We start from the raw sequence: 128,417 nt of genomic DNA on the forward strand, positions 1-128,417 counted from the left end.
GAGTTGGACTCTAAGGATTTGAAAGATAATAATTAAGTGGATTTGTAAGAATTTAAAGATGATTATTTTTTTGTTATTTATTCGAGTGAATTTATAAGTAAATTTTTTTTAATTAATGTATGATTTAATTTATGAGACAGATTAAAAAATTTACTTCATAATTCTTACTTCCTTTCAAATTTATTCAAATAAACAAAAAAAATATTATCAATCCCTTCAATTACTCTCCTTTAAATACAAACAAAACCTAGAGACGGAAGTGATAAAAAATTTTAACTGAAACTGTTTTTAATTTTTATTTAAAGGTAATGGATAAAAAACATATTTAATTTTAACTTTTTTTCACCTTGACTTTTTATTGGCTAAGTGTGCTCTAAGAAAAAACTTTAATTTTGAAATGAAAATACTTATTCAACAATGCCTCAAATTTATAAATATTTGCTTAAAAAATTTGGAAATCATTTTAAAACGATATAATAGCAAAGTAAGATAATATGGTTTAAAATCTAAGTGAGGCATAATATCCTTAATATAGTCATTTATTCTGATTTTAGCTTCTTTGCAATCTTTAAATTTGAAGGTTTTCAAAATTCTGTGAAAAAAGTGATGCAGTATCATCCATTACAATGACATACATTATAAATATAAAAGTGGTCAAAAATTGTTAGGATCCGTTTGTTTCCGCATATGAAAAGTAAAGGAACGTATTGTTTTGTTTATAAAGAAAGCGCATTAATCAATATGGAACAAGTAGGGAAATAAAATAAAAAAAATCGGTAGAGTTTTTCTTTTAACATTAAAGAGATTTAGTAGGAAGGTCATTATAGAATTTTGTTTTTTAAAATTATTAAAATAATTAATAGAACATAAATTTTTATTTGTTAGAATTTATAATATTCTTATTTAAGTTTATTTCAAAACTGAATTTATATTTTTATATTAAATTATTTCAAACAAATTTAAATATGTAATATTAAAAAAAATCATTCTTCTCTTAGTCCTAATAATCTTGTTTGTTGCTGTTTTTCTTTATTTTCTTGTTCTCTCATCCCCTCAAAACCAAATCATATAATTCTACAAATTATTTAGTTGTCATGTTCAATTTATTTCAACCTTTTTATTATTATGAATAAATTATTGTCTATTAATATGTTATAATTATTTAATGATTGATTGATTTATTACAATTATTTATATAATTAATTTAAGTATTTTTATTAACTATTGGTATCATTTAGGTTATAAATAAGATTTTTTTTTCTAAAGATTAACGTACATAAAATTAGTTTGCGTTCTTTCTTATTATTTCCTCTTTCTTTTTTTACTTCTTTTTATTAAAAGCTTTATTTTATAATCACTTATATGATCTAACCAATTAAGTTGGTATGAGCGTTTTTTCTCTCAAGACAATAATTTATGTATCTCAACTCAAATTCTTTCTAATCTTTGTCTCATTTATAATTTCATCTTATATTCTTATTTTTGTGATAAGAATTGTTTGATTTTATTAATTTTCATCTTTGTCATATTATTGTTATTTTTATTATTATTATTTTGATTCATTTAAAATTGTTATATTAATTTTATAGTTTCATACATTATTATTAATATTTCTTATATTGGTTTTAAACTTAACGAACCTTGCAAAATTTGAATCTGTGGACCTTGATATTACGAGAAAGAATTATTTATTTTATATATCAAATGTTGAAATACGTTTAGATAAAATGAATATTTGTGATATCATTAAAGAAAGAAATAAATCTTGTTAGGAACTAATTTATTATGTGACAACAATATCATTAAAAAAAATATCAGAAATATTTTGAATTTATTTCATGTCTCCTTGTTGTTGAACAAAACAGTGAACTTTTGATGAAAAGTCATGACAATGTCCAATTAGTTTTGCTTCATTTTCAAAAGTGAATGCAACAATATATGATTTCTTTTTTTTTTTGTTGTGGATACAGTCATAATCAGACTACTGAATTAAAAATCCCATAAGAATTAATGTTTCATTTTACACATAAGTGTTTATCAAATGATCACTCATAATCAACATGTTATAAAACAACTTCGTCAATTTTTATCCATCATCTAATGTACACAATTCACACATTTAGTTAAGGTTGTGGAGAACAACCAAATATAAAGAATAATAATTACAATGAAAACAAAATTATCTTTTATAAATAAATTTTCTATCTCATGTTATGACTCGATGACTTGATTAAACGAATCGAATAAATTTAAATTGATCGGTTCATAATATAATTTCTATCAATTTAATCTAATATTTAAATGAAATCTATTAACTGAGTTTTAATTAGGGTAATAAGTTATTTACTAGTCTTTGTTTATATAGGTAAACTAAAAAGTCCCTCTTATCATGTAGTAGCTTAAATAGGTACTTAGTGAATTTGTTAATGTTGTATTTTGGGCACTAAATAGGCTAATAGAGAGGACAATGACAAGAGTGACAGAAAGTGGCGAATTTTGAAACTTCCTTGAGTCTTACACTAATAATTGATTAGGTATGATGAATAACAGAAACTTGTAGGTCTACCTTCTTCCCTATTTTTGACTCCATAAGTGAACACTACCAACAATCTTTATACCAAAAACTTTCCATTGGATTCTTCTTTGTGTGCCTTTTTTGGTGTGTGGTATTACAACATTGCTAAAGTGAACTTGTGCTCTATTTTTCCAATTTTGTTCACTTGGGATACTTCACCTACGCTACGCACTTCAAATTTTAGATTAGATTAACTTCAAAAACTCACTAGAGACAACATTTCAAGCAACTGTCAACTTCTAAATTCTTCTTTTAAATCACTCATTCAAGTTGTCTTCAATAAGAAACTGCAAATTTTCCATAAATGTTTGTCTCTTAATTAATTCACTTCTATTTTTTTTTCTATTATCCATATATATTAAATTAACTTTAATTTATTTTTAATCGAGACTTCTAACATATATTTCATATTAATCTATAATTATATATTAATCGAGACTATATATATTATTGAATGTATGAATATGTTTAATAAATATAAATTTATAGACTCTAACAAACCAGTGTGATATTATGTTAAAAAATAAATTTTAAATATAATTTGATTATATAAAATGTGATATGCATTGAATATAGTATTTTATTTTCTTATCTTAGAATCAATAAAAAAAAAATCATAGATTGAAGCACGTTTTTGATGACTTCTATTCCGAAATATTATATTTGTATTACTTGTTTGATAAGGATGTTGACATTACTGTGAATATATTTCTTTAATATTATTATTAATATTCAGGTAAATAGTTTTTTCAGTATAGTTAGTATTATCATGTTTTATTTTTAGAGTAATAAAAAGAATAATTTCAGTGTAAAATATTTAATTTTATTAATTCTTTTTCGACTCTTTTGATGATCAAGATAATTAAATACGTGTTTTAACTTTTAATAATCGATTGTTAGAGGGGAAAATAATGTTAATACGCAATTAAAATTGAAGAAACATGTCTTTCTATTTTGTAAATTTAAAATAGTTAGTGAGTCGTTTTATATTAATTGTGCAATAATATTAAATTTTGCGTTCCAATAAATAAATGTGACCATTAGTAAATTTCAATGTGACCCTTTGCGATAAAAATTATTTGCTTTTATTACATTATAAACAAAATATATGTCGTTATTGAATATATTGAATGAACTATTTATCTTTATATTTTCTTAATAAAATATAAATGTTTTGATAATATGTTTTCATTATTTGTTATATAGAAATATATTTGTTTGTATTATTTAATTATTATTTTATGAAAACTTATTTATTTGTATGATTTACTATTATGACATTTTCTACTCATCATAATAAAACATGAGCACAAAGATGAAGTCATAACTTGGAAAAAAATATTATTTAATAATCGAAAAATAATATTTTAACACGGATAAATTTTGTATATTTATTGGATATTATCCTTTCTTATTTTATACTTTTTTTTTCTTTAAAAAATACAAAAATTTATTTATTTATGATTATTTTACTCTTATATTATGTATCAAATGGATATAAAAGGTATCATCATACAGTTACTTTTAATAATTTGATGAACAACTATCATTTCAAATATTAAACTTATTGATTCAAGGGAGTTTCGTTGATGCATAGTGCAAAAATGTTGTTTAACGTCGGTTATTTTAGGTTTTTAACGTTTACTTCCCAACCGACGTAAATATCAGTGACGTTAATGGGACGTCGAACATCCATATAACAGACGTCTATCAAGACGTCAGTTAGTGCCATGTCCGACGTCACTAAACGTCGGTGCAGGCGTAATCTGACTGCTAAAAGCAATATATAGACGTCGGATCAAGCAATAACCGACGTCTAAGAGTACATAAAGACTTTGAACATGTAATTAACCGCATCTAATGTCACTATAGACGTCGGTGTTTGCATTACTCGACGTCTAATATAGACGTTGTGTTTTAGTGCAGTTTTGTTCCTGTCTTTGGATAGCCCAGTAGCACATTCTTTCTTTGCTAGTTTCCCCCGAAAAAAAGCTTGTCTCTTTTGAATTTCTCATGACATTTCAACCTAAAACCGAACCTGGGTATTTGCTTAGTTCCATTTTCAACCGCAAGAGGGAAAAATTACGGTGAAACGATAACTAGGCAACGACTCAGGGTCGTTTTTGGGTCGAAACGCCACGAGAAATCCAAAAGACGCCGCTTTTTCTAGGAGGCAGCTAGCAAAGGAAGAATGTGGTACTGCGTTACCCCAAGAGAGGAACAAAACTGCACTAAAACACAACACGAGAAAAACAAATTTTAATCAGTTGAACCAGAAGACTAATATAATCGATCTAAACAAAGTTTAAATGGTTGAAATAAGAAAACACGCACCTGGAATGCAATGCTGCAAGAGAGAAAAAGAAGAGGAAGAAGACGATGATGTTATCAGAAACTGGAATGCAATGGCGCAAGAGAGAAAAAGTAGAGGAGGAGGACGATTAAATGAACCGGAACTGCAAGTCTGCGAGGTGAAATTGCAATGCCACGATCCTCCGAGTCTGCGGTTTATTTAACATGAAATGGGGCGTCGATTGACTCAGAGACCGACGTCTATAGTCAGCTAGACGTCGATTATCTCACTAATATGACATCCAAGATAAATTTTAATCTGCCTTTTGGATGCACATTAGACGTTGGACACAAGGGGCCCCGACGTCTACGACGCTGATTGGATTGACGTTTCATTTCCTGTCAGGGAAGTAGACGACGGCCGTCCTGGGGCGCCGACGTCTATAACATTTTAGACATCAGTGCCCTGATACTGGACGTCGAAATGCCTGCGAGTTTGGTAAATGCATTAATTACAGGCACATAGACGTCGTTCCCCTAGATGTCTGACATCTATGTTGTAGAAATTGACTGTCTTCCCACTTTCCGGACAAGCCCATTGACTTCATGTTAAGGGAGCACCGACGTCTATCACATTATAAACGTCGGTTTTTTACTACGTAACGTCTAATTGTCTGGGAATCAGGTGAAGAGCATTAATTGCAGCCAGGTAGACGTTAGTCCCCCATCACAACAGACGTCTACTATAAATATACGTCGTTTTCTCTATAAACCGACGTTGTGTTTACCAACTTATTTACGGTAATGCCACCATCCACTAATATACGCCGGGCTACCCTCCAACTGACTTCTTATGGGTGACGTTAAAAAGCGTTTTTGCACTAGTGACAGTGTAAGGAGTGACGTAGGGGTCGGGTTGGGTAGGTGGAAGAGGACGATGACAACGCAATTTGGGAAAATGTGGGGGAATGAGAGGGTGAGACGGTGAGAAAAGGAGGGCTTGGACATGTAGAAGGCGTTAAGTCACCAAGAATCAAAGAGGGAGTATAAACAGCGAAATCGACAATTGTGTTGTGGTAGAGATAAAAAAGAGTGAGAGTTTGGGTTGTGGTGAGAGGTAAATGAGGGATGACATTAGGGATTCGAGAAGGAGGGAGTGGAAAGAAAGGATTTTCGAATTCAAGGGTTAGTCTCATCCTATCTTAACTCGAACCCACTTCAAATTCAAGGATTTTCAAATGTTCAACCTTACCAGGTTCTAACACTATCTCATTATAAAAATAAATATTTTATTTAACTCATATTTTTGTGAGTAAAAGTATTACGTGCAGGAAGGTTCAGACTAACGTTAAACCTTATCAGGTTCTAACGTTATCTCATTATAAAAATAAACATTTTATTTAACTTATTTTTTGGAGTGAAAATATCTTGCATAGGGAAAAGTTTCAAAACCAAGCGGTATGGGACAAGCTCCTCGTGAACTCCCACTCTCGTCCTAAACCGAGCGGTGGGGCACGCTCCTCGTGAACTCCCACTCTCGTCCTAAACCGAGCGGTGGGACAAGCTCCCTGTGAACTCCCACTATCTTCCTAAACCGAGCGGCAGGGCAAGCTCCTCGTGAACTCTCACTCTCGTCCTAAATCTAGCGGTGGGGCACGCTCCTCGTGAACTCCAACTCTCGTCCTAAACCGAGCAGTGGGGCACGCTCCTCATGAACTGCCACTCTCGTCCTAAACCGAGCGGTGGGGCAAGCTCCTCGTGAACTNCCACTCTCGTCCTAAACCGAGCGGTGGGGCAAGCTCCTCGTGAACTCCCACTCTCGTCCTAAACCGAGCGATGGGGCAAGCTCCTCGTGAACTCTTACCCTCGTCCTAAACCGAGCGGTGGGACAATACATCTGACTTGAGCGTCGGACTGTCTTTTGCAAGTCCACCACCCATCGGAAGATTGTGTTCTCAGAAGGGATTAAAACAACTCGGAGAGAACACAAAATAAAGGTCAACCGACTCTCAAACCAATCCACCGAAACATTATTTAATAATAAAAATTAATATTTTGACACGTAAATTTTATATGTTTATTTGATAATTCTTTTTTACTTTGTATTTGTTTTTAGAAAAATATAAAAATTCGTTTATAATCATTTTATTTTATGCTTATATTATGTATTAATTTGAGATAAAATATTATTTTTTTACAAAACGTAAAAAAGAGCACTTTTTTTCAGAAAAGAAAAAACGTTATTTTCTACATGCTATTTAATCAATTTTCGCAAACAATTAATGCATCATCATCAAATATTATAGTTATATTGCAAAATAAGTGGATTTGAATATCTTTATCTTTTAATAAATTATCTTGTACGCAATCCATAAGCTCTTTTTTATGACTGACAACACGCTGAATCAAGATCATTATTGTAGAAATTTTAATTTATACATAAGATTTTTCATAACAATATAAAAATAACAAATATTTCTTTTGCTCCAACAATAATAATTCTTCCAAAATTTATTTATACGTACCACAAATTTATACAATAATGCAAAAGTTCATCTCATTATTATATAGTAATTGATGTAAATTTTTTATTAATTAAAAATAATATCAATTTATAATATATAAATAAATATAAATCTTATTTTATAAATAAATTTTATGAAATTAAATTTGACTTAAAATTAAGTTTTTAATATGTTATTTAGAGTTACGTACTATAACTCAACTATTCCAACAATTTTTCTTTCTCAAATGTTATTTTTCAACAATATTTGATAATAGGCTGTCCTGAAACAAAATATAAGCTTATTAAAAAACTGGTTTTAGATTGTAGCATGAAAGGAACACGATATTAGAGAGTAGGGAAAGGTTGTACCTAATAAAGCAAGGGAAAATGACTTGTTTGAAACTTATGGCTAAATTAGATGACTTTTTAAGTTTCATCACATTCAATAAAAAAATAACAAAAATATTTAATTTAAAAAATGAAAAAGAAGAAAATATATATAAATGGTAATAAAAATGGAAAAATAATATGTGATGGGTCCAGTGGCTGAATGAGGACAATAAAGAGTCATGAAGATGCAACAACTCCAGATTTTATTGCAGGCACAACAACAACGGTTGGGTAGAAATTGTAGCTAAATGTGACCATCCATAAGCAATAAAACAGGTTGTGTGGATGAAAAAAAAGTGTAGTTTAATCTGCCAGACATACAGTAATTGAATTTAACCACTCAAAATAATGATCACTGTAAGGCTCCGGTAACTTACAATAACTGCTGACTATCCCCATACATCAACACGAGGCATTGCAGTGTGCTTTGTCCTCACTCACACACTTTCTGAAAAAACTTTCCGGAAGGTCACCCATCCCATAATTACTCTAGACTAAACACGTTTAACCATGAATTTCTTATGAGTTAGGGCGTTACAATCACAACATATCATGACATATTTTTATATTTATTTGACATAGAATATAAAAATAAAATGATCGTTAAATACAAAATTTTATATTTTTTAATAAACAGGAAAATAAAAATAATATTAAATAAATGTAAAAGAATTAGATATGTAAAAAAATAATTTTTCATACAAATTATTTAACAATGAAGACAGCTGGGAAAATTAAGAGATACAATTATCGAGATGGTTGAATTTGGAAACATAGAAAAAGGTGAATTATTTGGTCGGGCATAACCTAGTGTCACATTCATGTTCATAGATTTCTGGCTCCTCTTCTTCCTTTTTCTATCAAAGTCAACCCTTTGAAAAATGCTTCCATTACAACTAAGAATATCAAAAGTAATGGATCCAATTTTCTCTTTTTTTGATTTTACCAAATTCATAATTCAACTTTTCAACACAGAATTCAACTTCTATAATTCTGCAATTTTTTCATCATCGTGTTTTGTTGTACTATGATGATGTGGAATTTATATTTCCAGGGAAGAAAAGAAAATTCAGAAAAATATTTAATGCTTCATGTATGTTATAGTGAGTCATAAATGAATAATATAAATGCTTGAATGCTACTTACAAGTAATTAGCAACAATTAAAATTTGTGTCTAGACAATTACAGACTTTTAATGTCATCTTTTATTATATAAGTTAATAAGCTAAAACTTGTTGATTAACAATCAATACATAAATATTGTAATGCACTTAAGTTTTGTAATTTACTTAATTTCTTTTAAGACAGTGCACTTTACAAATTACACTATTGATATGGTCCTTCAGCAGAAAAATATCAATGACTAAAAATGTAATAACTCTATAAGTTATTTCAAACAGACGATAAATAGTTACAAGTATTAAAATAATATTTATATAATATTTTGCAAAAAAAAAAAGATTCAGACACTAATTACAGTATAAAACTTTAAATTAATATATTTATTGATTATTTTATTTAGATATTGATGATCTTTCTTATTTGTATTTAGTGGAAAACTTCCTAACTCGTGATTTCTACGAATTTTGTACAAGATAGTAACCATCCGAAATTTGGGAGGTTTGGTTTTCGATTGTGGTAGAGATACAGAATAATGATGTCAACCAAGTCACATGATGCTTGTCCACTTCTCAACTTGTGCTATAGAGATACAGAACGATTTTGGCACAATATTACCACAATTGTGCATATTTCTGATAGGATTTTAGGTTCAATAGCGATCCGACAATTCGTTAGGATAAACTTTAATCATAGTTCTGATATTATGTTGGAAATAAATTTTAGACCTAACTCAATCTATAAAACCAGTTTATAAGATAAAGTTTGCATCTCACTTATAAATTATAAATTAATCTTATTTTTAGTGGATGCGAGACTTCCAACATGAAGGTACAAGATAAAAACACTTTACTAGGTAATTTCTATATATCTCATCAAAAACCTTTTTGGCTACAATCAAACACACCCCATTGCCATTTTTCAATCTCATTTTCAAATGCGTCAAATTAATAAATTGACTACTTTAACTTGGACTTCAAAACTCATGATTCACCCACCCTCATTATCCATAGACCAAAAAGGAGGAAAAAGAATGAAAGGCAAAAGATAAATCATTATTACCAAGAATCCCAGGTCCAATGTCGAAGTTCTTCTTCCCAAGTTCCAATCTCGGATTTTTTTTTCAGTGGTTGGACATGTTCTCTATTATTATAAGAATTTTCCAATCTGGGCACGTTGAACCAATCAAAACAAAACCAAACAACACTGTGAATGCTGACATCATTCACCAACTGCTAGGGTGTATTCTACTTCATAACCCAATTATTAACTCATTTATATATGCCTTTGCGAGCAATTAGAGAATGATTAACATTTTGTTTCATATCATTGGCCACATTATGCACAAATCTTTACAAACCACCACCATTTGCAACACAAGTTTTAAATGTTACATTAAAATACACAAACCTTTCAAATGCGTGCCAGTTAAAAACTCTCAACTTTCACTTTTCAATTAAAAGGTTTTGTTCATATTTTTCATAATTTTTTTTATTCCTCGTTAAAACTCTTACATTGATCATTGAAAGTTTCACATAAAAAAAAATAGAATTAATTTAGAGCGTAGAAATATATACAAATTTTACTTTATAAACCGATTTTATAGAATTGAATTAGATTTAAAGTTTATTTCTTAACATTGTATCATATAAAATTAGACGTGATAAAAATAAGTATACATATATACACTGTACTGGGGTCCCTAGACAGCCACACTGGACGACACGAGGATAACGATGAAGCTAGACAGTCATAACAGATAAGTTTCCATTAAAGTAAAACACTGGATAAGGGTAATTGGATTGTGATTGTGTCTTGTTTAAGGTTTCGCTTATCCAATACCCATACAATACTCTAATTGCGAATTATTATTGACTTTGACATCAGAATCTAAACGAGAAATAAAAAAGCAAAACAGAAAACAATGATCAAACAATCTTGAAAAACAAATTGTATACAACTTACGTAACTCGATCCTCTACCGAAAGATAATCTAACGTGAAGTTTCTATTAATTGTAATTGCTACATACCTGAAAATGACATATAACTAAATTCCAAATTAATGGATATCATGATGAATCAATCAAGGTCCACCACTCAAAACTGCATTTATGGTGCAACGAATGGACGATGCATCAATTTAATACGAGCCAACGCAGCCTGAACAGATATATACAGAGAGAGAAGAAGGTTGCTTTGCTTCACCATTAGTTTGACACTGAGCCAAAATAAATAAATTAGTTTCACGTTTGGTGCCAGCAAATAACTTCAAACAAACAGTCTCTATCTTTCGTTTACCAAAGCAGTTCTTCTTTATTCAAATCTATACCTGTATTTGAAACTTTGACTATATTTTTCGTAAAAAAGAAAAAAAAAAGACAGTACCATACCACCTACGACTAAAATAAGGGTAATAATTAAGTTTGACGATTTAAAAATTCTGAAAAAGACACCAGACACAAATGTTTTTCTGAGCATCATTATTCCTTGCTACAAGTAATTAATTAATTAATTAAATGGTCATAATAAAATAATTTCAGTCCAAAACACGAAAGAGCCAACCCCATAGCAACGTTTGTTTTGGCTGATGTTGTTGGGATTTCATTTGTAAGGTCGTGATTTTTTCAGTTTTGGTCCTGGTTTTGCCATTGCTTTCACCTCTCTCACGTTAAAAAAAGAGAACAAAAATGAAAATGAATAAATTGGTCGCTCTGCAGTACAAAAGCCAAAATAAATTGGCTGGAAAGAAAGTCCCTTCAGCAAATAATCCAAAATCCAAACACTATCATTCGATTATCTCTCAAACAGCGAAAAAGAAAACTGAAAAAAGCAAAAGCGAAATAAACAGTAAATTCCATTTTTTTTTCTCTCTCTCTCCCGGAATATTCTAACATCTAAGATATTATAAATATATGTTAGAGGCATACGCTTTCTAATTATAAAATTACACGTATCTCTCATTAATCATAATTATTTTTCAAATTAGATATGATTAGATACAACTGCCACTAGTAATAATACACTTCTCATTTCAAATATTTAATACAATCACAAGTTTTTAGAATTCATTAATTAACAAAAACCAATTTTGTGTTATTGATTATAGACAGATTTCTATTATTATTATTATTATTATTATCAAAAAGCATACATTATTAATTAAATTTAAATCACCGTTGATATAAATTTTAATTTTTTTTTTCAAAAGAATAAGTCAAGCAAAATGCTGTTTTTTTTTTAAATAAAATTGTAAAATATTCATTAACTTTATGGATAATTGATATCTATTAATAATCTGAGTGATATAATTTATTCCTTGGACCCATTAAGCCTGAATGAGTTAACATATTGCTAATTTGAGGAACATTAAATTATAAATGTGATTAGAATATACACTAAGACTATAAAAAAATATATAAAAAAGTTATTAAAAATGGTTAATTAAATGTCGTTTTGTAAAATTTAACCATTTGTAAAACTAATAGATGTATTTTGTAATGAAAAAATGAACTTAAAAATAGTAATTAACACGAAATTTAATAAAATGTTAATGTTTAAAATTTAATGCAGTGTAATAATAATAAAAACAAAACACATGCACATAGCGTTATTTATAACATTAAATATTAAAAATTATATTATATACTTTTCTTACACAGTCTTTGGCAAACGAAAAGCGTAACCGCCCTCTTGAGTGTTCACCGTTTCTCTCTTTTTCCGACGCCCAGACACAAACGCGCATTTCGTTTCTATTTTCTGGTTAGCACTACTTTCTGGAATTCTCCGATGACCGGCGGCGAGGAGCGTCACCGGACGGAGACCTAAGAAGGCTCTCTCTGTCTGATTTTCTGGAAGGCATGTCCGAGGACAAGGAGCGGGCGCTGCAGACGTTCCGCGCGCTGGTGGAGAGCGCGGACAGGAAGTTCGGGCGCGTTCGAGACGTGGCGGCGTACGGAGGCGGCACGAGCCGACAGCAGCAGCAGCAGCACGCGTTCCAGAAGGTGTTCAAGGCGTACACAAGGTTGTGGAAGTACCAGCAGGAGAACCGCTCGAAGCTGGTGGAGTGCGGGCTGAAGCGGTGGGAAATCGGCGAGATCGCTAGCCGAATCGGACAGCTGTACTTCGGGCAGTACACTAGGACGAGCGAGTGCAGGTTCCTCGTCGAGGCCTACGTCTTCTACGAGGCCATACTCAGCAGAAGGTACTTCCAAGGATCCGAACCCAACGCCAAAGATCTCGGTGTTCGCTCTAAGGAGTTGCGCTTCTACGCGCGCTTTTTGCTTGTTTCGGTCATTCTTAACCGGACCGAGATGGTTAACCACCTCGTCGAACGCTTTGGGGCTTTAGTTGATGATTGCAAGAGTACCTTTCGGGTAATCTATACATTTTCTCGTTCTCTTCTCAATTTGCTTTAATTTCTTGTTTCAGCTTTTGGAGAGGAAAGTGAACTGATAATATTCATCTTCTTTTTTTATGTGCGTGTAATTATTTTATTTTATTTTGTTTCTGCAAATGAAGTAGTTAGGAGTGAAGCGATGTGTGTTGGTGTTTCCTTTCTTCTGAAAAGTGAAAATGCTTTTATCTTAGGGATTAAGTTAAAAGCTGCTCCTTGCAGATCAATTGTTACTGGTCATTGTATGATACTCGATTTAGGTTCCGTAGGTGAAAACCTGAGGATGATTAGATTAGCTTCTTGTGTTTTGGGCTATGTGATAGAACAGAACAGCGATCATATGCTGGCTTGATCTGTGTAGTGTACCGGCCCCACCTAACCTTGTGTGGTTTTGCATGTAATATGGCAGAATTCACGGTTTTTTGGGATAGAATTCGTGTCACTAAATTACGTTAGTTTCATCGTTTGATGGCAATCCCACTGCAGGAGATTTTTGAAATAAGTAATGCAATCTTTGTTTCATTGACATCTGACTCCATAGGATAAAATCGGTGGGTTATCTAATGGATATTAATTTAAGCAAAATTTTGTTCCTTTTCTTTTTATAGCTGACCTGACTATTGTATGAACTGTGGAAGTGATTACTGTGGTGATCCGGAATAGGATAAATATCAAGGTTATTGAAGGTTCTCAGTTGTACAGTACTGAAGAAAAGCAAGTTGTAGTTTTTCTAAAGAAATGGCCTCCCATTATAGAACCATAGTAATGCTCTGGATCAACTGGATTTCAACTTGTACACTATTATTCTAAATGTGGGGGCCAGTTTTTTTTTTAGAATAAAATGTTGGTGAGTTGATGAAATTACTGGCAAAACAAAAATAATGATTCTGAAGATCCTTAATATACATATGTTGATCAATTTATTATAATGATTGCAGGGGAAATTTTTGTAGAATAATATTGTTGTTACAGTTGTGATTTTCTTCTGAAACCATATTTATAGAGTTATTTAATGAGAGCGTGAGATGTTGGAGTTAATCTTGACCATACTACTAAACATGGACATTCAAAATTGTTTTACTTAAATCTATTATTGATTTTTATTTATGATTTTATGGTCAAAAGCAGTTTGTCAAACAAGAGCATACTAATAAAATTTCTGTCAGTTTTGCAAAACCGAATTTCCTAATGCATTTCATGTGTTGATTTGATAAGTATATCAAATGATCAGGGTAACAAAAGTGTTTATGCAGAAAATAATGATACTTTATTATTCGCATGATGACAACAGCCCTATAGACTATGGTTGGTATTTCTTTTTGTAAAATTACTCTATCTTTTTTTATTTCTGGCCCGATACCATGATCATCACTGCATCGTTCTGCTTCAGGTGTTATCAATTACCTATAACTTTACATCTTTGGTTGTTGTTCTTTAGGATCGGAAGTCAAGCCTCCACTTCTCAATCTGATTGTTTTAACTTTTTAATTCATATTGTTCAATATTAGTATTTAACTTGTGTTTTTTCTTTAAAAATAGATCTCATTAATTTTGTTATAACAGATCTTGTTGATGCTTTGTATTCCATTATTCAACCTCGAGAAAAAATTATATGTACTATATTGCATGCTTGACTTATGAATGTGAATAATTTCTTTTCAGGAAACTAACTTTAAGGAATGGAAGCAAGTGGTGCAAGAAATTAACCGTTTCACAAAAGTTGATAAGGGCTTTAATCTCAGACCCATGCGCTATTGTGCCACATTTGACACTCATCGAGCATCTCTTCCTTATGTAGCTCGTTTTCATGCTAAGAGGGTTTTAAAATTTCAAGATGCCCTGTTGACAAGTTATCATCGAAATGAGGTTAATACTGATTCGCATTACTGTGATGATTCTTAAATTTGGATTGTTGGTTTACTTTAGTGGTTAAAAAGGGATTGGAGCTTATGAATCTTTGTATATTCTCTCTTTCAGGTCAAGTTTGCTGAGCTTACATTGGACATGTATAGAATGATACAATGTTTAGAATGGGAGCCTAGTGGAACATTCTACCAAAAGCATACATTTAAACCTAAGGAGAACGGTGACACAATTGATCACTCAGGAGCTTCTGGGATAATAGACATGAATCTCACTGCAGATATGACGGATCCAAATATACCTCCTAATCCTAGAAAAGCTACCCTGTACCGTCCATCTGTGACACATGTGATAGCAGTGAGTTTTCAAGTTACTGGAAAGATTATATTACATACTTGCTTGTCTGCATACTAAAATCAGTAGTTCTGGTAACTAGGCCTTGTCAACATCAGATGATATTGCATGACAATTTTATGGCATCTCCTATCATGACTTCGACATTTTTGTTTGCCTTTGGTCTGCTTTGTTAGTTTAGTGATTTTTATAATACACTCTCTTATCTATTTGTGCACACATACATTTGGTTTTTCTTTTCTGTTGTATGATCTGATTTATGAATCAATACCAAAATTTTGACTTGTTGGAAGTAAATGGCTGTTTACATCCATTCATACGCAATCTTTCACTGGCCGATGAACACAATTTGTTGTTGCTTATTTAAGCTTCATGATGTTATGCAGGTAATGGCTACAATTTGTGAGGAACTGCCACCAGACAGTGTCGTGCTAGTATACCTTTCAGCCTCAGGTTTACATTTTCTCTTTCTTTTTCAAGTATAAATAGTCTTCGTCTCATGCCTGTTATAATAGGTTAGTTAGCTTAATGATCATTCATGCAGGGAACGCTGGTCTGAATAATGTCTCTCAGGTAGAAAATTCTGGAGGTTCATCCAAATCTTCAAGACACAGAGTCCCTTCTCAGACTTCCCATGGACAGAATTCTGGACTTTCTGAAACTCAAAATAATGGCAAGAGAGAAAGGGGCTATTATGACAATTATCTGTGGTTTGGTCCCAAGGGAAATAGTGGTAAGTAGATGCTCTGATTCTATTCTCTATCAAATTTCTGTTCAGATTGTTCCAGGAAACGTTAAAAGAATTTTATATTTTCTCTTACTTTTTGGGTTAGTTTAAATGAAATGATATATAGAAAAAGGTATATCTGATGTTGCTGCACTTACATGTGCTTTATTCAAATTATCAGGTACAAATAATCTCTACCCTGGCGATCTTATCCCCTTCACTCGGAAACCTCTTTTCCTGATTATTGACAGTGATAACAGCCATGCATTCAAGGCAGGTTTGTCATAACTCAGAACTTGTTTATGAGTTGGTGAGAACTTTGTTAGGTTGAGCTGTTCAGGATATTCCCAGAATCTAATTTTACTTTTTAATGGCTTAATAATACTTTTGATTAGTTTATTACTGTGTAGTCCATGGGTTTGTCAAAATCCTTGAAATTGAATTTTAACTCACCAACCACAGAAAACCCTGCCTTGTTGAACTTCTACAATTTGAATATGAATGTTTAACTTTCTTCAAGGACAGAGTTAAATGGATGGAAAGAAAGGACCAAAACAAACCGACAAATGCAGCATCTTTCTGGGTTATATAATGATTTTATAGTTCGTTTTAGGCGTAGGATATTTGCTTGTTGGCTTCTTCCGTAGCAAATGTGTTGGAAGTTGGAATTGGTAGGAAATTGGATGCGGTCCATCTTAGGCTTGAGAATTGATTGACCCATGGTATATTCTTTGACAAGCCTTGACTGATTGTGTACATCACAAATTATTGCAGGTTTTACACGGCGCTGAAAGGGGTGAAACGGCTGCTTTATTCCTTTCACCCTTAAGACCGATTTTCAAAAATCCATCTAATGTAAATTCCAATAATGGAAGCCAATTTACCTTTTTTTTGACTTGTCCTTTGTCAGCATTCTGCCAAATGATTGGTGTCTTCCCTAATGAGGCTGATACAGTAAGCATACACGAGTCATCTTTAACATTTCCGAAGTTAACTTCAATTATCGTTGGTCTAATTGTTTGGTTAACCTGTAGGATGTCTACAATGAAGCAGAGAACATAATAGATAATGCTTTCACTGAGTGGGAAATAACTCTTTGCTCATCAACTACCATGGATTTAGTATGGGCGCAGGTTATAAGTGATCCATTTTTAAGGCGGCTTATTCTAAGGTGTTTGTTCTTTACTTTTTAGCTTATATAGTTTTTTCTTTTTTCTTTTAATTTATAATTGGTGATTGATTGGTCTCGGGGGATGTCAACTGCTATTTGGACTTCAAGCGCTATTAAAATTATTGAATGGACTTACTGTGTGATATCTTGGTATCATTTATGTACACAGATTCATATTCTGCCGATCCGTGATCTCTTTTTTCTGCCCGCCTGAGGAAAGTGAACAGTATCTGCCAATTTGTTTACCCCATCTACCCACTTCTGTTGCACCATCGTCTGAAGCCGTGCGTTCAGCTGTCGTGCAACTTGCCGTGCACTTTGACGTTGCTGACTCCTTTCACTTTACTGAAACATAAGATTGGATCTTAAAAAGTAACGACTATACTGTTAGGGTTGCATGCAGGCATTGGAAGCTAAGGATTCTCAGATCAAAAGCATATTATGAGTTGACCTTTCGGGCGACAGGGCAGAGAGTATTTATGTGGGGTCCTGGGCTGTCTGGTAAAAAAAGAAGTTGTTGGTAATGGTTGCCTCTGCTTGTTGTGTTGCGTACTTCGACCCCACCTGCTTCATTGATCTCTCTCTCTCTCTCTCTCTCTCTCTCTCTCTCTCTCTCTCTCTCTCTCTCTATATATATATATATATATATATATATATATATATTGTATTTGGCGGTTTGCTCTTTACTCTGTCAAGGTTAGGTCATCATGGGTGCCTGGTGATTTTTCATTTGTTTGGCCGTGGCAAGATAATTTTGTATTTGTAGTGTGGCAAGATAGTTGTTAGTTTAAAGTTAGTTGTATTTGTTCATACTTCATAGCTTTGAAAAGGAAAAGAAGAAAACAGAAACTCATTGTTAATTTTATCTTTTTTAGCAGAATTGGACGGTATTTAAACATCATCATTGATTAAGGAGGATGTATTTTAGGAAGAACGAATTCTGTCAAAATTCCAAAGTAGATTACTTATTTTAGTTCTGTTGGAGCCCCATGGCCAATCTATCATCATCCTGTATAAACGATTACCCTTAACTCTTCTTTTAGATGCAGAATTTACTGTTTCAGGAAATATTTTTCTTGTGAGGACTGAAAATCAAGAAAGCACCAAAGTGAGTCATCCACGACCCAACAGTGTATAAGAGTGTTAAAAAGTACAGGGAATGAACTGTCGTTTGATAGTTAACAAAATAGCTATTTATTGCAAATATTAGGAATACTACGGTATTGGTAACTCTAAGTTGGGTTGCAAGGAAAAAAAATGAAAGAAAGAAAGAAAGAAAAAAAAAAGGACAAAAAGATGAAAGAGAGTGAAAATATGTTTGTTTATTTGCGATGTAAGTGACATGAAAAAGGAAAATCATCAATTTGAAAAACAATGAATAAATTAATAATCTAGTCTATCGCGAACATTACTTGGTATTATTAGGAGAAATTTTTTGGTTTGAAGGCCTTTTTCTGATTAGATAATGCTCATTGCTCATTATTCTTTAGTCAAATTAGAAAGAAAAAAAAAAAACCAAAAGGAACTACGAAAGTTGGAATTGCAGAAACTCCATGCTCACTGGTACAGTCTCAGTTTCGCTGACAAATCCAATCTCTGCACGACGACACTCCCTCTTTCTGCTTGCCACGCTCTTCTCCTCCACTCGCGATGTCTACCACGCCAATCTCAAGATCACATCCCTCTCACGCGCTGGAAAAGTCGATGCTGCGCGCAAACTGTTCGACGAAATGCCCACCAAAGACGTTGTCACGTGGAACTCCATGCTCTCCGCCTACTCACAAAACGGTCTTATCCAACATTCCAAAACACTCTTTCACTCCATGCCGCTGCGAAACGTCGTTTCCTGGAACTCCATCATTGCCGCGTGCGTCCAAAACGACGACCTCGATGACGCTTTTCGCTACTTCGCCGCGGCGCCGGAGAAGAACGCTGCCTCGTACAACGCCGTGATCTCGGGACTAGCGAGGTTCGGACGCGTGAGGGACGCGCAGAGGCTCTTCGAAGAGATGCCGCATCCGAATGTCGTGTCGTATACTGCCATGGTCGATGCGTACGCCAGGGTGGACGGTGGGATTGGGCGCGCGAGGGCGCTGTTCGAAGCGATGCCTCGGAGGAACGCGGTATCGTGGACTGTGATGATCAATGGGTTGCTGGAGAATGGGTTGTATGAGGAAGCACGGGAAGTGTTTGGGAGAATGCCGCAAAAGAGTGATGTGGCGAGGACCGCTATGATTACTGGGTTTTGTAAACAAGGGAAGATGGAAGAGGCCAGAGCTTTGTTTGAAGAGATTCGATGCAGAGATCACATATCTTGGAATATAATCATAACGGGTATGCGAACCTGTAATAATCGAAACATGGTAGAATCCGCTAGTTCTTAGCTTGATGCCGAACAGTGTCTGTGATTTTAATAAGATAATCTATTATACCTTATAAGGCACATCATTAGGTGTCTTACTCCTACAGAAAAGTGTTTTATTTTTTAATTCGATGTTTTTTTCTTTAATTTAGTAAATGGATAGAAACACAAACGAAATAAGGTAGGTTATTAGGATTCTAGTAATTTTGTTATTGATTTCTTTTCTAGAATAAGATTTAAGGAAAACTTTACCCTGCAAGTGCATGTATTCTAGCATGCCTTTGGTTAGGTCTGAGTTTGAATCTATAAGGTATGGGGAAAAAACCTACTCCTTCCTGGTTAGATTAGAGATAAAACTTGAAAATAATCTAAAAACACATTGGATCAGGTAATAAATTTTAAGTATAAACCAAGTCTCTGATGTAAAAAGTGTGTAAAAAAGTGTGGAAACCCCTAAATTTCAGTAAAGGCAGCTAGATCACAATATATATTTAAATTAAATCAAAGGGGAGTGTTCCTTTCTTGCTCTAAAATTAATCTCAATTTGAAAAAGCCTTATCCATTTATAGCACATTTCTTATTAAACTGTAGAAAAAATAAAATACTAACATGTATTCCTAGAAGAAGGAGGAGGTTTTTTTCTTCTACTCTGTCATTGCATATTTTTTCTTTTATTATTCCATCTTTTCACAATCGATTCACCTTGTAGGTTATGCTCAAAATGGGAGAGGGGAAGAGGCACTGAATTTGTTTTCACATATGATGAGGACTGGTATGCGACCAGATGACGTGACTTTTGTTTCAGTTTTCATTGCCTGTGCCAGTCTTGCATCACTTGAAGAAGGAAAACAGGTGCATGTTCTTGTAATTAAGCATGGCTTTGAGTCACACTTGTCGGTGAGTAATAATCTGATTACTATGCATAGCAAATGCGGTGCCATTGTTGATTCTGAGCTAGTTTTTGGACAAATTTCCCATCCAGACCTAATTTCATGGAACACTATCATTGCTGCCTTTGCTCAGCATGGTCTCTATGACAAAGCACGCTTCTACTTTGACCAGATGGTGTCAATCGGTGTTCAACCTGATGGCATAACTTTTCTGAGTTTATTATCTGCGTGTTGTCGTGCTGGGAAAGTCGATGAGAGCATGAATCTATTCAGTTTGATGGTTCATAATTATGGCATTCCACCAAGACCTGAACACTATGCTTGCTTAGTTGATGTGATGAGTCGAGCAGGTCAGTTGCGCAGAGCTTGCAAAATAATCCATGAAATGCCATTCAAGGCAGATTCCAGCATCTGGGGTGCTGTGCTAGCGGCCTGTAGTGTTCATTTAAATGTGGAATTGGGGGAACTGGCAGCTACAAGAATTTTGAATTTGGATCCTAATAATTCTGGTGCTTATGTTATGCTGTCTAATATATATGCTGCTGCTGGCAAGTGGAAGGATGTTCATAGAATCAGGGTTCTGATGAAAGAGCAAGGAGTTAAGAAACAAAGTGCTCATAGTTGGTTGCAGATTGGAAACAAAGTCCATTATTTCGTTGGAGGAGATCCATCACACCCTAGTATTAATGATATTCATGTTGCTTTAAGGAGGATAACATCACATATGAAAGTAAAAGGTGACTCTGAAGATTTTTTATTGAGAAATTCAACTAGTAGTGGTCCATATTAAGATATAGGATTCTCTCACCATAATTTCCCAAGTTATATTGTCTATACAACATTATTTAAGAACACTCTTTGTTAGTTCCGAATTATTGCATGCTACCCAAAAGGAGTGACATTGTCATAAACAGGATCTACATAAACATAACAAATGAAAAAGAAATGAGGAAGAAAACATCAACCATAGATCAATTAAGCCCTTCATTTTATTTTTTTTTATCTTGTTTGTAATATTACCCTAGTTTATACTTTTCTCTCTTTTGCTCTTATTTTTCTTGGTTAAAAGTAATGAGATAAACTTTACAATTATTTCTCAAGCAATTTCGTAATTTGAATGTAGCAAAGTATTTATTCATCACCGTTATTATTAAACATTTCTTATTTCATTGAATGCTGAATTTCCCATTAAAAAAATTGCTTTAAATATTCAATAGAACATACATTTTCTCTGGTGGCAGGTGGCAAATATCATTGAATTGTGAGATAAGAATACAAATTTTCTGCAAACAGCATTTCAAAAAATTGGGGGATCTTGTCTCCTAATAAGATATCATGCTCTCTTGTTCTTTCCTCTCTCTTGATAATTAATCATTTCTAAAATGAAATTGAAAACTGCAGGTTGTTAATGATTTGAGATTATTAAATATTATCCCTTCAAAATATTAGCTGACAGTGTGGCTCTGGAAGATGCTAGCAAATTTTTGTGAAACTGAAAAACGCCTTTTATTTGAGATGAAGAAGCTCTAGTTGAATAACACAAATTTATAGTTATAATAAACAGATAAACTTCTGATAACAGTTATAAATTTAAAATTTACCCTCTAAAAACCCCATTCATTTAAAAAATCCAAATCCAACTAATGCTACACTGGCAAAGATTAGCATTAAAATTGAGTTATTAGTCGTCATGACAAACATCACTTTCCCCTTAATGAGGTTGGACAATCTTATTACGCTTACCCAGTGTGCTGAAATTTTGCAGATTGTGTTATCACCATTCAAATGTGTTAACTTCCAAAAAAAAACGGCAATCAAATCATTCATTGCAAACTCGACAAATTTAGGTTTGTTGGATATATTTTGCAGACTAAATAGTACAATATGATCATTGCAATCAACAATGAAATGAAGACGTAAAGAACTAAAAATCATTGAGAAAGATGTCATATCATTTACACCATTATTTTTTCAGAAAGAAAGGAGATATTTAGGATAAAGCCATCTAATTTCTATCATTTTTCTTTTAGAAAAAGAAAAAAAAAAAGAAAGGTAGGTTTTTCTTTAAGATCAACAGAATATCACCACCCCAGTTAGTATAAAATGATAAGAAAATTAACCTTTTTTTTATATCTGAAAAAGAAAGACTTTGTATAACTCAAATAAAATTACATAATAAAAGTATGTAATTTTTAAAAAATAAATTTAAATCAGTTAGAACACACAAAATAAGTTTTTTAAAAAATAATTTTTTAAAACAAAATTTCAATTTCATATATCTAAATAAAAAATGCATATATAAAATTAAATTTTAAATAATTTTTAATGAATAACATTCCTTTCACTAATAAATTTATTTTGATTAGTATTCAAATAAAGTTATTAATAATAATTAGCGAGTAACGGTGAGATATTATTATACCAATACGTTTCATCAACATGCGAGTAATTAAAATCACGTACTCATTACTTGTGATAAAGATGTTTATTTTTTCTTATCAATATTCATTTAGTATCCATTATATATTTTACTTTTAAATATTTGTGCATGAGTTTTTTTTTCTGTCCTTATCACTTTGGTTTCACGATGGTTGAAACATGCATGAGAGAAATTATCCAATTCATGACCTAAAGTTGAAAAGGTATAGTTTTGCTTTGAATACATGGAAACATTATATTTGTAGTATTAGATTTGATGTGTTTAGAAATTACAAAAGTTCAAGACACATATATTAAACAACAACAAAGGTGAATATGAGACAAATAAGATGGATGAAATTTCTTAAAATATATGAATTTCGATTTATATATGATCATGGAAAAGAAAAGTGTGTAACATATGCTTCAAGTAGAAAAAAAAAATATTCAAAAGTTAAATTTTATGGTTAAAGAATTAGGATTGTGGAATCCATAAATTTTATATGGTTTAAGGGCATTCTCTAATCATATTAGTTGACACATGTTAATCGTAATTAATAACTTCATTGAATATCTAGTGGAATTTTCTAAGTTAATTTAGAAGAGAACTGGCCTAACAGGTGAACCATTATAAAACACCTTGTGTGTTTTCATCTATTAATAAACGATGTAGTTTGTTAATCTCTCCCAAGTTCACTCTCTTATAACATGCTTTACGACACTTAAGACTACCATCTACACTCTAACTTGGATGCACTAAATTGGCCAAGTAAACGATCTTAATAGGACAACATTTACTAACTAGACGTAAGTAGCACACAAGTGTTATGTACATCATGATCAGATTGTAAGTTGTGAAAAAAGTTAGGAAACACTATTCAACCCCCTCTCCCCTTCTTGTGTTTCCCCACACCTTCAAATACGTATGTAGATGGGCTTGAAAACCTATTAATGGAAGAGTTTTAGGATCCAATTTGGGTTTGAACTCTTAAACCAGGTAAATATGAGTAAGAAGAGCAATATAAATAAAAAGGACCAAAAAACCAAATGAGGGAGAGATTGTTAGGACTCACTTAGTCTGAAGCCCCACATCGGGTAAAAAATTGAGTAAGATGACTAATGTATAAGTTGAAAACCCCCACAAACCTATTTAGGAGGAGAGTTGTATGATTAAATGTGAGTTTGAAGTCTCGCATCAGATGAAAATCTATAAAATAACTAGTATATAAGTACAGAGACCTCATAAACTTATAGGGTTGGATTGTGGTGATCAAATATTTGTATGAAGTCTCACATTAGTTAAAAAAAGAGTAAGATCACTAGTTGGTTAATGTTAGGACTAGGGGGATTATATGGATTCAATGTTGATACGAAGTCTCAAATTAGTTAAAAAAGAATAAGATCACTGGTTGGTTAAGATTAGGGATTGGAGGATTGCGAAGATTCAACATCGGTATGAAGTCTCACATCATTTAAAAAAGAGTAAGATCACTAGTTGGTTAAAGTTATAGTTAAGGAAATTGTGGAGATTCAATGTTGATATGAAGTCTCACATTAATTAAAAAAGAGTAAAATCACTAGTTGGTTAAGATTGAGGTTATGAATTTGTTTTTTAACAATTATAGATTTATGTGTCTAGATATATCGTATTTAAAGTTAATTACTTAATTAATCAAATTTTAATAACTATAATAACAAAGGAAACACAATAATATAATGACGATTATAAAAAATTTCGATGTAAAATAAATTCGAATTTACACAAAAAGAGTGAACATTACTCCTCGTACCTTATGAAGTGAAGCATGATAATGAATAGTGATGAAGATTTAAAAGAAATAGAGACCACTTCTCTTATTTTTCTTGGAAGAGAAGTCACGGTTCTTCATTCCTTTATTTTAAAATTTAATTACATTAATTAAGTGTATATTTTTATGAGTTCCTATAAATGTTTTGGCTCAAGATATGTTAGTTTAATATTTTTTTACCCCAGTTTAAGATTTACACTCTCCATTTCACCAAAATCATGTAAAGTAATTCGTAGAAAATTTACAAAAATTACTATAAATAATTTAGAATGTTTTTATAATTTAAAAATATTTTTTTAAAACTCTTTAAATATCAGTCCATTTCATCGTCTATATGTGTTAGTTTAGTGATTTTCCGACATTATCTAAATATTTTCAATTGTGCCGTCATTGACGAAAATTGAACCTGATTCTTAACTTTTCAAAAGCGACAGAACAACTAAGATTCGTGCACTAGAGAACGGGTTCAAGTTTCATTCATCATATCTTATCACGTTTTCAACATTAATTATCACACTTGTTAACAATCGATTACAGACTTTAGAAAATCAAATATTTAAATTAAATATTTGTAATCCTTTTAAAAAAAATTAATGAAACATTTCTATTTTCTATTTCATTTTTTTATCAATTTTTATTAATTTCCTTTTCTCCCTTACTGTTATCCATATTTTTTTTTATCTATATTTCCTATAAAAACACTCCGGTAACTAAGTAATATAAACTTTGAGAAACCCATCATTCTTGTTTGAAAGGAAAATTACAATTAATATTCCATAATATACAATACATCTTGAGTAGAATTTCTAGCATTCCGTTCTATCTCTGATTTTGTTAATCGCTCGCATTATGTATAGTTTTACAAAAAATCTTAAACAATTTTTTAAAATTAGATAAAGGCCATGTATGATGCACTACTACTACATAAATATTTATGATAATATAAAAGTTAAAAAATCAATATGAAATTAAAACACAATAAAAATATTGAAATTAAAATATAAGATAATATGGAGAGTAAAAATATAATAATTTTAATATCAAAATTTGAAATGAATTGTATATAATATTTATGTACATTTGAGTACACCTCGCTCACGGTAATATAAGATTGTCTCTGGCTCAGTACATATCGATCAACTAAGCCGGTGTGTATTCGACCCACATGTATTCAACCAAGACTGGATCATACCAACTAAACTGTTAGTGATAATCCACAATTAAGTTAAAGAGAAAAGGTTAACTCAAGATTAATAGAAAATTAGGTCACATGACCTAAGCCTATCCAGGTAAGACCAATATGGGTTTAAGAACAGTAGTATAAATAACACGTTTTATGAGGTATATTAATTACATTCATTAATTACAAAATTTATTACAATCTAACGCACTTGCTTGACTTGAGTGTTAGAGGAAATTGCCAACATCCCTTTGTTGATGGTATCACAGATACTCACTCCCCCAAGAAGTGGAAGGCCTTAATGTTGGATCGATATGATGGAAGACAAGCATGATGTTGTGTATATTACCCAAGTTCGTATATATTAGACTAACAATGTTGTTATGTGCAAAACCTTTTCTACCACTTTGAGAGGAGCCCTCTTGGAGTGGTTTACCTGTTTAACCCATCGATTACTTTGACACCTTGACATAATCTTTGTGACATAACTCACCACTAGTCGTCGTTATCACCTCATGTCCCTAACACTTCTCAATGTTAAGTGAGAGAAAGGGGAATCTCTATGAAATTTCATTGATAGGTTTAGCAGGGTAGATTTGAAGATCAGGAACCTGAATCCCAAAGTAGTTTTGTACTATATGATCACGACATTGAGGTCAGGACTGTTCGCGGATGATCTATACGTGATGGCGCTCACGAGTATAGACGAGCCAAGGTAGCAAGCCGTCAAATTTATTCAGCTATAAGAGATAAGAAAGTATAGAAATAAGATCATAGTCAAGAACATGTTGGCTAAAACTAAAGGGGTTGACTGAGATGCTAGCCAGAAGGGAGGATTTCATTAGAGGGAGTCAAAGTCTATGTGATTCTCACGGTATGCACCCTTGAATGTCCAAAGGTCTTGTGTCCTTGAGGAGGCTTTACAGACGGACCTCTTGCGCCACCTAGGAAAGCCTAAACACCACCTAATGCCTATATGGAGAAACATTGCAGATATCATCACAATTACGACCACACAACATACGAGTGTGGAGCCCTGAAAGACAAGATTAAGGAGCTTATCCAAGCTAGCCATCTTAACCAATTCATGAGGTGCAATTATGTGAGAAGCTCATGTGCCAGATATCGAAGGTATGATAATAGGAAATACGCTTGTAGGGATCGGGATAAGGAGGAGAAGAAAAAGTAGTCAACTTAACATGAGCAGAGAAGTTCTGATACAAGACCCCCTGTAAAGGATATCATCAATACAATATCTGAAGGGTTTGTCGAAGGAGGCTTATCGGTCTCAGCCAGGAAGTGACATCTAAGAGTTGTGTAGTATGTTAAAGGTTTAATCATTTTTCATATCCTTTTTTTGGCTTGGAACCCAGATTTACTTTTATTAAAAGTTCCATATCGAATAAAAATAAAACCAATTTAATATATATGTATACATACATACATAAATACATAGATATATATGTGTGTATTTTAAATTGACTTTATTTCTAGTCGATATGAGATTTTTAATAAAAGTAAATCTGGTTAAGCAATAAAAATTATAAATCTGTACTTAAAGTTATTATCATGTTTATTATAGTTAAAATTCAACAAAGACTAGACTATGCTTGGTCTAAAACATGTCAACATCAACATTCTCACAATACGAAAATTAAGAGAGTGTCCATTTTTAAAATCTTGTCATTCATCAATGTTCACACACACATATATAAGACTATACTGACAAAGTAATCAATTCATAGTTCAAGAAAACTCTTTGAAGTGCTTTTGATTTCTCACCAATTAAACATTCTGAATAAAGGGTTTAATGGTTTGATTTCAATCTATCACAAATTCTATCCAACTAAAAGCAACAACATGCTTAATTTAGAATCTTGCTACTGTAGGTATTTTCATCTAAAACATATTTTTGTCTCTATTTGGTTGAGAATAATGAGTTTGGTTTAACGTCGTTTGTAAGGTGTGTCACATGTCAGAATCTGAGTTATTTTTTACCTTTATAACCTTTTTTTTTTTTTCCTCCCTCCACCTTCTACCATCTTTCACCAAACTTTTTATATTTCTCTCTATTATGATTCTAATGATTCATGGTTTGTGTTACTTTGGTTGGAATCTGATGTATTTCTAACACTCTGTTGGTCATTGTTTACTTGAAATTTGGGTTTGTAAAGGATGATACGAGGTGTTTAAGAAGAATTTTTGTAGTATTTAGAAAGATGAAATGAAATGGATTAATTCTTAATAAAGGATGAGGAAAGGTGATGAAAGGTAAAGAACAATGAAATAATGTAATAAGAGACCGAAAAAGGTAAATAAAGACAATTAGAGAAAAAAAAACACGAATTATAAATACAACTTAGATTTTAACCTATAACATATTGAGAACTTACTAAAATACTATATTAATTCTATTTTAAAAAATAAGATCTAAATTGAATAAAAATACATATATAAAAGTGCATAAACGTAAATATAAAAACTTACTAATGTCAAATTTTTATAAAATAATATTTTTTAATTAATTTAATAGTTAAAATTTATAACTTTTAATAAAATATTAAAATCTTAACTTAATTAACGCGAGCCAGTCCAATTGAAGTCACTGAATTAAGAAAAAAGAAAAAGAAGTGGGTATTTTTGAAGTAGATTTGGTTGAACTGAAAGGTGGACATGTGAGAGAAATGTATGAAAATGATGTGTGAACATAAAAATGAGTTGAAGAAGAAGAAGAAAAAAAAAATAAAAAATAAATAAAAATAAAGGTAGGCACTGAGATTTCCTTCTTCTGATGACACTCACCACCACCGTTCCTTCTTTCTTTCTTTTCGATCCACACTTTTCCTTCGCTTTCTTCCACCACTCACAAATCATGGGCCCCACCACCTTCCCTATCTCCCTATAATATTCCCCTAAATAATTATTTCAAACTTTTTTTAACTCACAAAAACAAATTTCTTTAATAAAACTGAATTTATTATATACTGTCTTTATTTCACAACTGTATAAAATTTACAGATTCGTTAATTTGCTTAGTGAATTATCCAAAAACTCATCATTTTCGCTCCAAAATTAATCTTACCATTTTCAAATTCAAATCAAAATCAATTACACAACATTTAACTTAAAATACATATTGAACCAATACCAGAACTTAAAATATAAATATCATTTAACATTTAAATTTTACTATACCCCACCTATAAGAAAATTCTTTTATAATTATCTACATCTATGAAACAAATAATAGAAATGGCAATAATTACATTATTCATCTTTATGTTTAAAGAAATTAGTCAGTGATTATTAATAAGGATGTATGTAACATATCTAAAATGCATTAGAAAAGAATGATTGTTAACCCTTTTCTCTTATTTGGTTTTTACAAAAAGTGAAATAAAAAAAATAGAAGAAAAGAAAATAAGGAGAAGTAAGATGATTTTTTGAATTATCTAATATGAAAAATTGATATTAATCTTCTGTTCAATCATTGATATTTTTTTTAGTTCGATATGATATTTTGTAACACTAAATTTGATAATTTTAAGACCTGAAATTTTATCAGAGATAAAGTTTCAAATGATAAAATAATCATTTCATTAAAAATTACAACACTTTAAACTTACAAGTTTTTAAAATTCTTTTTCTTCTTGGATTTTTTATTCACAAATCATCTGATTTTAGTTGGATCATGATATTTTAACAACTTTTTTAATAATTTTTTAATATTTGATTATGTTTATTATTTTATTGGTTCTTATATTCGAAATTGACCAATCACAAAATATCACATAAATCACTATTAAAAAGTTGTAAAAAAAAATTGTTAAAAATATATTTTTCATTCTAGTTTCCTCTTCATTCATCCTCTTCCGTCAATTTAACCATCAAAGAAATGTAAAAGAGAGAATCTATGAATATACAATTAGAGAAAAAAAACAAAAAAACATTGTTGTTGGTATTGTGAAAAAAGAAAAGTTCTGTTTATCTATTTATGGAAAAAGATCTTTAAAGATTCTCAAGTCAAAAACCCATGTTATTAAAACCTAATTTTCTTCTAAAAAAAAGCAGTTCAAAGATATTTTCGTATGACACGTTAGACAAAACATTAAAATCAAAACTGAGGATTGATAAAGTCCAAAGTTGGAAACATTTTTCTCAACAAAAACCAAGGCTAGAGACCTATACAATAAAATCCATATACATCGAATATACAATAAATACACACCTTCTACCAAGTCTACAAGTTACTATCTTCTTTTAATTACATTTACTATCATGTCAATATTTTTAAATCTAAACAAAATATAAAATCATAAATTGGAAAAATTTAATTAATTAAATACAATAACCAAAATTAATTTATATTAAATTTAGGAAGTGTAAAACCGTAAATATTAAGGTGTGAGAGATTAAAAAATATTTTAATTGATAAAAATATATGATTACCAATTTATTTTTATACAGAAATGTAATATAAATAGTGTAAATTATATTAAAATTAAATTAAATTTATTATTTATGATAAAATTAAAATTAAAAAAATATATTATTATTATTATTATTAAAATTAATAGAATAAAGAAAAATGAGGATAAAAACTGCATAAATAATATAATAAAAAGAATAGTAATTTAATGAATTGAAGGGGGCTAGAATTGGTTGTGTACAGGGAATAATTGTTCCCATGCTGCATGTGACTAAACAGCAAATCTCTACTCACAAATCCATTCGTTTGCATAATACATCAAACCCTAAATTATTTATATATATAGAATAATTATAAATTAACTTCAAACTTTACTTATATACGATATATTAAGTTTAAAAAATTAATGACTGAAATATAAAAATAACTTAATATACATGTTGTTTACAAACAATTATCACTATTTCATTAAAGTTTGACTATAAAAACAATTTTGTAGATTTTACAAGTTTTAAAATTCAAACAAGTTGTAAATTCAAACTATTCAGGATTATAAAGTTAAATTTTCTTCACAATATAATTCTTAACATATCTTATTTTTATATTTAAAATTCCCATCATACGCAAAATTCAGCATTTATCATACTCACCCAGTATTACTTCCCAACTCCAATATAGTTCATTAAATCTAATAAAATCTAAACAACTTACCTCAAAATTTAAAATTTAGTTTAAATTCACGTATTCCATATTTAACGACATCAAAACTAAAGCAAACAACTTATTTTAAGTTCATAGTTTCCATACATAATCATCTCAAAATTATACATTATCATTAATTCAATTTTACTAAATTAGTTTTTTCCTCCTCTCAATAAGTCTAAAGGACGAAATAGATATTAATAAAAAATCATATTTTTATGACATACAAAACTTTGTATGTTATAATAAGTTTAATGGCTAACTTAAAGGGAAAAAAAAAGCAGAAAGAAGAAAAACTTTTTCTTTTCTTTAAAAAGGGGAAAAAGATAATAAAGAAATATTAGGAATGTGGTGTTTTCTAAAACATCAAAGAAGAAATCTTTTTATATTTGGCACCTTTATTTTCTAGTCTCATAGCTCTCATCTTGATTAACTCATACAAATTTTTGGTAAAAGCAAGACTTTTTATTTTATAAATCTTTTCTTTTACCGAAATCAAATACATAAATATGAATCATGAAAATAATATATAACAAACTTCTTTTTCATTTTTTTCCTCTTATAAAAGTTATTATAGATATCAATTTATTCAAAATTGGATTGTTGGGATTAGGATACTATTAATCTAGATTTTATCTTTTTAACCATAGATAATATATCAGGAGTTGAAATAATTTAATCATCACTTTTAAAAACTATTCACACTCTTACTTAAAGTAAAAACACGAGTATTTAAATTTTAAAATGAGTTACTAAATAAATCATTAAACTGAAAATAAAAACTTTTAAAAAATAATATAAAAAGTAATTTAATTATTCATATAAAAAATAATTAAATTTTGAAGTTGTGATGAGGTGTCAGATAAGCCTTTCTCCAAATTTGTGTAAGCAAGGTATGGCTCTGACCTGACCTGTCCATGCTCCTCCACCTCGTAAGTCGTAACTTCTATCCTTCCTTCTCCTTAATTGCACACTCATAACCACTCCCCCGCGATTACCAAACTTCTCTACTCGCCTTTCTCACGCTCAAAATAGTCAACACCCATTGACTTGCGTTCTTGGTTTCACCACGCGAATGGAAGGGCGAGTACGCATGGGTGTCCTTATCCAACGTTTGGCCTTGGAACAATTCACTGCTTCTGGGATCATTTGCTACCACTTCAAACCAATTACTTCCTGCCACGTGTCAGTGATGTTATTCCTATATTGCTAATTCTTTTTTCATATATAATTATTTTTCTTCTTCTTCTTAATTTTGGGATTTTTCATGTATACACTGTTCAGCTCGCAGGTTGTTATTTAATGTAAAATTTAGTAGAGAGTAATCATCATCAAAATTCATAAATTAAATTCATGTAACTATACGATTAAAAATAATTTAATTTAAACCTACGTAGATACTTAGCATTTTTATTTATTTTTTCTCAATGATATATTATATCTATATTTTCTTTTTCTTTCCAAAAGTATGTCTGATAAGAGAATAAAGTTTTCATTTTATGAAAAAAAAAAGAAGAAAAAAAATTGATACTACATATTTCTTTTTCAACTTTTCTTTGGCTTCAAATTTAAAATTTCAGTTTCATTCGCCACCTTTTCATCGTCGTCTCAAACACAGGTATTAAGGTTGATGTAACTCATATATATATATATATATATATATATATATATATATATATATAATATAATATAATATAATATTTATTTATTTGTTTATATAAATGTGCAAGACTTATTATGCGTAAAACTTTTACGAATTCCCTTATTTATTAAACACTTTTAGTTTTAAGCTTTGACGTTGTCATATCTCAATAAAGTAATTTTTATTTAATGTATCTCAAATTAATTACCTTTTGTTTTTCTTAGAAGTCAAACGAATTTATTTATCAGAGGAGTGAAATTATTTTAATACGTTATACATTTATTGTAACTTTTAATATGTGAGACAATTTTAAAGTGTGTAATGATGGGGAAGAGGAGGAGGAGAATGAAAGAATATAATATTTTTACATATAAAATAACAGTTAAATAAGACGTAATGATATATAAATAATTATTATAAAATACAGTATAAAATAGTATCTTTTTTTTTTATTTTATATAAAGATTGTGGTTATGAAGAAAAATAGTGAAAAAAGGATATGTTATGTCATCCCTCATAAATTATATCTACCTAAACTAAATATAAAATTCTGACATACAAAAGTCCTGTGTCTGAGGGCATAGTGACAGTCCAATTGTAATTTGCAACAAAGGCATGAAAACCCAGAACCCAATCATCTTTTATTGCAAGCTTTTGCGCATTGGAATTTGGAGGCCTTAAAAAAGATGCGATGCTACACGCAAACAAGTAGTACAAGTCCAATAAGAAAAGCAACATAGAGAGATTGGCCAATTCTCTGGCTAGCTCACATCTCATTAATAACACAATTCCCTGTTGCTCATACTTACACACTTCAATTCAAGTTTCAAACTTGCTTAACCATGGAACGGTATGAGATAATCAAAGATATTGGGTCAGGGAACTTTGGTGTGGCAAAGCTCGTCAAGGAAAAATGGACTGGTGAATTATACGCTGTCAAGTTCATTGAGAGAGGCTTCAAGGTTCTTTTTTCCAACATCATTTCTCTCCCTACCAATCTTCTTTTCTGCTTTCATATTTTCTTTTTCTATTGGGTTCTGCAGATTGATGAGCACGTCCAAAGAGAGATTATAAATCACAGGTCTTTGAAGCACCCCAATATCATTAGATTCAAAGAGGTACCAAATTCCAGACTTTTTGGTTTCAATGAGTATAATATCAAAGCTTTTAGTGCAGTTATTGTATACCCTTTCTCCAAAACCAAATCCTTTGCTTTCTTTAGCTACTTCTTACCAACTTTTTCGAAAATGAATATGCATCCAGTGCTATATGCTCCTGAATTCAGTTTTGTCCCAGAATGGAACATATATTCTAAGCCAATCATAGGAGCATGTTTTCTTTCATTGTCCTTCGTAATTAAGCTTTATTCTCTACCATATATACAGTTCCCTCAGGCATCTCAATATTCACTCCCATTTATTTCTGATTTTGCTTATTCCGGAATCTTTTAAGGAACTAATCAACAAATCTTTTCAATTTGATTTGTAAAGATCATTTTTTTCTTAAAAAGTAATGCATACAAGTAAAACTAATATCTGGGGAAGAGGAACAATCATTACTCCTTTTCAATTGCAAGAGGTAAAAGTCATGTTCTTTCTTCTCCATATATATGTTTTCATTTTGCCATCCATCGTTTATATACATTGTTATGACTTTATTATAAGTCCATTTTTTGTCTGTAATACTTGTTTCTTGTCTTTCACTCTGGTTTGAGACATAAAATGGCAATTCAATGCAGGTGTTGCTTACTCCAACTCATCTTGCAATAGTCATGGAATATGCTTCCGGGGGAGAACTGTTTGAAAGAATATGCAGTGCTGGGAGATTCAGCGAGGACGAGGTAGTGCTTTTGTCCAACATGGCCATTGTATTACTTAATTTTTTAGATTCCAAAACAGTAATAAACTAAGATTGTATCAACTGTACACTCTGCATGAAACAAAATAGGAGTACTGTTTCTTCTTTAAACAAATACATATAATACTAGTGCATGAATTTTCCAATGGCAAGTTGATGCCATGTTAGCTGCTTTTGATAATTAACATATTTTATTCATACTGTTTCGATTTTCGCATTTAACACACTGTTATTATCTAATTACTTGACTTTGTTCCTTTTATCTTATTTTATGCACAGTATTTCAAATGCTAGATACTCTTAATGAGAATAAAATGCTGTCTTAATTTCTCCTTTTCTTTGCACAGGCAAGATATTTCTTTCAGCAATTGATTTCTGGAGTCAGCTATTGCCATTCAATGGTAACATTTTCTTGTCCAATCTGGATCTGAATGGTTTATTTCTCAACGACTGTTTCAAATTCAGTCTGGTTACTTTCATCAGCTGAATTGAAGAAGTAATTTTGTTGCAGGAAATTTGCCATAGGGATCTTAAGCTGGAAAACACACTTCTAGATGGAAGCTCAGCACCACGACTTAAAATCTGCGACTTTGGTTACTCAAAGGCAATAAATAACTCATAACTTAAATTTTATTCAATATTTGAGAGTCTGGTTCATTACTCAATCTTGTCTTGTTCCTTATCTTTTTTCAGTCATCAGTTCTGCACTCCCAGCCAAAATCTACTGTAGGAACCCCTGCCTATATTGCACCAGAGGTTTTGTCAAGAAAAGAATATGATGGGAAGGTAACTTAACTTTACATCTAAATTTCCCTTTCCAATCATGTAATCACTCATTTGGAAGTAATTTTTTGGCCACTGGTATGTTCTTATCCTCGAGAATGATTAGGTTGCAGATGTTTGGTCTTGTGGGGTGACCTTATATGTGATGTTGGTTGGTGCATATCCTTTTGAAGACCCAGAAGACCCAAGAAACTTCAGAAAAACACTTCAGGTTTGTTGGACCAATAATAACAGGAGTTACCTTTATTTGTCTAAGTGTACACACTTAATGTCACTGATTATCACTAATTAATCACACAATTTATTAATTGAGTTTGGATAATTTTTACAGCGAATTCTTAGCGTCCACTATTCTATTCCAGACTATGTACGTATCAGTAAAGAGTGTAGACACCTTTTGTCTCGAATATTTGTGGCGAACCCAGAAAAGGTACGATCAGTTGAATGTGTTAATAGCATGTATATTTGAGTATCCTAAGTATTGTTACATTGTTTGAAGCAGAGAATTACCATACCAGAGATAAAAAAGCACCCTTGGTTCCTGAAGAACTTACCAGTAGAATTTATGGAGGAGGGAGAAGGAGTGTTGCAAAATGACATGAAGGAATCATGTGAGACTCAAAGCATTGAAGAAATACTGTCCATAATTCAAGAGGCTAGAAAACCGGGTGAGGGCCCAAGAGTTGGTGAGCAATTTGTTGGGGGCAGCATGGACCTTGATGACATTGATGCAGATGCTGACATCGATGATATTGAGACAAGCGGTGATTTTGTCTGTGCTTTGTGAACGATGATTGTTGCACTCTGCACACCAATTCTGACTGAAAACAAGTTTAAGATAAGATGTTCCTTAACGAGATAGATAGGGAATCAAACAAAACCTCTCTACCATGGTTTTTGATTTTCCTTTCATTGGAAGTTAGCTTGTCTTCTTCTCTGCCTATGTGGGAATAAGGGAATGTTACTGATTTTCATGCTTTAGTGTTTCGCACTCACACTGTAAGATATGTTATATTCACTTTCTCTCTTTATGTATAAAATATAATTTTCGAATGCGATGTCTCTTCTTTTCAATTATTATAATCGTCAAATGACAAATTCACGTTTGAATATTAAGTGATCTATCGTTGTCACTGTATCGGCATCCGTTAAAAGCTCGAGCGATGCTGATGCATCATCATGCTCTTCACGAACCTCAAAAATTAAAATATTAAATTTTTCTTCATTGTTTTTTTTATTTAACGTGTATTAAATTTATTTAACACAAAATAAATGAAAAATTAATATTGTGTGTGTATTTTATGACGAAGTATTGGAAGTGAAATGAGATCTTAAGAGACGTGAAAATTATTTTATAGAGATGTTTAAATGTTATTTCCAAGAAGAGAAATAAAACTGTTTATTGATATGAATAACAATATAAATTTAATGTTTTTCATTCTAATTAAAATTCGTGAAAAATACGAATAAAGTTGATATTATTTTGTCAATATTCTAAGTTTATACTATATATAGAGATTTATCATTTTGATATCTTCATTTGCTTTCCAAATTTATCTTTTAAATTAAAGTTTTTCAAATTTAAAATAATTATTTTATTAGCTTTATTATTTTTAAAATTTTACTGTTTTTTTTTTCAAATTGATTGTTTATAAACTTAACCACTTTTTTAACTATTAAAACTACCTATAAAAAATCATTTATAATAAAATTATAAAATAAATTTATATTTAATTTCATAATTATAACAAAATAATAATAATAATAATAGTTTTATTATTTTTTATTATCATAGAAAAATAAACACATATTTTGCTTTACCAGTGTATAATACTTTATTACTCCTCATTCCTATTCTACAAGACTCGTGGAGTTGAACGATTCATTAATTATTTTGTAACAATAATTTCAATTAATTGAAATATTTTTACTAAAAATATTATCTAATGTCATTCCCATTTGATGACGTTAAATCCTCATTTTTGAAAAAAAAAAGAAAAAGAAAATTCAGTATGTATGGGAAGGAACTTGGAAATAAAGAAGTTGGGGACGGTTAAGTGTATTTGGGTCAAGCGTTAAGATACAAAGCCCAATAAGTGTTAACCGCAGGATTTGCCAAAACCCTACTAAAAACTGAAAGGCGTAACCGCCCGGCGAAGCAGAAGCAAGCGGAGACGACAACCATGGGGGGTGGTGGGAGAGGAGGCAGGTCCCGCACTCAAAGAAAGCATTTCCGCCAGAGCAGAGAGAACGTGTGGAAGCGTTCTAAATCTGATCCTGATCCTTCTTCCACAGAAAACAATCCTTCGTGGACTCCTTTCGCCACCGAGAACGCCGCTTTCGATTTCTACTACAAAGAGCAGGGGATAGTCGACCCGCAACAGTGGGACCAATTCGTTGCTGTTCTCCGAACTCCATTGCCTGCAACCTTCAGAATCAACTCTAGGTAAGCCAATACTATCAATTTCAAACTCTCCTATTCGATTATGTTTTTTCTTTTGTATTCTCTTTCTCATTCAGATGCTGTTCTCTTTCGTGATTGCAGTAGCCAGTTTTCCGACGACATTCGTTCTCAACTGGAGAATGATTTCGTGCATTCTCTTCGCGACGAGGTATGCTACCTCATACCGTTTTTTTCGGTTTTTTTTTTTTTTTTTTAGTTTTAGTGTTTATTGTTTTCTTGTGGATTGTTCCCTGTAGGTTGGTGAAGGGGGTGAGACTGAGGCTATTCGGCCGTTGCTGTGGTACCCTGGGAATTTTGCTTGGCATTCAAATTTTTCTAGGATGCAGCTTAGGAAGAATCAAACGCTTGAGAGGTGAATGGAATTTCTGATGTTCTATAAGTTATATATGTTTGTGTGACATTGATAGAGCTAGTGATTGTGACATCATTGCATGTGTTTCTTTTCTTTTGTTAATGTTATCTGTATGACTGTGACGTGTGGTATATTTTTCCCCTTTCTTAATTTATATATCACTGAATATTTCATATCTATGTGTATGAATGGTTTAATTCAAAATTTGCCAGTTTATCACCAAATGAATGTTGATATGGATCCAATGGTTCAAACTTACGACATTAAAAAAAAAAACTACCTAGGTGGTTTTCACGATTACTGAAAAAGAGCTCCTTAGGAGTCATCCTACAGTATCTCGTGAACATTTCACATTTGGTTCTGTGCTCTAAGTAACAACTTTTTGGGCCTGCGTTATATTTTTTTTTTTGGTTTAAAATTATATGAACTTTTTATTACCTTAGAGAGAATTGGTATTCCATGGCTTTATCTGTTCCTGATCATATTAAATGGTGAGAATAGAAACACTAGGTTTAGAAGTTCAGAAGTCACGTAATATGCGATTGAATGTTTTGGGAGATGGGTTATAGGATACTTGATTTCATTTCTCGACATTGATTTCTTGAATAATAATGTACACTAAATATGCATTTGCTTGGATATGATGATGGCAAGATGCAATATAAGAAATGTCATTGTTCTTCACTGACATTCTTCTTTTTTTTCTTTGCAGACTTATTTTATTGATATAATGTTGACTAGTATACAATATAATGTTTTACATTATTTTTTTTTTCCTCTAGGGAAGTGTTTAGGGACCAATCAATATACATTCTAAAATTAACAAATTTAAAACTTAGTTGGTCTTTTTTGGTCTTGTTACTTTGGGGAAATGATTGGGCACTCTTGTTCTTGTATTATTAAAATAAATGAAAATGCTACTGCCAAGCCAACCGATAAATTGAAATGTTATGTCTGTTGCTGCTCTGATTATGTTGATTCTTGCAGGTTCCATGAATTTTTAAAGCTAGAAAACGAGATTGGAAATATCACAAGACAGGAAGCTGTCAGTATGGTGGGTCTCTTTATATACTCTTCCAATCTTAATGATCATACAGAATAATTTTATTTTATTTTTAGAATTTGGAATGCTTTAGTACCTGAAGGTTACCATTGTTCTAACCTTTCAAGAGTTTCAAGAGTTTAACTAATGTCAGTCTAATGGTTTTTGGAAACTTAGGTTCCTCCTCTCTTCTTGGATGTGCATTCAGATCATTTTGTGCTTGATAGTAAGCAACTTCTAGTGCATAACATATTTTTTGTTGTTTTACCTACCCATTTTTTATATTGTTTAATCTGGAATTCAAACTGCAGTGTTTCTTATTGTTTAATTTTCCCTTCCCTTTTCAGTGTGTGCTGCACCGGGTTCAAAAACATTCCAATTGCTTGAGATTATACACCAATCAAGTAAATCAGGATCACTGCCTGATGGAATGGTTTGTATCATTTTAATTACAAAACGTTGCTTCTGTTTCTCTGTCCTTATCCATTGTTTTTATCACGTAGTGTTTAGCAGCAATTTGAGTTTCTGGACAACAGTTATTTAAATCTGACCTGTAATGATTGGGCAAGCTACATATGCAATATTTTTATTGTGTTTTTTTATAACTTTATAATTAGGTTATAGCAAATGATCTCGATGTCCAAAGATGCAATCTTCTCATCCACCAAACAAAAAGAATGTGCACAGCCAATCTAATTGTTACAAATCATGAAGCACAAAACTTCCCTGGATGCCGATTAAACAGAAATTATGAAAGGATCGAGTTAGATCACAATATTGGCCAACTATTATTTGATCGTGTTCTTTGTGATGTCCCATGCAGTGGAGATGGTACCCTTCGCAAGGCACCTGATCTCTGGAGAAAATGGTAGTTTTTATTTCTTTCTCTGGACTCTAGCTCCACTTTATTTTCTTTTCAATCACCAAATTATTTTCTACAATTTATTTTACCTTTCTGCAGGAACACAGGGATGGGACATGGCCTTCACAGCCTACAAGTTTTAATTGCTATGCGAGGTGCTTTTCAATTCTTTTCTCTAATTTTCTGTTGGTGCTTGCAATCATTACTCGTACATTTTTGTTTCCTTATAATGTGCAGTCATCATTCTCATTTTACCTTTTCAGCTAGAAAGTTATTGATAACCAAGAGGGGTTGTCTCACATTGACCATTTTCTCAAAGACACTTGATTTAGGCATTATAGTATTTCTCTAATCGCTATCTATCTCTAATGTAGTTGGTAGTCCTTCCTTACCATGGATTTAGGATAGCCTCCCTTCACCCTGAAAATTTTGTTACCATCATAAAACAAATTGATAATAAGATTACTTGAGTTTATGATATGCTTGTTAAAGTTTTGTTAACCATCAGATGATTATAGATTGAATTCACCTAGATTTATCTAGCTTGGGCAACGGTCAACTAGTTTGGGTTACAGCTTGTTCATTCTGGGTTGAACTACTCCATACATATTTTTAAAATATTTGACCAGTATCATTGAGTGAAATTTTGTGCTTATAGGTTAAGTTTACTTTTAAAATGATTGTCATATGCTTTGTCTTAGGAAGTGATCCCTATGTTGGGCCTTAGGGATCAGACTAGTAATTTCTGAAGAGAGACGAGATACCGTTGAACTCAATAATTTAGAAACACAATAGTTTTTTTATTTCAGAAAATCTGGTTTTGATGATCAGATTTCTGGGCACTCAGCAGGGTTTTCCCTCCAGAGAAGTACTCTAAGCAAATAACAAAACTTCATTGAATATAATCCACCTTCATAACTGGAACACAAACGAAATAATAACTGTCAAACCCAAATGCAGACAACTACCAAATAAGCCACAAAATAACTGCTACATAAGCCTCTTTTAACAGTTCAGCAATGAAATGGCGATAATATATGCTGAAACCAAATTCTTTTTTCTCCTGACTCATACTTCCGAGTTTCAAAGGCTCATGTTCCTCTATCAATCTCTCTAACTCATTCTATTATTTACTGAATTTATTGGAAACAATGAAATTTACTTGGCCCTTAGTCCTTATGATTTTGTAATTTTTAATTTTTTGTAATCAATAATATGTGTTACCTACACTTCTCATTTCTACACGTGTTATGTTTGTTATGTGTCTTCTGAAGAAGAAAGACATTTTTACACCAAGCAATAACTTCATATTATCACTTTAAACTGATTTCTCTTTTTTCTCATTGTAAAACTTTTGGAGACAAATTACTGGAGTAAGAAAACCTACTCTTGATTGGCTTAACGAATAGAAATGAACTGGGTTTTGTGATATACTTATGATTGTTTAGGATGATTTTGTAAATCTCAACAGAATATTCATATTCTCAGGTATATCTTTACTCAAAATTGGTGGAAGAATGGTTTATTCAACTTGCTCAATGAATCCTATTGAGAATGAAGCTGTGGTTGCTGAGGTAATCTACCTTGAATGCTCTTAGAAAATATGTGCTAGTTCTTATGTTTACTTATAAAAGTTCTTTGACATATATTAAGATCAGCAAAATTGACTTAGATACTTGCTTTCAGAAAAATGACTTGAATATAGACTAGCAAAATTTCCCCAAACAGCGGAATATGGCCCAAACAGTTCTTTTCTACCTTTTCTTGTTTCTTGTCCTCTCTACATCGAAGGCATCCCATCCCATTCCTCATTGACTAACATGGTTGTTTTTATTCTAGTGTCAACAAGCACTTGTAATGCCAATTAAGTCCATATTTGAACAAAGTTGATGGAAGAGCTTTTGTCTTCACATCCTCTAGATTATTACGAGTATCTCTTTTTCTACCAAAACATCATCTAGTTATTGATTAACTAAATGGCACTCTAATTGTCATAAAAAAGCACAATAAAGTCCTCTTGACTTACACCAATATCACCAACTAGACCTCTAAGTTACAGAATTTCTTTTACTACTTTTATAGCAATTATTTTTACTTTGTTTCCATAGTTTTACAAGGCTACAATAAATTGCAAGGTCAGATGTCAAATGTTACTACTACTTTCAAGTGTCTCAAATAACCATTCAAAGACCACATCCAATGAAAGATCATTAGCATAACTAAGTGGCAAACTCTACTAACGTGATTAATAACTTCATTCCCTGACAAATACTTTATTTATATTGGGAAAAAAAGGAATCAATACAGTAATAGAGGACATCTGATATCCTCTAGTAATAAAGATGTTATACGGGAATAAATAAAAAATGTTTCTAATAATACATATATAATCTAGATATTCTTGATTATGAAGGATCTGCTTCTTATTTTTATGATGAACATTTCCTCTCAAGTTGAAGCATATAAGTTGTATGTGCCCAATTTGGTGCAAATATGATTGATCCTTGATCCTTTTAGAGACTTGGTGAATATGTAGGGCAATTGTTAACCAGAATTAACAAATCTAGTGGTGATATCCTAGATTCCAGTTTTTTTATGAAATTACAATTCACCTCGATATGTTTTGTCCTCTCATGAAAGAGGATGAGAGGCAATGTGTAATCTTGCTTGATTGTCACATGCATTTGGGAACTTTCTTCAAATTGAAATTCTTTGAGGAGTTGTTTTAGCTATATCATCTCACAAGTGACCAATGTCATCCAAAAGATTTTGGGATCAAGTCAAGATTCCAAAAATTGAAAAGAGAAATGGATAGGTCATTTGCATTCTGTCCTTTTTTGAAGTATATACTTGTAAGCTGCGTCGAGCCATGCTCTTTGAAAATTGAAGAAAAAACATGTCAAACATGCAATTGAGCGCTCCCATAGTAGGTGTGGGTATCTGTAACTTGCAGTGAAGATTCAAAGATTTATAACATTATTCGTGGTCATTTAACTTTTAGGCACATTTTGATAAGCTTCTTAAGAGAGCACTTCTCCAGAATATACTTTTTAGAGTTTTCAAATCCTATTTCCAGTTTCTAACTACATTGAAAATGTACTAAATTTTTAAGGAGATTTTTTTCCATAAAAAAGCTTCTTTTTTATTAGAAATAATGAATGAGAATGTGAATTGAAGCTCTGCTTAGTCTTTTTTATCTTTCCGCCCTTTTTGTCATGTTGCAGGTTTTGCGAAGGTGTGGAGGTTCTGTTGAACTTGTTGATGTCTCTAGTGAGCTTCCACAACTTATTCGTCGGCCAGGTCTCAAGAAATGGAAGGTGAGTTTGCCGTGACTAACTTACCATTTATTTATTTTTAGGAAGTTGGAGTTTTGGAGAGAACATGTAAATTTAAGAAAGAAATTTGTATCATACCTATACATGCCAAAGTTTGTAGCTGCATGCATTTAAGGTTTTCTAAATGTGTTTGATTTTTGGAGATGCAGGTATATGACAAGGGCTCCTGGTTTGTCTCTTATAATGGTGTTCCTAAGTTTCGTAGAAGTGTAATTCTTTCCAGTATGTTTCCTTCTGGAAGAGGACATCCCGATGTTGTTGATAGTAGCTGTAATGTTAACGTAGAGGTTGGTACTAATGGTATTAATGAAAACGTTGGAGATATTAATGAAAACGCTGGAGATGGTCTTCAACCAGTACTGAATCCTGTGATGTCTGAATCTTCTGAGGAATTTTCTGATTTCCCTCTAGAGCATTGTATGAGGATAGTGCCTCATGATCAGAATACTGGAGCCTTCTTCATTGCTGTTCTGCAAAAAGTTTCTCCTTTGCCAGGTAGTATTCTTATTATGATTTATGATTGAATTTGTTTGACTTTCTCTCCTACTCAAGTTTTCGTTTCTAATAATTCCTAGTTTTGCCTTTCTTCCTTGTCTATATTCATTGTCACAGACCTTTCTTTGCTTGCCATAACAGGTTTTTAACTGTTTTTTTTTCAGTAATTCCAGAAAAACAAAAGGTAAAAATTGATGAGCAATATGTAGGTCCAGCAAACCAGAGTATTAATGATCGGCAAGTACAACAGATCACTTCACCTGAAAATGCACATGAAGAAGACTTCAAAGCAGTTTCAGAGGAAAATGTAGATGACAACGAACCCAATACCCAAGATATGGAAGATGATCCTGTTGCATGTGAAGAACAGAAAACTAAGGAAACTCTAGAGCCTGATAATGTACAAAACACGATGAAGAGGGTTCCAGGCAAGAGAAAGCTACAAATTCAAGGAAAATGGAGGGGTGTTGACCCCGTTGTCTTTTTCAAAGATGAAACAATAATAAATAGTATAAGGGATTTTTATGGAATTGACGAGCGTTTTCCATTCAATGGTCACCTTGTTACAAGAAATAGTGATACAAATCATGTGAAAAGAATTTATTATATCTCGAAGTCAGTCAAGGATGTTCTTGAGTTGAACTTCAAAGTAGGGCAGCAACTTAAAATAACCTCAATTGGCCTGAAGATGTTTGTAAGTATACTTTGTTTTTGTTCGTACTTTCACTTTATGTGATTGATTTATTTATCCTCCATGCTACTAATTGTATGAATAATTCATGTTGATGTAAATATTTCTTATTAGAAGCTATCCAAAAGTATAGGTCAGTGGATAATCGTTGGGGCATAGGAGAGATCAATCTAGTCCTGGGAGACAGATTTAGTCAGAATTTGATCAGTAAAAGTAAATAGTATTATTTTATTTTTTTTTACTTTTGATGTTAGAAGAGGGAAATGAGATTTCAGTACCTAGGCTTTTCTATTTTTGTTTTGTTGAGTCGGTTTCTAAGTTCATGTTGATGTTGATTTATTAATCTGAATTATAGTAATCTGCTCATTTAATTTTCACATATGCTAAAATTTTATTTTGATATAATAAGTACATAATGCATGTAGAACTGTTCTGCAAACTTAATTTCTTCTTGTGGATCATTCTAGAATGTCCCAAGTGGACTGTACTAGCACAATCTAGACCATTTTGTGATAAAAATGGTCAGTCCTAAGTTATTGTGATAAATGAGCTTTGATTAATTCTTATGACCCAGTGATTTCTTGTTACAGGAAAGACAAACAGCACGAGAAGGTAGCTCTGCACCATGTGCTTTCCGGATATCGTCTGAAGGATTGCCCCTTATTCTCCCATACATAACCAAACAGATTCTGCATGCATCTCCTGCAGACTTCAAGCATCTTCTGATGAACAAAGAAGTAAAATTTGAAGATTTTACTGATGCCAAGTTTGGTGAAAAGGCAGCAAACCTATTGCCCGGCTGCTGTGTGGTAATTCTGAGTTTAGGTATGTATCAGCACGCCATGGAGAAGTTTTATTCCCATTATTGCATCGACATATTTGTTTACATGGCCTTTTTGTGCAGGAAACACAGCTGCTGTAGAGTCTCTCCAAGTGGATGAATCAACGATAGCCATTGGATGCTGGAAAGGAAGAGCGAGGTTGTCTGTGATGGTTACTGCAATGGACTGCCAAGAACTACTTGAAAGGCTTTTAATACGTTTTGACAATGTAAATGGTTCCTCTGGGCATGTCCACAAATCCTCTAATGATGAGGAAGAAATACAACCTGTGCAAGAGTAATGGTGTTAAAGCTGCTGGGTTAAAGGTAATTCTTCACTCTGTTGTAACCAATATTTATGTTATTTATCACTTACAGAAATGTTACTGATAGTGAAAATTTATTGTTTTTTAATTTAAGCCCATCATTATTTTCAAAGATAGATAGTCGTTGACCCATATTTGTATCAATAGGAATTATACTATAGTTTTGGTTTCATAAATTGTTTCTTCTAACTGTTTTCCTATACGGTTTTGAGCCTTGGGGTGTTAACTGGTCAATTTTAGACGAACTCATGCAATTTATTACTTACGGGTAAAATTCAAAATTATTTAATAATTTTTCCATAAATAGGAGAAGAAAAATAAAATGTTTTTCTATAAGCTAACTTAAGTTAATGCACTTTGTAAAAGTTCTTTTATGTTGAGTTCTTCAAAAGTTTATTTGTAATTTATATAAGGTTATTCATTTTAATTATGGAGTTTATTTTATTTATAGTTTTGGAAACATGTCGAAATATCGGATCGGCCAATTTAAATGGTTCAATCGGAAACTTTAATAAGACTCTTTCACACAGTGAAAATCGGTAAGTAAAAACTGATGTGGAAAATTAATTTGAACCTTTATTCCTTAATTTTAAAATTGAATATTGTAAATATTTAAGATAAATAAATAATATTTTCTGAGGGATTCCAAACGGGTATAAATTCTTTCATCAAATATTATTTTTATTCTTATAAATATAAGAGTCGTTTATATTTTTTATGTCGTGATTCTGATAGTATTAATTTTTTTATTCTTTTATTATTAATGCACACAGTTATATTTTAGATTGTGTACTTTGAGTGTTATATTTTAAAATGATATTTTATTCTGTTTTTAGTGGCATAAATTATGATATTATATTAAACTAAAATTTCTTTATGTATTATTTAATCATCTTATTCTATTTTATTGATATTAGTTTATCTTAATTAAATTATTAAACCTAATATCAGTGGTTAAGTTGGTTTAATTCGGGTCGCATTTTGATAATAAAAAAAATCATGGTTAAAGTAATAGTACTATACTGCATTGTCTGGAAAACTTGTGTGTTTAACATTTTTGGGTTAGATTTTTTTATGTTGTGTCCCTGTTAAGTTTTTAAAATGCATTTAGGGAATCTAGACTTGTGTTACTCTTAGTTAAAATCAGTCAGTATTTTGGTTAAGCAGTGTAAGTAGGTTCAGTAATTTAATTAGAGTTTATGTATTTCTTAGTTAGAAATTAAATCCAACTCAACCTAATCAGAGTTGATTGGATAATCGGATAGAACCATTTAAATTGTAAGACTGGATATTTTTTTGTAATACGTGTAACCAAAATAAATTTTTGTTTTAATCTCTTAAAGAAAAGTTTGCTTTGGTCCACATAAATTAACCTTTTTTAAAATTACAAAATTTGAACATTTTGGTGAAATATAAATTATCATTTTATAGTCATTTTGAATAATTTTCAATTGATTTACTCATTTTTTATACCAAATGAAACGTAAAAGTTAAAACGATCTCTGTTATTGGTTAATGATTCGATATATATTGAGATATACCTAGCCTACGTTATTATTTTGAAATAACGAGCCTACGTTATTATTTTGAAATAACGTGACATAACACATTTAATTGCACGTCACGTTACCAATAAATGAGTAATATGGAACAGAACTAAGAAATTATAATTTAAACTCATTGTATTTAGTAAACGGTCAAAGATATTAATTCTAATTCAAATTAAATGACTACATGTTTTATTGCAATAACTGCCTTTTTAAAAGTAGTCTCCCTTTATATTTATTTGCACAAAATTATTTTAAAAACATAATTTTCAACAAATAAATGTTTTTCAATTTCAACTCTTTTAACAATTAATTTATCAAAATCTAATTTTATGGACGGTAGAAGCTATAATTGAAAAACCCATTATACATATCTCATGGTCGCTTTGGAAAATTGTAGCCATGTCAAAACTATAAACAAGAGTGATGACATTATCAAATGCGAGAACGTTCCAAGGCCAACCAATTCACCTACAAAAATCACGTATATATTGAACCACGCAATTGTTCATTTTAGTGGTTTACTCGGCAAACCAAACAAATTAAATTTAAATGTACAAAAAGCAATGCGCCAAAACCTTTAAAATTTGGTAACAAGAACACAAGCATATAGAAATTAATTATAAATAAAGTCAAGATGCTTGACAACACATACTCCTCTTAGCAGGAAGTTCCTGTGCAGGGCCTGGAACGATAATCTTCTGGCCAGACAAAGATGCGGAGTTACCATTTCCCTGACTTTCATCAGCAGTTAGATTCTTCTTGTTGAGGATGTTGTATATTTCTGTCAAGACAGTTACGAAGGCTGTTTCAACATTAGTTGCCTCTAGTGCTGAGGTCTCTAGGAAAAACAACCCTTCTTTCTCAGCAAATTCTTTTGCATCCTCGGTGGGTACATCACGCTGGTTTTCAAGATCACATTTGTTTCCTATCAGAATTATCACTATGTTCTTGTCAGCATGGTTGCGCAGCTCTTCTAACCACCGGGGTATGTGATCGAAGGTTTGGCGTTTAGTGATATCATAAACCAACATTGCCCCCACAGCACCCCTGTAGTATGCACTTGTAACTGCTCTGTAGCTGCATCGTAAACCATTCGTATATAAGGCTAAACTGAAATTTCATGTACTTGTAAGTCAACTATTCGAACCACTAAATAAATAACAGTAATTAATAACTAGAAGAAACACTAAATAGATATAATTTGCATGCAAGAAAATATATCTGTAATTTACATGCTTCATAACAAATATGTGAGAAACAGGAAAACATGTCCAAACTAAATATGTTGGTCATTAGAATTTATAGTGTGAAAAATCTATGTAATACGGTACCCAACATTTGTTGTAAAACACTGACAAAATCACGAAAAAAATAATACTTCCTTGATGTGTGTAGATAGATCCCACTATCAGTGTATTATTGTACAAGTCTACCAAGATACAACAAAAATTTATCATTTTAAGATATATTTAGAATCTAATAAGATAAACTCTTTTAAAGAATAAGAAGAAGAAGAAAAGAGAACAAATGAGCTACGAGAGGGAGAGATAGAAGAGATTTGAGTTGAGTGATTTTGAAGGAAGCATTACCGGAGTGGTTCATGATTGGCCAAATTTCCCAAGGTTTGCTGGAAGAAAAATCCAGCAACAACTCAAAGTTCACAACCATCACAGCTTGCAGAAGAAGAAAAGAATCCAACAACTGTCGGACCAAGGTCTTTAGGTCTTGGTGCTAAATATCAATGTTTTAAAACTGAGGTTTGGTGAAGTTCATATTGGAAAAATCAGTAGTTATTGTAAAAGTTCAAAAAATGGAGAATATTGACATCTAGTTGACTAGTGGGAAGTATAATGAGGTTCTATTTCTATGTCTTAACTCTGTAAAACATGAGATCGTATTACAACATTAAACAGCTTATGCAATAATTCATGCACTACAATCACTCCATTAAGTTGGAATCCCACCCATAATAATACCAAATATGTTCCAAATTCAGAATTCATTTTCCTTTAGAAAAAAATTATGGTTTTATATAGTTCGAGAATATAAAATGTTAGAAATGGAGTAAGAAGAAAGCCGACATCTTTATGAAACTAACAATCAATCAAAAAAGGCATAACTATCAATTCCGGTGAAGTTGATCCATAAATTTATCAATACTTAGACCATAGCAGCGACGATTGACCAAAATGAAGAAAAACAAATGCAGACTACAGATTCACAAAACAAATGCTGCAAGACTGTGACATTGTGGCCATAAACTCGTTCCACAACAGTTTTTCACGAAAAAAAGACTGTTGCAAATTAAAAAATAAAATAAAATCACTGGGGTAATTAACTAACAGCAACCCCACAATTTCGGCGACCAATAGCATCAACCCAAATAACTGATTCTAATGCACAAAACCAATATTATAAATTAATCTAGCCACAAAATCAAGAATTTTCAGGTCTTGCAATCGTATCACAATATTTGTACATAGTTTTTGACAGTATCAACGAGAGTCGTGACCACACCGCAGCTACGATTGTAACCATAATTACAATCCCAATATCAAGGTTTTCCGAACATAAGTTAGACTAATATACCTAGAACTCCAAACTACTGTTTAACTGATAATGTTTCACACAAGTTAATGCACACTCTCGGTGATATTTTACATTTTAATATAATTAACTAAATTGAAGATTAAGTTTTCTTGATCATTAACGAAAATCACGGTGACGAGTTATGTCAAGTGTTCTCTCGAATAAGAAATTTTTCTTGTTTCGTGGTAAATTCCAGATACTTATTAAACCTAGCACATGCTCTTGAATACCGCGTGCTATTCGTTTTGCTGCTTCAGTCACGAATCTAAAACTTGATCATGATGATAAGCTTAGTTAAGAAAGGATCGCTGGCGGCGGTGATGAGATCACGCGCGAAACGAGGCGGTGGTGCAGATGACAGATTGAAAGCGAAGCTAAAAATGAAGAAAGTAGGGAAAAGGAAAAGAGATAGCTGAAAGAGAAGTTAGAGTACCGTTCTTGGCCAGCCGTGTCCCAGATCTGAGCCTTAACGGTCTTGTGATCGATGAGCAAAGTGCGCGTCTGAAATTCAACACCGATGGTGGACTTGGAGTCCAAGCTGAACTCGTTCCTGGCGAACCTAGCTAGAATCTGCGACTTCCCCACCGCAGAGTCACCAATCAGCACCACCTTGAAGACGTAGTCTATCCTCTGGTTCGCGTCCCCATACCCTCCTCCTGCACCCGCACCTGCCATTTCCACTCTCTTTCTAACTGTCTCCTTCCCTTTCACCTCAAAACTCTAATAAAAGGTGACGATCTTTTTTGTTCCGGACACGTGTCAGGTGGCACGTGTTGGAAAGAGAGGCGTTTCCCCACACCAATTACAAGTTAGTTGGTTGTTTGAAGAAGAGTGAAACGGTTGTTGAGGACAGCTCCTTCTATCTTACTTTCCACCATTTTACGCGTTGCGGATTTTTCGCAAAAAAAATGGAAAAAGTGTCTTTGACGAATGACAATTTTCTGACAACGTATACGTGACAGTTTATGATTCGTGCGTTTCAAATATTTTTTTAAACATAAATTTAAACAAATCAATAAAATAATGACACGTGTCCTGTTATCAAAAAGTTGTTAAAAAAGAGTTATGTCTAAAAATAATATTTATAGAGTGTATAAAAAAAAATTACTATCAAACAAATATAAAATATTTATAACAAGTTTATTACAGCATTATTTCTTTTAAATAAGTTAGATTTAATTTTGTGTGGATATAATAATATCCATACTGAATTAGTTATATTTTGATTTTAATGTATCTTTTAAAAGTATTGTCAAAATAAACATACCTGTCACTCCATGTATAATAGAATAATTTTTGTGTTTATGTCCTTTTCTTTCTAAATCAACCGTGTAATATCAAGTGTTTATTTTATTACAACGAGAGACACTAGAGATAAGTTTAGGTTTATCATATAAGATTGTTATTGGTTTGTTAGTTTATATATAAATAGAATATCTGGTATTGTTTTAATAGTATAGGTTTAAAATAAATATAAAAATTAACGTTTGTACGTAGATTAGACATTATTTTCTATTGTATTTCTTTAAATGTTATAACTCTTGGAATATAAGTATAGTTTGATTTCAATAGGTTAAGGTTTTGATATGATGAAAATAATTAATTTTACTTTTATTTTATTTTATTTTCTTTATCTTCTAAGTGGATCGTTGAAAAGGAAATATTCTTGATTAAAATTGTGGAGTTGATTTTTTGGATATTTACCTATATAATTGGGATAGTGAGAAAAAAATTATAAAGAGATCGTTGATTAAAATACTCTTTAATCCAAATAATTATAGTTAATATTGTAATCTTATAATGTGATAATTGTTCTAATATGTGAAATATATTTATATTATAAAATATGTAAAATTTGAATATATGTGAATTGTATACATTTTTGAATAAAACTATTGTTTTGAATATATGCGAATTGCATAAACTTTTATGATTGTTTAGTGTGACTTTTAGGTCAATAGCTCAAGTAATATGTTATTGCTTATATTCAAGTGGTATGTGATAATTAGGAATTATTAATATACATTATGAAATTGTTTAAGAGATGAAATATAAAATTCAAGGAAAGATTTGTGACTTGTTAAGACAATTTTCTCTCATCTAAAAACATGTTTAGCAGCTTAAGAGTTGTGTAGTACATCATAATTTAATAAATAAGATCTTATCATGATAAATTAGATAGAATTATAAATCTAATTCATCAAATTTAATAAACTATACAATTCAGATTTTATATTTTAAAAAACATATTTTTAATATATATATATATATATATATATATATATATATATATATAACATTCCATTTTTAGTAGTATTAACTTATAAATGATTTATCACACCATTAATAAAGTATATGAGTTCATAAAGCAGGAATATAAAGTTAACTTACAGTCATCTAATAATTCTAAAGACACACTTTATATTCAAATCTAAAAAGACACAATAATGAGTATCTAAAATCACCAAAGCTAATACATAATTGATAAGCATATAAATATTAAAGCTACTATGTCTTTAGGTCAACTCCACCTAACGCTTATTCCATCATCACATCATCTCCATCTGCTCACACTCATAAGATAATCATCGACAAAGCACACAGATTCGTAAAACATATAAGCACAAGAACAAACAAATAGGACAAGCTAGTCATACAAAAATAATCATATCATATACATGTCATACATACATTATGATTAACATAAAGTAGATCAAACATCTTAATCATACTAAAGACCTAGACTTGACTATCTAGATTTAGTATGAATGTCGAGTTATGGAAGGTCATACACTTGTGGTGGCCTCTATTACTCTCTACAAAGCCATTGTGAATGGGTTTCACCCTACCACACTTATAAAGTTAGTCTGTACCGTGTCTTAGGCTACACTCGAAGCACCTAGACTAAGACATTTTGTTATGCTCACCATATGTATCACTCCTTTCTAATTGAGAAAGAATGACCATTAGAGTGTCAATATAACCCCCAAGACTGAGCTCCCTGCATTCATGCCAACAACACTTGATACCACTCTTAGAATTTCTCCTTAGAAACTTTTAACCCATCACACTTTGAAACATACATCAATCCTCATTCAAACCATTGGTATCACACAAAAACATACCAAAAAATGTCACAAGATACACCTAAAAGCTCTGAATAAACCACAAAAGCCATAAGACTAGAAAATAAAGGAAGAAAACCTTACAGAGTGGCACCAAGGGACATCCCCCTCACTACTGAGTGTCATTCCTCTCGTACTCCTGGTGCTTGAGTGTCATCCCCTTGCAACTGGGCGCCAAACCTCTCGTATTTCTAGTGCTCAAGCCCCGTTGAGAGTCGTTGAGCGTCACACCATAATTTTCCAATTCAGTTGAAACCTTCTACATTAGAATCTCACTACCCAAAACCCCTAAAATGAACTTAAAAACAACCAAAACACCATCAATGTACTACTACCCCTTTCTATATTATATTTCAACTAGTTCACAACTCTAACATATTTCCAATTACATAAAATCAGACTCTAAAACTTAATTTTCTATTCTTAACCCTTAACTAAAAATTTCATATACCAAAATCCCCCTTTTAAAGCCAATACGACCAATAACTCAACGTATTTCTTGTTTCCCCCATGTTACACCAGATTCATGCACTTAATCTTCACAACATCAACCATAACATTCACAATGCAATTTAAGTCTAGTATAGAATCGTTCAAGGTCCATAACATTATGTGATCAAACATGTTTACACAACAACAATTTACATTAACTAACATTTCAAGCATAATCGTTCAACATCTACTAATTTCACACCTTAACTTTATCAATTCATACTTTTGAATTCAATCATACAAAAAGGACTAACTTTCCTTACTTTAAGAAGAACTACCAAGCTCTAAAAAAACGCACAATTGTTGCTTCAAGTACAAGGAACTTTATGAACACCAACAAAACATAGATATGTGATCAAAGATAGTCCTTAGAACCTCTAATCAGTAAGAAACTAAGAAAAGAGACCAAAATACACATGTGACAAGGAATCACCATGCATGATCTCAACCTAAGAGTGAAAAGAAAAAAAAAGTTAGAACTTACTTACTCTAAACTAGAAATTGATTGGTAAATGTTGGAGAACGCACTGTGGTGATCTCTAGGCACTTTTTGATCGTCAAAAAAATGATTAAAAAGTTAGAATTTGTAGAGAGAAGAGAAAGCAAACTCATAAAAAGAGTTTTAGAGAAATAATGAATGTTTTAGATAATAAGACGAATTTAAGAAATTCTATTTATATTATCGAATTATTTTAAAATTAAAATATTTGGTCTCATTATTTTAAAACATTTATAATTTTTAATACTCTATTTTCTAAATTCTTAATATATATATATATATATATATATATATATATATATATATATATATATATATATATATATATACTTTCTATTAGTTAAAACACATACGTTATGATATGTTTATTTTTCTTTATGATAATCAAAACTAATAGTTATTGTTATTATTATAATTATAAAATTAAATATAAATATTTTTTATAATTTTATTGTGAATAATTTTTATTTATTCTATAGTAATTTTTTAATTAAAAATAATTAAATTTAAAAAACGATGAATTAAAAAAATGGTTAAATTTAAAGGTCAGCTAAGTTTTATAAAAATTATTTAAATTTAAAAAATGTTTTATTTAAAAGATAAAATGGGAAAACAAATATGGATACCAAAAAGATTATATATAAGTGTAAATAATAACATTATTATTATTATTATTATAAATACACAACTCAATATAAATAATTATAATTTTATTATCAATAGCTTTTATTTATTTTGTATATAATTTTTAATTAAAAAATAGTTAAGTTTAAATAAACAATTAGAAAAAAATAGTTAAATTTACAAAACAATTTTTTAAAAAGTAAAAATGAAAAATAATTATTGTAATTTGAAAGAATTTTATTTAAAGGATAAAATTGAAAAATAAAATTAAATATCAAAGGGAAATCTCCTAATAGATGTGATCTCTAATATAGTATGTAGAAGAGATTAAAAAGGATTAAAATGACATTTGTAAGTAATAAAGTATATTTGTCTTTATTAAAGGTAAATTTTCTATAATTATAAAAACTAAATAAATAATTAAACCTAAGTTTTTGAACAATTGAGTTTAGATATAATGTTTAACTACTTAAATTAGATAGTATATTTGTGTTAAATGCCTCTAAATTGTTTTAAAATGTTTAAATTTATTTACAGATTGATTTTCTTGAATTTAAACAAATAATATTTGATTTGATTACTTCAAAACCTTAAAGCTCCTCTTTTTATGCAAAATCCATAATCCTAGGGTTATCTATTATCGAGTTTTGATTTACTAGTATCATCGACAACGACTCACACGTCTAACCACTGCCATTACTATACCAACAATTACAATTGTTACAGATATAATCCTTTTCTTTTTCTCTCTCTTGCACAAGATCGTTACCCATTCTAGGAATAAACTTTAGTCAATGCCAATAGTTTTGCCATGAACACCAATCGTGCGAAGAGAGAACTCTCTCTTTCGTCGATGTCCTCCCTTTCTTCTTATTTCATTTTATGTTTGAACGGATAATGAATTATCTCTTTGTGTGCATTGATTTCAGCGTGAGTGGTTGTGGATGTTGTATGTTCTTGAAGTTGGAATTCATGACGCTGAAGGAAAGAAAGAGATTTAGGATTTATGAGAAGAAGAATGAAGAAATGAAAAGGGAATATAGAGAAGAGTATTCTAAAAACGTGACATTTAGTTAAATAAATCAAAGTTTGAGAAATAAACGGAAATCAAAATCATAGTTTAGAAACCAAAAACATATTTAATTCAATATAAAAATTCATTCCGATCATAATATTTTTGTTACAAAAAAGTCTTATTATAGTTAGTATAATTAGTTTTCCTCATGCAAATTTTGCCACACGAAACTTTAATTAAAATTTATTTAAGAAGAACAAATATATATACTACTTCAATTAAGCAATTACTCATTAAATATTTAGTTTATCTAAAAGCAGATAAATTTATCATGAACATTATCATTTATAAATAAAATTACACAAATTTTTATTCAATATTTTGGATGTAATAATCTTTTATGATAACAATGTTATAGAATAGTTAGAAGTCACTTAAAAACATTTAGTTGCATATATTTGTTTTCACTTTTACTAAACTATCTTATCCAAAAATATTTAGAAAATCATGTAAACAAAATTCACCCCCTTTTTTTATGTAATTCTTTTAGTTACAACATGTCCATGGAAGGTTCACAGTCACCATGGATGAATGTTAAATAGTTGTATAACATGGACACAGTTATTATATAACGGATGTGATTATATATTTGTATAAATTGGATATTATCTCAATCTTATGGTTTAAATGAAGGAATACTAAGAAAGATTTATGTTATTACATACAAATGATATTTGTTATTATCAAACAAGAGAATAATAGTGAATTATTTAATGTAATATATGCATGTCAAACAAGAGAACGATAAGATATCTTGTGTCTCTTTATTCTATTAATTAATTATACATTGTAAACATATCTCACTTTACACACACAAATTATGTATATAAGTCGTTAAAATAATAATTCTATTTATGTGAAATTATCTTATAGTCTATGTTTAGTTTTCTTGATCATTTTTTTTTAATTTACATCTTTAATTTGAGTTTTCAAAGATTTTTTTTTTAAATTTATAAATGATAAAAATCAACTTTACATTACAAACTAAACTTTTCATCATATATAAATTTAATTTGTTATTATATATAATTATAATATCGTATATTTGAATATACTATTTATTTTGATTTAATCATATGAAAATAAAATTTTATGGTAATTGCTAAAATCGTAGTAAAAATAACACTCCAAACTCGACGAGCAGTACCATAACCACACGGTGCTCTCGTGTAATTTCTCAAATCAAACACGTAAAGTGTATTATAATTATAAATAAATAATGAAGAAGTAGAAGAACCCTAATTTTCATTGCAACAATTGTGTTGTTGGCAGGGAGTGCATTTGTTGCGTTGGTTTTTTCTGGAATCAAAGATGGAGGAGGAAGAGCACGAGGTGTACGGAGGAGAGATCCCCGACGAGGGTGAGATGGAAGGAGACGTCGATATGTCCGCCGCCGACGATGACGCTGCCGTCAAGGAGCTCGACGAGATGAAGCGCCGATTGAAGGAGATGGAGGAGGAAGCCGCAGCGCTTCGCGAGATGCAAGCCAAGGTCGAGAAGGAAATTGGCAGCGTTCAAGGTTTCTCATCACATCTTTTCATTCAATTCATCAATTTTATCTTATCATCTTTTGATTAGCCAGTATTCATCTTCATTTCGAACTGATCCTCGAGTTTTCTCATCTCGCCGTTCTCGGATCTTGTTCAAGCCCTGTTGTCGGTTTGGTCGCACTTGAGAGTACTCGCATCATCATCATAATGCAATTCTCTTGTGGAACTTTAAACTCTTTGGTTACCAGAATGCGTTTCTTATGAGCTTTGTCCACAGCTAAATACCAGTCTTTTTTAAACTCGTCCTTTATGATTATTGATAAAACCTAAAACTTACCAGAACTCGAACAATAACCTCTTCCATCTCATCTATCATCATTTCTCATAAAACCTAAAACTCACCAGGTTTTTAGTAAATTTGATGTATTGATAAACCTAAAAACACCAGAGCTTGAATAAAAATCTCTCTAAACTCGTAGTCGAGATCAAAGTTTCAAAATTGGAGTCGTGTTCCGTCAAATTTCTTAATATTACAGGAAATCGAGGACAATGGCAGTTATGCCGCAATGTGCTATACCACTATAGTGTTTTTTGCGGTTGTCCCGCACTTCACTATTTGCCATTGACAACTGTGATTAATTCTTAGTTTCTAATAAAGTAATTTTATTTGAAATATTCTTAATTGTATACTTGTCTTTTGGTTAAAATTTTGGTAAAACATACAATGTCTTTTGCCAAACTATATTCTGTGAAATATATGGATTTTACCAAATCCAGTGACTACTGTCTAAATAGAGTTCCCACATATTGTTTTAAACTTCAAGGTTGAATACCTTTTGCAGATCCTGCTAATGCAGCTGCTTCTCAAGCAAACAAGGAGGAGGCAGATTCTCGGTCTGTTTTTGTTGGCAATGTATGAATCACATCATATCCTCTTTTTTTATTTCACTAGTTTTTCAATCTGAATCATGATTTCCCTTCTCTGCCTTATTTATGTGGAACTTTGCATTCGACTATTCTTTTAGTTGGATACAAAATCGTTACCTTTTTCCTAATCAACATAAATTATAGGACCTGAATTGGTTAATACGAACTGTATTTAGTACATATTTATCAGTCCTATTTAGCTCAAGTTGTGGAAGTTGAAACAGTTCGACTGGATTGATTAGTTGGACCAAAAACCAAAAATTGATCTGCCAAATAGTTAGGTCCAGCCTTTGAACTGATAGGTTACATATTAGATAATAAACCACCTAACTAAGTATAAATCGGTCAGAAGAACTGCAGGAACAGTTTACATTTTACTTATAACTGTTCTATGGTCTTTATGCACTGCTGCAAAAGAATATTAGTTTAGTTGGACACACACATAGAGACACGGTTTTGAGTGGTTTAATTTCCCCATAGTGTTTTATGAAGCTTATACTGTTAAAAATATCCTAATCCTATGTTATTTGGTGCAATATAGTATTCAATATACTCTTCATAGGTTCTATAACCACATTGTGAAACACTTTATGTAATTGGGAGATTGTAGTTTGCAATAACTTTCAGTTTGTTATTTATTCCCTTATAATTCCAAATTTGGTTATACATTTTCCAGTTTAATTGTAAAATTATTTATTTTAATCAAATCGATTAAGACAACGTGGGACCTCATGGCAGTGGTTATAATGTTTTTCATATCAAATTTAAATTTTCCAATTTTAGATATGGATGTGGTACACTAGGCATTACTCGTATGTCAGGGTTTCTTTAAATGGTAACCAATGTGAAATTGTGCAGATTATACTCGGTAATGGCATTATGTTTCAGTTTCTTTGAGCATAAGAGTACTGCTCTATTGTGTATGATGCGTAGCAGTTATACATTGATTACATATTTAATATTTCATGCAATCAAAAAGGAATACTATTATCATCCATAACTGTTTAAGTTGGATAAACATTTCTTCGTGTTTTTTCCTAGGATCAGTTATAGGGCCCATAAAATTTGGATCAAATTGTCCTGCCGATACTTTGCGTTTGTATGTGATACAAGGAAAAAGTAGTGAAAAAACATGCAAGAGATCTTGGTAGTTGGACTATTAAATTGGAAATTTGAGTACCATCGAGTAGTTTCTTTAGACCTTACGGGGAATATTTTTTTTTTTTTTTTATAATTTTCTAAAATGCTATGTTGGAAATTAGCAGTGATCTATGAAAGATTTCATATATGGTATTTAGCAAAGCTTCTCCTTCATGCCCTTTCTGATTGACATTTCATAGTTCTAAAATTTGAAACTTCTTGCCGTTGTTTATCACTGGGTATAACGCACATGTCCTGTCTTGGGCTATCTATTAATTTGGCTGGTTTTGAAGCATTCTGTTATTTGTTTAGTTTTTTCAATAGAAACCTTGGTTATATGGGTCTTGAGTTGAATTCTAGATGTTCTTTCTTATGCATTGTATTTTTTTTTATTATGATATATTTGAAATGCATATTCTTTTTGTTTTGGAGTGTATACTGTTAATATTCGGAGACAGGGTTTGACTTTTGTCTGACTATGATCGCAGGGTCATTCTTATTACTCAGGTTCTATAATTAGCGCTGGGATGCTTGCATTGTATATTGTGTGTGGGGCAATGTGATTGGTGTCTCTTAGGGTTGTTCTAGAGGGAAAAAAGAAAGTATGTTATGCTTATGAAATTTAATAAGATACACGAAGGAAAACAAAGACAAAAAAGATTGAGGAGGAAAAAACTAAGCTTCTGAAAAGAAAAAAAGGAAAAAAATGAAAAATTATACAGAAAGAAAAAGATCACGTTGAGAAAAAAAGAAGAATGAAATGAGTAAATAGAAGAGAAAAAAAAATGTTGGGGAAACTATTAGTGACATTTCATGGATGGCTGAAACTGGTACAGTACAGCTGGAGTAGAATGTGTTAAAGATGCATCAACTTCACCCTTGGAGGAGACAGCTTGTGGTTCTTTTGGAAGAACATTCTGTAAGTGCTGGGCATGCAATCCTAGTGTTAGAGCCCTATTGTTGATTGCAGTGTGGTCTGTAGTGCCTTTGTTGTTTTCCATTTGGTTAGCATGCCCATTGGCATGCAGCCGCTGCTTACATGCTGTCTTTTTATCTCATAATTGTTTTCATCTCTTTAAAATCAGACTAACTGGTGTTTTAGGTCTTTCCTTTCTCATATTAAGTGTTTTCACAAATCATCGAGTTTCAAGAGAATGGCTATTTTGCATTTTTTTCCCCCTTTATCCCTCTTCTAACATCATGCAAAATTCTAATAGTGAAATTTTTACATAAAAAGTTAGAATTATGACCAATATGTTTAGGATTTTCTTGTACATCCTTTACTGGTGATGCATTACTACCTTGCCAATTATTGAGAGTAGCTTGTATGCCAGAGAAATGTTGGTGCTATTGTAAAGGCTATAAAGAGGCTGAAACCAAGGAGTAGAAGGAAAAGGGTTTTATCTAAAGTTTGAGAAGAGCCTGTAAAATGACTATGGACATAAATTAAAATTACATGAAAACGGTGCATAGGTCGGTAAGACTTTATGTTTTGGACGTCGTGTTGATAGGAATTGGTAGTTTATGGAAGTTAGAAATTTTGAAATTCTTCTGATGTTTGAGGAGTTGGGAAGATGGTTGTCTCTGCATGTTGTAGTTATAAATAATAATTGATCAGATTGAAAGAGTTTATGAAATAAGAACTGGTGAGGAGTTGGTAAATACACATTTGTTAATGAGTTGCACTTACGTTTGTCACAGTAGGAAGGTGATCTGTCTGCCATCGTTTTCAAGAGGTCTAATGTTAGATGAATGTAGTAATGTAAAGATTTCAATACAAAAAGGTGATAATGTGGAGATAGAAATTATGCTCCAGAGTTTCTCAATTGAATTGTCCTTAGATTTATGCAATTCCAAGTTAAATAGATCATAATTAAGCTGTACACTTTTATGTTTTTTTCATTTTTATTAGGATTGTTTTAACTGGAGATATTTGTGTAATATTATAATTTTCTTCTAGAACAATGTTAGCACATATATGATGTCAGGGTGTAAATCTGGAATCTATTTTATTTTTTAAGATAACTGAGTGTAAGCCCCTTTCCGATTAACTTGATATTATCGGCATCAAAATCCCTTGAAATTGATGTGTTTGTGCAGGTTGATTATGCATGCACACCAGAAGAAGTGCAGCAACACTTTCAATCCTGTGGTACTGTGAACAGGGTCACTATCCTGACAGACAAGTTTGGCCAGCCTAAAGGTTTTGCTTATGTGGAATTTGTTGAAGTTGAAGCTGTTCAAGAGGCTCTCGTCTTGAATGAATCTGAACTGCATGGTAGGCAACTGAAGGTACGCTGTGTCCATTGAGTTATTATTTGAACTAGGTTACTATTGTTTGAATCAACCAAGTGATCATTAAGTTAATTTAGTAGTATTTAATCATTTGCGTACTTGTATATATAGGTTTTACCTAAGAGGACCAATGTCCCTGGAATGAAACAACATCGTCCTAGACGGTTTAATCCTTACATGGCATACGGCTTCAGGAGGCCATATACTCCTCCTTACTTTTACTCCCCTTATGGATATGGGTATGTTGCACCCCTAATCCCAATTTGCACATGTTGTGAACTCTGGTTTTGATTGATGTTTTATGTTTTGATTTTTTATTTCATATTCATCAAATATCCTGCAGGAAGGTTCCTAGGTTTAGAAGGCCAAATCGTTACATGCCGTACTACTAGAAGTTTCATACGAAATGTGTTAAAGTATGAAGATGGTGCATCCTGGGGCAATAATTTTTATTTTTTTATTTGGGCATTGACACTGTCTTCATTCAGTATTATCTGCTCTGCGATTGAGTGTCCATTCGTCTTAGTCTAAGGATGCTTGAACTTTTACTTTTCTTGCGTAGTTATTGGATATTATGTTTTTCTTTCAGTCTCTATAGTTCATACTAACCAAAGATGTACCCTTTGGTAAACTTACCAGTCTCTGTCCGGTCGCACGGAAATTGGATCAAATCACTAATTTAAATTTAGTATTATAATTGTATTGTGAATGGCGTTTTACTGGAGCATTTTGGTTTACGATTTATGACGTATAGGTCATTAGACGATTTCTACATCTTCCCCCTCTTATACTGGGATGTTCATATTAACTGGTTTATAAAATCCAACAATAATTATAATAATAGTATAATAAAAATCAATTTAAATTGAACATAAAACTAACCAATTCATTTTTTAAACTAATTTTTGGTTATTTATTTTCTTGAAATGGTTGGATAATCGATATAATCAGCTATCTATCTGGTATAGGCCCCTAAAAAGCCCTCAGTTCTTGTTTTCCTTCTTAGAATTCTATCTATCCTGTAATTTTAATATCAAAGGTTAGTGAACCGAAGATCCATCATTTCACACCTTTCTGTGGATTGTTTCTGGTTTGAACCGCTTTCTGATTAGTTCGTGTTTATCCAATGGAAGAGAAAACCTGTCTAAACTGTTATGAAGCTCTAATTCTAGACTGGCTAATAATCTCGAGATTTTTGTTTTCACAGTTCTAAGTTCTCTTATTATCCTGCTAATATTTCTATTTGCTAGTATTAAGTACAGAAAATATTAAACGTGTTTTAACATGAAATACTATTTATGTTTTCATTTAATTCCTCCTTATAAATTATTAAAAAATAATTTAAAATTATGAAAAGTAATTAAAGACCACACTTTAGCAAGCAAAATGATAAGCTGACACCACTCCCGAAGTAACATCAGATTTTCCATTTTCGAAATGGTCTTGATGAAAGAAAAAGCTAGATAAAATGATGAAATCAAATCCTAGTTCAGGTACTGAGGAGCGGTGACATGGAGGTGCTGCATATACTGAGTCCTCGAAGGTATCGTCACCAAAACTCGTAAACCAACCATGATATGATATCTCTACTACTATAACTATACCATAATCAATGTTGCTTCTTCTATTCCACACACACTAACGGAATTTGCAACTTTCAACAAACCATGCTACTCACGTGTCAGCACCACCCTTTCTTACTTAGCGCAACCACCACTAACAGAAACTACAACCTCTCACTCTCCCTCTCCATCATAACCTCGCGCCCCCTCTACCTCACCACACCAAACCTTAAAGTTACCGCTCATCGCTTCAATTCTCTCACAGTTAGCGCCGACTCCTTTCCCCTCCGATCCCAACATGTCACTGCCGATTCCAATTTTGACTCTCTCCTTTCTTTCCTCGAGTTCTCTTGCCTCCTCTCTTCCGCCGTCGCTTCCTCCGCTGCCACCGTAGTTGCGGCTTCCAAAAACGACCTACTGGCCGGGATCGGCACCAGAGCCGCTCCGTTTGGCGTCACGATGCTTGTGATCGGGGTTCTGATCGGCGTTTGGATTCGGAGGCGCCAGTGGAGGCGCGTTTGTGTGGAGAACGGGAAGGGTGGGTTGGAGGTTAACTTTCTCCAGAGGATTGAGAAATTGGAGGAGGATTTGAAGAGTTCACTGACGGTTGTTAGGGTTTTGTCAAGACAGCTCGAGAAATTAGGGATTAGGTTTAGGGTTACGAGAAAGGCCCTGAAGGATCCCATAGCTGAGGTAACTAATCTCTCTTTTTAAGCGCGTGATTTTTTTTTTGAACCTGTGGAATATAGTTGTTTGTTGAGTGAGTTAGCTTGTATTTCATTCACCGGTCACTGTGAGGATCATATTTTTAATGCATAATTGGCAACTTCCGAATGGTTAAAATTTCTGAATAGTGAGAGCTGAGCTTTAGAAAGTGTAATATGGTGTGAGTTTAGGATTTTGGTATGATATGAAGTGAGTTGGTCGGGTGACACTAGCACATAGGTCTAGTAGTGACAGGAAAGCCCCGTGATACAATAAGGCTGATAGCATAATAGCTATAACGATTTCAACAATGGTAATTTGCAGCAAACATTGGAGATTATGATTCATAACCAAATTTGCCACCCCTTTAAATTTCTGTTCATGACAAAAAGACATAAATATCCTTCATTTTCTGGACGAAGTTCTTATTTGGAAATTAGATTCGTAGAATCATCACTGAATTCAGTTCTATAGCTGCAGTCGAGTATCAACTTCTAAAATCTTAAGCTGTTCCTGATATGGTTTTTATATCTTCAACACTTGCTTATACGTAAACCCTTTGAGCTCTTAGTGTGTGCTTGGGCAACTATGCACAAGTTTATTTTATCTTACATTGAAATTTAACCGATTTAGAGTTGGGGCGGGAAGGATTGAATTGCAATACTAATTACTTGCAGTGTGTTTGGTTGGCCATCAGAGATTAGAGAAGATTGATGACATCCTGTTGAAGCTAATTCTAATAGCTTTTGCTTCAAATTCATGGATTGGATGTTGAAAATACTGGCATTGTTGAAGCACAAAAAGGCACACTTCTTTGTAGATGCTTTTGATAACGTGTGTTGTGGTAGGCCAATCCAGACCCCCAACGCCGACTGGGATAACTAGTTTAAATGCTTAGTGGGTCGTGTTGGATCTGGTTATTTATTGGACATTATGGTGGATGTTATAGAGAATTAAAAGAGGTGTTTAAATGGAATGACCGGTGAGAGGCACGTAATAAGAGAGGGAGAATATTTGTTAATCTCTTAAATACAGGGACCAAAAGGTCAGAGGGCGATTAGGATAAAGGAGGCTGGATGAGGCAAAAGGATGACACTTGAATGCTTTAGCTGATCGGGTTCGTACACCTTTTGGCTAGAACAATGTGCAACACAAAAACTTCTACCCAAACCTTAAGTTGTAAGGTGGAAGCCCTGTAAATGTCCAAATATCCATTTCCTTCTTCATTAGATTTGGGTCTTTCTTAAGCATCATTTTATGTTTCATCCGAATTAAGCTTCATGTCTTCAGTATCCTTTTGCTCCTTACTGCGCCTGTGTTAGCCATTTAATTGAGGTCTCAAGTACTTTTACTTGCTTCTTATCCCCAGCTGCCCTTGCAGTTGCTGTCAACCGTGTCAGTTCTTCATTGTCATCCCCCAAGGAGATTTCATCTTCAACACATTCATCAATATCCGTTGATGGTGGTCCTCCACTGTTCTCAAATTTGTTTTGTTTACAAAACCCCAGGCTGCTAATAGTCAGTGGGTGCTTGAAACCAATTATTTTTGTTTACATTATGTTTATACACCATAGCATCACAATTAGCAAGTTAGCTTGTCTTGTCATTTTACTAGTATCAACAGTCAGCACTTAAGTTAAATTTATCAAGGCACTAAAATTGACCAGGTGCCTTGGTGAAATTGATGGGTGATGTGGTAGTACCTCAACCACCAAAAGGAACTGAACCTGTGTCTCTTGTGTCTCAGATGGGCCTTTGGATTCCTTTTAATATAGTGATTTACTTTCACAAAAATTATAGCCACACTGAGCAGAAAACAACAATTTACCGCCATATGGCCTGACCAGCAGTAGTAATATCGGAGTGGGTTGCTGAGGTATTTGGAAGTATTATTCCTGGTCATTGAAGTATAGCTGAATTTGAATATCTTAGGTACTTCTTAAATGAAATATATTGTAAAATATACTGTAATAACTATTCATATTTTAATTATTGTTAGTATTTATTCTTTATGCCTTTCTGTACACTTTTATTCGTAAAAACAAATTTGCATTGGCATTTATATATCATATTGCCACATGGCATTACCTTATTTTGAGTGAATGCTTGAAGTTTAATGTATGAAAAACATAACTAATTATTTGTTCATTTCTTGAAGACTGCAGCTTTGGCCCAGAAGAATTCTGAGGCTGCTAGAGCATTAGCAGTGCAATCAGACATTTTAGAGCAGGAACTTGGTGAAATTCAACAGGTTTTATTAGCAATGCAGGTAATCCTATCCTTATTTGAATTCTGGATGACAGTGTAGGCACCATTTGTATATGACTGGACTTTGTTGTTTGAATTATTTTGTTTGCAATTTTATCATATAATAATAATCTAAGTTAAAGCATTTTTGGTCTCTTTTGTGTACGTCACTTTTGGTTTTTGGTCTCTATTTTAAAAGTTTGTTTTTTAGCCCTTATAGTTGAAGTTTTTTTCTACACTTTGTTTGGTCCCTATAGTTTCTTTCCCTTTAGATTTTTTAATTCATATATAATTGGCTAGACATTGATCCTGATATGGCTATCTCTTGAAGGTTAAGTGGTATCTGCTGCTAGCAGAAACTAAAACCTAAAAATATTAAATTTATGTAGATTATAGGAACAAAAAATATATTTATATTTATGTATTTAGTTTATGCGGTGTATGTTAGCTAGCAACAATGGGGGATAAGATATACTCAAATTTTAGGGGTATGTTAGCAAACTTTTGGACTCGTAGCCTGTTTGTTTTACAGTTGGTAGAATTTGTTTTGGATCACCCAGTATAATTGGGACATGAATTCAATGACGATGTCTCAAATTTTGCAGTTGGAACATTTTTAGTGTGGACAATTGGGTGTAAAAGGTTATACTTTGATCATGGATCCAATTTGACCTTAACTGGTTAATAAAAAACTTTCTTGACTATTTTACTTGCCAAAGTATCCTCATTTTTTTTGTCATCAATTTGAATTATGTTGGTTATGTCTGATCGTTCACGTAGGAACAACAGCGAAAACAACTTGATCTGATTCTTGCAATCGGGAAGGCTGGTAAGCTATGGGAAAGCAAGCCCGAAATCAGTGATCGACAAGATACATTAGAAATGTCAAACTCGGCTGAGGGTGTGGTAAAACAGGAGGTGCACCAAATATGATTGGGTTAAAATAGGAGGAAGTTCCTGAAATTTTGAAGTGGCAAATCATGGTGAAATATTGTATACTTTTTGCTGTGTACACTGAATCATAGATTTTTACACAATCGAAATTACCAAAATCTTATTAGCACATAATTAATGGCTACTCGTTTTTTCCAGAATACCTCAAATTTGCTGTGGATACAGGTGAGAGGAGATTACTCGAGAGGTAAGACATACTAAGGTAGGAGCATTTGTTGAACTCTGTCCAGTTCTGTGGTAAAAGTTTAGGAAAGGTCTGCTGGTTCTTCGTGTCTGTGCATGTACTTTGAAATCAAATTTATAAGCTGTTCATCAATTTTGTTTTTAAATGCTTATATTGGTGGTATAAGGGCTCGGTACATTTTTTGTCCCTTGCATGTTTCTGTGTCATATATTAAAATGAACCTTCAGTATTCGTTCATAATTTTTGAAATGTCTATTGGTCAAGGTGAATTACCCAAAATAAAATCTATTCGAGGCTCTGGCACCTCATATACATTGAAATCTAATGTTGAGACCCAGAAAAAACTACGGATATTGTAAGATTTATAGGCCAAGGACCTTTTTATCCCTGCAATATAAGTTGTTTTCTGAAATCAGCATTTTAACGACTGCTCAACCTGGGCCTGCTACTGCTAAACTGATTAATCCTATCTAGTTTATTTTCTGTGGTAATATGGACGATTACTCCAATATGAAATCGTCCAACGGTAGATATAAAAGTAACTGTGTCTTATCCCCACTCCCCTCCTTCTAATGAACAGTTTCTGAAATCGAACTGTGATGGGGCTGCGAATTTGCAAATTGACAAGTATTCTTCAGTTTGTAATCCCTGGGATCGCCTTGACCATTTTATTAGTAGGTTAGTAGGTTGGACGTCATCTTTGGAATCTTGAACTGTCTTAAAGGTGGAATTTTAGGGTATTCATAAGGGAATGGGACTACACCTCACACAATCTACGGGTTTCAAGAGAATTTTAGATGAGATTTATTCTGTTCTCATCATTCTAATTACAAATGTTGGCATCCGCCTGGTCCTTGCTTCTATATGGTTAGATCTATTTGGTATTTGCTAACAAGTTATTTAAATGTCTTGGGCACACATCTATCGAGGCAAACTTTTCAGCTGATGTCTTGCCTGGATGTTGTCCCTTTGAGATAGAAATCAGAATTCCCCACTCATTTTTTTTTTTTCGTATATCCCCTTTCTAGCGATTGGTTCAGCCTTACGTTTCTTGCCTTGTATGGTGTCCCTTTGATTTTTTTTTTCCTATTTCTCTTTTCAATTTATTTCGTTTCTATTTTCATCTTCTATATTTCTTTCCACTAAATCAAATACACTGATGATATTGGAGAAATAATTATTTGTTTTTGTTAACTTTAGAGTATTTTTAATGCCCTTTAGTTGAGGGAAAAAATGAAACAATAAATTGGAAAAAGAAAAATAAGTAAAAGATAAAGTTGAAACAAACTATAAAATAAATTGTTATCTAGAGCTTTTGAAAAATGTTATTTAAAAAAAAAAAAAAAAACTCCACCCAACGTTCTTAATTGAGATAGTAAAATGTAATTGATTTGCGTGCGCTGTGAAATTAAATAAATAGTAGACCGATCTTCCTTGTCATAGTTAAAGCTCTTATGGGTGCTCCTTCAAGGAACAAAATGGAATGTGTTATAGATGTTCTAAAATTGTAGACAAGGTCAGTCGACAGAGAATGTTTTAGGTTTCAAAGTAATTCACGGGGATATGGTATAGCCCAATCCGTGCTTTTGTCTATCTATGGCTGATTTTATACTTTCTTTTTCTACGTTGTTTTTTTTTTATGTATTGAATTTAAAGACTCAATTTACCTTGTATCAATTGAAATTGCATGGAATGTTAAAACCTCGTTAATTATTTTTAAATCATAAGGCCTTATTTAAAAAAAATCATAAAGCCTTATTAAAAAATATAATAAATCATAAAACAGGCAAAGAATAAGGAGGTTTAAGTTTTAATTTAAAAATATGGCAAAACTGATAAGGACGTCAACTGTGGTTTTACCTTTGATCTGAATTTAACGAGTGAAATGGAGAGGTTAAAATTGAGATAGAAAAACAAACATTTTTTTGGGGTACTACGCGAAACTGGATTGGGTTACCTAGAAGGCTACAATACACTTTGCAATTATTCATTTCCTTGTTTGTGGTCACAATTGTCGAAACTATCAACGCCACTAAATCAGGGATTGCATGTGAATGTGAACCCAGCTCATGGTACTTTGTTTTCAAAACAATAATAAAATTTATGTTCAGTATTCAGAGCAAGCAAGGAATTTGAAGGTACATTAAAATAGGTGTAAGAGAAGCAAAGCGAGAGTGTCCTTGTCTTTTGCGAGACCTTTGTACTCCGCTAATGGTAAAAGTAATCGAATCCTCGATTAGAAACCTCGGGGGGAAAAAAGCAATGAAAAAAAAGAAAAAAAAAAAAGATCTCTTTAGTTGTTTTTGATGATGATCAGCACATCATTTGATTAGTGACTAGTGGAGTTTAGAAGAAAGGGTAAAACTGTAGAAAATGGAAATACTTTTGATCTTTGCAGAGACATCTTTTTCCTGCTCAGTGGTAAGAAAGATGCGTACGTCTGGTCACTCCCACAGTCACAATCCCTCTCACCCTCTCAGTGCAATGTCAATACTCTGATGGCAGCTTTGACTAATTGAAAGCTGTAGAGTCACAGCAAGGAATCCCGAAACCTCGAAAAGGAAACTGAAACGAGAATAGTTTCACATGCCCTTTAAACTTATTGGGTGTGAAATGCTTTCTTGATGCGTGCTAGATCAATTTTAGAAATCCACCTTTTAGGATATATATGACAGCCATCCAATTCATTTCCAAAATTTTCACAAACACCTTCTGTTAAAATCTCTCTTTACTGTTTTTCGTTACATAGTATGACAATTTTTTAACATAACCTACGTCCTACAACGGACGGTGTTACACAAAAAGCATTAAGTCAAGGATAAAGGAAAATTATATTATCTTGCTCCACTCACATCATACAGTGTGTGCATAGTGCACAGAAATACAGTGAAGTATTTGCTTTTGTTTTTCCAACAAAACTGTACTGCTTGTTGCTGTAATATCAGTTTTTGTGTATAGATGTTAATTGCAATTTGTAAAATGCCTAAAGTTATATTTAATACGAGTCCCCTTCAAATGAATTTAACATGATATTAACTAAGGGACCACTTCTGTAGGGAGTGTTCCTTGAAGGAAAATAGGCAATAAATACAAGTACTTAGTCATTTAATTTCTTGGTCTGTATACGAACTTGAGGGGTCAGTAATAATCCATGCTTTTTACTCACTAAACGTCTAAAATCTTACATTTTAGCCAAAACATTACCCATTAGTTTACAGCACATTTTTCAGAGAGCAAACACAAAGGGTTTGCACTAGCAGCCATAATCAGGTGCAAAAGGTCCTGAATGTAGGTAATAGAGGTCAATGACAGTCAAAGAGATGAATCTTTAACTGAGAACTGAGACAAAAATTAGTTAGTATAATAAATGCCAATTTGAACTACCCTCTCCTGTCTGTGATATTTTTAAACACACAGAAAGGACAAAGCCATTTGTTATCCAAGCAGTTTCTAATAACTAGGTTCAAAGTCTCAAGTCTCAAACTACTAATAGAACGCTGTCCAAGGGGGGCCCCTTGATACTGATGTGGATTCTCCCAATTTGCTTAACTCTCTTGAGTCGTTCCTTTCACTTTTCTGCTACACTCTGCACTCTGCACCTCCCTTTCTCTCTCTCCCTCTCTACTTGTTTGCTGCCAACACATCTTCCAATTTATGTACCTCTCTTCTCTTCCTTCAGGCTATACGCCATGGCAAGAAAAGCACCACTCTACCCTGGAAAATAAGCAAAACCCTTCTTCCTTTTTTCATCTTTTCGCTTTCTGCTTCACTTTGCTTTTCTCTCTCTCGCCTTGCTTCTCCACAAGTTGATAAAGTTTCTTCAGAGGACTGCCATCCAGATCTCAGTTAACTTTCATTAATTTCTGCCACCTAGTTTTCTCTTTTAGATGGGGAATGACTTTAAGGGGTGATATGATATGCATTCATGGCTTCACTTAATTCATATCATTACTACACAACCACCTCCTTGCTCATCGTACTTTTGCTGCACAATTTTCTCTCTCTAGTTTCTGCCTCCAATCACCCTCACACTGCAATCTCTCCAAGAGTAAGCTCTAATCTTAGCCATCTTTGTTTTGGTTTCCTTTCCATAATATCACTGCTTCAAGTATGTGTAAATGGTCTAACAAGAATCTGCACAAAATGTGTTTGCCATGTACAGGAATTGTTATTTGAGGAGAAAAACAGGCTAGGTTCCATTCCTCCAAGCTGTCACAACAAGTGCAATGATTGTCATCCATGCATGGCAGTTCAAGTGCCCACTTTGCCTAGTCATGACTCTAACCCTCCAGATCTTACCAAAACTTCTGCCATGGCAACTTTTTTTAACCCTTCTTCTCCCCAAGGTAACAGGTACTCCAACTACAAGCCATTGGGGTGGAAATGCCATTGTGGCGACCACTTCTTCAACCCTTAAAACTTCTAAAATGGAAATTGGCACTCCTATTTTTTGTTTGTTAAATTCATATTTTCTTGTTTAGGGGTCAGCTAGGGTAACAGATTTGCTATCACTTGCGTCAGCATGGATAGTATACATTGGAGTTTGATACACTTGTACAGAGTTTGTTACAGACCTGAATTCCAACTTTTATTATTATTATTATTATTATTATTATTATTATTATGCAAAATTTTGAGAAAATTTTGCTGTTGTTGCTTTTGTGTCTGTTTCTTGAGGGGTTCCTTATAATTGGCTAAGGATTAATTGCTAATTTTGTATCCAACAAGAAGAGACAGGAAGTGGGGTTTTGTCTTGTCCATTGCTAAGGTGTTTTCTACTCTCATTTCTTCTGAATCCGTCTTATAACCTTTTTTCTCTTATCTTGGAATTTTCATTGCCTTCTTACTAGACACAACATCTTCTCTCCTATGCATTTCTCTGTACATTGTTTAGTACGTCAACTATGATGTGTCCTACTTATTGATTTCCATGTTTTCTTTTAATAATACGCATTATATGGTACAGATTAGATCAACAACAAATTTCCACTCATTCTGCCTTATCTCCTAGATCCTGTATTAAGTCATCTCATATACACTTCAAAATAACCACTTAACTATATTTTGCTTGTTAAATAATTTTTACAATTTTACAGTTCATGATCACCTGCCAATATTAAAAATATAATTCACTGTGCCTTTTTGTTTCTTGGACTGCTAAGTTGTATTCGATTTTTAGTAATTCATATTAAATTAAATTGTTTATGTTTATTGATTAAAAGAATTCTGTTATTTTAAATCATTATTTTAAGCATTCGTTGTCCATAGGTCTAAATGCATACTATGATGAAACAAAAGTATATTTTTTCATTATAAAATATTTATTGTATGAACAGTTTTAAAACAAATTAGTATCTTCTCTGAGTAACTAAGATCAATGATCTTTTTTTAACTTTGATTTTAATGATAGCAACAAAAATTCGGGAACAAAAGTAATTGATGGATAGAGTATAATTTATATTAAATTTTTCATATTATATTCTCAGGCTTTTATCTTAAATAATTATGAATACGATTTTTTATTGAAAAACTTAGCTAAACACATGGTATTAAACAGAAAACTCACATAATTTTATTAATTAAAAATTAACCTGATAGTAATAAAATTTTGTTCACGCATGGATATGCTTAATCAAACTAGCAATTAATAATTGAATACATGATTATAGCATTTTCTTTATGTAGTGATCCATTTTAAGCCTAATGGCCAAGTTATACCATATTCCATCAACTAACATTCATATTATTGCAATATTTATGAATGTATTAAAAGTCAAAATTCTTAAAATTCCAAGTTCAGAATTAGAGCCGTTAAAATGGGTCACAACCCGCGAGCCAACCCGGCCCGTCACGGGTTCGGGTCGGGTTGGGTTTGAAAAATACAACCCACTTATATGCGGGTCAGATTTCAACCCGGCTCATTTAGCTCATTCGGGTTGAACCTGTGGTGAGCCGGGTTGGCCCACCAACCCACCTACCTAATTTTATTTTTTTAATTTATTATTTTATTTATGAAACCCTAAAAACTAAAATACTTTCTTCACTCACTGTGTATATCAAAAAAATAACCTCTGCTCTCACAAATCACTCTCACGGTACTTGCTCTCATTTGACGGTGCTCTCACCCTCACTTCACTGAAATTCTTCAAGGAGCAGGTAAAACACCCTTCCTTTTTTTCTTCTCTTTTCTCCACCATTTTTGTTTTCTCACTTCTCTTTCTTTTCTTTTTTTTCAAAAACCCTATAATGACAAAAATAGGGGTTTGCAAATTTGTCTTTTGTTCTGGGGGATTTGAAGACATGGAATGATATTTTCATGTTCGGACATGCTTGTATCAGATTTTGTTCATTTTATTTAAACAATTTGAATATACATTATTTGAACAAACTCTTTTTGATATCTTTGAATTTGGAAAATTATCTTACATATTAAACTATTAATTTTTTTGTTGATGTTGTTGAGTACTGGTTCTTTTTTTTTTTTTACTAATATATTTTTATTTATTGTCGGAATTGTTCTGATATTAAGAAAATCTTTATTAGTGAATTTAGAGACAACAAGAACAAGGGTCCAGGGTTACAACATGAACAAAAAATGAATTATTTGTATGTTTTTTGTGGTTGTTTTTGAATGACATTTGGATTATATTGTACTTTTTATTATTGTTTTGAATTGTCTTTTTTTTTGGGAGTGAAAATTGTTTAAATTTAAATTGCAGAAAGTTTGTATTTTTTTTATATTAAAAAAATTTAATTAAATGGGCTAATGAGCCAACCCGTTTACCCACCAACCCGTGGTGGGTCAGGCCGGGTTTAAGTTTTTCTGGCTCGCTAATAAATGAGCCGGGTTGGATTGGCTCACTGAGTGACCAACCTGTGGTGGGCCGGGTCGGGTCGAGCCGGATTACCCGTTTTGACAGCTCTATTCAGAATGTTAACTTGGAGATTAAAAACTGAAACTATATATCATAAAGATTTTTAAAACGTTAAAATTTTATAAATATTCAAAATTTGTACTTATTAAATATTATATTTTTGTTATAATAACAGTTACAACTTATACATATATATTTAAATTTATCGGAACACTTATATATAATGAAGGAATTATCATAATGTTCTCAATTATTTACATTAAGATGTTTTATTTATTTATTGCATTTTCCTGAAGTTTAATTATTTTAATAATTTGTTTTAAATACTTTATTAGTCTTCATAACTTATCTACTTCTAGTATTTTATTTTGAATTATTTACTTTTTATACATGTGTCCCTCTTTTCTACTTCCAAGTAATATATTTATGGATATCTATTTATAAAAATTTAATCATAAATTTATTACAAAATACCTATTATAAAAGTTAGAAATGTTGATTCTTAAATAAATATATTTCTTGTTACACTAATATTTTATTATGAAATTATATTTATTAATGAAATACATTATTAACACCCTCATAATTTTTTATACCTAAAATTATTATTAAAAAAGGCTGAATCATAATGGAATTCGAAACTGTGATACTTCTTTCAATTAATACTAATTTCTAAAAGACGAATAAATTAAAAGGGTGGTGATAATTTTTTAACTCCGGGGATTTCATGTAATATAGTAGTTTGTATGTTTTTGTTCTTTTGATAAATTTGTTCAATTTGGTTCACACATCGTATCAAAAGTTGAGTAGATCCAATGACCTAATTAAGTCTAGTAAAATTAAATTGGACCAATCTTAGGCTTAATTGAGTTGGGTATGAGTTATGTCAAGTAGAATTAGGTTCATGTTAATTTGAGTCAAGTTAAGTTAACATTAAACTCACATCAGGTTGAATCAAGTCAAACACACTTCGGGTTGGTCACGCTTATCTCTAAGTGAGTTGATATGTGTTCATCTTGAGCTCAATTGTGTTTGGAACATCCTTGGATCCATTAAGTCAGACACCTCAAGCAAATTTGAATTGGGCCTATCATGGGTTAAAGCAGGTTAGGTCCACAGTTAGGTCAAGCCGAATCAAATCATGATAAACTCATATAGAGTTGTGTCAAATTACACTCACTTTGGACCAAGTCGATTGAGGTCCACTTCATGTCAAATTAAATCGGGCCTACTTTAGTCCAAAACAAAACTTATCTCTCTCGTTAACCCATCTGCCACATAAATAAGTTAATAGATTTCTACCTATCTTAATAGGTTATTGTAACCCTAATAACCAACTAAAAGTTGTGTTTGAATATAACTCTTGTGTTCATTATTCAACCTTTGGTTCAAATGACCTAAGAATTTGGTGTTGCAAGAGTGTCTAAAAACCAATTGCATAAACAAATATCTTTTTTATTCATGTAGACAAATAAACAAAACTATGAATTCTTTTGAGGAGCAAGTTGAATTCGAAAAATATGACTAATAAAATAAATTTTATTACTCATTTCAATTTGATTTAATTATATATGATGGGAAACTATGAAAAATGTTGATTCCTCAACGGTTTGTTTTGTACAGTTTAAGATAAGATGTTGGTTATATGTAACACTAAAGTTTCTGTGCTTATGTGCCTACTAAATTTGCCGTCTTCTCCATATAAATTAATGGTAATCACTCAAATTTATCTTTGAAATCAACTAACAAGAAAATATGACGTAGCTGGGTTTTAAACAATGATCTTTTCAAAACTTAGAAAATTAAGATTTTCATACACTAGATTTCATTTTTTAATAATTTTTTTAAAACAGATTATATATTATTATTTTATTGTTCTATATATTTAAAATGGACTAATCACAATATGTCATATAAAAAATTATAAAAAAATTATCAAAAATAGTTATTAAAGATATATTTTCCCACAAAATAACATAAAATGTTGTTAAGTATGATTATCCTATATTAAAATATTTACAACTAATTCTAATTCGTTCATTAATCCTCGTAATTCTTTTTCCAAGTTTTACATAATATACATTAATTAAAATAATCATTTTAGGTCCAAACCGAGGTGAATCCAATGTGGAAAAGGTCCTAATTACATCTCTGAATTGTAAAAGACATCATATAGTTGGTTGAGTCCAAAAATAGTTGACTATAAACGGAGCAACTTGAAAAAATATATATATGTGTGTATTTTAATTAAGATATAAAATTTGATTTTTAAACAAAAATTAACTTTTTCTTTTAGCATTGACAAACTTTTCTTCTCTTTAAGGAGTCTTAACGATGAAAACTTAGGATTAAAAAAGGGAAAATGATATTTTGACACCAATTTTTTTACACCATTTTGACACTGCACACGTGTCAAAGTGTGGTTGGACGATTTCAAATTAAAAAAAAAAAATTTGGTTTTTTTCTTCCAAATATGCCTTTGTTTCAGCTTTTTTAATTTGGAATCGTCCAACCACGTTTGATATGTGTGCAGTGTCAAAATAGTGTAAAATATTGGTGTCAAAATATATTTTTCTTAAAAAAGATATTAAAAACTAAAGTACGAAGTATAATATATGGCTAAAACCTCTGACATAAACAACTTGCTCACGAATTTGGAATCATAAAACGTTAGCTGCCGACAAAAAATGGGTGGCAAAGGTGTTGGTCATTTCATTTTAATAAGGAAACGATTATTCAAAGTCAAAGTCTTCTGAAAGTCCAAACTGTGTATTTCCACGAAAGTGGAATGAAGAGGAAATATCTGTTTATAATGAGAATATGAGAATATGCAATCAGAATTGAAGTGAGTGTTGAATTGAACATGGAGAATGAGAGAGAACAAGTTAAGCAGAATCTGGGGGTCTTTGATATCCTCAATGAAGCTGTAACATTCTATGTCAAAAACATCAATTTTATCATCTTCACCTGTCTCACTTCCCTTCCTTTCTTTCTTCTCATGGTTTACTTTGAAATCTTGTTCCAGAAAATCATGGTTGAGACCCCAAAAATTATATCACTCCTACCCTTTTTCGAACCAAATTATGCATATGTGTATTATATATCTGAAAATGGTGTCTTTGCCCGCGTAGAAACACCTCGTAAAAGTTTTAGTAATGATTATTTGCCTGTTTTGATTCAACTTGGATTGATTTACTTGGTGCCTCTTCATGTTCTAGAGCTCTGCTCTGCGGTTATAACTATGGATTCGGCTTCAAAGCTAAAGTCAGAAGGGAATTACATGAACCTGAAGGATATGTTTAAAAGTTCCATTGACATGTCAATAATGAAAGGCACAATTATCACTTCTTTGTACACGCTGTTTTGGTCAACATGTTTCTTGATTGCATTCCCATGGATAGTGAGTAACTGTTATATGCTCTTCAGGGATTTTGGGTATTACATATTTTTTACAGTAATCTGCTTTGTAGCTTTTACAAAGCTGTTGATGGTGTATTTGGAATGGAGTGCTATATGGAATATGAGTTTTGTGATATCAGTTGTGGAGGGTATATATGGTATTGGGGCTATACGAGTTTCGTATTTCTTCAGCAGAGGTAATCAGCAGAGAGGATTACTTTTGATGTTTGTTTTCTTTGCCTTGGGGCTTTGTTTAAGGTTGTCGTGTGTCTCCCTTCAATGCTATAAAAGAGGGTATGGGATATTTCTGCAAATCGGGCTCCTCACTGTGGTGAATACGCTCAAATGGGTGTCGTGTATGATTTACTTCCATGATTGCAAGGAGAGAAAAATGGAGAAGAAAATTGATGAGGAATCTGGTAAAGATCTTGCAAAATGATTCATGAAATGGTGAAACTTGGAGAATGGAGATAACATAACTTTGTTGCTGCTTCTATTTTGGGTTAGTGTTACGAGGGAAATGTTTATACTTTCATGAGTCAGAAATATGTAGCACTATTATTATCTCAACTTTTTATCAGAAATAAATAAATTGTGATTAAGGATTTTCCTCAATAAATCTATTATTGGTATTTAAATTTTGATATTTAAAAGAAAATGTATGATTGATGGAAAAAAAAAAATAGTAAAAGGCATCATTGGTGACAGGTAAAAATGGTAAGAAAATTTGGAAGATGATGGTAAGAAAGAAAAGAGAGTAGAAAGTTTGGAGAATGGCAATGCACAGAGAGCCACACAAAATATATTAGAATGATGGATGTGATGAGGAACACCACTTCTTCACATGGCTTCTTCTACTCTGGCACTCACTCTCACTGCCACCACAACCACCACCACCACCACCACCACCTCCACCTACTCCTTTTTCCCCAGAACCAAACACGCCTTTGCATATCCCAGAATCAACTTTTTCTCTTCCAAGAACCGCGCTTTATCCATCTCTGCTTCCGCTTCCTCTTCTTCACGGTCGCTTCAGGCTCTCATCTTCGACTGCGACGGCGTCATCCTCGAGTCTGAGCACCTGCATCGCCAGGCCTACAACGATGCCTTTGTTCACTTCAGCGTTCGGTGCCCCTCTTCTTCTTCTCCGGGCCCTCTCAACTGGGACGTCCAATTCTACGACGAGCTCCAGAACCTCATTGGTGGAGGCAAACCCAAAATGCGATGGTTTTTTTCTTTTCTTTTCTTTTTTCTTTCTTATTCCTTTATCTTTTCAATGCTTCTTTACTGATTATACCCTTTCGGGGATTTTAAGGTACTTTAAGGAACACGGGTGGCCTTCGTCCACGTTGTTCGAGACGCCTCCGACTAGTGACGAGGATCGTGCCAAGTTGATTGACACTCTTCAGGTTTTTGTTTCTTTGTTTTCTTTCTTACCTTTTATTACTTGTCTGTCTTTGTGTCACATTGCTTCATGACATGGTTGTTAGCGTTAATTTAGTTGCCATGTTTCTCGTTCTCCACTAGCTCAGACTCGGTCTACTGAACTTGGCAGCCTCCAAGATGGATATACTTAGAATTTACTTAGAATGCTTTTAAGGTGTAAAATTTAAACTGACATCTGACGGTAGATTACTTGTTATGGTAAGATTGTTAGATTTTGTGATACTTACTTTAAAACTCATGTTGAACATGTTTTCTAATTGGTTGATGGTGGAAATATCTTTACCTTACTCTTATGGGAACATTAAACTCTACTTATTTTGTGTGCCTGTGCTGCATGCATGGAATAACTGGTGAAGACCCTTTCAACTGTCATTTCTTTTTTTCTGGATAGACAAATATTAACTGTTAACACGTTAGATTTATTAGTAACGACTCAAACCCTTTCAACTGTCATTTCACTGCTGTTATGTAGGATTGGAAGACTGAGAGATACAAAGAAATAATCAAGTCTGGAACTGTGAGTGGACTTCCGTTTATTTCTTGTCCTTGTGTTCCACTTTCCTGAACTGTGGAATTGGTGTTTGTGTTGTTGGTAAGATATTGCTAAACACTTACATTTTGACACAGGTAAAACCCAGACCTGGAGTTCTGAGATTGATGGATGAGGCCAAAGATGCAGTAAGATAACGCTATATGTTTTCTAGCAGTATACTGATCTATTGTTTTTCATTACCTGAAGTATTACTTTATTTACTTGTTCTAACTAATGTTATGTTAGTTAGAGAGATGTTAGCTTTCAAGTCTTTCATGTTTTGCCCAATTTCTATTGCAGGGGAAAAAGCTAGCTGTTTGCTCTGCAGCAACTAAAAGTTCAGTTATTCTGTGTCTTGAAAACCTTATAGGACTTGTAAGCCCTTTTTCTTTATACTCTCACTATTGGTAGTAAAAATTTTATTTACTAATTTGCATTCAACCAAGTTATTTTCTCTGTTGTAGGAGCGCTTTCAAGGCCTTGATTGCTTCCTTGCTGGTATACTTTCTTTAATTGATCATATAAACATTTCTGACTTTTATTTCCTGATCAAGAATAATGAAAGAAAACTTATATCATGCTGCAGTGCCAGCTGAGGTTTCAAAACTCAAAATTAATTTGCATCTAAGTTCATTTTTCATCCTATAAGAAAATTGGGTAATGCTTTTTCTCATAACGTTAGTCCTAATATGTATGTGCAGAAAAAGGTTTCCTAGTCAACAGCATCCACTTTGCTTATCATCTTTTTATCTGGCAATACTTTGGCTACTCAAATTTTAAATGCATCTGTCTTTTTATCTAATATTTCAGGTGATGATGTGAAGGAAAAGAAACCTGACCCATCAATATACCTGACAGCTTCCAAGGTAATAATATGATATTATCTGATCAAGACCTTTGAAACCTGAACTCTAAAATTTCTTTTATGCACTAACAGAGTGAGCATAATTTACATGAGCATTGCAGAAGCTAGGTATATCAGACAAAGATTGCTTGGTGGTAGAGGATAGTGTTATTGGATTACAGGTACATTTTCTTTTTAGTGTCAATTTTATACTTTGAGATTTAACCAATCTCCTTGTATGGTAAATTCTGTACAGAAAGAAAAGAAGATTAACTGAATGAGCTCAGAAATACCACTACACGAGCTTTTAGACATATGGAATTTCGTTTTGTTCCTTAATTTTCCAAATTACATTTAGCCAAAATGTTCAAACTATCATCTGGTCTAAATTAACCTCTGCAGGCAGCAACACAAGCAGGGATGTCATGCGTGGTTACCTACACACCTTCCACAGCTGATCAGGTGAGGCAATTAAGTCAACCTTGAAATAAGTTTAACAACAAAATGCCAATAACTATCCATTCAAACTAGCTGCATGACGATGTACCTGGATTTTATTTTGGATGTATTGTAGGATTTCAAGGAAGCCATAGCACTCTACCCTGACTTGAGTAACGTAAGGTATGATGAGTTGCTGCTAACCACTTAAGGTATTAGGTTTTGTTCATTTATGATCAGTTACTAAAATTGTGTGAACCATCATGCAGATTGAAAGATTTGGAATTACTGCTTCAAAATGCGGTACCTGCGAAGTAAAAGATTTGCTTGTAAATGTTACCATTTCTGCTGACCTGTAGAGGTTTCTATTAGGAAATTGGTATCTCTCTTAAAACAGACATTTTTCATATATTTCATAGCAATGTATACATGTAAGTTAAATATGACAACAATTCTTTGCAAAATGTGGTAAAGATCACACTGTATCGTTTATGTGTTGTTGTCGTTAAATTGGAATGGTTGCCATATATTTTTTGACAATTCATCATGTCCAGTAAGCAACGAAGAAAAAAACAGCAGAGAAAAATAGTTGGGGTGAGAGAGGCTCGAACTCTCGACCTCAGGATCACTCAGAAGCTATGAGACCTACGCGCTAGCCAACTGCGCCACCACCCCTTTCGATATAATTGCTGCTTTTCATTTCAAAGTTTGAAAACTATTGATTAATTTTGCATCAGACTTTCTTAAAAAGTTTACATATTTTAACATTATTTATATTTCTATTTCATAATCCTAAAACTTATTATTTTATTTTATAATTTCGTTTATATTTATTTTTATTAGTTGAATGTAATATTTTTTTTTTATGAAAAAAGGGTTGTAAAGTGAAAATAAGGGAAAATAATAAGTGTTAAAAATATAGTTTTCCTTTATTCCTTTTGTACTTTTAGTCTTATGTTTATTGTGGTGTCAACTCAATTATACATTACCATATCAAACAAGTTTGATAGTATTTGTTAGTTATCAGATGGAAAATGGAATGATCAACTCAAATTTAAAATCCTTCCAAGTATGATTACTGAATTTGTGAAATTAAAATTTTAGAAACTAAAATCACATATGAAACAAAAGTACAGCTTTAAATTTAAATAATAGAGTCCTTTAAAAATCAATACTTCAGAGACAAAAAAATAAAATTAATAAAATAAGGACATCAGGCAACTATTAACATTGTTGTTCAGCTGAATAGGTGCAAATGTGAAAGGTAAAAAAAAGGAGAGACAGATACTGAAAATATTTAATTGTTTTAAAAGAAAACATTGAAAAAGAAAGTAAACATACTGAAAAATTTATAATGATGTGATACATTTAAAGTAACTAGTATATTTAGTGAATAACTAAAGTAGCCTTATATTTAAAATGAATTTTGAAATGTTAAAAAGAATATCTACAATATTAAACTGGCTGTCCTAATCTAATTACCCGTTTACAAAATAATTGTCAATAATGTGAAAAAGTTAGTATATGTAATTTTGTAAAATAAGGAAATGTATATAAAAGAATAGTAAAATAAAAACATGTGAAAAAATAAATAATGTCAGTCCCATTTCAAATTTCAACCCAAAAAAGAGAAGAAATGCACAAAAATTAACTAGGTAGAAATACACACTCAAGTGATTTTTGCACACATCAATTATGTTGCTAAAGTGAAAAAGAAATAAGTGTTTTTCTGTACTTTTTTGTTATAATTGTAATAATAAATAATTAAAAAATATTAATAATAAATAAAAGAACCTTTTTTTGTTAGTTTCGGTTCAACAACTAGACAACTTCTTTGTCCACTTTGCTTTCTGCTGGTATTGGTATAGACTTGTATGGTTGTAAACCTAAATATTATTTATTGTTTTACTTCAATATTTTTTTGCACAGTATATTTTGTTGTTTATTTGCAATAAATAAGAAACACTTCAACATTAAGTTGTTTATTTAATTGTTTAACATTATTTTAACTACAATAAAGCATTTGACTGTTAATGTTCAATCCTGTCAAAAATGGTTTTATGCTGAGAACACTATCTATTCAGATTTGTTCCAAAGCAAAATCTATTGGCAACGACGATTAATAACTCATTTGCTATAGTTCTCAATTTCCATCTTAGCAAATAAGGAATATACAATTTTACAATATATGAAAATGAATAATTATTTTAGTTTTTCTCTCAGACCATATAAATTTTCGAAACCTTACCCCAAAATAGAATAAATTCCAACGAAAGAAAAAGATCTCTTTATTTCTTCTGTTCTTCTTCTCCGCCTGTTTCTAAGGATAAATAAAAAAACCTCCACCAACACAATGTAATCCCTCTCAGAGAGGCGTAAACAAGAAAGATGCATCTGTGTGAAAGAAGAATATACGTGAAAGTATAAAAAGGGTATGTAGATAGATACACAGGTTCCTAGAAAATACTATCTCCTACCTGTGGTAGTCTTGCCTTTGCTTAAATCAGCAAGTTCTTCAATAAGCTTTCTCTCATCATTGTTGAGTCTTTTAGGGATTTCAACTTGCACACGAACCAACTGATCACCTCTCATATTGTTTTTATTAAGGAAGGGAACACCTTTCTTAGCCATAACAAGTGTTGTGTTGGGTTGTGTCCCAGCAGGAATTTTTAAGTCCACCGTTCCGTCTACAGTAGGAACCTTAATTGTAGTCCCCAGGATTGCATCAATATAGGAAACCTTGCAGGAGTACAAAATGTTAGTGTCATCTCGTTTAAGGACAGGATCTGGGATAACCTCAATAACTACGAAGAGGTCGCCAGGGGAACCACCTCTCCTTCCAGCATTCCCCTCATTTCGGACCCTTAGACGACTGCCAGAGTCCACACCAGCTGGAACCTTCAGACTTATCCTCTTCGATTTCCTCACCCGACCATCCCCAGAACATGTATTGCAAGGTGTTGAAATTTCGCCCCTCCCATTGCATGAAGAGCATGTCATTGACTGCTGGAAGATACCTAACGGAGTTCTTGTTGAAGAGACAACCCGTCCTTGACCTCCGCAAGTGCTACATCTGGTTGGTGTAGTCCCTGGTTTAGCCCCTGAGCCATTGCAAGTTCCGCAGCTCTCTAATCGGCTTATCTCTATCTCCTTTTCCATGCCAAAAACTGCTTCTTTAAAGTTCAAAACAAGACTGTAATACTCATCTTCACCATCAATTGCACCGTTCCAAGAACCTCTCGAACCTCCACCGCGATTCATGCCTTCAAACAATGATTCGAACAGATCAAATGGATTGCTGAAATCCTGACATAACAGAGAAATCCTTCGTTGAGAAACAAGAATAACAAATTAAATCATACATCATCATAGGTAACTTACCCCCATCCCCATTCCAGAACCTTTAAGTCCAGCCTCTCCAAATCTGTCATATATGGATCGTTTCTCATCATCTGATAACACCTGTAACGGAAATTATTCACAGAAACAAGTTGTTATTAGGCATATGCATAATGGCAAGCTGAGTTCAACAATCTGTAGTTTTACCTCATATGCGTTGCTGATTTCTTTAAACTTTTGGTCAGCTCCAGGTTCTCTGCAACACAAGATAATACAGATACTAGTTTAACAATATGAAATCCAATGTTTACAAAAATGATTCAGAATGCATATTACTCCAGAAAACTATGCAACTAGCAAAATTGACATTTGGGACTGCTTATTTTTTCTCCATTTCAGCTAGTTTTTATATAGAAAAAGGTAGTTTGAAAATAACAAGTGTTTTGGACCTGAGCTGAAAGTTACTAAAAAAATGAAAAATAAGTTGTTTTCATACGCCTAAGAAATTAAAAGTAAAAAACATTATCCTCAAATTTCCCAACAATGTTTTTCTTCCTTCAACTTTTTTCCAAACAACTTCGTATCCTTTTTTGTAATTAACAATGTAATTTTTTTTTTCTATACACAATTAATTATCTTAAAATCACTTTTTTTAGTAAGCTTACCCAAACAAAAACTCATTCAATTTTCATAGATATACCAAACACACCATGAAGCTCAATTTTAATTTCATTTTGGTACTAAAGTCTTGAATTTGAACAAATAACATCATTTTGCTTCACATAAAACCTCTACGCAAATGACAGTAAAAGAATAAGCATTGTTTTTTCAGTATGCAACGAATTATCATAAAACAAAAAAGAACAGTTAAAGTAATTCATAGAAAGCTTTATTGACCAAAGTAAAAATATGATGTGAATGAAATTCACAAGACAGGTACAATTGCATTAAGGTGAGGGGTGGGGGAGTGGCAAAACGAAACAGGAAGGCATAATCAGAAAAAGAGACAGTCAAATCTATGAAATAAGAAAATAGTAGTAGTAGTAGTAACAGTAGTAATAACAATAACAACTACTCACTTGTTGACGTCTGGATGATAATTCCGGGCAAGCTTCCGATATGCTGACATGTGAGAAAGCAAGAACTTTAATATTTCTATGATAAACTAGGCACTGATCACAGTACAGCATGCACAACCCAGCAAATAATTCCTCATTAATCACAACTTTTCAATCAGAAAGATTAAAATGGACAAACAATCTTGAGGGGGTAAAAGTGCTGCCACAACGAGAGAAGATGAAACAAGAAGGACAAAGGGATGAAAATGGACATATACAATAACTGGTGGACAGAAAGGATCACGGTCAGGAGAAAATAAAGCAGAGTGAGAACAGATGAGTTCCAAACATTGTAAACACTACAGCAGAAGTAAACATGGACGGAAAGGATGATGGATTTTAAATTAGAGTTAGGTGGAACAAGAGAAAAGAGAAAATATGTTTCACCAATATGATAACTATGTTCTATTGATCTCTACTCCAATTTAAACCCAATATTTTAAATCAAGTACAGAGCTTGTCCAAATAATCAGTGTTTCCTGTTCAATAATTTTGTATTGCCAGTGGAGAACTATCCCATATTACAAGGAAAATAAGTGAAAGGGATGATAAGTCTCAATTTCTAGATTCTTGGGTCAACGATTTTCCTCATAAATGCAAGATTATCTATCTCTATTATTTATAAGCAACATCATTTATTATTCAAACTATCTAACCTAACTAACTCAGATATTTAACTAATTATTGGGTAACTACCTATCATAACAAACCACTATAGATGGTTAACTAACAATTTTATACCACATTTGTAGCCAATATCCCTTCTATACAAAATCCTCCGGCCGCATGCGGAAGTGCAAACCAAGGAGTAAATAATTCCAACTAATTTAAATTTTTGGTGTGGAAAGGTAACCCTATGCTTAATTAGAATTAATAGGAACAGAAGTCCATTGAAAAGAAAAAAGAGAGAGCTCTCATATCGAATGAAAAAATGTAATAGGCTCTTGTTTGGTAGTATACTAATCTATCCTGGCAACTAAATGACATTACTCGAATCCCCATTGTAGGTTCTAGTATACTTCTTTGACAATTTTATGTTCTAGATTTCCTTCAACGAACTTTTCTTGTATGATTTATACACACAAATGTGTACATATACATACATTGCATGTGTGTGTGTGTATACACATATAAGTAAAAGTATTTTGATTTCTAAAAGGTCAAAGAAAACAGAAAGAATCACAAAATAGTGGGTAATCATTAATAGTCAAAAAGTAAAATTACAGTGATAAATATTTTTACTTACAAATAGATGGCTACCAGAATAAAGGTTATTAACAGATCGTTACAGAGCTGAATAATGGTATATTATCATGTAGAAGATAAGGCAACAAATGGACAATACCGCTCTTAATTTCAGATTTGCTAGCATTTCTTGAAACCCCAAGGACAGAATAATAATCCTGCATGTTGACAAATAAAGGGTTTTCAGCCTAAGGGCTTTATACACTTTAAATAAGAAACATACTTTCAAAAAGTGCTATCATATATTTAAAGCACATCCACAAAAGGAACTCATTGCTGCTCAAGGGTGCATTTCAGACTTACTGCATCAGCTCTAACAATCAACCTTGATCCCTTGCGATGATTAAAAGTTTGGGGTGCACCCATATTGAGTCGTGTGGAATCTCGAGAAAAAAAGCTTGAACTTGATGCAGCCATGAAGCTTACCCTGCTGGTAGCACTGCAAGGTGGCTTAAACATATTACGAAATCGAGCACAATGATCAAAGCTGAAAATTGAGTATATCTGTTGGGTAGGTGCTAAATATATTATTTGTTGGAAATTGGATTCGTGTATCACATGATAAAATGTCATTTAGTCAATATTGCACTGTGGAGTAGCGGGACGGAGCAACCCTCAGATGCCACAGGTTTCAAATAGCAATGTTATCATGACATAGGCTTCAGAAACCCATATTTACCCGCTGAAAGAGCATTCTGTTTAGTTTTTGTAGAGTAAATTGTGATTTCTCCAATTTTCAAATGCATTTCTTCCTTCAATAGTAGGATTTTAAACCCTTCATTGACCATTCCAAACACAAAAACTACTGTCTTGAACATTGTTCCTTCACACTTTACAAGACTACTTTTTCCCAGTGTTCCATTCTTTTTTTCATCCTTTAAACTTCCCAGACTACGGTCTACTATTTTTATCTATTTGTTATTTTTTCAATTAATGTCACTATAATCTTTCACTCTTTGACTTCATTAATATTTTCTTATTACTACAAGATTGATGGTGAGTATAGGTGCAAATGCCACTTTTATTCTTTATTATGTATTTGTTTAACTTTAGAGTTTTTTTGGTCTTTGAATGTTAATATTTGTGCTATAAACTATTTATTTTGTACTATATTATTAAAATAGCAGTCATCTCAAGTTTATAAAGCAAGCCGCTACTCTGCTATTCAATATGATAACTGTGACGTGTATTGACTAAGTAAAAAGTTGCCACCAGGTATATTAATAGTCTATATATATGGATGTATGGCATAAACTATGTACTCAAGGAGAATAAGAAAGCATAGTTTCTAGAACTTTCTCACTTTGTCCCCTTCTAAATCCAACAATACTTACAGACAGATAGTATAGAAAGATTCCCTAGTATCTGACAATTCAGGCCACACCCAAACAATAAAATTACTGTTAATGACAATTAAAGTAACAAAATTACAAATTACATTTAACTTATGATTATATCCCAGTTGATCTTGGTGATGCTATAGAGAAAACAATATTAAATAGAAATATATGATTTCCCGTGGTATAATACAAGTGCATCAATATGAATAGTGAAAATGATTTTTGGGGCTGCAAACCACAGACCTATAGTTAATTTGTTACACGCAATGATTGCCCCATAAATTGTTATTAAAGGAACAACTTTACTTTTTCCATTCTACAAAATAAATATTCAATCATAGAACTCACTTGTGGCTGGTTGATGCAACCTTGCCTGTAATACTGGATCTTACTAACAGCTGAGGATGAATTCCCCATTGTGCAGCAGATGTACTACTAAAAGGTGTTATTGCCATCGACCCTTATTGATGAACTTCTGCCAGCTGAAAAAAATTGTAAACTGAACTTTAATATGCTAGCATGGTAAGAGACCCTCTAAGTGTTGCTAGAGGGGAAGGTTAGATCAGGTGTTCAAGTTGCCAAATGGCACTAAAGGAAAAAAAATCTTAAAGTAACGATAGATAAACCTTTTGACCATAAAATTACATAACTTATGCAAGTAACTTTAAAAAGCAGAATTACTTTTTTATACAATAAAGAACTAGTACATCCACAGAAGTTGAATTGGCTCCTTCTTGAATTGTTTTCCTAAGATGTTCACTGCTATTGATCAATATCAAATCTGTTAGATATATTATCTTTATTTTATATTTATCTTTTATCTTTAGTTAATTTGTTATTATTTCTTATTTGTAGTTTGGACTTAGCCCATATTTCTTCTATTATAAATAGAGAACCCTATGTGTATTCAACACAAGGGAAATTAATCCCAAATATAGTTTTCATCATATTTAACAAAATCAATTCTTAAAAAAAAAAAAATTCTTACATTTTTAGTATGCAAAAAAATCTCATTATGCAAGAACACAATAAATCAACAATCACCCTCATATAGGGTGGGGGATCTAGAAAGAAAGAATACATAACTTGATGAAGAATAACATCCCTTCTCAAGCCATTAGCATACGTGAGCCTTAACAGACCTCTGAGCATCGTGTGATATGTATAAGTTGATAAAGACTTATATATTATGGGGTGCCTAAGTCCCATATAGAGTAGTATGGGATGTGCATTGCAGTATGTAAGTATTTGGCTTTTCCCCCATAATAGGCAACTTTCTAGGATGAGTTTCCCAAGTGCTTGGGTACTGATCAATTGCTATCAGATATTGTTCTATGCGTCTGGACTATCTACTTCTTACAATGATCTCAAACATGGAAATCAATTCCTAAATCAAATGATACCTATTTCTCAACAACTCCAAACACAATGAAAATTCATCCCAGAATCAATTACAACCAAATGCAAACCAATAGCCAAATAAAGTTAAATCTTGAATGTAACCAGTAAACATACAAAATAAAAAAACTATCAAGAGCCGAGAGAAGGAACAAGATAAAAAATTTACCAGACCAGGATAACAAAAACAAAACACTATAGAATTATCAAGTAAAGCTCCGAATGAATTACAAGCAAATTCAAGTTTCATTTATCACCGAGCATGAAATAAAATTAACTCCAAAAGCAACAACAACTATCATTATAAGTAGTCTTAAAAAAAAGAGAAACTACGACATTAGAATAGCGTCTATACAACAACAATTTGACTGAAAGAATCAAAAGGAGCAAACGGCACAAAGAATCAGTGAAAATCGATTAGCTTATTGGAGTGGGAACTGTAAAAACTGGAAGAGAGAAAAACCTGGCGGTAGTGGCGGTTCCCTTTTGTAACCTTATTAGCTTCGCGCTCTCTCTCTCTCTGAACAGAGAGAGGAAAAGTGAGCTCAGTAAAACACAGAAGACTGAGTTGAAGGATTAGATTATTGCGTTGCGTTCTTTTCGACAATTGATGGTGGACACACCCTAGTATTGATTTCTCTTTTGGGTTGTTCCTCGCCGTTTGATTTATTGTGGTTATTAAAATGCACCCCTAATTCATTCTCTTCCTTCGGATATTTCTGTATCCTTTTCCTCTATTATTTAGGGATATTATGTTAACAACTTTTTAGGAACTTCTTAATAATTTCTCATATAACCTTTTTCTTAATAGACAAAAACTAATTAAGAGGAAAATGTTTTCTTTACCAATTTTATATAATATAGTTTGATAATGTATATGTGATCAATTGGTTTGTTTCAAATATGTTTTTAAATATAAATTTAAACGGATAATTTTTTCACATGTTTTTATTAGTTCATTTAAATTTATTTTAAAAAAAAATATTTAAAATAAACCAATCACAAATTATCATGTGTATGTTATTAAGATATTGTCAAAAAAATTGTTAAAAAAATATTTTTTTTTTGTAAATTTTCAAATCTTTATTACCATTTTATTTGGATCATGATATTTTAATAATTTTTTTATAACAGTAGTCATTATTTTATTAGTTTGTTTGAATTTATTTTCAAAAAAATATTTAAAACAGACCAATCACAAATTACGCTATATGTATTGTCAAAAAATTATAAAAAAAAATATTTCATTCTCGTTCTCTCTTCCTCACTTACCAAAATTATTTTTATTTTTTTTTCAAAATCTGATTGTACTGTCGGACATTTTTACCTAGACTTTTAAAAAAGAAAATGTATCTTTAACAATTTTTTTTAATAACTTTTTTACAACTGTTTATGTGGTAACTTACAATTGGTCAGTTTTAAATATACGAACCAATAATATAGTGACACATAATTTATTATAAAAAATTTTAAAAAAAAAGTTATTAAAATATTATGGTTCTTTTAAAATATACAAGTTGTTATTTATTCTATGCATCTTTTGTTCTTTCTTATTCGGATGATAATTTTTTTTTGTCAATAATGTATCTCAACTTGTTTGATCATAATTCTTTGGTTTAGGTTTCTAAATTTTGAGTAATTTTTTTGTCTGGATTTTTAGAATTTGTTTTAAAGATAAACGCTGTATATAAGAGAAGTTATTTATATTTTTTTTATAGAAATAGTATGAATGTGAAAGTATCTTAAATTTTATGTAGAGACTGTGGTTGGTTAAGAATTTTTTTTGAATTGTTGAATTTGAATGTAACTAAGTTTTGCTTGATGAATTGAATACTTGATAAGTTGATATAGTAACTACATTATATATGTGAAGTATAAATTTTTTTGAATTAAGTTTTAAACATGATTAGATATAAATAGAGTAAATTTTTATAATTTTCTTTATTATAATTTAGGAATATGATGTGATTAGAAAACTTTTCATTCAAGCAAATACAACATTGAAACTCAATCATAGTCTCTGTCTAAATTTCATGTATTTGATTAATTTGTGATTTTAATTAAATGAGTTGTATTATATAATTATGTTTATTAAACATTTATGAAATTACGTGTTGTATGAAAATGGTCGTAAAAATTAATAAGAATGGTAAGAAATTATGATTACATACATGGAATAACAAAGATATCTCTTTGTTTCATTTATAATCTAAGTTATAGATTAAGATATTGGATGTCGAGAAACTAATAAGAAATTTTTGCATATTGTGACATAGATATATGTACGATTTATATTCTAATAAACTTGTCACAACTTATTATTTTATATTTGTTTGTAAATCTAAGTATTTAATCATATGCTATTATCCATGTTTAATACAAATCTTATACATATAATTTTGATGTATTGATTCATAAGTGGTTTATATCATCATTATATGTTTATAATTGATTGTATTATATGTTTATAATTTATTGTGAATTGTTTATAGATTATTTTGCTAATGAAAATATTTCTGTTATACCATTTTTATATATTATAAATTTATTTTCAATAATTTAGATGTTCTGTGCATAATAATTTGCTATGACTATAATACATATATATACGAGCATGTATAAGGCATAAACTTTTATTTGCTGAACAATAAATATTTTTATAGATATTTATATGTTTTATATATTTTGTGTATTTTATAATTATATTTTTAAATATTTTATGCATTGTATAAACCTTTTCTTAACCTTATAATACAATGAATAATTAATATTTGGTGTGTTTTATGTAGAAAAGTTTACTCTGAATTCAAAATTATGGCTAACTTCCAAGATAACAAATATATATATATATATATATATATATATATATATATATATATATATATATATATATATATTTATTTATTTATTTATTTATTTATTTTCAGAACTTCCAAGTTCTTTCAAATACTCACGTAAATGTGACATCCTTCAGTATGTACTATACTATTATTGTACATTTTAATACGTGCTACATTTTTTTCTATACAATAAATAATAGAAACAATTTTTCTTTTAAAAAATATAACTATTTTTTAACATGTCATTTTTCTTTTGAGAGAATAAAATATAACTTTTGGGATTTAAAGTTTAAGAATTAGAATATAAGATTTGGGATTTTTAGTTCTTCAATTTTTTATTATTAAATTAAAATATATTTTTTCAATTTTGAAGAAAAAAAAAAGATTCCTGAAATTTAGAAAATCAAAATAACAATTACTATGAATCTTAAGGCCTAAAGTATAATTAGTGAATTAATAAGGGAGCATTTTTATATGAAAAGAAAAGAAGGTATAAAGTAACAAAAATAGATGTGAAGAAGCTTAAGCTAAGCTAGTGACATCGATTCTTTGATGAAAGCATGGCGGCAGCACTACCACCTTCTCTTCTTCTTACTCTCACCTTTCTCTCCATCAACATATTCCCATCTGCACCAGCCGCAGCATGCCACGACACATGCGGCTCCACTCAGGTGAAGTTCCCCTTCGGCACCGGTCCAGGCTGCGGCTCCCCTCTCTTCAGCCCCTACATAACCTGCGCCTCCAACGGCACCGCCGACCAACTCTTTCTCAAAACGCACTCCGCCGCCACCTATCCTATCACCTCCATTTCCTACGACACCTCCACCCTCACTCTCGCCCCGTCCTCCATGTCCAGCTGCTCCGCCATGCACCCCGCCACCACAAGCTTCTCCCTCGATTGGACCTCCCCCTTCCAGCTGACCTCCACCACCTTCCTCCTCCTCTCCTGCCACCCCTCCCTCTCCCTCTCCTCCCCCCTCTGCGACCCATCCTTTGACTACCTCTGCGCCTCCATCTACACTTGCCCCGCCGTCACCTCCCTCGGCCTCCCTCTCTTCCCTCCCAGCAACTCCTGCTGCGTCTATTCCCCCGCCAACCTTGACGGCAACGGGAAGCTGGACCTGAAAGCCATGCAGTGTGGAGCCTACGCTTCTGTAGTGTCGCTGGGCGACACCCCCACTGACCCCTCGCGCTGGGTGTATGGGGTGGCGTTGAAGTTTTCCTATGGCGGGGCCTTGGATAATAACTTGGTGACAACGAAATGTAGTGGCTGCGAGAGTAGCGGCGGAGTGTGCGGGTTTTCGGAGCCTGGAAATGGCTTCCTCTGTGTCTGTAAAGGAGGCTATAACACCAGCTTCGATTGCTCCCCCGCTTACAACCAGAACCAGGACTACCTCTTTGACTCTGCTTCTGCTTATCCCTTCTTCTTCTTATGTAAGTTCTTTTTCCTTTTGTACCTGTTAATAAGCTTATAATTATTTAAGATAGATAACCATTGATCGTTTTTACACTTCAATGTTCTAATTTGGGTGAAACAAAATGTATTGTCTTGCATGGAAAACATATATTTACAGTTGTAATTAGACATGTATCATTAATGTTGTTCTTTGTGAATGTTTGGCAGCTTGGTTTGTTTGGAGTTCCATTTTGGCTGGTTTGTTTGGAGTTCCATTTTGGCTGGTATTATTTTGAGCTTAGTTTGATGAGCATTCAGGGGAGCCGTTCACTTCAGAATATCGTCAAAACTTTTTAATTAGTAAAAGCTGCTTTAGAAAAGAATAAAGGTATTCGGCATCCATTCCTCCTACACTGTAGTCTTTGTGGTTCTTTCTTTCTGTTAAAATAGCTTATGATCAAAGAAACACTCGCTAATTCATTCCTAGTTTCTGTGGATAATTTCGCAACTACAATTCGGCTACTTTAGGAAGGTGTAGGTAACATTTATATATTTTAAGATGTATCTTAAGTGTAGGTAAGTATTCCATTTCTATATTATTTACTTTTTTTAAAAAAACTTTCTGACTTGAATCCATAAAAAGTATGGGCCTGTGCATAAAAGAGGCCACAGGCCCAAAAAGGATGTGGAAGAATGCGGAGGCCCAAGGCCCAAAATGGTTTTCTTCTGAGTCATTGCCCATTCCTTAACTTTATGGGAAGTATGATTTCAAGAAAAAACAGCATCTCACATAAGAAATGAAAATTGAGATTAATGGAAGCATTTTTTATCTTTCCTTTGTAAATATAGCATTTCTTCTTTCCGTTCAAGATTGTTCCACTGGTTTCTAGTGGAACCAAACAACGCGATAATCCTTAAAAAAGTGGAAATTTTCGGTTGGGATGTTTGAAACTATAACTCAAACACTGTTGATAACAGCAATATGAATTTTGACATCCTTATAAAATGGTACATTAAAAAGCATGGAGACATAAATAGACAAGATATAGATGCATTGTAATCACCCGAAGGACATTTACAGTGGAAGATGCTCTCTAAAAACTATTTTCTGACACACTCCTTTAAATAAGCAACATATGCACTGTTTTTATTCTCTCTATATGGAACCAGTTTCACAACCATCCCCTTTCAGTCCTGCCCAAGAAAAAAATACCACACGACTGATAATAGCGTACAAACAAATTAATACACAAGCATATCTACAATGGTGAAATCAAATCTAAATGCCTGTAGTGTGACATCTTTCTATTTTTCTGCTAATCCACATGGCGGCCGTTACTGTGGTTTTTTTGCACAATTGGAGCTGTGGAATCGATGAGGAAGGATCTTAAATGTTTGTACATCTCATTGGCCTTCTCTACATTCACGGCATGTCCTGCATTCTTAATAACCACTAGTTCTGCGTTCTCTCCCAGATGCCTAAAATCGTTAAGTGTAAATTGGAGAGACATTTTCAAGACAAAATTAACAATGTCACAAAACTATAAGTAAATTGGAGAGAGACCTTTTGAGTCTGTGAGCTAGTTCTATTGGGAATACCAAGTCCTTTTCTCCCCAGATTATTAGCGTAGGCTGCATAATAAAAAAGTTATGTCATTTAGTGAAACATTACAAACATGGTGAAACTAACCCATAATGTAAAGTCTAAAAAAGAAAAAACCTGTGTTATCTTAGGAAGATCAGAGAGTTTTCTATCCTTATACAATGATTCGATCAGTTCTTTCCTCTCTTGGATATTTTCAGTACACATCACCTGCAAGTAACAAACTTCAGTAAATTGGCAATTGGCACTCCCATGCTCGTGCAAGCAATAATCGGAACTTTGGGTAATTTCTAATTGTGGAGTAATCAAGAACGGTTGAAATCAAATAGAAACGACAAATTTGATTAAAATAGACATACTTTTTCATAAAGGCTTACGTGCTCATACTTGGGTGTTGTTCTCAATACGAGAGGACCATGGTATTGTGTAGAAGAGAGCATCCAAATGGACCAACAGAGAACACACACGCAGGCACAACTTATGTTCAATTAAAACGACAACTGAAAAAGAGGTAAACCTTTCTCTCATCCAATTGTCAAAAAAATCAAACCTTCTGCTCATTTCTTACATCTTTCTATTTTTTTTTTTTTTTTCTGCTTCTCTTCACCTAAACATTAAATAAATCGTCTCTACCACGGATCACCCACCACCATCGGATTATAACAGAGCATGATGTAATTAGGAACAAGTGGACCAATCAATTTTAAAGTAAACCAACAAAACAAAAATGAATTGAAATTCGGGTCGGCGCGTGGTACTCACGTTGATGTAATCAGTGAGGAAACAAGTGGGCGTGACTTTAGAGGGCTTGACGAACGCGAGGCGCAAAAGCTGCCTCAACTTTTCCGGCGTCTGAGGCAGCAAGATTTCGGCAGCCTCGTCGACGCTCTTCACCTGAAACAGTCCTTCATCCAAGTCCTTCTCTTCGAAACACACCCCAGCGCAGCACAGCACCACCTTCTCCACGCGCTCAGGGAACTGCGCGGCGAGGCTGTAGGCGACAAAGCCGCCGTAGCTGATCCCGACTACGCTGCTTGTCCGGACGCCGTGGGCCTGGAGGAGGGCGGCCACGCACTGGGCCTGGAAGGCCTCGGTGCGGTCGGGGCGGGACGTGTGAGAGTCCCCGAAGAAGAGGAGGTCCGGGACGTAGACGTTGAAGCGGCGCGTGAGTGGGGGGAGGAAGTCGTTCCACTGCCACATTGCGTTGGCGCCAAAGCCGTGGAGGAGGAGGAGGTTGGGCTTGGAGTCTTTGTGGGCCTTGGGGGCCCAGCAGTGCATGATGGTACCTTGGCCCAGATCCGTGGTGGCGGATTTGAGGCCGGCGTTGGAGAAGGAGAAGCGGAAGCAGCGGTCGCGCGTGGCGGTGAAGCTGATACACCCCGCCATGCTGTGTTGGAGTGTTGAGTTAATGATTAGCTAATTGATATGATTATGATGATGATTAAGCAAAGGAGACTGTAGTTTCAGAGTAAGAGATATTATATTACAGAGTAGAAGACGCAGACACAACAGTCACAGCACGAACACACAAGTGAATGTATCAGAGACAAAAGTCTCCTATATTATTAATAATAAAAGGCCACAAAAATAATTATATATAGAATGAATAAAATAATAAATTGGAGATTTTTTTATCAGGTTTATATTAAAAGAAAAATGTTTCTAATCATTAAATAAATTTTTGTAACACAAATTGATAAAAAAACGTGGTAAAAAAAATATCAAAATGATAATGGACCATATAAAATATTTCATACCAATATTATCCAAAAATATGTATATATAGATTTCTTAAGTCTCTTCTCAAAATACTAAATAGTTGCTTTTTTTTTTCTGTTATAAACTGAATAAACTGTAAATGGGACTCAGTATCATATCATATAACATGCTTTTAAGGTTAAAAAATTATGATCTCATTAAATAATGAGTTTGAGTTCGTTTTAAATAATTAAAATCCATTACTGAACAATAAAAATATAGAAAATGTAATTTTCATTATCATTTTACTATAATTTATGCATTAATTTTTTTGAACTTTTTTAAAAGTATATTATTAGTGATTAATATTTCGCTATAATAGTGAACGTAACTTTTGTGAATTGATTTGTTAACAAAATTTTCTTTGATCAAAATTAAAGAATGAAAAAAGACAAATTTGGAATGAGTGGACAGCTCTCAATAATATATATATATATATATATATATATATATATATATATATATATATATATATATATATATATATATATATATATATATATATATATATATATATATATATATATATATATATAAATTTTTAAAATAAGTTCTGGTTCATTAATACAAACATTTCATCTCTCTAAAGTTTTGTACTTCAACTTTCTCTACATTGAACTGTTCATTTGTTGATTAGGGAGCACCTAAGCAATCCTGAAGCTGAGAGCAACAATCTCCACCGATTAATTTTTGTTTCTTCAACTGGTAAGCGCTTTTTCCTTTCTTCGTGCGTTTTGAAGTTGTGATCATGCAGCAGATCCTGTTGCATGCAACTTTCATGTGTTTTTTCCTCAATCCTTAACCGAATTTAGGTTCTAAGAAAAAATTGTTGATTAGGGAGTTCCTAAACAATCCTGAAGTTGAGAGCAACAATGATTAATTTTTGTTTCTTCAACTGGTAAATGCTTTTTCCTTTCTCCGTGCGTTTTGAAGCTGTGATCATGCAACAGATCCTGTTGCATGCAACTTTCATGTGTTTTCCCTCAATCCTTAACCGAATTTAGGTTCTAAGAAACTATCTTCTATCATTAAATGATGATTCGTAGGTGTCTCTAAGTTTCCTGCGATGCAAGGAACTGATTGGATCATCGTGTGAGCTAGGTTAATTGATTCAGAGGTAAGGGAAGTTGGATTTTTATTCTCTATTTGGTAAATTAGAGTTGCATGAGTAAAATTCTGCTTGAAAAGTTTGAAACAATGCGTATGTGAATCTGTTATGGTATTCTGGTTCTGTTTGAACTAGAGATGGTGATTTTGTATGTTAAATTAAATGTTCAATGTATATCAGATTGTGAAGTTTCGAATTCGATGCTTGTGAAATGGATTTTATATGGTGCATGGTGTAAATTGAGTTTAGGAATGGTGTAATCCTGTTGTACAGAATTAATAGAGAAAAGTTAAGTGGATTAGGGGTGTATTGGGCCTTAATAGAGGAACTGAGGTAGTCAAATTGAGAACGAGACATTTCAGGTTATTCAAGTCAGTTTAGGAGGCTTAGACAAGTCACTTGGGACCTAATTGGATCCCTAAAATGGTAAAAAACAAACTCAATGTTGTAGAATTGAATTTAGGCCTCTAGGTTGATTAAATTGAAGTTGTAGAATTTAAATCAATGCATAAACTTTAGAAAACTAGGTTAGAAAGGGTTATGATCACTTAGCCAAGTTTAATTTAGCCTATAATTCGATTTAGGAGTTTTAGTAGTTCATCAAAGTGCCTAGAATGAGTTTAGGGTAGTGGAGTTCTGCAAATTTGCAGAACTTGGATTCTGCAGATTTTACAGACTCGTTGTGCGAGAGAATTCGCATAGCGAGTCGCCCTGACGAATTGCTCTCTGCCAGGGCATTCGCATAGCACATGGTGTGCGCTATGCAAATCACTGATGAGAGTGGTAAGCGCTTTGCGAATTTGATTTGTTGTGCCACTGGGGTTGGGTTAGGAAATTAACTAAATAATTAGAATAGCGTAGGAGATGCGCTTTGCGAGAGTGTGAGGTATGAAGTCTATATGGTTTAATTCGCAACGAGATATGATTCGCTATGCAGATTTTAGCTGAAAGGCTTCCCTGTCAGGAAAATTCGCTCAGCACACCAAAGGTGGTGCGCTGTGTGAATTTTTGTTGTCTTGCCTTATAACTATATGCACTGAGCGACTTACTTCGCTCTGGTTTACTCTTGTTTTTTTCTTTCTTGGTTGGTTGATGATGTATGATACATGTATGGTTTGATATAGTATTCAATGTAATTATAAATGGAGAAATGGTAGGTTGATGATTTAAACTGGATAGATGTTGTGTTGAAAGTAATGAAATGGAGTGTGAACATAAGATCTCTCGGTGAGATCAATGTAGTGTTTAGAATGAATATATGAGACTTCTTCATGGGGGGTTATCCTAACACTCTAATGGTCTTTCATTCTCACTTAGAGAGGATTGACGCATGTGGTGAGAGTAGTAGGAGGTCCTAGTGTAGGCGCTTCTTGGAGGCCTATTATACGGTAACGGACTAACACCTGTGTATGGTAGGATGAAACCCATTGGCAATGACTTTGCAAAGCAGTAGAGGCCACCATAAGTGCACAACCCACCCCAGATCGATATTCATTCTAAGTCCAGACGAGTCTAGTTTGTGTCACAACATGATAGGATGTTTGACTTAGTTACATGTATGTATATGTCTTTCTATTTAACTGTTGTATGATAACTTGCATGCTTTTCAACCTAGCTTACCCTTACTCTTGTTTGTGTTGCATGTGCTATGTCTTTTCTCTGTGCGATGATCATCCACTTGGATGTGAGAGCAGAGGGAGATGATGTTTCACTGGAGCAGACTTTAGATGGGACTGATGTCACAGAGAAGTCTTAGTTAGTATATAAACCAAGACTAGTACACCTTATTTTGAGATACTTTGCTTTTGTACTTAAAGTTTTAAATTCTAGCTATATTTTGGATGACTGCAAACTTGGATACTGTCATATATCAACTCTTAACTGTTTTCTCTTATTATAATTGATGCATTCTACATATATATACTTGACTATATATTTTTAGGATGTCACACACACACGCAAGCACATATACGTGCACGCGCGCGCATATATATATATATATATATATATATATATATATATATATATATATATATAAATAAATGAACGCGTACCAAAATTATATAAATGTCATACCTATATTTATATTATTAAACATTGTAGATGAATGTAGTTTTGGTCTACTAAATTGAAAAAAAAACTGCAGAAAAAATTTTAGTTTCTAAATATTAAATTTTAAAAGACTAAGACGATATTTTAAAGAAATAGTCTTATTTCGAGACTGAACCATATTTTTAAAAATTAAATTATTAAAATGTACTTTTAAATTAATTTAAAATGTTGTTAAACATAAATAAATCCATACATGAAGAGAGCTGCTTTTTAGTATTTTTAAAAATTATATTATAGTTTAACAGTTTTAATATATTTTTTATTTTTTTTATTTTTTAACAAACATTTTTAAACTGCTAAAATAGACAAATAAGAAATGTGTAGCCATTCACCCTCATGTCAAACAAAAAAATGGTAAGAATTACGCTATGATTCTTTATGTTAAAATGGTATTTATGGTTATTGAAAAATGTGAATTGTGGTTGTTTATTTATAGAAGTTTTATAATTAGATTATATATAATTTGGTTTAATATATATTTTGGTCCCTTTTTTTGGCGTTTGGTTAAGAATCATCCCATTTTTGAAAAAAGTTCTTTAAGGTTCAATATTTCATTGAAAAATGTTCAATATGATCCTTTTCGTAGACGTCGTTAAAATCTTAACGGCATATTAGCTAACGTGGCGAAACCTGTATGAGTTGTTCCCGCTACTCTTTTCTCCGCTTCTCTTTTCTCCCCTTCTTTTTTCATTTTCATACGGTCAAACCACTCCTCCGACCAATTCGACTCCAGTGGGATACTCCAGCAACCTTCTGCCTCCATTTTTTCCCAAAATTGTTTCCACTCCGCTACTCTTTTCTCCGCTTCTTTTTTCTTTTTCATACAGTCAATCCTCTCCTCTAACCAATTTGACTGCTGCGGGATCCTCCAGCAACCTTCTGCCTCTATTTTTTCCCAAAATTGTTTATACTCCGCTACTCTTTTCTCTGCTTCTCTTTTCTTCGCTTTTTTTTTTCTTTTTCATACGGTCAAACCATTCCTCCAACCAATTCGACTCCGTCGGGCTCCTCCAACAACCTTCTGCCTCCAATTTTTTCCAAAATTGTTTACACTCCGCTACTCTTTTCTCCGTTTCTTTTTTCTTTTTCATACGGTTAAAGCACTCCTCCAACAAATTCGACTCCGTCGGGATCCTCCAACAACCTTCCTCCTCCATTTTTTCCCAAAATTGTTTCCTCCCCGCTTCTCTTTTATCTGCTTCTTTTTTCTTTTTCATACGATCAAACCACTCCTCCCAACTTTCTTCTAACTCCGGCTAGTCCGGCGCTGACTCCATTTTTCCCAAATTTGTTTCCATTCCGCCACTCTTTTCTCCACTTCTCTTTTCTCCGCTTCTCTTGTCTCTGCTTCTTTTTCTTTTTCATACGGTCAAACCACTCCTCTAACCAATTCAACTCCGGCGGGATCCTCCAACAACCTTCTGCCTCCATTTTTTTCCAAAATTGTTTCCACTCCACTACTCTTTTCTTCGCTTCTTTTTTCTTTTTCATACGGTAAAACCACTCCTCCGACCAATTCGACTCCGACGGGATCCTCGAGCAACCTTCTACCTCCATTTTTTTCCCAAAATTGTTTCCTCGCTTCTCTTTTCTCCGCTTCTTTTTTCTTTTTCATACGGTCAAACTACTCCTCAAAACTTTCTTCTAACTTCGGCAGGTTCGGAAACCATTCTTTCCGAAGCTTCACCAAACTTTCGAATAACTTCATTGCGTCCTTTCTTTCTTTCTCTTCTTCTGTCTTTATATAAAACTCAAAAATATCACTCACTTCCTCCTGAAAGGTTAGCACTTCATCCTGCTAGGTTTTCTTCCGCTGCGACCAAATTTCTGATAACTTCTTCTACTCCAGCTTCTTGGAATAGAAGCTCTGCCATATCTTTCCAAACATTTTTTACTTAACAAAATGGTTAGTAAGAGGAGTAAAAACCTTCAACCTTTAGAAACCAAAAAGAATGAGAAATGAAATAATTGTCATATGAACGATAATTGAATCTCACCTTTTTCGTTTCTTGATCGCGCCTCCCACGTTCTTTTTTCTTTTTCACACGGTCAAACCTCTCCTCCCACTAATTCAACTCCGTCGGGATCCTCCAGCAACCTTTGACTCCATTTTTTCCCAAAATTGTTTCCTCTCCGCTTCTTTTTTCTTTTTCATATGGTCAAACCACTCATCCCAACTTTCTTCTAACTCCGGCTAGTCCGACGCTTCCTCCATTTTTTCCCAAAATCGTTTCCACTCCGTTACTCTTTTCTCCGCTTCTATTTTCTTCACTTCTTTTTTCTTTTTCATACGGGCAAACCACTCCTCCGACTAATTCGACTCCGGCGGGATCCTCCAACAACCTTCTGCCTCCATTTTTTTCCAAAATTGTTTCTACTCCGGTACTTCTTTCTCTGCTTCTTTTTTCTTTTTCATACGGTCAAATGACTCCTCCAACCAATTCGACTCCGTCGGGATCCTCCAGCAACCTTCTGCCTCCATTTTTTCCCAAAATTGTTTCCTCTCCGCTTTTTTTTTTCTTTTTCATACGGTCAAACCACTCCTCCCAACTTTCTTCTAACTCTGGCTCGTCCGACGCTGCCTCCATTTTTTCCCAAAATTGTTTCCACTCCGCTACTCTTTTCTCCGCTTCTCTTTTCTTCGCTTCGTTTTTCTTTTTCATACAGTCATACCACAACACCGACCAATTCGACTCCGGCGGGATCCTCCAGCAACCTTCTACCTCCATTTTTTCCCAAAATTGTTTCCACTTTGCTACTCCTTTCTCCGCTTATTTTTTCTTTTTCATATGGTCAAACAGGTCCTCCGACAAATTCGACTCTGTCGGCATCCTCCAGCAACCTTCTGCCTCCATTTTTTCCCAAAATTGTTTCTCTCCGCTTCTCTTTTATCCCTTTCTTTTTTCTTTATGATATGGTCAAAGCACTCCTCCCAACTTCCTTATAATTCCTGCTGCTCCGACGCTGCCTTCATTTTTTCCCAAAATTGTTTTCACTCCGCTACTCTTTTCTCCGCTTCTCTTTTCTCCGGTTCTTTTTTCTTTTTCATACTGTCAAACCACTCCTTTGACCAATTCGACTCCGGCGAGATCCTCTTGCAACCTTCTGCCTCAATTTTTTCTCAAAATTGTTTCCACTCTACTACTCTTTTATCCGCTTCTTTTATCTTTTTCATACGGTAAAACCACTCCTCCGACCAATTCGACTTCGGCGAGATCCTCGAGCAACCTTCTACCTCCATTTTTTCCCAAAATTGTTTCCTCGCTTCTCTTTTCTCCGCTTCTTTTTTCTTTTTCATACGGTCAAACCACTCCTCAAAACTTTCTTCTAACTTCGGCAGGTTCAGGAACCATTCTTTCGGAAGCTTCACCAAACTCTCGAATAACTTCTTTGCGTCCTTTCTTTCTTTCTCTTCTTCTGTCTTTATATAAGACTCGAAAATATCACCCACTTCCTCTTGAAAGGTTAGCACTTCATCTTGCCAGGTTTTCTTCCGCTGCGACAAATTTTCTCATAACTTATTCGACTCTGACTTCTTGGAATAGAAACGGCGTCATATCTTTCCAAACATTTTTTACTTAAAAAAATGGTTAGTAAGAGGAGTAAAAACCTTCAACCTTCAGAAACCAAAAAGAATGAAAAATGAAATATCTGCCAGATGAACGATGATTGAATCTCACCTTTTTCGTTTCTTGCTCGTGCCTTCCACAGTTTTTTTTCTTTTCTTTTCTGCTTATTTACAAACAGTTAAATTAATCACATAAATAATTATAATAATTCAGTTAATCAATAAATATAGTAAATTAATGGACAATTATTTATTTATAATACAAATTTAAAATTTGTTTGCTCTTAACACCTTAATCAATTTAATAAAAGAGCAAAGTTGTAAAAAAAATGGCACCCATATTTCAATTCGTTGGTGAGAGGACCAACCATCATACTATTCTTCTATTTATTTCCTCCATAAATATTTATCAATCAAAATGGAAAATGTCACAAATAATGACATTAAATGTATTAAATATGTCACATGATATATTGTAATCGGTTGGTTTTTAAAATTACTTAACTGATTGTGAGACATTTTTGACGAAGATGAATGCAACCAACAAAATATTTTTGTTTTGCATATTTAAATTTACATAATAGCACCGAGTCGAATCAATGATAAATTTTTTAACTTTTCACATATTTTATATTTTTTTACACAAAAAAAAAAAACTATTAGAATGCACCAAAAGTAAAAACGAACCAAACATGCTCAATTATAAACTTTTAATTAAAATTAGAATTAGTTTTATTCAAAATTTTGGTTTAATTTAATCTTTCAACTTTAAGAATATATGAATTTAATATTTTAATTAAAATTTGTTAAATTTATTTAATGTTTCAAACGTGTTTTATAATAATACGTGAGTTGTTTGTGTTATTTGAAGCATTTGAAAAATTAAATAAATTTGACAAAATTTAATTAAAATAAGTAAATTTTTCATAAGTTAAAAAACTAAATTTGACTAGAATTTCAAAAAACTAATTTTAATTTTTATTAAAAGTTAAAATACCAAAAATATTTAACCATTAAATATACACCGATTATTGAACTAAAAAGTATTGTAATAAACAAAAAAGAAAGAATATATATATATATATATATATATATATATATATATATATATATATATATATATATATATATATATATATATATATATATATATATTGTGCTGGCAGATTGGGCTTTGAAGGGGTCTGCGTTTTGGGCTCAGTAAACAACAGGAAACGAAAGATTTATTACACATTCCAGTTATTGACACCCTTCAAGTTTACTAATACACCACCTGTTTCATTTTTCTTTTAAATAGACCCTCAACTGAAAGTAAGGAGAGAAAAAAACACGTGGATAAAAAAATCAACTATAATGATACAGGGGATGATAGTGTTAAAGGTAGAGTTGTTGAGGGATCATTACCATAGCTACAAAGAGATACTAAACTGAAAAAACATTTAAAAAGAGGGTGCAAATGGCATCTATCCAAATTTTAACAACATAAGGGGAAAATCAATGCAACTCATTTTTATGTTAACATATTTTTTACAAAACTAATACTTTTAACCTACTCATTTAAATTATTAAATTCAACACTAGTCTATTAATTTATCTTGTTAGCTCATTCCAACGTATTATCAAAAACACCAATAAGAAAAATATAACTATTAAAACCATGATCAAAGAGATCAGAATCTCTTGAAGAGCACTATTTAAATATAGTTTTGTTTTCCTGTTTTAAATATGATAATTTTGGAATGGGTTAAATATGTTTTTAGTCCCTATACTTTGGGACGATTTTGGTTTTAGTCCCAAGGTACAATTTAGTCCTTCAACTTTTGAAAACTCTGGTTTTAGTCCTTTTTACCAAATTTTTTTAACTTTATTTGCTGTTTTAAGCACGTTTCATTGTAGCATTTGGATTGTTTACACTGTTTGACACATTTTTGTTTCAATGTTAACTGAGAAACACATTTGAAATAGTAAATAAAGTTAAAAGAATTTGGTAAAAATGACTAAAACCAGAGTTTTCAAAAGTTAAAGGACTAAATTATACCTTAGTTTAAAAAAGAAACTAAAACCAAAATCGTCCCAAAATATAGAGACTAAAAACATATTTAACCCTTTTGCAATTGATTAAAACGTAGGGTAATAGGGCAATAGGCACAAAATTCTAAACCTGCCAAATTTTGTCTGCTTGTCTGCCAAATTAACATGAAGGATGCGTAGCTTACTTTGTTAGTGAAATGCATGTATGCTTATGAAGTCAGCGATTTCAACCTTCAATCTAAATCATGCGCTGTCACTTCCTTATCATATGTCATCAAATTTTCTCACTTTCTCATCACACACCAATTTAATAAATTAAATTATACAAAAAAATTAAAACCCTACTCTTCTTTCTTTATACAAATTGTTTATATATTGCTATCTATCTATTTATATATAAGTGTGTGTATGATAATTACTTAGACAACATATCAACCTTAACCAAACGGTTTTTAGATACCAACACACCTTCCACAAAATAATTTTAATGTGACTCATTGTTCTTATCATCAAATCCAAATGCCAATAAAAAAATAAATTAAATGATAAGTACTATGATATTGTTTGTATAGCTTTTTAATTAAATTTTAAATTTTATTTTGGAAAAATACTTATTAATGTTCAATAAATTTAATATACTTGTAAAAAAAAGCTAAAATCTTTAATAAATTACTACAATTTATTAGGTAAATAATAATTTTATCATTTAAAATTGATATTAAAAATAATTTAAATACATATTTTTTCTAACTCTTTATGTATTTTAAATAATAAAATTGTATCAAAAGTTTCATATTTAAAAAACAATCAGTATTTCACATATGTTAATTGACATAATAATATTATTTTACCTGAAAATTGAATAGAAAAAAGTATATCTTAATGTTTCAGGAGTATAATCAAGGTTAACGGTCTAGGTTGAGTTGTGTTATTTGAAGTCCAAATGTTGTCTAGCAAATGATTTCCTGTATGTTCAAACTAATCATGGAGTATATGTAGAAGATACATCATGTTAAACCTTTATTTATAGGTTGCATGGTAGACTTTTGATCAATGTTAGTCTAATTACAACGTAATTTTGATTAATTATACTTTATTTTTAAGTTGATCAGTTTTATGATTAAGTTGTTAGAGTATTGTTCATCCCGATCAGTCTAATTCAAGGTCGGGCAATCAACTTAGTGATAATTCAAGCTCGTCCCGCTCTCCGAGTCAGTGCTTGATTCATCTGAGCTGGTGTATGGATGACTAGGCTCAATGTTCTGTTCACTAAGCTGATGATTGACTATTCACACTGGTTCATGGTCGAACAACTAGTTTGGTTACTGGTTGGGCTTGGTGGCTTGCACTAAGTTATAGGATGTCCATCTAGACTAGTGTATAATCAGCCGACCTGTTTGGTAGTTCGCTAACTCACTGGTTGACCACTCAGGCTATAATTGACTGTCTGGGTTATGATTGACCGATACGGTCATACATACGCAGACTCCCAAAACCTTCTGTCAAACATTCTGCAAGTGTCTTTCGACTGATTTGAACGTATAAGAGACCACTTACTAGACAATATTTGAACTTTAGACAATACAACAAACCTTTGTATTTTTAATTTATACGTATTTTTTTACATACATTAATAAGTTGTTTTGAAATAATATAAGTTCTATCTATTTTGATTTTGTTTTATTTATAAATAACTTCATTTTAGTTAACAATATCATTCTTAAAACATCTTTAATTTAAGCCTTGTTCTAACTTTAATGGTTTATTTTATCGATTATATAGTTTTAATGAATAATATTTTAAAGATATATATTTGAGATTAAAAATCAAAATTAAATATATTTTTATCTTTAAACTGTTTTCAAAACGCATTTTTTTAATATACTATATTCCCACCAATTAATATTTGAAGATTATATTAATACATAATTTATAAAACATGTAATAATTTAATTTAAGAATGATTTTGTTTTAAAATAATTTAAGAAAAATAATATATCTAAACAAAAGATTAAATCACGTTGGATAACACACTAATCAATTTGTATGGTATAATTACAATAAGAGAAAGAGAGCATTTTTCAAGATTTGGATTAGATTTTTAGGGTAAGAATGCACCATAGTGGGACCCTTTTTGGTTGTCGATGAACTACAAAAGTATTTTTATTTCATGAAGACATGACCATTTATCTGTGGCTGTATTTCTGATCTAAGCCCACATCATTGCTCTTCAATTTGATAAGTACAACAATAATTGCTCCGAATAACATAACAAAAATAATGTTGTTTGCTTCTTATTTACCGTTTCTTAATTTACCTTTTTAATTTTATTAATTAATTGAAACATTTCAGTTTATGTTATTTTTCTACCTCATCTTTGGGATTTAATAAGGTATTTGATACAAACTTGTAACATTACGATTATTAAATAGGTACATAACTATGTTATAATATGATATAATCAATCTTAGAATATCTTTTAAGAGCACACTACTATGTATTTTTATTGTTGTACTTAACTCAATTAATATATAGCAATGTATTTAATTACAATAAATGATTTGGTTTAGATACATTTTCTTTTCTTTTCAATTTGAAATCTGAATAAAATCGACAAATTAAGGAAAAATAGATAAAAAAGTGATCTTCTATATATATATTTAGTTCAAATATTTTTTTTTTCTTTTCTTAGTATGGTTGAAAGCTTAAATACTATTATTATATATTACATCTAAAACTAGTTGCAAATTAAATTGATCCTGTGATTTGGCGTGATATATTTAGTCTAAATAACTTACTAAATTTGTAAGATAATTAATTGCTATTAATATAGTAAGCTTAGGTTTTAAAAAATACTTGAATCCAAATTAAATTGTAAAAAAGAAATGAATTGAATAATTATAGTTTTTAAAAACTGAATTGATATTAAATCTAACTATTTGAACTAAATTTATTTATAACTGACTGGAAAAGATATTTCAAAAAAAAATATTTATTGATAATAATTCAAAAAATTTAAACATAAAAAATATTTTGTAGAATGTTTTTGGTTTATGTGGAGTGTTTGAGTAATCACGTGGTTTGTTCACTTTGCTGAAAACAAGTGGAACACAACGCATGATTCTTCTACGTTTTCTGCAACAATTCCTTCCTTCAATTTTTGGTACCTGATACTTTTAATAGCTATCCTTTTCTTCTTTTCTTTTCCAATCATAAAACCTGCATTTTCAATATTTTATTCTTTCTGCTTTCTAATATACGTTTCTAACCACTTATATATTATAAATTTATTTAAATTTATTTTATTTATGGAGAGAAAGAAAAACAAGTGTGAAAAGAAGACTAAACTAAAAAGATAAACCCAGCTTAAAAATTAGTCACAAAAGGACTAAGTTGTAAAAAGAAAAACTTTAGAAAAATTAAATGTAACTAAAACTCTTCCAAACATAAATTAAACAATTCATTGACATGAATATATTTCACACATTCCTTTTATATTTTATTAACCAATTTAAAGATAAATAAAATTCTAAAATAAATAAAACAGCAAAACGAGACTCGAAGCTTTAAAACATCAAAGTTAAAAGCTAAGATGACAGTTTTAGTCATTAAATATTTTATTTTAATTTAATAAAAATTAAAATTAACTAATAATACCATTCATCATCAAGATTCTTTGGTAAACTTAACAACAAATCATAAATATATCACTTTGAGAAATAATTTTTCTGAACTAATCTTCCTCTTTTTAAAAATATTTTATCTTTAAAAATATTTTACGGAATGTATATTATAAATAAACTCGTTTTTTCTGCTTTATTGATTCTACTGAAAATTTTCAGAAAACATTAAAATTTAAAATAAAAATTTAATGATTCTCTCATGAATGATCACATATAAGCTAAGCTAATACGATTATAAATAATCTCTTTAAATACAATTGTTGTTAGGAGTTTAAGTGGTGGGTGGATAAGATTACGAATAGTCTGTTTTAAGACAAGAATAAACAGTTTGACTAGATTCTACAAGGAATTCATTTTATTCCATACTATTACAACATTAATTAATCTCTTAACAGCATAAGAACCTAGTATCATAATCTTCTTAAAGCATTAATTTTTAATTAGCAGATAATAGTAACTTACTTATATGAACATGTGGGGGTGAGACAAGTTGAATTAAATAAGAGGGTGACATTTTCAAAGCACTGGAAAGGAGCCAGCAAGAAACACAACACTTGTGAGAGAACCAATAATGATGCCAACTTGCTTCTCTTTTTCATTCCTGTTAAACAATTGTAAAAAGATATTTTAATAATTTTGTTTACAATATATATTAATTCATTATTTATGTATTATTATATTAATGTATTTTAAATTATATTAAAAAATAAATTCTAATTCAATTTTACAAAACTAAGATGTAAGATAAGATATATATTTTACATTATTAGTTTTATCTTATATTTTCAATACATTTTTTCTTTCAAGATATATGTATTTTATATCTAAGACTCGATATTAATGATTAGTTTAATAATGAACGAAACAATGTGTTTACATATAACAAATTTTGTTGTAATTATATTGATAAAAAATGGATTTTAAGTGTAATTTAATTTTACAATAATTTAAAATTTATATCAACTTATTTTTAATCGACGTAAGACTTCGAGTTTGTATTGTATTAAAATATTTTCAAAAAGTGTTTGTGCGAGAGAAAGAAAGAGTGTGTTTTGATGTGTTGTGTGTGGGAGTGAGTGTGAGACAGATAGTCAAGTGTAGGAAAGTAAAGTAGTGGAAGAAGTAGGAAAAAGGCAAAAATGAATTATTAGAAAGGTTTGGCTTAAAACTGACCAAAGAGAAAGAAGGGATAGAAGGTTCTGTTCCAGATTTGGTGTCACACCGCTAGTTTTACCCATTCTGCCAGCTATGTATTTATGTATATATCTCACTCTCTCTCTCTCTCTTTTTCTCTTCTGTTTTGTTCAGTTACTTGTCTTTCTCTTTCACCATACTTTAACGCTTCGCCATTACTCAACTTTCCCTTTCGCTAACAAACTTTCCTTCTATTCTCTTCTCACCAAGTGCAACTTCACCGTCCATGACCTACAACCGGCTACTCCGGTACCTGATTCTGATTTTCAGTTTCTCTTTTTCTGATTCTCTCTTTTTCTGAGTTTTGTTGCTTGTTCATCTTTTGCCCAACCCTTTTGTTCTTTACCCATCTTTTGTCCCTTTGCGCGCACGCTTTGGTCTGTGCTACTCGATTTCATTTTCTACCTACTCTTCTGTTCGCTGATTTTTCCGCTGTCGGATTGAGCTTTCTGGATTTTTTTCTTCTTCTCTTTTTCTGGCGGGTGATTTTGTTTGGTCTGCTCCCCATTGCATCAGTGTTTTGTTGTTGTGGTTTTTGTTTGTGGGTTTTTGATGCAGTGCAGTGTTTTAATTTATTTTTTATGAATAAATCATGCCCGGTTCTTTAAATGGGACTTTGTTGATTTTTAAGTATTTCCGTACTTTACATGGTCGTTTAATTGGTTGTGTCTGGAGTCTATTGTGTTTCTGCATTTTCTTAGTAGGTGAAGTTTCAGTGCTTAGCAATTGAGCCATATTTGTATTTTTTACTCCTTTGGATGAACTTGTTATTAAAAAATGTTAATTAACAACTAGATTGGTTGTCACGTTCAGAGTGATTGCTTTTCTAGATCTTTTCTGGATAGCTTGGCTGTGGCTATCCAGGTCTGCACAATTTGAGTTGCTATTAGACCTGATTTATGTACAGAACAGAAAGAAATCAAAGGGTTATGTTTTTTCCCCTTGGAATTAAATACGGAATAGATTTCCTGGTCTTCTTGTTATCCATTTTTGCATGGCTAGGAAGTACCCTTACTATTTCCAAAAGCAGGCTTAATTTCATGGTTGATCGTAAATACTTTGTTCTGCAATAATTCTGTTTTTATCACTTGTAATTTGTTCTGTACTGTTAATCTTTGTATGGCATTTACAGTTGTTTTCGAATTTTCACAGCTTAATTGTTTTGATGATTCTGCTTTGCAGAGATGGAGGTTGCTGCTATGCTAATTGATTCTCACGGACATTGTGTCAGTGGATGATGCCAGTAGAAATGGGCTTCTTATTTGTGTTATTGATATTGGGTTGCTTATGTTCTTTTGTGTTTCCTGACACGCAAGGTATACTCTTCTGTTCTTATCGTACTCAACCCAATAGAAAAGCATATATGCTATGTAAAAGTTAACTGCTATGCTTACATACATTGAATTTCTTTTATGTAAATAAAATAGCTTTTCAACTTTAATATCCAATTTTTTTTATGAGGAGTGAATAGATAAAAACAACTATTTATCGACAGAATTGAAGGGTTGCCTCTTTTTTCCCCAAAACTTCCGTGGTTTTGGACTTTTGGTCAAGGATCTAGTCAATATGTAATGTTCTAGTTCATTTCAGGAGATGCACTATATGCATTGAAGACGTCACTGAATGCTTCAGCTCACCAGCTTACTGACTGGAATCAAAATCAAGTGAATCCTTGTACTTGGTCCCGTGTTTACTGTGACTCAAACAACAATGTCATCCAAGTGTAAGATATTTTCTGTTGTTTTCTTTTAATTATTTGATTTGCTGAAGATGTTGACTATCATTATTCATTGTTGAAGTTATATATCTCACATTTTCGTAGCTTTAATTTTTTGCTTTCTGCATATAAAATTGCTTCGTTGCAGATCACTAGCATATATGGGATTCACAGGATACTTGACACCGAGAATAGGAGTACTAAAATATGCTACAGCTCTGTAAGGATTTCTATCACCAAAAGGATCCACACAATCTTTGTCAACTCCATAATACTAAAAATAATTTTGGCATTCTACTCTCAATTTTCTATGATGGAGAACTTGTTAGATAGCTTCAGTATTTTGGTTATTAAAAACCATGTGTGCATCTTCCCTCCTTTTACTGGCTAGCGTTATCATTATTGAATTGTTTGCATTACAATGTGAAATTATATATACACACGTCACCATTATTTTTTGTTGCTATATAAGATTGAAATTATTTTCTATGCATCTGATGAGCAGTAGTCATTATCTGCAGTGAATGTTGTGACTTTGATTCATACTATTGCTAAGTATTGATAATTTTGATTTTTTTTTTTATCATGATTAATTTTCTTATTTTAAAAGAAGTTATTGATGTCCTCTACTGAAGTAGTTCACGAGTTTACTCTTGCTACATTGCAAACATTCACCTTTCAATAGTGGAGGGGTGTGGCGTGCAGTTGTTCATGCTTTTGTTTTATTGCATGTTTTCATGGGAATGGTTTTTTCTTTTAAATATTTACCATCAACAACTAAAGGAAAAATTTAAATGCAAGAATTGATGTATATTATACATGTATTAGTTCTTTGCAAGGGAATGGCATCACTGGCAGCATACCAAAAGAGATAGGAAACATGACAAGCTTGTGCAGGTTGGATTTGGAAAACAATAAATTAACTGGAGAAATACCTTCTTCCCTTGGTAATCTTAAAAAGCTTCAGTTCTTGTAAGTATGACATTCTTTTTGCTAGGTTATTTGGATGACTCGTCTTCTTATGTATTCTTTTGTGTAATTTTTACGAGTGTCTGTTTATTTGTCCTGCAACCAGAACATTGAGTCAAAACAATCTTAGTGGGACTATTCCTGAATCACTTGCCACTCTTCCAATCTTGATCAATGTGTATGTGCAATTATGGTTTCCAGAACTTTGCTGTTTCTTTTAAAGTATATTTCATTACTTTAGTATCTGATAGATTATTCTAACTTCTCTTTTTGCAGTATGCTAGATTCAAATAATCTGAATGGCAAAATCCCAGAGCGGTTATTTGAGGTTTCTAAATACAAGTATGGATGACAAAACCACAAAATTAGTGTATGATGCATTTAAATTGCCAATTGAACATGTCTTTCTAACCCTGAGTGCAAGGACAATGTGTTCACATGCAACACTTAATGAAATACATTCGAAGTGTCCAGATATATAGAATTTCATTTAACAATTACTGACATAATCGAATCAATCAGTGATAGTGATTTCTGTAATGTGGTTAATTAATCAATGAAACAGTAAGGGAAAACTATGAGCAGAACAATCTGTATAGTATTATGGAAATTTGGAATTTCATAATATGACAAAAAGCTGAAACAAGAAGCTGTCAGCTCTTACAGAAAAGAAATGGAAATTTCAGAAATTAAACAAACTGTCAGAGAATATTCCAACAGGGCCAAGAGAGAGAAAGCGACGAATTACATCATCCACACCTTTTCCATTTTGCAATTCCCCTTTTATATTACTTGGTCCTCCACATGAAATCTTTCAGTGCAGAATCGACTTTTTTCTTTTCCTTTCACTTTTGCAGTTATCCTTGTTTACCTCCCTCTTTGCTATGTGTCCACTTAGTCCCCCGATCCCCACTTGCTCACTACCTGCAGCTGCTTCTATTTCTAGAGCCCTTTTACTCCCATCATAGCATTTCTCCCCTAATGGAAATCAACCTTCTTCTCAAGGTAGGAGTTAGGATACCCAGTTTGCAAAGTGAGCACATCTTCCCAAGGAGCGCCCATTGATCAAGTACTTGAGGTATATGTTGATCCCAGTGCAAACTTACTCTGGATTGTACCGCTCATGGCATTAAAATCCAAGTTATCAACCGGACCAAACTCATTGATTAGAAGTGGCAGAGGCAAGTATTGTGGCCAACGCTCTCCTTTATACGGTTTCAATAAAGAAACATGGAAAACTGGGTGGATCTTTGCTGTAGAGGGGCAATGATCTGCAATCTTCACCGGATTTTGTGCTTTCATCAAATTAGGCTTAGGACATAACAGTGTTTGATCATGATGTAGCAACATTTCTTGCAATGGAGGGGTTCGGTGGCATCACCCAAATATTTTAGGAAGATTGAGAGGGTCTCTCCATAAACAGCTTTAAATTGTTTGGTGCCAATACCGGTTTGGAAGGAAGTATTGTACCAATATTCTGTTCATGGCAACTTCTTACTCCAGCCCTTTGGATCTTCAACTGTCAAGCATCTTAAATGCATCTCCAAACATCTAATCTATTAATAGATTTGGACTGATCATTGAATTGTGGATGGTAGGCAGTTCTCATATCTAAGATGGTGCCACTTATCCCTAGGAACTTCACAATAGATTTAATAAATACCTCAACTACTTGCTTGCTTGAATAAACTGCCTTTAAGTGTGGAAAAATGCACTTATTTAGATAGACAATCCATGACAACCATGATCACTGTGAAGCCATGGAATGGGATAGACAAACAATAAAATCCATGACCAAATTTGTTGGGGGATAGGGAGGGGGGAGGACTATTAAAGTATTGGATGATTTGGCATGTTGGCAATCAAACATTGTTGGTCATACAGTGAGGTTTGTATCCAATGATATATATTATGAAATCACTTTATCTCTAGTTGATGTAGGACTTTTAACATGTTTCTCCATTGGTTCCAGGATTTTCTTTATGTCTTCTTCAAGCTCCTTGAGATGTTTGTTTTTGGCCATGGTTCCATGAGAGCACCAAATGCAGTGTGCTTAATTAATCAATAAAATAGCAAGCAAATGGTACGAGCAGAACAATGTGTATATTATTATGGAATTTTGGAATTTCATAACATGAGAAAATGCTGAAACAACAAGCTGTCAGCCCTTACAAAAAAGAAATAGAAATTTCAGAAATAAAAAGAATGTCAAAGAATATCCCAAAAGGATCAAGAGAGAGAACGAGACAAATTACATCATCCACACATTTTTAATTTAACAATTTCCCTTTTATAATCACTCAGTCCCTCACTCGAAATCTTTCAGTGCAGAATTTACTATTCTCTTCCTTCCACTTTTTGCAGTAGCCCTTGTTTATCTCACCCGTTGCCATTTGTCCGCCCAGTTTCACAGTCCCCACTTGCTCACTACCTGCAGCTGCTTCTATTTCTGGAGCCTCTTTTACTCCCTTCATAACATTCTATTGGTTGTTTCTGGTTCCACTTCTATATCTGCATTTGAAATATTTTGTTAAATTTTTTTCAACAAACTTCATTTAGTTTTTTTTTGCTTGGCTACTTCCGTGTTTTCTGTTGGAACAAGGCAAACTACGCACACTAATACTCAGACACAGTAAGACACACCAAAATTTAAGGAGATTGAGAAACAAGAGACTTTCTCATTTACACACTGAATTTACAAAGTTTACTATTATTTAAAGCTATGCAAAGCTGTATAACTGTAATTATTACAGTTAATACATAATGTTTGGATTATTACAACATTTTCAACATCCAGGAAATAAATCGTTTGGACACTAGATTAGTATTGTTTGAATGACAGGTGTTGGAGTGTTTTATATTCTTACTAAAATAGCTTAGGTTTTTGCTTGAAAACCTAGAACTGTTGTTACCTGTATCTTTTAACATACCTTGTCATATATAGGCCTTTTGATCCTGAAGAATAGACAAAACTTTGTGCAGTAATATTTTCTGCAACAAGTTGATTTAAAATGAGAATAAAGGAGTAATGAGGATTGAACTCTCATCTACTTGGTCAAAGTGGATCAAATACCATGTTAAGGAACTCACATTATAAGTGCAGCAAATGGGAGCATAATGATAAAAAAAATGCTTAATTTTATTGTTTGGTTATGTAGTTAACTACAAATTTGAATCTGTTTTTGTTCCCCCTTTTATCTTGTGGGACCATATGGCATGCTCTGTGCACGGAGTCCTCGGATAGAATATTATTTTAATTTATGTGCATGAGATGCTTTTCCATTTTTAACATAATTTTTACCATTAGATTTTTTACTCTTTTGATTGTGCTCATTACTGCAGTTTCACTGGAAATAATTTGGATTGTGGTCATCGACTTTGCGAATCTGATAATGCAGACCAAGGTTACTTTATTTGAACGTTTATTACATCCTTTTGACGTGCATGTTATCTCTTCCTCATTCCTCTCTACAACCAGAATACTAATTTGTCCACTTTTGTCAGGTTCATCACATAAATCAAAAACTGGTCTCGTTGTTGGAATTGTTATAGCGCTTGTTGTGGTCCTTTTCCTTGGTGGTCTGCTGTTCTTTTGGTGCAGGGGTAGAGACAAGGGCTACAGGCGTGAAGTTTTTGTAGATGTTCCAGGTTTGAGTTTCTTTTTTAGATTGCAATGTTATTTTATTAGGCTTCTCCTAAACAAAATGGTCCTTAAACTTCGGAATATATCCATCCATCTGTGTTACCCTAAACTTTTCATGTTAAGTGAATGTGAGGTATGATCAAATTTTGGCATGATAGAAGAGAATTTACTGGTTGAATCTATTCTGTAATCCTTTTACTGTGAATGCTTGTTAAAATAGAGTAGTAGCTACATTAAAAATGAGTTGGTGTGAAATTTCCCCTTTTTAAAAATTAGAAATTATAAAATACTATCTGTGTGTGTATACTATATTCTGATCATTTTTGGTTTTATCAGGGGAAGTTGATCGGCGAATTGCATTTGGTCAGCTAAAACGATTTGCATGGAGAGAATTACAGATAGCTACAGACAACTTCAGTGAGAAGAATGTTTTAGGACAGGGAGGCTTTGGAAAGGTTTATAAAGGTGTTCTTGCTGATAACACAAAAGTTGCTGTCAAAAGGTTAACTGATTATGAAAGTCCTGGGGGAGATGCAGCTTTCCAGCGTGAGGTTGAGATGATAAGTGTAGCTGTGCATAGGAACCTGTTACGGTTGATTGGGTTTTGTACTACCCCGACTGAGCGTCTCTTGGTTTATCCCTTTATGCAGAACTTAAGTGTTGCCTATCGTCTTCGAGGTAACAATTAATAAATCATTTTTGGCGTCACTGGTATGCTAGGCATTCAATTTGAATTTCTACAAAAAAGAAAGTATTATTTACTTCTGTAACTGGAGTTGTATGGCCATTCAGATTTCATATTGTTGAATATCATCACGATAAGTTCTTATATTGTTTCAGTCATATTATCATTTTAAACTTAGAAGAAAATACTGGGTGAAAATATTTAAATTACACAATTGAGGATATATGCCAACCATTTTTAGGATTTATTCTATCCTGACTTGACTTCTGACCCAACTGAGTCCTAATTTTAGTTTTGCGGTACACATTTCCTAAACCAATCTGTTTCTCCTGTTTTTGCTGGTTTTCACTTGTTTTGTGAATGCAAGCGTGGTTTGACTCTTTAACTCCATCTGTATGGTCTTTTCAAAAGAAAAATATTTTTATAAATTACTTTTATGTGAGGAACTTCAAAATAAAACAAGATATGAAAAGTGTCAATGTGGGTTTCATCACTAACACTGCCATCTGACTGCTGCTATTTTAAATATTGAGCTTTATAACCTTTACATTATATCTTAACCACAAATAACAGAGATTAAATGATTAAGATTTAAATATGATTTTTGTATACTTTCTTTAATGTGTTTGGGTAGTTTGGATTTCCACATTTTGTTGTTTATATGTAAAATCTGGCATCTTTACCAGTGATGGTTTACCAAGTGAATACTGATGCAGAACTCAAACCTGGTGAGCCTGTTCTGGACTGGCCTACTAGAAAACGAGTGGCCCTGGGAACAGCTCGAGGCCTAGAATATCTTCATGAGCATTGCAATCCTAAGATTATTCATCGGGATGTGAAGGCAGCTAATGTACTGCTAGATGAAGATTTTGAAGCTGTTGTTGGTGATTTTGGCTTGGCAAAGTTAGTTGATGTTCGGAAAACCAACGTGACAACTGAAATTCGTGGGACGATGGGCCACATAGCTCCGGAATATTTGTCCACTGGAAAGTCTTCGGGAAGGACTGATGTTTTTGGTTATGGGATTATGCTCTTGGAGCTCGTTACAGGTCAACGAGCAATTGACTTTTCACGATTAGAAGAGGAAGATGATGTGCTGCTGCTTGACCATGTAAGATCACTTTCTAACATCATGGCCTCCTTATTTGTTGTGTCTTTTTGGTTTGTTTCTTGTTTGTGTTCAGCATGCTTTATATCTTTTGTGTGACTCTTGGGTGATTTCGTGAGTGGTTGTGTTCAAGAATCAGCCGGTCATAGTTGCTCTACCTAAAGTGTATATCATTACCCCTCTTGACATGAGTAATGCTGTAGTGAGCCAAGGGAGTTCGTGTAGCTATAATAGTACATGGGCATTTTGATTTAGGTAGGAATAAGCTGGTGTGCGTTATTTATATGATAATGTTGATGAAGAAAAGCTGAACTGCGGTGTTTGTTTAGCGTTCTGCCGTAGCGAACATGTTGCTTGTGGTCATCATTATTAAAATACCAAAATGCACCATAATTGCTTTGCACTCGTTGGTTATCTGATTACTGTTTTTACTGCATTTTTGTGTTCTACAGGTTAAGAAATTAGAACGGGAGAAAAGACTAGACGCCATTGTTGATCGCAACCTAAATAAAAATTACAACCTGCTAGAGGTAGAAATGATGATACAAGTTGCGTTACTTTGTACGCAAGCAACACCAGAGGACCGTCCACCAATGTCTGAGGTGGTAAGAATGCTTGAAGGAGAAGGGTTGGCTGAAAGGTGGGAGGAATGGCAGCACGTGGAGGTCAATCGGAGACAAGAATACGAGAGATTACAAAGAAGATTTGATTGGGGAGAAGATTCCTTCTATAATCAAGATGCCATTGAGTTGTCTGGTGGGAGATAAGATTATCTATAAATTTAAAACATGTATGTTGTATGTTGTACCTAAATATCCTTTTATGATAGGTTAAGCTTGATTAGGAATGTGATTTTTCTGGTTTTCCAACTGTAAAGAAAAGGGGAAAATAGTTGTAAAATTTTGATGTTCCAAGGAACTTGTCTTTTGTTTCTGGACAGGTAAGGAATTTATTAGGAAAATCTGTTGGTGTGATCTCAGCTGTTATCCCATTACATTACAGGGTACCCAACAACTACAACATTATATTGCGGCTTGTCAAACAGTGATCTGGCACTTACTCTGTGTTTCGTTTGGACTTGAAAACATGCAAACAACGTTAAGATGACAGAAGACACAAAATAAACAAATTCTGAAATTTATTTTAGATTGTAGAGCCCGAAACATATTATACTTTTGGAATATGTATGTAATGTAGAAAATTTTACTTCAAAAAAATAAATTGAATTAATTAAAATGGAGTTTTTTTTAAGTACACTAGATTATAATTTATGAAATTGTAAAATTTACTCTTAAAATAAGATATTATAAATAATAATTCAAATGAGTTAGATACTTCAAAAAAATTCAAAGACAATTTAGAATAATTCGATGTGTTTCAATTCCCTACTATCATATTACACTTTAACTCAATTTATCTAAAGTATTACACATTTCAATTTAGCTCTATTGAATAACTTTTTTAAGTATAATTTAATTATTCCTTTTTACTTATAGCATTATTATAAAAAAATAGATAACATTTTTGCTCTAATTGTGATTTTTTACTCTGCTATCTAAAACGATAATTCTTTTTTAATTAGATAAGGGTAGAGGGACAGAAAATCAGATAAGGGAAGACTTGATTCCATTGATTACACAGGTATATTTATATTAAGAGGAAAAAAAAATGTTTGCCTTTCTACTTATTCAAAAATCATCATGAAGACACAACTCTACCAAGATCTAATGCCAATGTTGTACAAAATTTCATGCTTATCGTGAACCACGATTGCATGCATCGCTCAACATGAACATGCATGCTGTTACAAGTGCTCGCAGCTTTGCTTTTATTGACCTGATGCATTTTCTCTTCCTCTTTTCCCCATAAGTATCTAGCTTTTCTTGATGATCTGTGAAGGTCAGAAGATGTTCTTCATTACAGTAATGTTCAGCCAGCAAATGGGGTGGTGGGTTCTGCTCAGAATCTCTGAGCTCCCATTCCTCCACATCTACTTGGATACTGCTTGCTCCTGCCATTGCCAAAGCCTCTAAAGAAATCAACATTGTCTGCACTACAACAATCTGCTGTGCCTCATGTTGCACAAAGAGATTTTATGTGCACAACAACTTATATAGATAATCAAGAACTTTGCAGTCTCTGTGCACACATTTCACGTGGCTTTATAAAATTGGAATGACCTGTGGAATCAACAAGTTTGATTATGTTGATGAATCACATGACATGAATATATGGATATGATGATTGAGGAAGGTGGCCATGCAAATTCTCGACCTCAAAATGTCAATGTAGACTGATTCAAAGATGAACTTGACATTTGAGTTTTGAGCAGCTATCATGAAGATCTCGAGAGTGTAACACTGTTACCATTGAGAATAATTTTGAATACGGAAGTCTGAATTAATGTCCAAAGTTATTATAATTTTTTGTTGAATGTGTTTCTGATAGATATATACAAGCTCACAGGTATTTTGTTTTCTGAGTCATTTGGGTAGTTGTTGCCTTTGACACTCAACTTTGATCTCATCAATACCAACTTTGAATATATATATATATAATCAATGAAAAATTATATGCTGAAGGTCAACCCAGCACACGTGCAGAAATTATTATCTATAATAATATATAATTAATTTAGATTTCTATTTTATCTTTTTTTATATTTTAAAATTTAAAATTATTATTTTCTATCCATGAAATAATGAAAAAATAAAATTAAATAACAGAAACAAACTATTTTTACACTTAAAATAATCTTAAACACTATTATTTCATATTAGAATCAAACTTTTTTTCCTTCTTTAATGCAAATATACAATAGATATTTATTCTCAATTATTGTGTTCATTCAAATTATAAAGAACTACGGTAAAAATATGTGCACATTTTTTTATGATAAAAATATATTATTATTATGATTATAAAAATAAATTTGAATAATTTTTACAATGTATTATCTATAATGTCTATTTTTCACATAATTTTTGTATGATTATTATTGTCTATTTTTCAAGAAATTTTTATTATTAATGTCTACTATAACAGTGAATTATAATGTCTATTTCAAATTATGATTATTTTTTTATTATAATTGTTGAGAGGTACTGTTCAATAGTGAATTATGCAACGAATCATTGTCAAGTGGAGATGACGAGGAGAGTGCATGAATTGGTTCACTTGCTAAACAACAAAGCAGATGTCAGGACATGTAACAATAAAGTAATTAAGACTACCCACTAGTCATTGGTATAATAAAGGACTAAAAAAAGGTCACCCTCATCGTGATGATATTTAACATTAACTTCAAGAGGAGTATCTACCAGAGTAATTGATTGAAGACTAGCCATAGAAATGAGATTTGTGGTACACTTATTTTGATGGAGAAATGCACCATTGAAAGTGGATTGAACTTCAAGGCCAAGGAAATAGTTTAAGTATCCAAGATCTTTCATATGTAATGAAACTTGTAATTGTCGTTTATGTTCTTGGATGGATGCTTGATCCAAGATAGTAATAACCATATCATTAACATACAAAAGTAGATGAAAAATGCCTATAGGTGTGTGGTGGATGAACAAAAAGGAACCATATTTATTCGGTGTAAAAGAGAACCCAATGAGAGTGGAATGAAACTTGTCATACCATGCTTAGGGAGCCTGCTTTATCCCATGTGAAGTTAGCTTGTAGAGCTTGAAGTTCATCATCCATTGCCTATACGCAACTTATATCTTTAATAGCTTATGAGTAATAACTAGGAATATATATGCTAGAAAAAGAAGTTGTTAAGAAGTATGAGAAGAAGCATACATGTCTAGCAAATACCTATAGAGGGCTCAAGATATTCGACCAGACCGTTGTGGTTCAACTAGTACAAACATAAATGGGAGATCAAAGTTGGAAGGCGAAATGGAAACTTGTTGATGATGTTGTCCCATATATTTAATGTTAGGTTGGAAATGTTTTATAGATAGAGAAAATATAGAAAAAGTGAAAAAAATAACCAATAATTTGAAGTATGAGAAAGACAAGGAAACATAAATTGACTATAGAAAAGTCACATTCTTAGAAATGCGAACTTGTACCATAACACACAAAACCCTTGTGAACGAAAGCTTGAAGAAGCAATAAGCGGGTCACATCAAGCAAGTGACTATTTTTACGTTCATCAATTCCATTTTTGCTTAAGAGTGTTAGAACAAAAACGTTAAGATACAATATTGTTTGTTGAAGGTATTCCTAAAACTCATGAAACACGTATTCACTAGCAGAATCAGAGTAGGAAGTTTGAATTTTGGTTTGGAATTAAGTCTCAACATATATCATGAATTTCTTAAACATGGAAAACACCTTTTCTACATTAGATCAAAGAAAATATATACAAGTAAATGACTATAATCATCAATAAATGTGAAAATATTTATAACGTACATGAGAATAAACAAGGGACATACCCCACCCAAACATAATTATGAATTATTTCAAAGCAAGATGAAGCACGAAGAACACTATTTATAAAAGGAAGCATCTTACTTTTAGTCAATTTGCAAACAGAACAAGAAAAAGTTGTACTAGGAAGAACTTGTTTATTTCCTAACAAACCAATTTTAAATAAGTGAGACAAAACATTAGAACTTGAATGACTCGATTTTCCATGCCAAACCTTATAGAGATTTAGAAAATTATTACATTAAAAAAAGTTGTCCCACTTTAGGCCATTTTGCGATCAACTTCCTCGATACCAACTCATGCACAAGACAACCAAATTGAGAAAATTTAACATCATAATTATTGTCCACTAATTGACCAACAAACAATAAATTGGAAGCAAATTCAGGTGAGAAGTATATTCTGAAAATGAAGGTTTAGGTCACCAATATTAGTAATACAAAGAGTATTACCATCAACACTTTGTATTTTATGTGTACTATTATAAGAATGTACATTATGCAAATTTTCAGAGGAACTTGTCATGTGACTGGATGCACTAAAATCAAGAAATTATGAGTGAGAAGCACTAGAGGACATACCCTGGATACCTAAGGTTGAGAGAGTGGGAAATACCCGTTGTTAAGTCATTTCATGCTGGAAAACACCACCATATTAGATGAAAATTGGGTAGTAGGATAAGTGGGTGCAATGGTAGGGGCATGGAAGGCTTGTACAAGACATTATGTTGGTCATAGAGGACGTGTGAGGTAGTCAACAACGATATGACCATGTTGTTTTCAATAGGTGCAAAGCTTCTTAGGACAATTATGAGCAATATGACCAAATTGTTAGCAAAAAAAGCATTGGACTTGTTGTATATCACGACTTTTACTTTTATTATGGGCAACATATGCAACGAGAGCATGTTTATAAAGAGTAACATCATAAGTCATGGATCCTTGGGTAAGTAAACATTGTTCTTATATAATAAATTCATAACACATGTATCCAAAGATAAAACAAGACTCCTATTTAGCAAAGCACTTCTGACATCCTCAAACTCAGAACGAAGTTTCATGAGAATTTAATCGTGCTTACTAGTGTCGTAGACTTCTTGAACAGCTGTGAGTGAGGTTTTTGAAACAACATATAAAATGACATAGTGTTCTAACCATAAATTTAGAAAACCAGAAAATACTTGTGAATAGACAAATTTCCTTTGGTGTAATTGGCTATCTCCCTTTCAAACTGAAAATGCTTGGCGGTATTGTCTTGACTATAAATGCGCTACAAATAATCCCACATTTGTTGAGAAATAGTTGTAAAAGACCACAAATTATTGATCATTTAGGATTAATAATGCTAAGGATCCAAGACATAATTTGAGCATCTTTTACCTCCCATGTAGCAAAGGCAACTTCCTCCTTGAGTAGTGGTGTTATCCCATCTAAATTACTCTGTAATCCTTTCTCGACATACATCTTGAATTGAGATTCTCAACCAAAATAATTACTCACAATGAAGTAAACACAAGAATTGTTGTGTCACGTGTCAAAATCTCGGTCATCTGTTATACTAGTGCAAAAAACATGATTTTATAACAACTTATTATGCCGATTCTAATCCACTCAGCATAATAAGTGATGTAGTGATAAAGTTGTAATTATGGTAAGACTTTCTATAATGATTATCAATAAAATCAGTATAAAAATGAATAGGGTGGTCTTTTCATAATAAATTAGAATACTTTTTATAATGGTTGTTACCTAGACCCAACATAGAAAGTTTGACAGTAAAATTTTTGTAATAAATTAAAATACTTTCTATACCTGTCAAACCTATAACTAACATAGAAAGTAGGAGAGTGACATTTTTGTAATATTAGAAGACTTTTCTATGTCTGTTCGTCACTAAAACTGGCATAGTATACCCCTAACCCTTTTCGTGTTGTTGTTCTTCTCGTCATTATGTTCTCCAAACTCTCTAAAAAAAACTCTAGCACACACAAGCCAATAAAGGAGAAAAACGTCGGTGGCACCTTTAAAAATGACTCGTTACGATAAAGGGTGAGCAATATTGGAGATTTGATGAAGGAGTGATTGTAGGTTCTATGTGTTCTGGTTCAGGTTCTCTATGTTGTGGGTTACCAAAATATGAGCACAGGTGATTTGTGTTGTTGATGAATATGTTGGGTGGAGGCGAGTGTGTGATGATGCTTTGGCTGCAAGAGTGACAAACGACGACGGTGGTGTGTGAAGGTCATCGGCACTTGTGGAGATTTGTGATGTTTGAAGAAGAAGAAAAAGAAAAAGAAAACACTAGTGCAAGGAGGGAGAAACTCAACACTGGTGACGCTGACGAGTCGTCACTTCTAGTGAGTTTAAGCAGCAGCAGCTCATGACTGGAAGAAGGAGAAACCCTCACGCAAGGGAGGGTGGGTCAACACCCCTCCTAATTGCATCATAGCGACATTGGGGATACAAGTAACCGTTGTGACAATGAAAAGGAGTGATCATCACAGGTGAAGAAGAAAAAGCCCATTGACATTGACAACTCCTCCTCCTAGCACAACGAACGATGAAGATGTCAAGTTAAGGTGGATAGAACAAGAGAGGAATCTATAGCAGAAAAAAAAAAGTGAGTAAGGAAATTTATACTAGTTCTGGAATAATTAATATAGAAAGTAAAAACTTTCTATACCATCTATATTTAAGTGACATAAAAAAAGCTTCTCTGACCCCTTTGATTTAATATGTGACATGTGTCAAATTATAACATATGACATCTTCCAAACAATTTGATATATGACATTTTCTAATTTTTAACACATGAAACTTCTAAAAATTATTAACATCAATTTAACAAATAAACTAAACTTATTCTATTTAAAAGACATTGAATATTAATTTAATAAAAAGAAAATAAAAAAATTAAAATGAATCATAATTTTAAATATAAAATAAAATTACTAATAAAAAAAACACGTAATAAGCTGTTGTATTAATTTTTCTTTTTTAGTTACGTAAATGTGTTGGAGCGTGTTATTCAATTTTGAAAGCTGACCATGAGACGGAAAGGGTTGATAGGTTTAACCTTTTGGCTATGCCGGAGAGCCAACAATTGACTCAAATCAAACGTACTACACAAAGTCAAGACTGATGTCACTCATGCAATTACAAATCAAATTGCTTTATTAATATGCATGAATATGAATTCATCTCATAATAGCGTGTTGCACGATTAGGACTGCCCGCCAAACAAAGTTACAAAACTAGCTCATTCGTGTGTCTTTCGGAACCTCCCATGTTTCAAACTTTTAATATATAATACACCTAAATCTGAAAAGTCTAATTTTGGTCCTAATAAAATTTTCATTTTATTAAATTAATTATTATTTATAAGTTCTTTATATATATATATATATATATATATATATATATATATATAATCTTCCCTGTAATACACACTTTAAACATCTGTGGATCCCTAAATTTAATTAGCTACCTGTAAAGTAAAATAAAGTGAAATAAAAGTTTAATAGAGTAGATATACTTAAATTTAAAAAGACTTTAAAATATATACGATTTTTTTTTCTACATTTTAATTATTATACGACACTAAATATATCAAATCTTTTAGAAATTAGCTACAAATTGTAAGGGCCCTTTTATTTTAAAGCCAATTGGGCCTTTGCAAAAGACCGCAGCCCAACAAACCCTAGGCCACTTGAGCCTTAGAGGAGGGGGGGTTTAGTTTTCAGAAACTACTTTGCCATTCGGTAGAATTTCACTCTCTCTCTAAGAACCCTAACCCTAATTCCTCTGCCTTATCTCTACCATTTCAGAAAATTGAGCTAACCAATCTTTAATTTCTTGTTGCCAAATTACTCCTGGTGCGAAGAGCTTCAAATCCCACCGAATATTTCTTCGTTTCGTCCGGTAAGTAAATTTTCCCTCTTCTCCTTCTTCACTGTTCATGTTCAAGATTTTATCTTTTTTTGATTCCTGAACTCTATGCGGTTTTTGTCTTTTCGTTCTCATTTTTATTCTAGCTCAAAAAAGGCTAAAATTCATCCCTCGTTCGATTATCCGTAAGTTCCTCTGTGTCCTAACTGATAGGGGCACTCTAAAAGCTTGGGTTGAGCTTGCTGCCCTTTATTTCCAGGTAAGGGGAGCTAACTATATAAGTATTTTGTTGTTCTGATTAATTCCTGAATTTATGAGAAAATATGTTGAATTGCGTTTGTACACTGTTTAACTCTGTTTTAATGCTCTATGCATGTTAAATTTAACTGTGATATATTATTTGATATTTAATTGTCTCTGTTTTAAGTATTTGGTCTTGGAATGTTCTGAACCTTTGGTTCATTCTCTATGTTTGATTGTGATTGTTATAATCTGCCTGGAATTGTGTTGCTGAACTGAATTTCATTGAATTGATGATCCTGGAAATGATTCCTGTATGTATATTGGTTATGATGTGCTCTGAAGGAAATTGATGAATCTGGTTGCTGGAATAAGTTGGGGGTGATACTGATTTGATGGGAAATTATGGGTTGAGTGTAGCCTCAGGTTTTGTAAGAGGGATGTATAACTTTGGGAATTAGGAAAAAAAATAATAATATTAAATCAAATAAAAAATACTTGGGACTTGTTGGGAACCTTCTCTGTTGGTAGGATAGAGAGAACCTAAAAACCAGAGTCGCACATCCGTGATCATAGAGCAGCCCTGGCCTGGTCCAGTCAGTTGTGACTAGTCATATGTGTTGGTGTCGAAGGTGAGTCTGATGCGTTAGACATCTGTTCTCTCTCCGGTGACCAATTGGGGTACGAGAAGGATTAGGAAAAATATAGAGTTCTTAAGCTAGTTATATAACCAGCAAGGAAATTAGGTAGTGAGGTAAGGTTAGGAGCAAACATTCTATAAAAATGAATAATTTAACAAGTAATTTTATAATTAAGGAAACATTATAAATTATTTTGAGATAATATGTATCATAATATATTATATTATTGATATATAGTATATAACATGATGAGGGTTTAGGTACTGTAACATTAATATAATAACCGGTTGTATAATAAAATCTTATAATATTATAATATGAATGTGGTTTTATATAAATTAAAAATGTTTCTATAATGGTTTAATAGAAAATNTATAATAGAAGTATAGTTTAATATAACTATTATAATATAGTTGAAGGAAACATGGTTTTATATCTGTACAAGGTCTAGGTATTGGAAATAAATTGTAAAAGATTATGGAATTGATTAACTTAGATTAATTTAG

The 128,417-nt window shown here is 32.3% G+C and overlaps 14 protein-coding genes, 1 long non-coding RNA gene and 1 other non-coding gene across 23 annotated transcripts in view; 12 read left to right on the forward strand and 4 right to left on the reverse strand.

Annotated features, from left to right (window-relative positions):
• The first annotated feature begins 12,535 nt into the window (after nt 1–12,535).
• LOC106768518 (protein SCAI) lies at nt 12,536–18,272 on the forward strand. Of its 2 annotated transcripts, XM_014653708.2 has the most exons (9): nt 12,537–13,257; nt 14,940–15,143; nt 15,255–15,497; nt 15,881–15,947; nt 16,039–16,227; nt 16,403–16,494; nt 16,996–17,175; nt 17,256–17,392; nt 17,562–18,272. In XM_014653708.2, the coding sequence occupies exons 1-9, from the start codon at nt 12,742–12,744 to the stop codon at nt 17,746–17,748; spliced, it is 1,815 nt and encodes a 604-aa protein (XP_014509194.1). In that variant the 5' UTR covers nt 12,537–12,741; the 3' UTR covers nt 17,749–18,272. The 2 variants fall into 2 exon arrangements, with proteins under 2 accessions (XP_022639423.1, XP_014509194.1); XM_022783702.1 differs by lacking the exons at nt 17,256–17,392; nt 17,562–18,272 and having other exon boundaries at nt 12,536–13,257; nt 16,403–16,498; nt 16,996–17,149.
• A 234-nt stretch (nt 18,273–18,506) lies between these two features.
• Nucleotides 18,507–21,680, forward strand: LOC106768519 (pentatricopeptide repeat-containing protein At4g02750). Its single transcript, XM_014653709.2, has 2 exons — nt 18,507–19,726; nt 20,464–21,680. Exons 1-2 carry the CDS (start codon nt 18,946–18,948, stop codon nt 21,432–21,434), a joined length of 1,752 nt encoding a protein of 583 aa, XP_014509195.1. The 5' UTR covers nt 18,507–18,945; the 3' UTR covers nt 21,435–21,680.
• Nucleotides 21,681–33,402: 11,722 nt separating this feature from the next.
• On the forward strand, nt 33,403–36,516 carry LOC106769280 (serine/threonine-protein kinase SAPK2). The gene is made up of 9 exons (XM_014654829.2): nt 33,403–33,785; nt 33,867–33,941; nt 34,562–34,663; nt 35,028–35,081; nt 35,192–35,284; nt 35,374–35,466; nt 35,570–35,674; nt 35,795–35,893; nt 35,966–36,516. The coding sequence occupies exons 1-9, from the start codon at nt 33,666–33,668 to the stop codon at nt 36,248–36,250; spliced, it is 1,026 nt and encodes a 341-aa protein (XP_014510315.1). The 5' UTR covers nt 33,403–33,665; the 3' UTR covers nt 36,251–36,516.
• A 984-nt stretch (nt 36,517–37,500) lies between these two features.
• Nucleotides 37,501–46,052, forward strand: LOC106768123 (tRNA (cytosine(34)-C(5))-methyltransferase). The gene is made up of 14 exons (XM_014653078.2): nt 37,501–37,909; nt 38,009–38,075; nt 38,164–38,279; nt 39,267–39,333; nt 39,499–39,547; nt 39,669–39,754; nt 39,939–40,189; nt 40,283–40,338; nt 41,672–41,757; nt 43,408–43,500; nt 43,668–44,013; nt 44,178–44,707; nt 45,295–45,529; nt 45,609–46,052. The coding sequence occupies exons 1-14, from the start codon at nt 37,647–37,649 to the stop codon at nt 45,824–45,826; spliced, it is 2,463 nt and encodes an 820-aa protein (XP_014508564.1). The 5' UTR covers nt 37,501–37,646; the 3' UTR covers nt 45,827–46,052.
• Nucleotides 46,053–47,805: 1,753 nt separating this feature from the next.
• LOC106768124 (ras-related protein Rab11A) lies at nt 47,806–50,804 on the reverse strand. 2 transcript variants are annotated; one of them, XM_022783703.1, is made up of 2 exons: nt 50,423–50,804; nt 47,806–48,510 (listed from the first exon to the last, which is right to left on the reverse strand). In XM_022783703.1, exons 1-2 carry the CDS (start codon nt 50,662–50,664, stop codon nt 48,030–48,032), a joined length of 723 nt encoding a protein of 240 aa, XP_022639424.1. In that variant the 5' UTR covers nt 50,665–50,804; the 3' UTR covers nt 47,806–48,029. The 2 variants fall into 2 exon arrangements, with proteins under 2 accessions (XP_022639424.1, XP_014508565.1); XM_014653079.2 differs by having other exon boundaries at nt 47,806–48,477; nt 50,423–50,791.
• Nucleotides 50,805–57,018: 6,214 nt separating this feature from the next.
• On the forward strand, nt 57,019–62,365 carry LOC106768125 (polyadenylate-binding protein 2). Of its 2 annotated transcripts, XM_022783704.1 has the most exons (6): nt 57,256–57,323; nt 58,137–58,207; nt 59,850–60,280; nt 61,462–61,653; nt 61,768–61,895; nt 62,000–62,365. In XM_022783704.1, the coding sequence occupies exons 3-6, from the start codon at nt 60,224–60,226 to the stop codon at nt 62,046–62,048; spliced, it is 426 nt and encodes a 141-aa protein (XP_022639425.1). In that variant the 5' UTR covers nt 57,256–57,323; nt 58,137–58,207; nt 59,850–60,223; the 3' UTR covers nt 62,049–62,365. The 2 variants fall into 2 exon arrangements, with proteins under 2 accessions (XP_014508566.1, XP_022639425.1); XM_014653080.2 differs by lacking the exon at nt 59,850–60,280 and having other exon boundaries at nt 57,019–57,323.
• Nucleotides 62,366–63,095: 730 nt separating this feature from the next.
• On the forward strand, nt 63,096–67,494 carry LOC106765624. Its single transcript, XM_014650312.2, has 4 exons — nt 63,096–63,911; nt 66,082–66,192; nt 66,951–67,153; nt 67,263–67,494. The coding sequence occupies exons 1-3, from the start codon at nt 63,324–63,326 to the stop codon at nt 67,101–67,103; spliced, it is 852 nt and encodes a 283-aa protein (XP_014505798.1). The 5' UTR covers nt 63,096–63,323; the 3' UTR covers nt 67,104–67,153; nt 67,263–67,494.
• Nucleotides 67,495–70,381: 2,887 nt separating this feature from the next.
• Nucleotides 70,382–72,164, forward strand: LOC106767707 (EPIDERMAL PATTERNING FACTOR-like protein 1). The gene is made up of 2 exons (XM_014652649.2): nt 70,382–71,356; nt 71,471–72,164. The coding sequence occupies exons 1-2, from the start codon at nt 71,234–71,236 to the stop codon at nt 71,723–71,725; spliced, it is 378 nt and encodes a 125-aa protein (XP_014508135.1). The 5' UTR covers nt 70,382–71,233; the 3' UTR covers nt 71,726–72,164.
• A 4,715-nt stretch (nt 72,165–76,879) lies between these two features.
• Nucleotides 76,880–78,190, forward strand: LOC106767482. Its single transcript, XM_014652386.2, has one exon. It carries the CDS (start codon nt 77,047–77,049, stop codon nt 78,019–78,021), a length of 975 nt encoding a protein of 324 aa, XP_014507872.1. The 5' UTR covers nt 76,880–77,046; the 3' UTR covers nt 78,022–78,190.
• A 131-nt stretch (nt 78,191–78,321) lies between these two features.
• LOC106766994 (haloacid dehalogenase-like hydrolase domain-containing protein At4g39970) lies at nt 78,322–81,382 on the forward strand. Its single transcript, XM_014651801.2, has 11 exons — nt 78,322–78,809; nt 78,898–78,991; nt 79,501–79,545; nt 79,656–79,706; nt 79,861–79,935; nt 80,025–80,058; nt 80,371–80,426; nt 80,527–80,586; nt 80,807–80,866; nt 80,979–81,025; nt 81,112–81,382. The coding sequence occupies exons 1-11, from the start codon at nt 78,427–78,429 to the stop codon at nt 81,158–81,160; spliced, it is 954 nt and encodes a 317-aa protein (XP_014507287.1). The 5' UTR covers nt 78,322–78,426; the 3' UTR covers nt 81,161–81,382.
• Nucleotides 81,383–81,432: 50 nt separating this feature from the next.
• On the reverse strand, nt 81,433–81,517 carry TRNAM-CAU. The gene is given in 2 exon segments: nt 81,433–81,468; nt 81,480–81,517. It is a non-coding gene; the product is annotated as a tRNA-Met (tRNA).
• A 1,585-nt stretch (nt 81,518–83,102) lies between these two features.
• LOC106769205 (chaperone protein dnaJ A6, chloroplastic) lies at nt 83,103–89,962 on the reverse strand. The gene is made up of 8 exons (XM_014654721.2): nt 89,746–89,962; nt 88,233–88,366; nt 86,848–86,983; nt 86,645–86,702; nt 85,261–85,303; nt 84,389–84,437; nt 84,224–84,304; nt 83,103–84,148 (listed from the first exon to the last, which is right to left on the reverse strand). Exons 2-8 carry the CDS (start codon nt 88,337–88,339, stop codon nt 83,309–83,311), a joined length of 1,314 nt encoding a protein of 437 aa, XP_014510207.1. The 5' UTR covers nt 88,340–88,366; nt 89,746–89,962; the 3' UTR covers nt 83,103–83,308.
• Nucleotides 89,963–92,620: 2,658 nt separating this feature from the next.
• On the forward strand, nt 92,621–94,131 carry LOC106767629 (wall-associated receptor kinase-like 15). Its single transcript, XM_014652557.2, has 2 exons — nt 92,621–93,556; nt 93,747–94,131. Exons 1-2 carry the CDS (start codon nt 92,683–92,685, stop codon nt 93,812–93,814), a joined length of 942 nt encoding a protein of 313 aa, XP_014508043.1. The 5' UTR covers nt 92,621–92,682; the 3' UTR covers nt 93,815–94,131.
• A 364-nt stretch (nt 94,132–94,495) lies between these two features.
• LOC106767113 (monoacylglycerol lipase ABHD6) lies at nt 94,496–96,698 on the reverse strand. Its single transcript, XM_014651943.2, has 4 exons — nt 95,884–96,698; nt 95,239–95,331; nt 95,083–95,150; nt 94,496–94,997 (listed from the first exon to the last, which is right to left on the reverse strand). The coding sequence occupies exons 1-4, from the start codon at nt 96,505–96,507 to the stop codon at nt 94,835–94,837; spliced, it is 948 nt and encodes a 315-aa protein (XP_014507429.1). The 5' UTR covers nt 96,508–96,698; the 3' UTR covers nt 94,496–94,834.
• A 13,837-nt stretch (nt 96,699–110,535) lies between these two features.
• LOC106768378 (probable LRR receptor-like serine/threonine-protein kinase At5g10290) lies at nt 110,536–119,683 on the forward strand. 5 transcript variants are annotated; one of them, XM_014653510.2, is made up of 12 exons: nt 110,536–110,639; nt 111,758–111,891; nt 112,166–112,298; nt 112,441–112,512; nt 113,121–113,264; nt 113,368–113,439; nt 113,538–113,603; nt 116,604–116,665; nt 116,766–116,909; nt 117,241–117,582; nt 118,306–118,700; nt 119,150–119,683. In XM_014653510.2, the coding sequence occupies exons 2-12, from the start codon at nt 111,810–111,812 to the stop codon at nt 119,462–119,464; spliced, it is 1,827 nt and encodes a 608-aa protein (XP_014508996.1). In that variant the 5' UTR covers nt 110,536–110,639; nt 111,758–111,809; the 3' UTR covers nt 119,465–119,683. The 5 variants fall into 5 exon arrangements, with proteins under 5 accessions (XP_014508996.1, XP_014508994.1, XP_014508995.1 ...); XM_014653508.2 differs by lacking the exon at nt 110,536–110,639 and adding an exon at nt 110,671–110,824; XM_014653509.2 differs by lacking the exon at nt 110,536–110,639 and adding an exon at nt 110,875–110,952.
• A 7,323-nt stretch (nt 119,684–127,006) lies between these two features.
• LOC111241994 overlaps nt 127,007–128,417 on the forward strand; it is a 2,166-nt gene continuing 755 nt past the window's right edge. Inside the window, exons 1-2 of the long non-coding RNA XR_002668415.1 lie at nt 127,007–127,063; nt 127,177–127,289. This is a non-coding gene — a long non-coding RNA (uncharacterized LOC111241994). The remainder of the gene's footprint in view (nt 127,064–127,176; nt 127,290–128,417) is intronic.

The sequence above is a fragment of the Vigna radiata genome, chromosome 7 (assembly GCF_000741045.1).
Source record: "Vigna radiata var. radiata cultivar VC1973A chromosome 7, Vradiata_ver6, whole genome shotgun sequence".
NCBI classification, from domain to species: domain Eukaryota; kingdom Viridiplantae; phylum Streptophyta; class Magnoliopsida; order Fabales; family Fabaceae; genus Vigna; species Vigna radiata.

Coding starts and splice junctions, on each gene's coding strand:
- LOC106768518 (XM_014653708.2), top strand. CDS start 12,742: ATGTCCGAGGACAAGGAGCGGGCGCTGCAGACGTTCCGCGCGCTGGTG. Junction 16,495..16,995: donor ATAACAGCCATGCATTCAAG/GCAGGTTTGTCA, acceptor AAATTATTGCAG/GTTTTACACGGCGCTGAAAG. Junction 17,176..17,255: donor TCCCTAATGAGGCTGATACA/GTAAGCATACAC, acceptor GTTAACCTGTAG/GATGTCTACAATGAAGCAGA.
- LOC106768519 (XM_014653709.2), top strand. CDS start 18,946: ATGCTCACTGGTACAGTCTCAGTTTCGCTGACAAATCCAATCTCTGCA. Junction 19,727..20,463: donor TTGGAATATAATCATAACGG/GTATGCGAACCT, acceptor TTCACCTTGTAG/GTTATGCTCAAAATGGGAGA.
- LOC106769280 (XM_014654829.2), top strand. CDS start 33,666: ATGGAACGGTATGAGATAATCAAAGATATTGGGTCAGGGAACTTTGGT. Junction 33,942..34,561: donor ATATCATTAGATTCAAAGAG/GTACCAAATTCC, acceptor AATTCAATGCAG/GTGTTGCTTACTCCAACTCA. Junction 35,894..35,965: donor TTGTGGCGAACCCAGAAAAG/GTACGATCAGTT, acceptor TGTTTGAAGCAG/AGAATTACCATACCAGAGAT.
- LOC106768123 (XM_014653078.2), top strand. CDS start 37,647: ATGGGGGGTGGTGGGAGAGGAGGCAGGTCCCGCACTCAAAGAAAGCAT. Junction 41,758..43,407: donor ATGAAGCTGTGGTTGCTGAG/GTAATCTACCTT, acceptor GTCATGTTGCAG/GTTTTGCGAAGGTGTGGAGG. Junction 44,708..45,294: donor CAATTGGCCTGAAGATGTTT/GTAAGTATACTT, acceptor TTCTTGTTACAG/GAAAGACAAACAGCACGAGA.
- LOC106768124 (XM_022783703.1), bottom strand. CDS start 50,664: ATGGCAGGTGCGGGTGCAGGAGGAGGGTATGGGGACGCGAACCAGAGG. Junction 48,511..50,422: donor GACACGGCTGGCCAAGAACG/GTACTCTAACTT, acceptor ATGAAATTTCAG/TTTAGCCTTATATACGAATG.
- LOC106768125 (XM_014653080.2), top strand. CDS start 57,116: ATGGAGGAGGAAGAGCACGAGGTGTACGGAGGAGAGATCCCCGACGAG. Junction 58,208..61,461: donor GGTCTGTTTTTGTTGGCAAT/GTATGAATCACA, acceptor GTGTTTGTGCAG/GTTGATTATGCATGCACACC. Junction 61,896..61,999: donor TACTCCCCTTATGGATATGG/GTATGTTGCACC, acceptor AATATCCTGCAG/GAAGGTTCCTAGGTTTAGAA.
- LOC106765624 (XM_014650312.2), top strand. CDS start 63,324: ATGCTACTCACGTGTCAGCACCACCCTTTCTTACTTAGCGCAACCACC. Junction 63,912..66,081: donor TGAAGGATCCCATAGCTGAG/GTAACTAATCTC, acceptor CATTTCTTGAAG/ACTGCAGCTTTGGCCCAGAA. Junction 66,193..66,950: donor AGGTTTTATTAGCAATGCAG/GTAATCCTATCC, acceptor TCGTTCACGTAG/GAACAACAGCGAAAACAACT.
- LOC106767707 (XM_014652649.2), top strand. CDS start 71,234: ATGGCTTCACTTAATTCATATCATTACTACACAACCACCTCCTTGCTC. Junction 71,357..71,470: donor ACACTGCAATCTCTCCAAGA/GTAAGCTCTAAT, acceptor TGCCATGTACAG/GAATTGTTATTTGAGGAGAA.
- LOC106767482 (XM_014652386.2), top strand. CDS start 77,047: ATGGAGAATGAGAGAGAACAAGTTAAGCAGAATCTGGGGGTCTTTGAT.
- LOC106766994 (XM_014651801.2), top strand. CDS start 78,427: ATGGCTTCTTCTACTCTGGCACTCACTCTCACTGCCACCACAACCACC. Junction 78,810..78,897: donor GGCAAACCCAAAATGCGATG/GTTTTTTTCTTT, acceptor GGGGATTTTAAG/GTACTTTAAGGAACACGGGT. Junction 79,707..79,860: donor TGGATGAGGCCAAAGATGCA/GTAAGATAACGC, acceptor TTTCTATTGCAG/GGGAAAAAGCTAGCTGTTTG.
- LOC106769205 (XM_014654721.2), bottom strand. CDS start 88,339: ATGGCAATAACACCTTTTAGTAGTACATCTGCTGCACAATGGGGAATT. Junction 85,304..86,644: donor CAAATCTGAAATTAAGAGCG/GTATTGTCCATT, acceptor CTCACATGTCAG/CATATCGGAAGCTTGCCCGG. Junction 84,438..85,260: donor TATCATCCAGACGTCAACAA/GTGAGTAGTTGT, acceptor CTTGTGTTGCAG/AGAACCTGGAGCTGACCAAA.
- LOC106767629 (XM_014652557.2), top strand. CDS start 92,683: ATGGCGGCAGCACTACCACCTTCTCTTCTTCTTACTCTCACCTTTCTC. Junction 93,557..93,746: donor TTATCCCTTCTTCTTCTTAT/GTAAGTTCTTTT, acceptor AATGTTTGGCAG/CTTGGTTTGTTTGGAGTTCC.
- LOC106767113 (XM_014651943.2), bottom strand. CDS start 96,507: ATGGCGGGGTGTATCAGCTTCACCGCCACGCGCGACCGCTGCTTCCGC. Junction 95,332..95,883: donor TCCTCACTGATTACATCAAC/GTGAGTACCACG, acceptor TGTTACTTGCAG/GTGATGTGTACTGAAAATAT. Junction 95,151..95,238: donor ATCTTCCTAAGATAACACAG/GTTTTTTCTTTT, acceptor TTTATTATGCAG/CCTACGCTAATAATCTGGGG.
- LOC106768378 (XM_014653510.2), top strand. CDS start 111,810: ATGATGCCAGTAGAAATGGGCTTCTTATTTGTGTTATTGATATTGGGT. Junction 112,299..112,440: donor AACAACAATGTCATCCAAGT/GTAAGATATTTT, acceptor GCTTCGTTGCAG/ATCACTAGCATATATGGGAT. Junction 112,513..113,120: donor CTAAAATATGCTACAGCTCT/GTAAGGATTTCT, acceptor TACATGTATTAG/TTCTTTGCAAGGGAATGGCA.